General features: G+C 40.1%; 4 protein-coding genes and 2 long non-coding RNA genes across 10 annotated transcripts; 5 read left to right on the forward strand and 1 right to left on the reverse strand.

Moving 5' to 3' along the window:
* Positions 1-2,762: 2,762 nt before the first annotated feature.
* ALG14 (ALG14 UDP-N-acetylglucosaminyltransferase subunit) lies at positions 2,763-22,413 on the reverse strand. The gene is made up of 4 exons (XM_014884633.2): positions 22,237-22,413; positions 20,014-20,165; positions 15,774-15,896; positions 2,763-3,144 (listed from the first exon to the last, which is right to left on the reverse strand). Exons 1-4 carry the CDS (start codon positions 22,367-22,369, stop codon positions 2,914-2,916), a joined length of 639 nt encoding a protein of 212 aa, XP_014740119.2. The 5' UTR covers positions 22,370-22,413; the 3' UTR covers positions 2,763-2,913.
* Positions 5,878-19,183, forward strand: LOC148222827 (uncharacterized). Its single transcript, XR_015805420.1, has 3 exons — positions 5,878-7,682; positions 7,784-7,992; positions 17,031-19,183. It is a non-coding gene; the product is annotated as an uncharacterized LOC148222827 (long non-coding RNA).
* Positions 22,414-22,700: 287 nt separating the features above from the next.
* On the forward strand, positions 22,701-33,467 carry LOC148222828 (uncharacterized). The gene is made up of 3 exons (XR_015805419.1): positions 22,701-22,839; positions 29,913-30,085; positions 30,549-33,467. It is a non-coding gene; the product is annotated as an uncharacterized LOC148222828 (long non-coding RNA).
* A 3,325-nt stretch (positions 33,468-36,792) lies between these two features.
* Positions 36,793-62,242, forward strand: TLCD4 (TLC domain containing 4). Of its 2 annotated transcripts, none has more exons than XM_014884666.2 (7): positions 36,793-36,946; positions 41,828-41,993; positions 46,474-46,563; positions 49,437-49,495; positions 51,367-51,461; positions 53,307-53,380; positions 56,621-62,242. In XM_014884666.2, exons 2-7 carry the CDS (start codon positions 41,839-41,841, stop codon positions 56,934-56,936), a joined length of 789 nt encoding a protein of 262 aa, XP_014740152.1. In that variant the 5' UTR covers positions 36,793-36,946; positions 41,828-41,838; the 3' UTR covers positions 56,937-62,242. The 2 variants fall into 2 exon arrangements, with proteins under 2 accessions (XP_014740152.1, XP_014740129.1); XM_014884643.2 differs by lacking the exon at positions 36,793-36,946 and adding an exon at positions 37,051-37,273.
* On the forward strand, positions 53,358-72,928 carry HCCS (holocytochrome c synthase). 4 transcript variants are annotated; one of them, XM_088170020.1, is made up of 7 exons: positions 53,358-53,380; positions 66,874-67,023; positions 67,722-67,870; positions 68,456-68,604; positions 69,681-69,800; positions 70,332-70,418; positions 70,653-72,928. In XM_088170020.1, the coding sequence occupies exons 2-7, from the start codon at positions 66,909-66,911 to the stop codon at positions 70,849-70,851; spliced, it is 819 nt and encodes a 272-aa protein (XP_088026146.1). In that variant the 5' UTR covers positions 53,358-53,380; positions 66,874-66,908; the 3' UTR covers positions 70,852-72,928. The 4 variants fall into 4 exon arrangements, with proteins under 4 accessions (XP_088026146.1, XP_088026144.1, XP_088026145.1 ...); XM_088170018.1 differs by lacking the exon at positions 53,358-53,380 and adding an exon at positions 66,359-66,463; XM_088170019.1 differs by lacking the exon at positions 53,358-53,380 and adding an exon at positions 66,389-66,491.
* Positions 72,929-78,982: 6,054 nt separating this feature from the next.
* Positions 78,983-86,617, forward strand: RWDD3 (RWD domain containing 3). Its single transcript, XM_014884714.2, has 4 exons — positions 78,983-79,099; positions 84,315-84,793; positions 85,502-85,617; positions 85,716-86,617. Exons 1-4 carry the CDS (start codon positions 79,015-79,017, stop codon positions 85,828-85,830), a joined length of 795 nt encoding a protein of 264 aa, XP_014740200.1. The 5' UTR covers positions 78,983-79,014; the 3' UTR covers positions 85,831-86,617.
* Positions 86,618-143,266: the final 56,649 nt, after the last annotated feature.

Below are 143,266 nucleotides of genomic sequence, written 5' to 3' on the forward strand. Positions count from 1 at the left end.
GTCACTTAGGCTGTGATCTTCCCATTTCAGTTCTACCTGCTTCAACTCTAGAGACTTCTGGGTCATTTCTAACCCAAGTTTTTACTTGCTAGAACTAATTATAAACTGCTGAAAAGTAAATGCCCTTAACTCAAGTAGGCACTTGGGCCAGTAAGGAAATGGGTACCATCCCACACTCTCATAGGCAACAATCTGCATTAAAACACTTTATATGTGCTATTATTCCCTCTGTTTCCCAGGTTCACCAGAGTAAAGAACATGCTGTTGTGGGAGCACAGGCTGAGATACTCTTGGCTTTGCTCCCCCAGAAGGCTAGCAGTGAAGAAAAGTGGGAAAAGTCTTCCCAAATCCTTGAAAATGAGATTCCTCCACATTAGAGGGCCTGGAGCAATTCAGTTTTCCAGGCCAGCCTTTTGTGAAGAAATCTACTGTTACCTTCAGAGTGTTTACATGGGAGGTTACAAGTCTGAACTGGCAAGTTCTTTCTTTTAGCAGTAGTCATTGCCATGCAGGTGACAAGTGAAAGAGAATTCCTGGAACTCCACAGTGTTCAAAGAGAGACACTCAAAGTTTATGAACCCGCAGTGGGAAGCACACCAAAACCTCAAATGCTGCCCTGGGCAGGGCTCTGAGGGAGGAACACAGCAGCCAGCGATGCTTTGGCTGAGGCAGAAACCTGAGCTGCCGTGCTGTGCCCGGGGCAGGCCAAGGCCTCAGGCCGGGCTGTGCTGATCCAATGGCAGCGATCCCTGCTGGGCTGGGCCCAGGACGGGAGGAGGCCTCAGGCCGGGGCTGCTGGGCCTGGGCTGTGCTGCTCCAATGGCAGTGAGAGATCCCTGTTGTGCTGTGCCCAGGGCCCGGCCGGGGCTGCTGGGCCCGGCTGTGCTGCCCCAATGGCAGCGATCCCTGCTGGGCTGTGCCGTGCCCGGGGCAGGCTGAGGCCTCAGGCCGGGCCGGGGCTGCTGGGCCCAGACTGTGCTGCCTCAATGGCAGTGAGAGATCCCTGCCTTGCTCTTCCCAGGCTTCTCCAAACCCCAGAGCATCGGTCCTGGGCTCTTGCCCCTTACCCAGAGCAGAGGAAGAGGCTGCCTCTGACCTCCTCCCCTCTACTCCAGTTCCCTTGCAAAACAGAAAGCAAGATTCAGGAGAGAAAGCACTGATCTAAAATAAACTACCATTAGCCATAATAGAGTCCAGTGTATCTCCAAATTATCAAACTATCTGCAACTGTGCAGAAAGTCACCATAAGATAGTCCTTGCTCTGGGTCAGGGGAAAAAAAGCCCTTGGACACATCAGATTTACTTCAACCAAGTCATTTTCAAGGACCTCAGTGCTGCACAAAGTCCTTCTCACATAGCCTTAACCTATTAACTGCTCTTTAATTTCAGACATAATCTTGGTCAAAAGATTTTGTGGTGAAAACCCACAAAAACTCCCTGTTCTCATATGTGACCACATCAAGGGACTCTGCTTCTGCTGAGGATTATGAAACCTGTTGGACAGGTTATAGCAGCTGGCTTCCCCACAGGGCCTTGCAATATCATGACAGTAGTTTTCTGCACAATGTTTTCTGATGATTTCTCATGGTTTTCTGCACGAAGCAGCCTATTCCTCTGGACCCTTGTTTCCTAACAGCAGGAACCATTGTTTGTGTTGAGCTAAATTCCACCCCCATTCCCAACCAGAATAGCTGCTGCAATGTTTTGACATGTGACGCTGAGGAAAAGCCTTCCCAGAGAGGCTCCTGCAGTGGAGGAGCTGCTCTTGGCTTCACCAGCCAGGCTGGGCACTCTGGAGGGCATTTCTTCTCTTCTTTGAGCTTTTTCCTTTGTTTATGTTTCTGTAGCCAGCCACAGAGCTCTATATGTGTACAGACGACAGATGTGTTTATCTTGCTTTATAGGTGGCATAGTTGCAGAATTATATTTTGCCAGATGAATGTGAAATACTGGAGTATGCTTTCACACTCTTACTGCCAACAAAACACATTTTAAAAGTTGTTCCAATGTACAAGATACCATTTTTCATGGCAAAGTCTTAAGTGTATATTGTACTGTTGAAAGTAAGGTGCTTAAAATGAGAAAACAGGATATATTGGAAGTCAAATTCACTGTATCAGGAAAAGAGGGAAACTGTTCCTTCCTTTATTACTAATTTTTTTCTCTTTCAGGGCTTGAACCAGTTCAATTTCCCCAAATGACAGTTTTTCTCTGTTTGATGTAGATTCAGTGAGGCTTTTTGCACATAAGCTTTGAAGAAAGTCTTCTTAAACGGGTAAGTATTGTGCCTGTAGCATGACACTTGTCACCTTTTTATTTATCTTAAGAAGTGAGCAGCAGTTTTCAAAAGGTGCACAACGGATTATAAGGACAGCTTTGAGAAAACCAGAGGAAAAATGATACTGGTTTAATGCCCTGGGGGTTTTGGAAGACTGTAAAGTACAAACTGTCATGAAGCCAACTTAATATAACTGTTTCCTTTATGCCCTAAGGATTCACAAGGGACTTCACTGCTAGCATAAAAGAAACAAAGTCTGTTGTGCTAGAAAAAGACTTGGTTGCTTACAGTTTTTAAAATGACACAAAGTTTCCTTACAGGAAACGTTACATTCATACAAATTCCCATATTTACTTGTAGACAAAAATTAGCATTCACATAACAGGAAAGCTAGATGAAAACAGAGACATCATAGACTCAGAGCCATTATGGGTTATTGGCAAACAGACCTACATGATAGTAATAAATACACATACACAAAAAATTTACTTAAATGTAGAGAAATCTTTTATTGTCTCATTTTTAAGTACCAGCCTAATTTCTTAACAGGAATTCTTGGAAATAAATTTCTGCAGGAATGCGAGTGAGGATCTTGTAGAGTCTATTTCAGGTAACGTTTAGCTTGTCTTCTGTTGTTACACTATTCGACCAAGATATACTGACTTGGGATATTTTTTCTTCAGATCAGGCCACTGAACAATGAAATAATCTGAAAAATAGTAAAGAATCTTTCCAGACAGGGATAAAGTTTCCACACGGCAGATGCTTTCTACATACACAATGATTGTTCTCTTTATTCGTAGAAGGCCAAGAAGAAAAGCAGATAAACAGACAGGAACACATGTTCCTGGTCCATTGCACAATATCTAAAAGAGATGAAACACATTACAAAAGTAAGTAATGAGTTTTTTTCATACAGTAAAGAATTACAAGTGTGTATATTCATTTAACATGACATTTACACCAAAAAAAGTATTTCAAAAATATTTTTAAAAACCCAGAAAATGTAGATGAATAGGAAAAAATGGGGGCGGAGGCCAAACAAAACACATTATTTCAAAGTAGCTGTCAAAAATACCATATTTCTTTACATTTATATTTCTTTACATTTACATGAAGGAGGAAAAGACCTCTGAGATGGCACAGTTATTTCTATGAAGGAAAAGTTTACATTTCCTTGGCTCGTGGGTATATAACCAAAACAGCTTCCACTCTCAGTCACAGCTTTGTATTTATCAATCATGAAATCTGTGCATGTAATAAAGCCAAAGAAATTTAATTAGGATTAAACCTGGGATCCAGTTATAAACCTCTTGAACCTTGACTTAAGTCAGCAAAACACTTAAGAGTTCATCAAAAATGTGCTGATGAATTTAGTTTTAATAAACACTAAGAGACAGTTAAAAGCATACAGAAGGAAGGTGTTGTGGTAAAAATATGTCATGTCCTTTGAGCAGAGGATCTCAAAATCACTTATAAATGTTAACAATAAAAGAAAGTACTCTTTTAATTTTAAACATTGCTCAACTGAAAAAACAGATTGCTTAAAAGTAAAGGGTTTAAACTAGGGTATATTAGGCAGTCCACTTGGTATCAAAATTGATTTCAGGCAAGAAATTTCTTACTAAACTTAAATACTACCATGTAATCAGGACTTTTCTGCACAGCTGGGGTTACATGGAAATAAAGAGTTCTTTTATAAAATCATGGCCCTATACCCTATAAACTCACTTTTTTTTGGTTCCATGTTCACCAGCTTGTGAAAGATATTATACTGGTGGGGGGGGAAATCTGAATTTCTGCTTCAGGGCTGTAACAATTAGTCTTTTCCTGCTTCATGGCAGGATCCCACTGATAAACTGGTTAGCAGCACCTTGCCTCAGCTAAAAGCAGCAACAGATTTGGTGCTACATAGTTCCAAATTCTCTCACCTGTTCTTTGCCTTGATCATAGCCCCTGAAATCCAGCTTGGGGATGTGATGACTGTAATGCTGTGTTTTCTGACCAGAATAAACAGACTAATACTGTTTCTAAAAATGTTCTGATTTTATTGTTGATCTTAAAGGAACTATTTATTAATGCAAGACTTTGCTGATGTTTTCTCAGAGTCCCTTACAAGTAACATGCTGGATGCAGTTTTAATCTTGAAATTTTAGGGTATCAACATCCAGAATTCTGAAATCAGAGTTGCATACTGTGGGTTCAAACCTCCTGGTGAACCTGATTTCAAGCATATCCACACTGGGATCTTAAATCCTACTCTACAATCTACTGAGAATGAAGATCTCTTTTTTATACATTTGGCTTGGTGAGTAAGGACATAAACCAAGCACACATGCTGCCTTTTCGCATTTCAAAGAAACTTTTCCATATCTGTAACTAAATAATGCATTTTGCCATATTTCCTGGAAAGTTTGATTAATTTGCATGAATGTTGATTTCGATACTGATACATGGCTACTGACATGTAACTTAAGGCATGTTTAGGTATCTCTATTTGTAATAACATTTGTTTCTATAGTGCAAATATAGTAATAGTTCCTGTGTCTGCAGGCAAAACCCACCAGCATTCCTGGAGAAGCTGGGCTGTTTCAGGTAACTGCATAAGAAGCACCTAAAGCACCAAAAAATTGTTTACTACTTACTGGTTTTGTGAATTGAATATGCATTCTACTACTGATTTCCTATTTAAAATTCAGCCTTAAGGGAACAGACAAAAATGTGCACTACAGCTGAACAGAAACTCCACTTTTCCTTTGCTTTAGTAGAGCTACCTGGAGTACCCATATTTCATCCTCACTGCTCCTGTCCCTTTCTCCATTCTATTGCCATCCTCTCTCCTGTCCTTTCCTCAGTGCCATCAATTTCCATCCTGTACTCTACCCAGCCCTCTGAGATGTCTCCTACCCATCCCCTCTTTCCTAGATTTTTTTGTGATCACTGGTGCTCATCTTTCTTTGCATCCCTGTTCTCAGGCACCCTTCCAGCTGTCTTCCTTCTTGAATGGCTCTGCACTCTTTTAGCCTCCATCTACTGTTAAAGCTCAAACATTGGTCCCTTACTATCCACAGTCTGACACAAAATATACCAGCTGTGGATATGATTTAGGTCAGGTAACCATCCTAACATTCTACTGAGTCCAAAAGTTGAGAATTGTAGAACAGGTTTTAGAAAAAGCTGAATTTTTACAGTTTTGGTCTTTATCAAGCCATAGACTTCATCCTACTTCTCCTCTTTATTAAGCCTGGCCAGCAGCTCCAGTTCTTTTGGTATTTTGGTATTCTTGTGTCTAGATGCACACACAGAGGTAAATGCCACAATGAATTCCAAACTAAGTGTACTCACAAAAGATCATGTAATGAAATAACAGTAAAAGGGTCTATTTGTGAACCTCTATGTAGTTCTAAAGGCCACACTGAGCTGATGTTATTACTTTGCTGACATACAAAACAGAAAGACAGCAATCAAAATTAAAATCATAATAAAATACCTCTCCTATATTCAGGTTTTGATATGATGCACTCAGTTTATACTTTCTGCTGACTGTTTATAATTTGTAAGCTGCTTCTCAGATGCCTTTTGATCCATGGAAAAGTACTTGCATGCAGGAGAAAGGATCAGGATAATTATGGATTGGCATCTTTTAAAAAAACATGGTCTGATCATAGCTCATGTCCCTCTGCTCTTTCCCCTTCTACACATATGAGTTCAAACAGGACCAAGCAGATGTGGCTCTATAGGATTTCTGTATGCAAAATGTTTATATCATACTCTGATTATAGATGTTCCTATCCCAAAATGCTTGGATTTAGGCACTGGCCCTGAAAAGAGACTGTTATAAACCTGCTGGAGCCCACAAACAGATCCCTATCTGAACTGGTGGCTGCGACCTGTAAGTCAGAACTAAAAATTAACCTTCAGTTAACCTTCAGTGCATGTCTACAGACATGTCCTGCTTAGAACTGGTGCACTTGCAATTGCAGTGGCAATTCCCCTCCAAAAATCTGGTCTGACCAGTCCTACTTACTCCCTTTCAAACTGCTAGCAGGAAGAGAGACTAGTGGTCCTTCTGCTTGGAGTCCAACATCATACACTCTTCAAAGAATACAGGGGAAACTTCTCAGAGAACAAATATGTACATTATAAAGAAGAGGAAACATTGCATAAGGTGTAAGGTAGAAATGTTGCTGTTCAGCTCCTGCCTCTACACAGACAGGAAAGGAACTGAATCACCTACAGCCTTCCTCAAAGATGAGCAGTCCTACTAGTGAATTTCAAAACATTAATCAAAAGTAAATTCTGGCAAATGATTGATGTCTTGAGGAGACCAAGGCTTTTGCTTTTCCCTGCCAGCAGAATACCAGTATCTCCCAGTGAAGCCCATGGCAATCATCAGTATGCTCTGGGGAAGAGGCAGGTACCTATTGGACAAGAAGGGACCAGGACCCCTACAAGGTCAAGCAGCTATTGAGGGTGTTTCCCTCAAGTATCTATTTACAATTATCTGTTTCTCTCACTGTCTATTTACTTTAGCTATAAGGCTGCCTGTAGAATATTTATGTTGCATGAGATATGTCTCTGAAAATCTCTGAGTTCAGCCTTCCTTAATGAGGCAGCAGAAAGGGGGAAAAAGGGGACCAAAGAAAATTTTTGTGTCACTTTTGTGACTTCCTGAGCTGCAATTGTCTAAGGACTTTCCTGGTCACTGGGGGTTCCTACTTTGTTGCCAAGAAGCTGTAAGGGTTTGCTCCAGAAGCCAGTGCTACAGGTCTCTCTACACCATTTATATGCACCTCTAATGCAAGGAAATGTCCAGCTCATTGTTAATGCTGTAAATGGCTGCCTGGGCTCACAGCTAGGTCCATAAACTAAGTCCTACACACTAAAATTCCCTGCCAATTCAATCTAACCAAACTCTAAACAGTACAATTATCTAATCAAGCTCTATATTAATGGAAGTTTAAAAGTAAAGGATCAGAATGCAACATTTATCTTCAGCAACTCTATACATCTAGTTTCCTTTTAATCACTTTTATATAAAAATTGAATAGTTTTTGCCTTTGTATTTCAGATATTTTCCACAGCTATTGAAAGAAAATAAGCTAAGCCAGCAGTCTGGGAACACCGAGAACACTGGCACATGGCACCACTGCTGATAAAAGCTACTTTAGAGTTGGTGAATGCAGCACTGTAGCAGTGACATTTACCATGGAAAACACTGAAAGCAGAGCTTGCAGCTTCGCTGGGATTAAATGTCACTAAGTCAAAGCAAAAATGAGTAAAGCAGTAAACTTGCAGTTTTTCTCATAAGTATGTGAACGTACAATTGCTGCATGTCTTTTAAAGAACAAGTGTTTAAGTACTACTTATGTTCCCAAATTACAACAATGAAAAGGAGGACAATGTAAGTCTCCCTAAATTTAGTAGAAAGTGGAAAACTAATTTGTGATTTGCTCTGCATAGGAAACTGACAGCACCTGCTGTTCTCCTTAATGACTTCTGCAGACATTGGCCTTTTGTCACCTGGTCAAGAGCAGAAAAACTGCCCTGCTCCCTGGGCTAGGGAGGATGGTGGTGTGGGGATGTGCAGGAGTGAACTGAAGGTTGTGCTGCTGACCAGGCGTGGAGCTACTCCCTGGAGTACCTTTAGGACACTGCTTGGGCCTCCTTCGGTCTGGTAATGCTCCCTACTCCACGGTGCTGAACACCTGCAGGTAAGACTAAGGGAACAGGAGGTGGTGGTGATAGACAACTACTAAAAGAGGCAAAGGCAAGTGAAGTGATACAAAATGGACCAAAGCTGGTTTAACTGAATGATCCATATCTGTGCAAGTCCTACCTTTTAACTGTTATGCAATACTGACTTTTTAACAATGTAGGAAAATCCCTATTAGATATTCCTACATTGTAGGAATAATGAATTTTTTTGTTTTGATGGGGGGAGGTGGTTGCTTCTGTGGCACAAGAAGAGAGAATCTGCAATGAATTAATTTGTATTCTGCTATGTAAATTACAGCATCTCATGAGCTCAGCAGCCCTTGCTTGGTTTTAATATTATATTACTATTTCAAACACTCCACACTCGAATACTTAAGCATGTTGAGAGGGAGTGTTCTTATGGAAGCTTTTGCTACTCTTGCTCTTTAGTATGTCTGAAAATTCACGTTTTGAACATTGAGAAAAATTAGCTTAGAATTGGTAATACTTTTTACGGTTTAAAAAAGGCAGGAACCTTTTTCAACATTTCCTTATTATTCTTATTGATGGGGAGAAAGAAGAATTTCAGGCTCTGTTTGCACAATAGAAAGGTCATTAAACTACCTACTGGTTTATTCTTTTTGAAGAGTGAAGATCTTATCCAGTTCACTTTCCTCCAACACCTGCATATAAAACCAGCTAAAACTTCACACCCTATTTTCTGTTTGAACTTACCTGCAGAATGCAAGGCAGGAAAAAAAAATGCCAAAAAACTAGCTGTGTAATCTGATGTAACTCAGGTAATTAAGGTAGAACTGAATTATACCTGGGTACACTTTTACCTGCTACTGTCTAAATTGCTTGAATCATCAGGGGTCCAAGTAGGTAGTTATAGTGTCCTATAGCAACAGCTTGTGTTCAGGCTGGTCAGCAGCTGTAGGTTATAGCACTGCCATGAAAACCTTTCTTGCTCACTTCTGGATCTCACTGGTACAGCAGCTGTTGTTATTATCATACAATACAGCCAGTAAGTGAGGTGCTCTTCAAAACAAGCAGAGACATGTGTGGTCCTACAGGCAGATTACCTAACCAGGGTAAATAAGATTAGTAAATGCCAGAGTGGGGAAGAGAGAGTGGAAGAGCAAGGACTTAAATTAGTACTCTACACAGCTGGGGTTCTATTTGTTTCTGAGTATTACTTTCATCATAGAACAAAATAGATTGGGAAGCATCACCTTTTGTGCAGCTCTCACTTTCTAAAGGTTTGGGGACAGAGAGACAGAGAGAAATCCTACCTAGTGGATTTTTCCATGGGAGAAAAGGAGAGCTTCTGCAAAACCACTAGGAACTAGATGTAAGGATTTAATCCTAACAGCATTAGGCATTGCCACTTCTGCCTTCTAGGCCTGACCAGAGTTACCAACCCACTGTCTTCAGGGAAAAGAGACAAGGGAAGAGGCCCAGCTGATGAGATCTGCATCAGCCTCTGAATAAAAAAGCAACCTGGGAAGCTCCCAGCACCTGGATTTCAGCAGAGCACAGGAGCTCAGCTATGTATGTGGGTATTTGACACTGTAAAGACTTAAAACAGCTCAGGTCTGCCTGTGGGTGTGCCCAAGGGCTTTACTGATAAAAAGAAAAGATATGACTGGGGTCAGTAAGAGTGTCAGAAGTTAGGCAACAGCTTAGTGAGGAAGGTTTGAGAATCTTCATTTGGATGCCTAAAGAAACATGCAGGCTTTAATTTTTTCTAAGGAGTCTAACCTTAGGCACCAGGCCTAACTGCCCCTGTATGCCAGATGGCAGGTTTGTCATTGGGATGAAAAGGTCTTTGGAGTGGTAGTTTCCATCAGCATACTTCCCAGCCCAGTTGCCAAATGTAAAATCAGAAACATAGAATGATAAATTAAAAATAATAATAAATGACAGCTGAAAGACTGATACTAAGGCTCAAGTCTGTGAAAATGTTAGTGTTGGTTATTAAAACATTACATGAACACCCAGGCTGTCAGTGGGACCAACAAAACAACCATTGAGTCTTTTGAGAAAGTGTGGGAGATAGATAGGTTGGTTAAAAAGAACAAGATTACCAAAGCAGATACAGGGTGGAGAATAAACTAACTGCCTACCTACATTACTATGGAGTGGGTATGTGGTTTATTGCTGCTGACAAATTAGTAGGAAGTAGAGGAAATTTGACCTAGGGTAGAAGAAAAAGTTGGTCATAAAATAATTCCGTAAAAAGCCTTTGCCAAGTAAATTAAATGGTAGTTACTGAACTACATCTCTAGCTACAACACTAGGTACTAGCTGGCTTTCAGCAACGTCACCTTGGCTGAATGTGAACTTGACCACAGTCTCTTGGTCACCATGAGGAATACCATCCAACCTTTTAGAGCCTCTTTACAAATAATTTTGTATCTCCTCATATAAAAACTGCTTATTCTAGTAGCCTGCTTCTACTCGAAAGGTGAAATTAAATCCAAGGACTTTCAAATATACTCATGTATTATTACTAGTGGCCTAAAATGAGCCTTTAATTGCAAATCTCAGTGTGTCTTTCATTAATCAGGCATTTATTTAACTTCAACTTGAAAGCAGTATTTTAGGTTAACTAAACATGATATTTAAATGTTCCTAAAACATATCTTGGGCTACTGCCTAACCACTGAATTTGGTATAGCAAGAATGTGCATCAAATACCTGCCTGAAATATCTTCACAGTGTAAAACCTAGAGGTGTTGGCAGTCTGTCTCTGCATACCAGTGGTTAGATTTAGCAAGACTGTTATGCTTTATAACACACATGGAAGTGTGACCAGCGTGTTCATTAGGCTCATAAAGAACCTGATAGCTGATGAGTTAAGGCTCTTTTACGTCTAAAAATGCCTCTTTAAATATAAGCTAAGATCTTACTTCATCTTTACTGCTACTCCTGTCCTCCCTCTGAAAAGAAGTGTCTATGGGCAAGTCTAATGAGCAGTCACAGAAAGGGCAGAGCTACAACCAGCTTTGAGCCAGCTGACTGGAATAGCTTCAGATATTTATCTGTGCCCAGCACAGGGTAACTCTGCATTGTAGCTGCAGGGTAGCTGTACCTACACAAGCTAGGAGGGGTGAATAAGACTCAACAACACGGAGAAGTTAAATTTTGATGCCTTCACTTTTTAGATGAAAAAATTTGTATTACTGAAGTTCTAAATCCAATGTTCTTCCTCTTGCTTTTGACTGCTTTGATCCTAGAAGAACATTAGTAGATCAGACATACAGTCAGTCTGGTCCAAAACACTGTGGAAAGATTCAGTGTACAAAAGTATGCAGCAGATAGTCCTAATATTGTATTATACAAAGATCACTTGTTATAAAATGAATAAAGAAAAAAATGCCACCACTCAGATTTTGTAGCTTTCCACCAAGTTCCAATTAGAACCGTGATATAAGGGACAATAACTTACTATTTGTCACTGTAATTTGTGAGAGTGTTATGAACTTAAGACTTCTTGGGCAGGGCACAAAGAATGGAAAATCTTAGCTAAATGAAATAATGATCTCCTTTCATTTAGCTTACTGTGCAAACACTTCTGTAACCAGAAGCTGCCTCAGTCAGTTTAACCAGTCAGGGGACCAGGCATGTGTGATGGGATGTGCAGTCATAAAAGAAGAGGTGATTGCTACAAGCATGATGAGCTGTGCAGGTTTCAGGCTTCTAAAAAGAAGTTTAAAAAGGAGAGACTCGTTCTCTGACAGCAGAGCGCATACTTGCTGTGCAAATGTAAACTTACTACAGACTTCCACAGGAAGGAGGCCCTAAAGTGGGAGGACCACTGCCTTAGCCTGATTTAACCCACGTTTTCCCAAATAGCAATCATCTGAAAATATTTACTTATTTCAGGCTCTGTAGAGCCCTGAGGCAGTAGGAACTGTTGAGAAGTGTTCCCAGAAAAGGAAAAGAAGTCTGGTCCTAAGGGTCCAGGATGTGCAATCTGCTAATGAATGGAGCTTTATACAGCATTTCTGCATAATTGGAGGTGAAATTTAATTATATAAAAGGATCACGGATCACAAATCACTGATCCAATTACATAACCCACCTATGGCTGAAAACAAGTACTGGATACAATATTTTGCAGCTTCTGCTGTGTGGTAGGTACACATCCTTCGTTTTCAGTTTGGATTTCAGGTATGCCAGAATGAGCAGGGTAATCATGATCCAGACAAAAGGCTAGATCACCTGAAAACTTAGTTGCAGGGTTGGTAAACTGGCCCAAGGACAATAGTTCTGTAAGCTGCAAGGGAACTGAAGCCCAGTTTCCATTGAACTGACTTCAAGCACATTAAAGGAAAAATGTAACTTTAGTTTAGTCCTTCTTGTATATCAAATAATCCATGGAAGATGCAGTAATTTTCTTTATCTTTGGAAAAAGTCTCTGTGCAGCTTGTGTAATTCGCTGTAAATTAGAAGGATTTGCATCCTTTTCTAGATAATAGGTCTTATCTTATTCTGGTTTTATGTTTCTTCTTAGCCTTTCTCTCAATGAAGACAACAAAAGTCTCTCTTCTCTGACCAGCTGCCTGTTTTCATGGTAGGAATTTGCAATCTCTTAGACTGTATGCTAAATCTAGCTGCAGCTGATGAATGGTTTTAAAAGCTTTTCTGGGGGAAGGTGGGTGTAGGTACTGTGTGCTGGCACAAGCCTTTCCTTCCCTGGAATTTTAGGCTTCTGTATAGGAAACCTATCTAAGGCAGATAAAAACTGCCCACCATACATTCACCTGCAAAACACTCTGACATTTATATTTCTATAATTCTTGGCTATAGAAACACAAGCCAGTCATCACTTCTGACATCTTAATTGTTACTTGGCTTAATATTTCCAAAGGGACTTAACTTTTCAGAGCACAGATGTTCATAACTCAGAAATGGGCCTTCTGAAGATGATCTCAAGCTGAACAACAATGTAAGCTAACTTTTGCATTTCTTAAACTCTCTGGAGGCCCACTTCAAGTGTGGGTCAAGTCCTGCAAAACAGCAAAGATCTCCTGGAAGTTGTTCAGTTCTTTCTGAATGTAATATCTTGAAGAAGGGTTAGATGGAACTGATTTCTCAGGCAAAGTAAACTGAGAAGCTCTGCCAGATCAGTGTGAGATACAAAAGGGACACAGCACTCATCAAGAAAAGCACATATAAAGTGCTCCTCAAGTAGCTCCTGTGCAGCTGGGTTTGCTGTTTCCCTTTTGCAGCTACTTGCACTCCACAGGCAGGTTCAGGTTGCCACAACTAGCATATCTGTTCCAAATCTTGCCTTTATGCACCTAATGGTTTTGGACTCCCGTTGCAGTACTTCTCTTGTCCTGCATTTCTTGACAACTGCAACACCTGTGTGTTTCTCTAGCTTTTGGCTGCTAGAGAAGACTTCAGTCATTCCTTCATACATACACATATTTCTGACAAGTCTGAAAGCAAGTGTAAGGATTTAGGGATCACTCGCACATACAAATGACTTAGAAGCAACTCAAAGTTGTCTCTCCCTCCTGCAGTTCAACAAACCCAGTGTCTAGACTGAAAATGTAGAGCACTCATAAGCTGTCCTGTTTAAAAATATGAAGCTCTCAGCATGATGTAATACTGTGCTTGTTTCTAAACTCGGTTGTTGATTTCCATGCCAAAAGTTATAGATGAGTCCTGTGAATGCCAGCATTTGTCCCAGCCCTTCTAGTTCTTTACATTACTAAGCATTACATTTTGCCAAGAGTAGGGTGAGTTTCTATTCAAGTTTTTGTTGAAAGGCAATTAAATACTACCAGTTGTTTCACATACCATAAAGTCTTTTCACTGGCAATGTGAGGTATTTTAATCCCTGAACCAGTCTCCTTGGATAAGTGTTTTAAAATCTTTGCAGCTTTCTGGGTTCTTATATTTTACAGAATCCTTAAACTAAGATATTCATACAAGTAATAGTGTGTAAGCAGCTTTTAAGTGTACATGATTTGCAATAATGCTTGAGATGCTTCTGCCAGCTGCTATTTTGGTTGATAATAGCATCTGACAAAAAGTAATTGGAGTTGGCTTCTCCTCCAGCTCTTTAACCATGGATAAAGACTCTTGGGTCTCATTTTGAGACAGGAGTTACTTTAAGCATTGGAAAGGGCTTAAAGGCCTTGCTAAAACATGTCCTTAATTTTACAAGCACAAGTGTTTTTACAAATGTTAGTTTTCTGATAGCTTATCACAGTTTGTCAACTCCAACACCATTTCTAATAACTCCATGTGTAAGTCTCACTGTCACTTTAAATTCCTTTGGTAAACAGAAAACATGGAATTAGATTAGTAACTTCCTGCTTCCTTTATTAAGCTAATCTACGCAGTGAGATTTTTCCAGTCAATTTCTTTTGCAATAAATAAAAAAGTAAATATACACTAACTTAACACAGTGGTGTAACAAAGTGATTACCAAATGTGTTGCTCTTGGCTATTACCACTGCCCCAATCAAAACCACTGTAGAAAGAATAGCATGCCACCTTCTCCCCTCCCCCAGTTTTATCTCCAGTTTTCAGAATAGGCTTGAGAAACAGTAACTGCAAAAAAACTACTTCTGTTGTTCTGCACACTAAACTGTTTGAAAAGTCCAGCAAGCAAGTAGCTTTTGATCTGACAGGAACTGACCAGTACTATTGAAGTAAATGAGATCACATTATTCACAGCAGCGTCTCTAAACATTCAAAGTATCACAAACATTAAAAAGCCTCTCTAGAATTAGCCATACAGTTCACAGAGGGAGTTAAGAAAAGTCTGCTTACAAATATCTGTCTCCTTACAAATATCTGTGTGTGTATAGATGCTACTACTAAATTATGAAAAAACCTTGTAACTGTATTAGTATTTATATGTTTCATTTAAATACTTTAAACCTCATAAAGTATTAGTTTGAAGTTCTGCTAAACTAACACTATTTTAAAAAACCCTCAAGTTTAGATTATTGACTCAAGATGACAATGACTCTAGCAAGAAGCCAGCTGTAACCAAATTTTTTCTTACAAAATTCTAGACTTAAAGCTAGGAGACCAGTGCACTACCTTTTGTGTTAACACAAAACTTTCTTGATTGAGTATCTCCATTGTAGTTCTACCATCTGACATCTCTGAATGCTTCTGACTTGTTCAAGTGTGTGGGATATTTTAAAATAAATGTAATTAGCATAAATGTAATGAGAGTGCAGTTTTCTGAACAGCTTGAAAAAGCTACTAAAGTGCTGAGGAGTTGCTACTTCAGCAGTGATGCTTTTTGTCATTAGATGAGATAACTAATGTCAGTCTGCCAAAGACTAAATAAATATGCATTGTAGCTCAAAAGTCCATGTAAGCACAAGAACTGAACCTGTATATATTTGTGCTGGTCTGAACCTGTCTGTGCCAGACTGGTCATACCATTTTAGAAGCAAGTCCAGCCAACAGGATAACCAGGCTTTCAGGCATAGTTTGTGCTGCTGCAATCCTGAAGAGATATTATCAGGAAGCAGCAGTCTTGTTTTTGCTGGCTCTACCAGCACAACAAGGGAGTGACTCTCTGAAGTTACCTGCAAACTTTGAGAGGGGAAAACTGGTATTTGCTATTCTAATTCACCAGCAGTACAACCTGCTCTCTCTTTCTTGATATATTGCTGCTATATTTAACATTAAAAATAATTTTCCTGTGAATTGTAAACCTAAGCATACATATGAGATGCAGTCTGCATATTCCATACTGCTTTTATGATGCGGATTAGCAAGTTCTCAATAAATTAAAATTTTCTTTACCTACCAAATCTGGTTTCCGTTTGTAGGTGAGAGGAAGAGAGTAAAGTATGGAGTGTAGTGTTGTTAGCACAGAGGAGATCCAAGACTGTCTAACCTCCCGGCTTCTGGGAATGCGATCAAGGCTGAACTGCAAGAGAGCACGAGGAGCGCAGTTGTTACTTTCCTGAGAACGCTGTGCCTCCTTCTTATTAAAACTATCTGTGCCAACCTTTTTTTTTTTTTTTTTTTTCACTTTTCTTAGTCTAGTTTGGAAACGTTTGTGTATAACAGTATGCAGTGCAGTATAAAGCAGGGAGCGAGGCTAGAGCTCGGTACCGCGGGCTGTTCCCGTGTCCGGTTAGCCGAGCCCGTCCCGCAGCGCTGGCCGAGGGCGGCACCTCGTGGGCACCGGCGGCGCTCGGACCGCACCGCACCGCTGCCTCCAGCACCCATCCCCAAACTCCGGGGTATTCCCGCTGCAGGAAATGCAGCAGCTTTGCTCTGCCAGTGTCCGCGGAGTGCCATTGCAAATGTACAAGCAAATATCACCATCCTTTAAATGAGTACGCGGTGAGTATTCAAAAGGGATGCACGGTGCATATTCAAAATGCAAAATATTTGCATAAAGAAACAGGAAAGAAAATCTTATCATTAAACAAAAGCAGGTAAAGAAGTAATTTTTCTTTGTTCTTTCCCTAAATAAAGATTATTCGCTGTGTGTAAAAGGTATCACATTAAGAAAGCAAGGATGTTTTCCTTTTGTGTTCAAGCCCTGGGAGCAATTGTTAGGCTGCCTGCCCTCCTTGCAGGTGCCTTTACCTCAGTGGAGAGGAGCTGCACCTAAGAATTATTGCTACTCAGAAGGCACTCCTGATGCCAAGGACATTTTTGACTGTTTGTGGCTGCAGTGCAGCGTTCAGTGATGCTGACATGCAGACAGACAGTGGTTGGTACCTCACTTCACATGGGACACTACATCACACCACAATGGCAGAACTTACACGGGGTGTGACAAACTCTAAATACTGAAAATTGCCCAGTTACTTCATGTGCACCTTGCTCATTGTCATAGCTTAGTCCTGGTGATTTGTGCCCCTGAAAGAGGATGTTAACAAAAGCTGTATGGTAAATACAAACTATTACTATACAAACTAAATACAAATGCAAAATGTTAATTTTCTTGACTGAGATTACCTTGTTTCATTGTGATATGTTTCTTTAATAGCTGTGATACTGGAAGGCATTAACAGATGTTACAAACTGTTTTATGTTTTATTTGCAGGTGCTGAAACTCTGATTGCATTACTCTGACAACAGAATATGGAAAAATAAACATGCCCCCTGCTCCTTATTCAACAGCTTTCTGATTATCATTGCCTCTGTTTCTTAAAGCTTTGGAAGAGTTCAGGTGATAAAAGAAATGTCCAAAGTGGAGTTTAGACCCTTGCACAGCACTCAGCCCTGCAAGAAATATGGGTATGATGAGGCAGTTTTAGGCAGATCAGGGTCCAGTGGAACTATTCAGATGAACCTTCACTTTAAGAATGGTGTTAAAGAGTATTTGCCAAAAAACCATAGGTGATTTTCATTATCATTAAAAAACCCAAATAATTTCAGCAGAACTTGGCAGGAACTCCAAACACTATCAAAGTAGGAATTTACTAGAAGAATTCAAGTAAAGATCAAGCTGATTTTATCTACACTTAAAAAAAAAACACGCTGGAAACTCTGCACATCAGTGTCTATGCCATGTTAGGACTTCAGTCCACACATCAAACAACTCCTAGGTATTAAAATGAAAAAACAAACTGGAGGGTTTTGTTGTTGTTTGTTTATTTAAAAGCCATTGATGGATGCTTCTGTAATCCCAGCCTCTCGTCTCATGAAGGACTGTCAAGGTTCCAAAGGTACATCCTGTGTATTTTGCTGGAATACTGCACAGTATGTCTGATACCAGAAAAAGATTTCTCCCGTATCTACTATGGTGTCATATTGTTGCGTCTTTTTTGTTTACATCTTTAATGCACTCAGAATTTTTTTCTAATTTGAAAACAAGTGTTCCAAACTGGCAGGTCTGTAGTGTAATTTCAAAACCAGTGATGAAGTCCTTTACCTAGTTAATATTGCTGTTTTGCAAGGATGCAAGGAAAAGCTGGTGGAAAACTGCAACTGCTGTGAATTATTATAATATGCTCAGCTGAACATACTGCAATGCTTGCAAAGAAACTGAGTTTATATAATTCTTTTTCATGATGAGAAACAAGATTTCTTAGCACAGTACCTCTCATGAAATGGAAAAGAACATATGGTCAGAAGAGGTTTATGTAAAGGTTAGTTAATCTGGTTGCTCATCTCAGACATGACCAATGGGGGTATAGGAATTTATCTTCAGTCAACAAATATAAGTTGTGTCTCTGCTGCCAGAGTATGTTGTCAGCAGCTGAAACAGGTTCTCTGTGAGCATAGAAAGTTCCCTGAGTAACAGCTCTGGGGGCATCCACGTGGAATAGTTGTGGTTATAGGTGGGGGGAAACAGTGAACAAAGAGGCCAGTGATAGCAGGACCAGAGACTTTTCATAAGGAGGCATTTTTTATTTCTTTTTCAAGAGACTTAGTGGCTGGAGGTGCAGCATTTTTCTTCTTGTAAGCAAGATGCTCATTCTGACTTGCTTTCTTTCCTTCTCCCTGAATAGCTGTTAGAACAGAGCTAGACCACAGCTCAAAAAGAAAAAGATTTGGAGGGGTGGGGAGGTATGTGGGTTTAATTTTCTCTTACATCACTGGTTTTCTGTTGCATCATTATTGTAATTTGTCTTCCATCTGGTCCCTAGTTCTGGAAAAATCTACTTCCTTAACAGGATGAGGAAGGGAATGACCATGTGTTGAAGCATTCAGACTTCTCCTTTTCATTTATGCAAAGCTGCAAGAAGCTACTAAGACATAATTTTTAAATGCTTAATGATCTCCAGTGTCCCCAAAAACAAAACACACACTGTGTGTGTGAAACAACACTGTGAAATTTAGTAAATATATGTTACAGGCATGTGATATTTACTTTCCAAAATTTATCTTTCATTTTCACTCCAAATACTTGTGCTTAGTAGAAAGAGAATGGTCAAAGGAAAATGAGCATCTGTTATCCAGACATCAAACTCAGATGCAGCCAAAAATGTTCCTCTGGCTTTCAGTGTTGAGGGAAAATATAACTACAGGATCTGTTAGTAGTTGGAGGGGTTATAAAAGAGAAGCTGCTTAGCAAAAATAAGTGAGCTATGAAAACCACATAACCTTTTAACACTGAAAATATGTATCTTTAAGAAATCTAATAATTTAGGGTTGGACATTGTTCAGGTAAGTGAAAGTGACTGTGTGAACGGCTATTTACCCAACGAGATGTCTCTGAACAGGAAATACCTCTGGTCACTTTACTAAACATTTGTCCTTGGTGCACAATGAGATGTGAAAGTTGTGGTAAACAAGCTTAAAAATGTCATTCCTTAGTGAGCCTGTGGTTCACCTTAGCAGCCTTACATTAAAAGGGTTTATTCTGAAAATCTTTAGTACTGAGTCCTACAGTCTTTTGTCCCAACAGCGCTGCTGAAAACAATGGAACTGCACCAGATGAAATCAACACCGTGCAATTAATTAATTTACTGTGTGTTGTACTATTTGCTCAAAAGAACTTAAATTTTTTCTAGTCAGAACATTCTTTTTCACTGTACTTATTCCACTAATACTTTCTACTAATTTCACTGGATATCAGATCACACTTTAGGTAAGCAGTTATGCTGCTGTCTGTTAATCATACAGCAAACTAGCTGAAAGCAAGCAAACATCTGAGAAAAAAACAAACAAGATATTTTAATGATTTTTTTCATGATTTTTAGGAGTTCAGCATTTGCTTTGGTCATCAGCCAGAAAACTGACATTCAGAGGCCTTGCATCCCTTTTAAACACACACTTAATACTTTATTTTAAAAATACAATCAAGACACAGTCTAGAAATGCACAAAGCCAATACAATTTAAATTAAGGTTTTCTTAGATAAAATATTTTTATATATAGTTTCTTTCAAAGAAATACTATGTTTCACTGAGGGAAATGCCAAACTGAAAAAAACCCCAACCCTCTGCAATATTTTTGCCCCAGTATTCTTACAGCTACAAGTAACACTTGTATAAATGTCCTTTCAAAGAATCATTTCCAAGTTGCCTTGAACTAGAATGTCAAGATAATTTTTCTTACATGAGTCTTTAATAAGTTACCTGGGACTCGGAGAACGTTTCAGCCCTTTTTTGTTCAAAAGAACGTATCTTAGCTTCACTCATCTTATCTGAGTCTGCCAAAACATAATGTCTAGGAGAGTATGACTCTGACAAACAGCTAAGTAACCTCAGGATTTCTGTTGTGTGCCCACCTGTAAAACAAAACAAACTGCAATTAATATGTGAAAAATTTTGCAGCTTTCCATTTCTTCAGCTGAATCAGTCACTTTTCATTTTAAAGCATATTAATACTACTACTACCAGTGAGAAAGTATCTTCTGAAAGTAAAGGATTCAACTAGAGGATGCTGAGACTGTTTAAATAACATGGAGGGAACTCAGTTCCCAAGGAATCAGTACTGATGGACATTTTCCAGTGAAAATGGGATTGAACCAGGGTCACACAGGAGTCTGACATCTGTGTTTAATGTCCTGTACACGGTGCAGAACAACCGGGCAAAGAGTGACACTGTGCTCTGCACCCAAAGGCCACCCCATGGGGCGAGGGCCAGAATGAACCTGGACAGGATCTCGCTCAGAGCTGCACTTTGGCAGCAGAACTGCCCCTGCCCTGTGCCCAGTGCTGTGACCTGCCAGAGCAGGGCTCTGCTTCCCCAGCTCACCACAGCAGTGTCACCTGACAGCCCCAGTAGTGTCACCTGGCACCCACAGCAGTGTAGCTGCTGGGTGCTGACAGAACAAACAGTCCTGCTCTGAGCACTGCCCTTGAATGGGCCTTCACAACCTTCCAACTGCAGGGTCACTCTGTCCCAGAGCTAAACTGGCACTAAACCAGGGAGAAGGGGAGGGTGTACATACTGTGCTTTTTGGGAGCTGGGTAATTATTTTTTTTTTGTCATTTGAATTTCCTGAAAAGCAGTTAGAGGGCTATTTTAAGAGTGAAAGAGGGGGAGAAGGAAGATTGTGTGTGCAGGTAAAGTGGAGCAGCCTCACCTTTTATCTGTTGGACTGCATCAGACCAACATGAAACCACACCCATAAATACATAATGTAAATGTATATTGGATGTGTTGCTTTTCACTCTGCTGGAAGGTGCAGACCAAAGCAGTAAACTAAATGTATTCCTACTGTCTCCTGCTGCTCTGTGTCACTAGGCTCCCAAGAGACCTTTGTTGCACAGGTTAAGCACTCATAGGTGGTGAACAACTGACAAGGAGAGCTATGTTGCAGCATTGCACTAGACTTTGCCACCTTTCCAAACAATTTCATTTTTCAAATGTGTTTGGAGATATTTTCTCCTGAGCGGTGTTTGTTAAAAGGTTTCAAAAATTTTAATGCAATCAGCTGAACACTCACAGAAGAGCAGGAGACTTCTACTTAAAAGTCTCAAGAATAGGCTTGAACATTACATGAATCTTAACTGACATGTTTTATTTCACCTGGTAAGCTTATGTATAGTGGAAGTATTCTTTTAATGCAAAGAAACTAGATTCCAAAGGACTGAAGGAAAATACACACATTTCCAGCCCTAGTGGAAGTAAAGATGACCTGAAGAATCACAAACCTGCCAGTCAAACTCAGATGCAGCAAGAACTCAGGATTACTCAATTAGTTAGTGCACAAAAACCAAAGGGATACTGAGGTGCTTAAATCACAACTGGCTTGTATTTGTCAACTGAAAATTTTCAAATAAATTTTTTGGAGATAAATTAACTGCCCTTCAATACTGATAACAAGTAACAAGGGGTAGCAGATGTTTAGCGACATTCTTGTCTCTGACGGATCCACGTGCGACTCTTGTAAGAATCACAGCAACGCGGTTTGGGCGGATTGCAAAACGCCACGTCTGTGAGCGGCGTGCCAGCCTTGGGAACGCCGTGCCCTGCTCCGCCATCAGCAATCTTCAGTCACAACACCGAGCAGCGGCACAGGCCAGTCCTGCACCAGTTTAGCGAGGCCTTCGTGCGTGACTTTGGTGAAACGCGTAGCAGTGACTCAAATCGAGAACCAGAACACCCAAATGCAGGCGGCGGCCCCGAGGACACCCGGCCCGGCGGGACCGCGCAGGAGCTGCCGTGGCGGGACCTGGGCACCGGCTCCTGACACACGTAACAGAGACTACGACTCCCGGCATGCACCAGGGCACAGCGGTGGCGTTGCGCTAGCCGCTCGTCGCGCTGCATGCCGGGACTCGTAGTTCCAGGAACACGGAGAGGCAGCTCTACGGCGCCACCCGCTCCCCCCGGTGGCAACCCCCACTCACCAGAGCCGGCCACCACCAGGAGACTGAACGGAGGCGTCCGCCGACCGCGGTGCCTCCTATGCAGGAGCACCAGCGGGACAAGCAGTAAGGAGAGGAGGAGGAGCAGGAGGACGACGACGGGCAGCTCCTCCATGCGCGGCGGGGGCCACCTCTTGCGGAAGCGGCAGTAGCACCTCCCCCGTACGGCGGCCGGCGCGGTTCAAACCTCCGCGCGCTCTGAACGCGGTGGTGGTGGTGGTGGCGGCGGCTCCGGGGTTGGCAGGGGCGGCGGGCCGGGGTCGTGGTGATGCGGCTTGAGGGGTTCTTCCTGTGCCCGCCCGGTGCTTCCCGCCCCTCGAGCACTCGCTGCCCCCCAGCCGGCGTCCCGGAGCTGCGAAATACTGCCGTAAGCACGGAGGTGATTGAGGGCCGGGGCTCCCGGGGCCCGCAGGCCGAGCCTACCGCCCTGCATGGGCTGGGACAGGCCTGCCTCCCTTAGCACAGGATGCTGCAGGGGCTGGGACAGGCCTGCCTCCCTTAGCACAGGCTGCTGCAGGAGCCGTGGAGCTCCGTGACAGGCATAGATTCCTGCAGGAGCATGATTCCTGTATGATACTGATCCAGGTATGTCTGCTTATATGCCGCTGTAATGTTACACAGCCTATAGTAATGCATAAAATAAAGAATACGAACATTTCACTGCCTGTTGTGGGTCTGGTTTTCATTCATGGTAATACTTAAGCTTTTTATTTCAGTAAGAAGCATGGAGCAGCAGATCAGCACTCTTTGTGCCTCTGTCAGCACGCAGCCTTTGTTGGGAGATAGCGATGATTCAGCCACTAAGCTAATCTCAGATGCGACAGTGTGTTTGCTAGAAAGAGTAAGATACTGCATTTTATGGTTAGGAGAGAGTTTGTTCATCACTGTCCTTAAATTATCTGCCAGGGAGCAAGGCCCTTCTCTTGGCCAGTGAGTCAGGAGAATGAACTCTGGAGCTTTATGGAGAGGTTGGACGCTACTGCTTTATGGGGTGAGTTGTCAAACATGAAACGTGACAGCTGTGCACTTGTACCTCAAGTGCACAAACACAATAGATCAAACACGTTGCAATTCTGCATCTGCCTGCCATGGTTTCTCTGGCTGTTTTTCTCCCTCTTACTCCTGAACAAATTGGACTTTTTGTGTCCCTACCAGCCCTGGAATCTTAATGTTTCTTTCTCATTTTTAACAAAGATGTACCAGTTGTGGATTCCAAAAAGTTATTGCATATCATACAAGTAAAAGGTACAAGCTTCAGCAATCCTTTGCCATCTTAGAAATATCTGAAGTGAATCTTTCTGATTCATGCTTCACAGCTCTACAGTTTTTTTTCTTTATGTCACTGTAACATATAATTTTGCAGTTGCTTTAAGCAGAGGGTATTAAAAACAGTATTACCAGGATAAGCTTGTCTTCCACCCAAATGAGTAACCTCACAAAAAGTGTCTCACTGCCTAGTCGTTGACATTTGGAAGCAACAAGGTTTTAATTAAAAGTTCTGTTGATGATGCATAAATTTCCAAAATTCATTTTGATTTCCACTTAATTAGCTTTATAAAACTAATAAGTAGGGACAGTAGAGGTGCAAGTCAATGACAGAAGAAAGCACCTCAATACCTTTTCAGGACATAAACTACTAGGTTAAAAAAAGACAGTAAGTTCTGTAGACAATTTAAATACTGATTTTGTCTATGGTCATCTTTTCCCCACTTGTAGTCTCTTCAACAAAAAGAAATGTCATTGATGTAGAATTTATCCCAACTACTACAGCAGGTATAGCTAGCAATTGTTTAATTTAAGATGTTTTTTTTTCAAGACTCCTCAAGGTCTTTCCTTTGCTCTTATGTTTTCCTACCATAAATATTAAAGAACTGCTTTTTATTAGGCATTTTATTCCAAGGAACAGTCCTGGAAACTCAGCAGTAGAGATTGATATAAAAAGTTTCAACTTCTTTTCTCCTTTTCATGTTATTTGTTCTGTATGTACACCCTTCCCCTCCTAATACAGAATTCTGTAAATGTATTAGGTGAAATTAATGAGAAACTGACCTAAAACCAGGGAAGCTGGAAGACATTTAAAAATAAGAGGGAAAAATCAGAGTGATCCAGGCTTGTTCTTTGGAGTAGACATTTTCTTGGATGCAAAGCAAAGGTTTTGCCTTTCAAGGAGTCTAAAAAGCTAAGCAGTGAGTTTGCCTCATAAACTCCTATGGCTAGTGCTTGAAGTCTGCTAAGTCACTGTTAAATTTGCAAAAATAAGGGATATAGTTTTCAAGTAGTATCCACAGAAGATTGCAAGACTTGAGGGAGGATTCAGAATTTGTAAGACTGGTTAAAATAACAAAAGACTGAGGCAATAACTGATACCTTGTTGCAATAAAGTTTTGTGGATTTTTTTTCCTTTGTGAAAACTGAGCAGAGCTTATGAAGAGCCCTTTTGCAATGTAATACTGCTAATTATGCCTTTTCTCAGTGGGACATAGGTGTATTTGTGTTTTTTCATCATGGCTAATCCCTGTTCCCTTGGTGCTGTGTTCTGGACCTGTGAGACTTCAGTGCAACAACTGCTAACAGTCCTGAAGAAAGCAGGTTGCTGTCTGCTCCTCCACGTGTGTGCTCAATGCTTCCAGTCTGGGAAGTTCCTTGAGAAATCTTTGTCTCAGCATCAGCTGTGCATGTCAAAGTTAACATGAAAAGCAAAGTTTAGCACAACGTGGTCATGTTAGCTAAGAAATGTGAAGCAGGTGAAGTACAGGGTTTCCATGAGGAAGGCAGTGATTAGTGCTGGATACTGTTCTCCAGTCTGGAAAATCACTGATAGTGCAAGTGAGTGAGTGACCTGTATGTGTGGGAGGAAGTGGTGCACTTGGTCTGGACAGTCATTCAACAGAAAGTGATGCAGGTGCAGAGGCTGCCTCTGACACCTCTGCTACTGATGCAGGAAGTTTGCTTTGAACTTCTTTAGTGATGGAGAAATGAACCACACTTGTTCTAAATAATTGGTCACTGTTGTCCAAGTCTGAAATCCTTGAACAGGAAAAAATAGGTACAGTATTTTTTCCATGTGCCACTTGTTCCAATGTTCCAATGTTCCAAAGAAAGACATGCTGCTCTCCTTTTTAAATGTGAATATTCTCTGTGGAAGCCTCCTGGTACCTGGGGTGCATGTTTCCTTTGAAAGATGCACTGCTGGGTACTAAAGGGAGCTGAGCAAAGCTCGCTCTTTGTGTTTCAGATTCTTTTGTCTCCAACAGGAAAGGCTGTAATTGGAATATAAATAAAACTATTTTTTCCCTGAAATGAAATATAGACAGCTTTGGCTATCTGACAGTAATTCCCTTTCTGAGTTTTCACCTGTAAGTGATCTAACTCTTAACTGTTAAACAAGAATCTTTCCATTCAACTGAAATACGCCTTATATTCATGATTTCTTAACTGGCACTTTGAATATTTGTGATGTTTGGGTTTTTTTCCTTCTAATTATGGGTTCTAAAATTACACCTATGAACAAGAGTGAGTGTACTGTTGTTTTCTAAAATGAGGTCATTTTTTCTTGTTTTGGCTTAGAGTGCAGCTCCACAAACAGTTGCATCAGCACTACTGATGAGTAAACTAGCAAAATGGTAGAAGCAGTTGGGTGAGAAAAAGGGCAGGAATCACTTGGGCTTTGCAACTGGAAAAAATTGTAATGTGGAACCATTTATCATGTTACACCTCAGTAATTCATTTAAATGTATATAAATATTATTCTTAGTTTCTGCATGATATTTTAATAGAAGTGATAGAAGTGATTTGTAAGATCAGATATGTTACATAATTTTATTTTTTTTTTCTTTCAGGAAGCAGTTATTTCTTTTTATGTGCTTATGGTGCTTTTAGAAAGACTGTGAGAAGTGATTTGCTCTTTGATTAGGCAAAACCCGAAGGCTTCTAACTGGGTTTCTCATGGTTCTTCTTTAATATCAGAAATGCAAACTGCATCTGGAAGACTAGAAGAGCAATAACATTCTAAGTGTTGTAACAAGTTCTGTGGTTGGAAAGAAAGGTATTTTTAGATTAATCCGTGGAGTAGACCATTGGATCAACTGGAGACAAGCTACTGGCTGATGTCACTTGAAGGCAGAATTAGGATGTTATCAGAGCCAGTCTGTGGCAAAATTTGTCCCTTTAGACAGCTGCTACTTTCAATTGCATTGGGCAAAGTGCAGTTTCATTTTCTTATGAGTCATTAGAATTAAAGGAATGTAATCTTAAAAGTCCTGAATTGTATTTGCAATCAATAACAGCTGTAATATTTATGTTACCATTACAGTTAGTGCTGTGCTTCCTGGTATAAGGGCACTTCTTGTATATATTTCATTCTCTTCTGTTTAGATTTAAAACTACAGAACTTGCAAACAGTAAACAATGCTTGTTCTAAATACCAAAAAAGTGGAACTGAATTCCTGGAATAATAAGACTTATTCCGTATTAAACACTTTTTCAAATTTTAATTTTTTTCCCATTCACATCTGCTTTTCTTTACACTTTAATTTTCAGTGACAGCAAAGTGGTTGTGAGTTTACAACAGCTCAATAAATAAGGTATCCTTCACTCCTACATTTCCCTCTTGTTGGCAATGTCAAGGTTTCTGAAAATAGTCTTTGGAAGCGGGAGAGGAGGCTGTTTTTAGAAATTTGTTTGGGTCTAAATACCATGTATGAATTTAGAATCAAAGCAGCAATTTGTAAGGAGAATGTTTTTCTCTAGCAGTCATGAGCCACACTGCCAGCCCATGTTTCTTTAACCTGCTGCATCTGAGAGCATGTCTGGAGGGCTGGTACGTGTGCCTTTGATGACACAAGGCGTTGTAACCATTTGGGTGCATTCTGAGTGTGCTTTTATGAAGCAGAAACTTTTGTAGTAGACAGCACCAAAATTACATAATGCAACTTGTAATTACTGGGTAATGTGTTCAGGGAGCAGTCTCTGTAATGTAATGTAAAATAATGCTCTTCTATCTGTTCTAAAGGCCAGGAGACAGAGTCTGTTTCACTTCTTAAAATACTGAGTGGCCTGGAGGTCACTTGGGTGCCTCAGGCCACTTGGCCTGTAAAAATAAGGCCCTTTTTTAAAACAAGCCTAAAGTTAGATTTGAAGTTTATTCTTAATCTCCTGGAAATCAGTCTTCTGATGTGCAATGCTAAATGAACCTTGCAGGATACCTAGGGACTAGGATGTAGGATTCTCTGCCTATTCACTGCTGCTTTTTGACTGGGGTTTTCCTGACCTTTCCATGTAAGCATCTGTAAGGAGGATGAGGAGAAATGCACATTGGTTTAGCCTTTCCTGGGTTCCTGCTGTCAGAAAACTTGGCCACTGCTTGTGCAGGGAGATAGATGAGACCAGGCTATCAGCTTGCTTTGGGTGCACAGCTTCTCCTCTCTCTGCTGAAGCCCAGGCAGCTGTGGGGCTGCTGCTGCTGTCACAGCTCTGGGTTTGAGTGCTCAGTCCTCAGCATTCTTAGGCTTGAGGAAAGGGAGTCTCATCCTTCTGCATTCTCTCCTTCCTCTCCTTATGTGCATTCAAAATGCAGCAGAACTGACACCTTCCTCTCTAAGGAAATCGCCTCAGTTGAAAGTGAGGACAGTTTTCTGAGCTGTTTAGGTTTCTGAAGGTCTAGCATTGAATTAATGCCATGCTGGAGCTGGAAATAACTGGTGATATTAAAAGAGAAGGGGAGATGTGTTCTGGTTTTGCTTTACACTCTCCTTCATTTTATTTTCCTCCCATTTTTCTTCATGCAGTTGTGTTTAAAAATTAAAATATGTCATTTATTGACTTGTTTTGGGGATGTTGCCAGGTATGGTTGTGGATTTGGGGATTTGATCAAGTACTATTTAAGTCAAATGAATGTAATGACTCCACTAGTTCTCATTGGAGATAAATGGAATTCTTTGCAGAGTTTGCAAAGGCTGCCAAAGGTATCTCAGTGTTTTAATTTCTCTACGTTTGTGTATAAGTCTTGCAAGACAAAATATACCATTTCAAAATACGGGTTTTTTTTCTTCTATCTGTTTACTTAAAATATGTAAGATGTCAAGCACAGGAAACCTTATTAAGAAAAAGCTGACACAGTTTAAAGTCCAGCTATTGCAAATATAATTTGCCCTCTGCACTGTACTTTAACAGTCTTTAATTATGTGATAAGATTTAAAAACAGATACCCCTCACATTTTTTTCATCAACTACAGGTGATGTGGAACAATATTCTCTCCCTGTTTGACAGTACAAGAAAATAACATGCTTGCCTTTATTAGAGTTTTAATGAATGTTAGGAAATCATAAACCATTTGCATTAGTTACTGTGAATTTAATGCATCGTTAAGGTGTCAGGAGAGTTAGTTGGTGCCTGTGAATTAAACAGTGATAATGAGACAATTGCTTAGAGTTAAGTTGTGGTATTAATTATTTAGCTGACTTGTGATTAATATATTACTGAAAAGAAAAAGCTTTACACATGTGGAAACAGAGGTTTTATGTCAGCTTCCAATTTACTAACACTGACTAAAACAAATAAATAGAAATATCTTCCAAAAAGAAACTTAGCATGTGATTTCATACTCTTTTTAGAATACCTTGAATAAAAAGTATGTTATCTTTTTGATTGTGTATTTGTGTTTGAGGACTGGTACAATTGTAAATACAAGCAATTGTTAAGTAGCTAATAGTCAAGTCAAAAGCTTGTGCAAGTCTTGATGATGATTATTATTATTATCATCATTACTCTTATTTAGTTGATGAATTGTTTGTAACTGCAATCAGTTTTAAAGAGTACTGTACTCACAAAAGAAAAACTAGGTTTGTTCCAAGTGAAACTGAAGAGTTTGTGTGGAGTACAGTGTGGCCAGAACTCACCTGACTTGGCACTGCAGAACGTGGCATTGGACTGGAATGTTTTGGTCTGTGTATGTGCAGCTACAGTTGTCCAACATAATTTCAATTGTAAAGTTCCCACTTTCAGTGGTGAGATTCCTGTTTCCACTGGAGCATAATTTGCAAACAGAAAAAGAGGACATGGCCAGAGGCACTCCAGAAGTGTAATGTCCCTTATTCAGCAAATCAGATGAACAGGTACTGAAATGTTGGCTCTCCAAGCAGTCCCAGTAGAATTATTACAGAAGAATGTGTATGTTCACAACAAAATAAAAGGAAATGGGCAACACTGAAAAAAACCCACAACCAAGATATTATCATTTTTGTATATCACATTGCAATTTTTCTGCAATTTATTCAGTCAGACAATGTATTTGGTGCAATTCACAAAGTGACTTTTCAAATCCACTTATAATGTTTGCATGATACTTTTCATGGTGAAACTCTTCTACCTTAGCATTTTTTAATCTAGATGTCTCTCTCGGTCTCTCTCACTCTATGTATATGTGTATATATATCTCACATATAGAATTAGGATTAATTTTGTATCTTCTTTTTTTTAGGTATTCTTGGGTTTTATAGTCAATATTTTTCTAGCATTTGTCTAATCAGTAAGGTATGGTGTTTAATAGTGTCATTGGAAGTAGAAGCCTAAACAAAATTCCTCACTTGATTTGAAAGGCAAGCTTTCTTTCTATACTGTATTTAATGTAGTTTCTTGTCTTTTTGTATGTTTTTACCAGGACTGCAATCTTAAATCTTAGATTTGAAAGAACAGTATAGAGCATGATATCCTTCCTATGACTAGAATTGTACAAAGGAACAGAAATATGTCTCTATGAATTAATATACAGAACAAGGCCTTGGGAATCACTAGAGCTCCTGATATCAATGCAGATTAACAACTGAACCCTGGGTAAGAATGTATAATAGTGCCAATGCAAAATTAGAAAATAATCACAATATTAACAAGTAGCAGTGCTAAAAGCAGGGGCTTTGCTAGAATTCATTATTAGTAATAAAGCAAGAATGAATAATACATTCTGGACCTCTTAAACTGACAAAATTATGACATAAATTATATTTACTTTTGAAACAATGTATGACACCACTTTAATATCTACTCCCAAATACGAAATTAAAAAGTTTTAATATTTAGGAAATATCAATTTTAAAGTCATGTTCTCTGAAAAATATATAATTATTACAAATACTATCGAGTACTGCTTTTGAGAACTGTGTGGAAAACAATTTCTTGCTTTCCTATTCAGGTTTTAAAAATAGATTTTCAACAGCATTTAGACATATAAAGTGAATATGGACAAGGTTTTATTGTTTTCTTGTATCATCAAGCAATTTTCCTTCCTTGTTTTCTCAAGGCTTTCACAGATCAACAGAGGATAAAAAAGTCACTAAATGTGACAGAAAGTTTTTTGAAAAATCTGAAAAAATTGACAAAGCATTCAGAGGGAATTATATTGTCTGAAGAAGCTACTTGACCTGTTCAGGCTAACACATCTGCCATTAAAATATCCTTACAAACCATTCTTTCCATGCTGTGGTGTGTGCTGAGGCATGTGACACGCTGTGCAGCTGCTATGGCAGAAGTTTGGACTGGGCTAAGTGAGGCTTAGAAGATATCTTTAGCATTCAGGTGAGTGATGCCATCCAAAGCATGTGCTCTGTCTTTTTACCTGAAAGTCTGATGCTATCACATAAAACAAAATACCTTGTATCAACAGGCACTGTTTTGTTCTGCACTTGAATTATGCTGGTTTTAATTACCAGTCAGAACGTTAAAACCCAGCTTGCTTTCTGACCCTCTGTATGTTGAATTATTGGGAAACATTTTGTTTAGTTTCAGCACTGCTTGGCACCAGTTTTATTCTTTCCAATTGTATGCCATTACAAAGTACATCTTCTTCCATTTTCTGCTGTTCTAACATCATCAAATTCTAGTCACTACCCTGTTCTACAGTGCTCTTGTTGCTAAGAGCCTTGACTCACAAAGCAAAAGGAAATATGTGCATGTGAAGAAAAGAATCTGGTATTATTTCAAGATTCCTCCTGCTGTTTGTGGTGTGCTTCATATCAGAGATTAGGGAACCAAGAAGTTTTCTGAATCTCAGAGCTCTCTGGCTTAAGCCTTAGGGAATGAAACACTTTCTCTAGACCTTTCTGGTTTGCAGATCCCAAAGATGCACCCAGTTACAGCTTTGTTTACTAAAGAGCCAAGGACACATTTAACAAAGCTGCAGTACTGCCTCCATTATGCTCCTTTGTGCAGGCACATCAGAGGGAAGAAAATGCATGGAGGAATGTGAGGTGGACAGTGAAGGAAGGGGGGAGAGGAGGAAGAGAATAAAGTGACGGAAAAGGAAAAGGTGATAGTAAAATAGAATACAAAGTAGAAGGGGGGGGCGGGAAGAGGAGATAGAATGACCTGGAAAACAAAAGGAGAGATGGCGTTCCTGCGAATTCTGTGGATAATACTCAGCACATCTGTCTTAATGTGGTTTGATGTCCTGTCATAATGCTGACATGGTGCATCAGTGTAGGGGTTTCTAGTGCAGCATGGTAAGCTCACAAAGTGCTGTTTTACAGGTCCTCAGTAGCTTTTGGATAGTTATAATCAGGACAATAATACCAATGGAGAGGGTAATGCTGCAGGTGAGGTGAAAATAGATGAGAGAGACAGCATGTAATGAGAGACATAAATGGAGAAGACAGAAAAACCGGAAGAAAACTGAAGAAGGGACAAGAAGAGCTCCGTGAACAGACAGCTCTCCAGAAACAAGCCTTTGTTCTCTTATGGACAGTAAGTACTACTGGCAGAAATGCTCTCTCAAGTGGGAGGTGACAGGAGCTGGGAAAGCTAAACTCACTGACCTCAGACGAGAAATGGAACGTGTGTTTAGAGGGAGTAAACTAAAGCAGGGAAAGTGGAGGTTCATTACTACCTAAAAATGTGGTAGGATATGTTACAATGACCTGTGCTGGAAAGGTGTGACACTTGTTCTGCAGCACTCATCTGAGTAGGTGTAGCACAGTATACATCAACTCACAAAATGTGTCTGCTGTTTGGAAAGTCAAGATAACACTTTCCCTTCAGGGAAGCATACAGCTCAGCCACTGTTAACTGGGTACCTGCGGGGCGTTAAAAAAAAGCCCAAAGCATACAGATTTGTTCTTTGATCTATGCAAATTTTTATTGGAGAGGGAGGATGTTTTAGAAATTGAGCATTTTTTTTTCTTTTCCATTCACCATTTTCAGGGGGTTTTTTTGACTGAAATAAAATTCAGATCCTTTCTTTTCAGTCTCTTCTTTTCAGTCTGGGCTTTCTGAATTAAATGCTGCAATATTAGCTGCCTGCAGTTCCTGTGATTGGGCTCCATGGGTGGCCGGAGTAATTTTCAGACAATGGAGCTGGTTCTTTTCTCACTCACACCACTGTAACTCATTGGCTTCAGTGAAGTTACTCTGGATTCACAGTGTTGTGAAAGAAGAGTTGTGCTTGCTCTTTTATATGTTTTTTAATCTCCATTATATTTTTGCTTACATGTATAATTGATTTTCTGGGAATATATCCTGCTGCTGACAGGTAGACCTAGGATCTTCCTAAGACAGAAATAAATGTAAGTGTTTTTTAGGTCGCTGAATTAAATCCACTGCTCCTACAACACCATGTTATATAATTTCTTTCATAAACTGCTCAGGCTTTAAACATTCATTATGATCTATTCTTACTACAGTGGGTAAATTCAGACAGGTAAGTTACATCCTGTGTAAATTTAAAACCACAATTGAAAGAATCTACAAATGCTCTAAAAGTATTTTCTTTCTCACCTGTGTCTCACTTTTCAATGCAGCAACCATGATAAAGCTTCATTCTTGGCAGAAGGAGGCTCAGCTCTGGGAAAGCACGATTCTGAAATTACAGGCATACTTTGGAAAGGTTACTGTGTATTTTTCTTTCATGGTCACATCCCTCTTGCAGATTTTAGTGGGAGCAGTCATCTGACAAATTTTTACCATACTTGAAGTGCCACTCTAAAAGTAATTCCAGAAGGAGAAGGGTATGGAACAGGTGTGTGCAACTCAGCTGAGGACAGATTACTATCTTTGACTTACTTACCTTGGGCTGCCTTCTAATAACTACCCTGTTGAAACAAATCCCATCCATTTTATCCAAATTTGCTCTTCATTTATGGAATAAATGGGTCTAATGGACATGAAGCTGAAAATCATCAATATAATCCAGAAGTTTTATTGTAATAAAGGAGATGTGAAAAGCAAACTAGGGCTCTATTTTTCTCTTACATAGTACAAATAAGATGATTCAGCAGAAGCCAACAGAATTATGCTGTTACCTGCAAATGCTACTGTGATACCTCCCCATCCTTCCTATCTTGATATGGAATATCCTGTTATTTTTTGCCTTGTGTTGCTAAATCTCTGTTCTGCAGCTCACCTTAGCAAGCCTATTGCTGATACTTCCCTTCTGTTCTGAAGCTGGACTTCAGAATTTGCAGCCGTTACTGAGGAAAGTTCTTGGTGGTTGCCATTTAGAAGGAGCAACTTTGGTTTGCAGCAGCTGAAAGGTGGTGGCTGCACATCACAAGGGAGGGAGGAAGAGGTGTATTAATTGTGAAAGCCAGATTGTGGTCAATGACCACAGTAAGTAGCACAGTTGGCTGTGCTACTCCTCTGGTGGCTCTTTATCCCACCCTCTGGCTATTCTATTTCCAGCACAGAAAATATGCACCAGTTGCGTTGTGCAAGTACAGTAAGCCTTACACTTCTAGGGCTTGCTGGAAATGCTCAAAGTAATTGTGTGGTCTGTTCATGCAACAGTTTGTAGGAGTGGTAGAGCACTCCCTCAGTTTTGTTGGCATTACATTGCCTATAGAATATGGGCCTATGGTGTTTGCTCTGAGGTCACTGGGATTGCTGGACATGGGACATCCAAGGTTGAGACTGCTGCACGTATGCAATAACATGATGAGATTATTAGATACCAAGGATCCTAGACATACACAGTTCTCAAAATCTCCCTGGTAAACAATTCTGGTTGGAAAAGGGAACAGACAATCAATCTAAGGCAACCTGAATATGGTAGTCATATCTAACCATGTCTACATGTCTCCCTTCTACTGCAATGCCTTCATGCTTCCCCATAGCTAGTTATTTTTTATTTACAAATTTTCTTTGTCAAAAGTGTGAGAGTATACTCATGCTCATGTGTAAAGCAGTTGCCAGTCAGGAATCCTCAGTGCATCACCATTCTCAGCAGCTCTCAACCCAGCACGTGTTATGGGGCTGTTGAAAGAGGCCATTGCCTCTGGTCACGATCTGCTGCGTGCTCAACAACGTGCTGATCTCAGGCCAAGGAGAGAGCAGCGGGGCAGGACAAACTCGTTTCTTTCACCCACGCAGCACTCTGGGCCAAAGGAATTCTTTGGTAGGCTGTGTGCCACACAAGCCTGATACAGAGGCTTGGGGAGAGTCTGGTTTGTCATCTAGATGCTTCCTAACCTGTAAGTGCATAATAGTGATGAGTTGTGTTGAGGCTTAGAGCTCTGATAAGTGGTCTTTGACAGAGTTACCCATTCAGTTTAAGACATTACCACTCTCAAGTGTCTATTTTTCTCTGCTGTTAGGTATTACCACACTTATGGCAGAGACTCCAGGTCACAGTCTGGCATGTTAAAAGAATGCCTACTTTCATTGTTGTACTCTGCTAGAATGATCATGACCTCAGGCAGCTGAGACAAATCACATCTTAAAACACAGCAGCTAAATCTGCCAGAGTTTGTTGTTCAGAGCCTTTGGCCTTTGCTTCTTAACCAAGAGAGGAAAGAGTCCTTGCCAGTGCCTGCAGGCCCGAGGACAACCATTCATGCCTTTACTGCCACCCCAGAAGTCCACTGCTGGTCCATATGGAGTACTGGTGTCACAGCTGTTACACCTTAAAAGAGCAAGGAGAATGTGTAAAGAAACTTCGAAGTCACTGATACTGTCTTAAGCAAAATGTGAGGGCTGTTCTTCGAAGGTGAATTAATGATGAAAATTTTTTTTGGAATTTTTATGGTTTGTGTAATTTTGAAAGTGATTTATGATCCTACCACGGAGCTCTTAGGATTTAGTGGCTGTTCTGATTCACTAAAAATTGAAGATGTAGTAGAAAATAGGTTGAAATACTAGTTTATATCAGGAATTATATGACATCAAAGTAAAACACGAGGTTTTAATTTTAATTTCACTAAGAAACTAAGTGATTGTGCTGATATGGTATTGCTGTCTTTATTTGTCCATCTGTTTTTGAAATGGAAGGAGATTGGAAGCAGGAACGGGATCCCTTCACTTGTCTGAGGATGTCTCGTAAAATTTTGCTAACAAAAATCAATTCAAAAGCTGGTCAGTCATAAGACACAAGTCCACAGAAAATCAAACTTCAGAAGTTGTGATGTTTACACAAACAGCTGGCAGTTGGTTCATGCCCAGCAATGGATGGATTACGCCAAGCTGGCTGGAAACAGTTAGAGATGCTGGCAGTGTGCCCTGCCCACCTCCCACAGGTTCCACTTCTGCAGCAATGGCTCAATGCCTCATTAATCAGCACCTGGGTTTCTGCGTTTTGCAGATCAGTGCATTAAGGCAAGCCAACATCAGTTTCTGTTCAGGCTTAAGCCACAGCATTCCTGCTGTGGGAGATGTCTTGCAAGAGAGATCAGTGTATATAGTGGAGTAGGTGACTTGTCAGCTGCAGATTAAACTATAGGGTGAGATATATATTAATACCTTCATCATTATTTTGTTAGAGGAGAATTTTTAATTTATTGATTAGAAATCATTAATGGAAATGTAAAGTTGAGATGGTTTAGGATGTGGACGATAGCAGAAGAATGCCAAGAGGAACAGTCATGACCACGACATTTTCTAGTTGATGAAAGACTGTACCTATCATATTTAATTTTGTCAGCATAAGTTTCTTTTGCTTTTTCAACATAACACCTCAAAAATGTAAAATTACAAAATAATTTGTCATAAATCACAGTACTGAATTTAGTAAATAGCAAATCCCGGCAATACCTATTCTCTCTCTAGTGGGTGTGATCCCCACGGCTCTGTGCTGTGCAGGGCTCCCAAGGAGTGCATAAATCGATTCCTAGGGCACGAACGGTCGCATCAGCATTTCCCCCGTGGCATATTTCAGGCAACCGGGCTGTGTAAGTGAAAGACAGTGACTCAAATGTTGTTGGCAGGTGAGGTGCTATGCCTGCCTGGCTTTACCCTGCCCCAGCACAAACCCCGTGTACACCGAGCAGCGCTCAGGGCCCCGTGCGCCCACGGTGGCAGCTGGCGGGGGCGGCCGGCGGGGCCCGCAGCCCGTGCGGGCGGTCCGGGCCGTGCGCTGTCCCCGCGGCTGCGCTCGGGCCGCGCTCAGGAGCCGCGGGACGCTCCGGGCCCTTCCCTGCGCTACCGAGCCCCGCTCTGCGCGGCCCCTCACGGGGGCGGCTGCGAGAGGGGGCGGCGGCCTCCAGCGGGGCGGGCGGGAGGAGGGTCCGGGGAAGCCGCGGCCCCTCGGCGGCGGCTGCGAGGGGAGCGCGGCGGCAGGTGGCGGCGGCGGCTCGGCCCCTTTAAGGCTTCGGCTGCCGTAACCCGATCCCCCCCGGAGCATCCTGCGCCCGGGAAGGGCCGTCCCGTCCCCGACGCCGCGGGGAAGGCATGGAGGAGGAGGAGGCGGCGCCGCAGCCCCCGTAGCCCCGCTCCCAGGTGCGGCGGGCGGGGAGGGAAGGCGGTGGGGCGCTGAGAGGCCGGGGCTGGCGGGGCGGGGGCGGTGCGGCCCCTTTCCCCCGCCCCGCGGGGCTGCGCTGAGCGGAGCGGCCCCTTCCCTCCCTCAGCGCGGGGCGCGCTGACAGCGCAGGGCTGCGCGGGGCCGCCTCCTCCCGCCGCCGCGGCAGCGCCTGGCCGCGGCCGGAGCGAGCCCGGCGGGTGCGCGCTGCCTGCGCTCTCCTGCCCGCTCCTGCCCGCTCCCTCCGTGCTCCCTCCGTGCTCCTGCCCGCCCGCCCGGCGGGCGCCGCGGGTGACCGGCACGCCGAGGTAATGCCCGGCTCGGGGCAGCGTCCCTCGGGGTCAGCCTGGGGCCTCCGCGCCCCCCGGACTCCCTCTCGGGGCTTCGCGACTCCAGACTGCCTGCGGGGTTTGGGGAAATTCGGTAAATGGGATCGCTGCAGCCACCTCGCCCTCAGTACCCTGACATTATAAGAAGCGTGCTTTATCTGCTGGGTGCTTTGGTGTTCTAAGAGCAGAAAGCTGAGTGGAGTTTAGGATGTGAATAGCCTTAAATAGAAAAGGGAACGGCTTAAGTGTGAGTAGCTTGAATTTTATTGTTTTTCTGCTTAGCGCTGCTTACTGAGCTAAGTAAGATATCAAACCAATAGGAGCTACCATTCAGAACCAAGAGCACAGCAAAGCTCCAGCACTGCAGATGTTTTATTACTGGGCTTATTATAAAATGTGGAAACAGTCAGTAGTCCAGTGTTGCTCTCTGCAGACTGGTCTGCCAAGTTTTACAGCTATTGGATTTGGCTTTCAGTTTTAAGCGGATCAGGAGAGCACAGTACTTCATGCGATGTCCTGCTATCAGTAGCAGCTTTACGGTGTAATCTTGTTTGGAAATTGATCCAATTTATCTTGAAATCCAGCCTCAAAGAAAGTAAGGACTGTGGGCCTTAAACCTTGCACTGCACCTTCTTACCATGTATTGTGGCTATACTGTTATATGTCTTATTTTTATGATGTGAAAAATTGATGAGGGGAAGGTAAATGCTAAGTGCTTTTGATGGTACAACACTTGATAACTTTCCTGCTCCTTTATCCTCTTTCATTCAGTGCCAACTTGTTTCTATCAGGTGTTCATAGTGTTATCATATTGGGGGTGAATAGATATTGTTTTTTCTTCTAAATTTCACGTAGAAACAGAATTGCAGGAAAACCACTGCAAGTTAATAGCAAATTAAAACGAACATATTTTTAGCTCTTGCGGAGTATGATGAAAAAACTTGTGTTATTAGCCTTCTCAAAGTTGTTGGGTCAACAGAGTAATTTGAAATCACACTAGGCATGTAAGCAACACCTTGCTGAAAAATGTTGGTTTCAAGTATTTGGTAATATTTGTTTACCTAAAGACTCCATTGAACAGCTGCAAGAGTGAAGTTCTGATCATATGTGGTTATTGTCTAACTGAATGGTTAAGACAGTAATTTTGGGTAAGCGAGGCAAATGCTAACGGTGAGGAATCAACCTGTATATTGTACTGTTTTTTCTGCGTTACAAAGTAGTCACTCTAAACCTGCTCCCCACCCAGCCTCCCATTAGCTCAAACCCCGTATCAGCTGACAGAACAGTAATCAATGACTATGCAGTTTGGGTGATAAAGTGTCTGCTCATACATAATCCACAGAGTTCTGTATCTTGATCAGACTTTGCTATACAGCTGCAAGAAGATACTTGGGAAGAAAACCCCACGGTGTAGTTGAAGTTGCCTGGCTTACTAACTTTGGCCTCTGTCAAGGAAAATTGTGATCAGAAGCTAATTGTTCTTGTTTTAAGTCAACAGGCATAATGCAACAAGCTGGTTAGGTTAGCAACATGAATAATTTTTCTTGTAAATGAAAAGAAGATCTGGTAAAAACCAGTATATTTTCATGTTAAACAGGATGCAGTTGATAACAACCTAGAGATATGAGAAAATAACAACCTATAGATATGAGATAATGTTCATAGCTGAATGTGAAATGCTGTATTTACACGTGGCCCTTGAGTTGAATTAAAAAATGACACTATTAATTGCTGAGGAAAAAGATAAAATTATTCTGGACTTGGTAGTTACTATACTTAAACAGCATCTTGATAAGCATATGAAATCAGGCTTGCAAAACTTGAGCATCTGTGAGACCAAACAGAGGCTTAGTGATTAATTTTTTGTCTGTCTTCTCTAAAACCATCATACCTTTCTCCTTCATGAGCATCATGGTTCTGCATTTGCTGAAAGTCAGGTCATGCACTTTCCATGATAGTACCTTTTTTAAAAATGAGTTCCCTCCACTGGCTCCTTAGGAGACAGATTAGTCTTCTAATGCATTTCTTTCAAGGAATGCTTGCAAGGTTTGTTTAATTCCATAATCTGTACTAAGATGAACACCTGTCAAAAGTTAAACTTTACTTACCTATTATAATGTTCTGGTACTAAGAAGACAAAACAAAACATGGTTTTCTCTTGTCCAAGAGATTGTCAGTGTCTTTGAAACACAGAGATACTGGTGGTCACTGCAGGTGAATTAAGTGTAGCATCATGAGAATTGCTGTATTTTAATCAAAAGGATGAAGTAGGTGTGGTTAATTCTCAGTGGTTTTACTATTTTTCTGAAGAGAATTGTACTTAACCTGGATTTTGGCTTGCTTTATTAATTAACCCAACTGATTTTTTTTTCCTTATGCGGTCCAAGAGAAGATTTGATTGCTACAAATGAGATAATGTAATAACAAAGTTTCATCCTTGGCGTTAGAACCTGGAACTGGGCACTGTGCAGTGCTTCTCAGTGGGTTTAAACTGATAGATACTAAATAGTTTTATTCCTTCAAATGGTAAGGTTTTAGAAAATTGAACTTAATACCCATTGTCTCTGGTACTTTATGTGAAAAGGATATAAAGTTTGGTTTGTGTTTTGTATCTTCTTGGTCAGTGGAGGCAAATGGAGGAGTATGTGGAGAATTGAGAATACCGAATATTCAGGATTATAATTGAACTTGGAAGTTTTGGTAGAGTAACATTAAAAAGTATGCAGTACTTATATGCTGCTGCACTAGAACAAGTCATCAGAAAACAACTGGAATCAAATTAATTTGATGCCATGTACTGCAGAGTGTGTACATAAAAGTTTAGTTTGGAATAAAAATGCATTTATGAACTCAATCTTCTGATCACCCCCTGTGATTTGTGTTGTGTAGCTGTCCCAGAGCATGCAAGCTGGATTTCTTTTGGGTTCAGGTGGGCAGGAAGATAAGCCCTAGGAGCACATCAAGTATGTTCCAAGAATTGTGCAGTCCCTAGGACAGAATTAAAGCTGGTCTGAAGTAAGCACATGATAGAGGCAGGTTTCACTCAGCAAATCTGCTCTTATTTGTCCTGTATTCTGTTTTTATACATGTAGTACTGTGGGTACTAGTCAGAGGAAGTTTTATTGTCTTCAGTTCTGGCAGAATAAATAGAAAAGAAAGAGGTAGAGGAGGAAAAGTTTGAGACCATTGAACCTTCTGCTTCTAAGTCTTTGAAGATGAAAGTTTATTTTTTCTGATCTGCGTGTTTCAATATACTCACTATTTACACCCCAAAATGAGACTATTGTATTTAATTTAAAAAAAAGTTATTATTTTCTTATTATGGTGGACTTTTTCCTCTATTTTTTCCTCCTGAAGTTCAAGTTTCTTACCATCTGCAATGCAGATACAATTTCAAAAATCTAAGGCATGTTCACTCACTCTGTAATGCATGTGAAATAAAGGTGGACATAAATGTATTATATCGTTGTATCACTTTTGCTGACCATAAAGTTGCTGTAGTAACATCAAATTATGCTGTCCTAAAAGTCTTCATTTTATTTTTAGATATTTTCTTAAGTAAAACTAAAATAAGTAACAGCAGATTTTTTATAGGTATTTAAATAATTATTTAAATTTTTGAAATGAAGCCATTTGGTTTTTTTCCCGTTTCCAGTTCAACTTAATATAAATTGACCTTTTTTGAGTTTGTAACTTTTGCTAGTGTTGGAGTGTAAACCACTTCACTGTCAAATTGGAGATGCATGTCAGAAGTTTGTGGCTTCTGGGGAAATATCATTCTGTGCTGCAGATACTGGCAACTCAGGAAAAATGACAGAAGCATTTAGAGATGGACACTTATGTTTGGAATTGTTTTGGTATTTAGACCTCATGAAATAGCTGAACATCTAGAAACTGAGAAGCCAATCAGCTCTAACGAGAGGAGACTTTCCCCTGAGTGTGAAAATGTGCCAAGGTTAGAGTTTTGTGAAGGAAGGAAGCTCGAATGCGATAGCCTGACTGACACAGGGACCAGCTCTGACTGAGCACGGTGTGAATTGACAGCTGCTGGCTCTGGAAAGTGTACAGAGCTGCAGTGAGGCTACTGCTGCTCTGGGCTGACCCAAAAACCTCTTTTCTGTGCTTACCTGATTCCATTGTTGCGTTTTAAAATCCTGTTGGCAGCAGTCAGTCTGACAATAATGAAACAAGTTTTACCTTTGGAGGTTCTTGGGATGGGAGTGGAGGCTACAGACCTGGTGGTTGCTCTGGCCAGTGGTCTTCACTGCCCTTTCTGTGTAGATAAAATACATAGCATTTTGGGCCACAAGAATATATAATATGCAAATGTTAAAAACCAAAATGCAACTCGTGTATCTAAAAGTTTGGGCATACCTTTATACTGTTAATGCTTAAGTAGAAACATTGAACAGGTAGAAGTTTTTAGTGGATAATATTTCTGTTAATAAGTTTGCTGTCAAAAACACTTTCTGTGTTTGCTTAAAATAGTTAAATAGAGAATAGAGTGAAATTACCTTCTGCTTCTCTTCACAGGCTGAAGAACAATGGCTTCCTTCAGCAACCTGACTATTGGCATTGCTGTTGCCAGTTTTACTGTATTTCAGCTCCTGTTCCACGTTTTAAGTTCCTGGGTGTCAACACGAATAACACGTGGTTTTAAGAATCTCAGCCAAAAAAGGAAGATTGAATGGAATTCAAGGTAGAGTGTTCAAAACAACAACAATTATGACCTACCTGATATCTTGGATACCTGAACCGCCTGTGTGTGTATGTGTAAGACTGAAGAAAACCCTGTTAGTTAAATGTTTGTAAGTATCAGAGACCTGCCTCTAGGCACGGCAAAAAGAATGCATTTGAAATTTTGAGGCCCTTTCATGGAAACATGGTATTACCAACACTTCTACATTGAATACTTTGTTAGACAGTGATGCCCAAGTGAAGACAAGTACAAAAATAAAACAGTGACTGGTGAGAGGTAATAAACTCAAGGGATGCTCTGTGATGCTTCTAGTAAAGAGAAGAGAGAAAACATTCCTTTCCAAACTTTTATGAAAATGAAAACTGTTGCAATTTATTCTGAATCCCAATCTATTTTTGGTCATGCTTTTGGAAGCAAAGCAGTTTGCTCTCTGTTCTCCTGGTGCTACTACACTACAAACTGTTTTATATAGGTTAAGGTTTTCCAAGGAATTAAATGAAACTTTGGTGTAGTGTTGAAGAGAACCAGGTTCGTGTGTGTTGTTGAGGAGGAGGACTGCAGGAGGAAGAGGGGGAAACTGTAGCACACACAGGGTACACATGCAGGAAGGAGTTGTGGAAACTCAGTCCAAAAACATTCCTCACTCCGTTTGTGCTTCTGCACTTCCATCAGTGGGATGGATCCACCTGCATTTCACTTGTCTCCTCAGATACAGGACTTCTAGAAACTTGTATGAACCGTGAGTCTTTAAGCCATAAAGGAAGTATAAGACAGTAATTGAAAATGGTGATCAATGAGGTTTTATTTGGAGCATACTACTCTGAAATGGTGTATATAGTACACAAGGTTCACAGTTGAAATTAATTGATACAGTATAACTTTGAGTAGCCTATTACAACTTTAAAATATTTTTTCAGATGTTTCCCAAATTTAAAGCTCAAAATGTGTACTGTATGGTTGTCACTGCACTCAAAATGCATTAGTTGCATTTCTCTTCCTCCTCTGTACTTTTTAGTGTCAGGTAGATACTTTTAAAGTTGTTTCCATTGTTCTAGACAGCATTAGCAACTCAAATAGCCTTGCCCTTCCATTTGGCAGATATCCACTTGCAGTGTTCTTAAAGGCACCATCTTGATTTCAGTTCCATCTTTGAAGATTACCTATCTGCCAGAACAACTGTGCAGGATGCCAGTTCACAGTATCAGTGCCACTTAGGTTTATATCTCTGTTACAATTAACAATAGAGGTAGACAGGGAAAGTGAACTAAACTGTTTCCATGTGAAGCTGAATTATTGTCTGTAAGCCACATCAAATGGCCTTTAATTGCATAATAGGCTTTATGAGAACTTACCCCATGCCTGGTAGTGCTATGCTGGTATAGTGCTTTGCATAATAACATGAATTGTTTTGCACATCACAAGTGTGCTGGAAATACGCTGCTCCATAATCTCTGGGCTACTTTGTAATAAGGTGTTTAACTGCTCAACTTGATACAGTACCCCAGACTATGTCCTTTTTTACCTCTTTGCACATTGTTTTTCTTTGGGGTTGATAGCAGGATGTAGATGTTAGCACACAGATAGGCTGAGATCCTGAGCTTCACCCAGTTCAGGAATTAGAAGTCATGAAACACAAAGCATGGTTCATCAGCATCTTGTGGATTTTTATAACTGAGGAGGGCAAGAAAGGCTAGCTGTGCTTGTGTTACTTCAGCTCTGCTAACCAAACACAGTGTTTTGTCACACTGCCCTGTCACTCTAGTATTTCAGCAAAATGAAGAGAGGCCTCAAGGAGTATCTTGCAAATTCAGAGAATGCAGATGAGTATGTATTTATTCTGCAGAGAGCTCTGCAGGTAGAGACAGTTACTATGTCCCAGTAAAATCAGTTGGTTTCATTTAAATTATTTAAAAGTAAATGGCTGTTATTTTGTCCTATATTGAGCTGGTGTAGGGAGTGCACACACAATTATTCTGTTGGCAGTGCTAGGGAAACTGGCACAGAGGATGGTTATGCATTTTTATCAGCTCAGCTGGGTCTGGAAGAGGGCATCTGTCTCAAATGAGCTGTAGCATTGAAAATATATTGTTACAGTTTGGAGGGCTTTGTAATCAAGCATTTGAGCTGCAGCTCTTGACTGTATTTTCCATGCTGTCAGTTTGTTCATTCTGACCTTCCAAGAATTATGAACCAATAAAGTAATTGCTTCTGGCATCTAAAGTATGTGGACACTGAAATAGAGTTAAAAACTATATTTGGTCACAGATGTAGTATAACTCTTCAAGTTGTTGTGCATATATTCCTGTCACCTCTCCTATAATACATGCTTTTACTGCTATTTAGTAGTTGTGGAGAAAAAAATACATTCAGTAATAAAGGAGCAAGTCTGCAACCTAGCATTGCAACTTTTTTTGTTTGCAGCTTAGTAAGGAGTTAAAGGATGCAAGCTTTGAAAAAAATTTTAAGGAAATGCACAGAGCTTGATAGCTTGACCTAGATTCCTTATTAAAATGGACTGTTGTACTATTTCCCTTCTGCCCCACCTTCTATGGAGAAGCTTCAAAGTCCAGAACTAAGGAAGAAATCTGCTGCTTTTTCTTTCCTTTTTTTTTTTCTTTTATTTCACCCCCATTAATTGCTCTGCTTGTGTATAGCTTGTATACTAAATACTAAGGTTCAGATAAACAGCCTCTTCAAAGACAAATTGCAACTGTAAACTAATGAGTTATATTTTAGGACAAATTTTCCTTCTTTCAGCTTTATCCTCTCCTCAAGTTCAAAAATTCCAGGTATTTCTTAAACACTAATATTGCATGCTGTGCTTTGTTTTTAAAAAGAAAGAAAAGTTCCTATCGTCTTTAATCATGTGTTACAAGAGTAGACCTTTTAATTAAACTATTAATTATCATTAAAATTTGGATAATTATATTTTCTTTCTTTGTTAAAAGAAGAGAGGGCAGAAGTGCAGCCTGTGCTGTAATGATTATTAATTGTTCTCATCCAGTTTTTGACTACTCATATTATACTAATCTTCATTCGTTTTCTGGAACACTATTGAAAAAGCTGCTGAAAATAGCACAGTGACACTCTTGAAACAAATTGTAAATATAGTCTCTTTTATGAAAAGTTACAGAATTTTCTACTGCCAATAGATAATAGTATAACTTCTGGAAATGGAGTAGGGATTATAACCTCTTTCTTTGCAAAGTCTTCTGCAGGAAGCAAGATGTTTTCTTCAAATCTTGCATGGCAGAGCTTAGACTCCTGAGAGTGCCTTAAGGATATCTAAAATATTAATGACTTCCAAATACATGTATTCAATATGTACAAAGACAAGAATAATAACTAACAGCATCTGTGCATTTGTGTATATATTGTTGGTGCTGTGAATATGGTATGAAGTGTTTCCAATCATACAGCACTGAACTTCTCATCAATCAAACAGTATCTGTGATTCTCTATGGATATTTTTTTCACATAATTTTTTTCTTTCTAGTTATGCTTGCAAAGTGGGAAAGCGGACAGTAGCTACACAGCATTAGGTGCAGTTTATAGTTGTGTTAAATCCATGGCTAGAGCAGGAAGGTTACACATTTTGGATCCATGCCTATTGCATTGTTCTACCTTCCAAGAATACATGTGGACTGAAAGGGCAGGAATGGCCCTGGCAGAAACCCTGCTGGGGCTTCTGTAAATAGATATTTCTCTGTAAGTGCATGCTTGTTAAGATGTAGAGTTTATCTACACTGTGCATGCAGCCTATAAACTGTTGTATTTGGGGAAAAAATGTGTCTAGTACCCAGGTAGGAATAAGGCAACGTTGATTACTGTGACTTTTATTTTTTATTTCCCTTGTTTGATACAAATCTGCTAATTGATATAAACCTGTAGCTATTATACCTTAGCTACTCAGCTGCAACCTCTTGTATAGCAAGTTTTCTGTTTGAAAACCAGAATCTACTTCAAATGCATTAGAAATTCTACCTGAAGCTTAGGATTTCTCATTTAGTGCCACCTTCCAAACCCAAACTAGACTTATTATGGGTCTTTTAATTTGGTGCCTGAAAGGAGAAACTTGCTGTTGCAGGATTCCTGTGCTTCTATGACTATGAAAATGTGTACACATTTTCCAGCAAATAAGACAATACAGAAAACATTTGTTAGAGAGCTAGGTGTTGTACTGTCTTTAAGGATACATTAATATATGGGATAACTGGAGGAAAATTTAGATCTATTACTTTTAAGACTCTACTTTGTATCTAATATTGTCAATCTCACTCCAATCTAATAGATTCCTTCTTTTTGATTGTTTTTCCTGCCTGTCATTATGTAAGTGGTTGGACGTAGCATAGAGAACAGATGATTGTCTTCCACAGAAGTATCTGGATGCAGTTGAGAATGCCTTTGGAATCCTAGCTTAAGCACAGTATGAGAAGTTGTGAATGGCAGTGCCTCCTTGTGACTGTGTTCTCTTTTTCAGGACAGTGTCCACATTCCACGCCTTGGTGGTTGGAGGCTTTTGCCTGTATATTTTATTGTACGATGATGCTGTCAATGCTGACCCTCTCTGGTAAGGCATGTTACATTTATGTTGTGGTTGCACAATAAAATAACTTGAGAAGGAAAAAAAATCCTGCAGTGTATTAAGTACTGAATGATTTAGTTCCCATTAAAATACACAGTTGTGATGTGTTCATTTTTATGTCTGTACTGCTTGAAAATTTGATAACTATTGTGTCAGTATTAATGGCTTAGTTCAATGTATCTCTGTGAAGTGGAATAGATAAAATACAAGCAATTGATTTAAAATAGCATATTAAATTACTAAAGAATAAACTGTAACTATCAGTCATACTGAAACTCTGCTGTTTACAGTAATAATTTTAAAGTGAAATTGAAAAGCTGTAGCAGATCTGAATAGTGAAAGTTCTCCATATATCTGTGTGAAAGTTCTCCATTGAACCCTGCAAAGGGTTTGGGTTCAGTGGAGAGAGAATGTGGTATTGCTGTCAGGTAATAACTGAAAATAGATACAATAGATCCTAACAAAGACTGGAGCATTGGTAAGCTCCAGGGAAGCATCAGCTCACAATGTGTGTGACATTTTTTGGTGGTCTAGGACTTCTCATCAAAATTTTCCTTTTTTTCTATATGTATGTACTAGAGACTAACATAGATGATGTAGAAATTGTTTTTGTGGTGGTGAGAATCACATGGTAGAAAATGTGGAGGTGGTAGAGATCAGATAAGGAGAGGGAGAAGACGTAAATAAGTGGATTAAGTTGTAGCTTCACAGGAGAACAGGCTCTTTCCTATGACTATTCACAGTCATTACAGTTTTTCAAGTTTGATTAGCATTTTATATGACTCTGTATCTGCAAAGAAGTTTGAAGAAAGTCAGTCATACGGACTTTACTCTGTCCTATCTGCCCGTTCATGTGTCATTGATTTGCCACACATACCTCCTTAGCAATCACCAAAGAGATAGTTCTTCCCATTTGCTTATTCAAGTCACTCCCTGTTTGTCACTCTGGGCTCTTGCTTGCATCAAAGCTGGCCTGCAAACATCAGGGCTCATTAATTCCATGCACCTTCCATTCAAGGAGATAGTGTAAAATCTAGATTTCCTGACCTAAATTCTAAGTTCTCCATTTGTTGACAATAATTTGAGAAAAATAATTCTAATATGGACTCTTCTTGAAGGGATGTGACAGATGGAGTGTGCAGCCATATATGTTGTTGAAGTGTTGGTTTAGAAAGCCTAGGGCAGGTTTGATGCAAAGTGACCATTCTCTGGGGGGAAAAAAAAGAAGGGAAGTGAACCATTCCCTGTTCCATCCAGTTAAGTCATGTCAATAACCATTATCAAGGAACCAGTTTCATATACTTAGTCCTTTGCATGTTCTCTGGAGAATATGAAGGCTCTTGAGTGCAGGCTTAGTCTTGGTGGTGATGTGCTGGTGTGTTGGGACCCTGTAGAAGTTTAGTTATGATGCTGCTGCAGCTGGGAGCTCTCACATGAGGGCTCTATGTGAAGAGTTTCTGCTAAAGTTATGAGAACATATCTGTCTATACTCTATGTCTAAACCTAAAGAAACACTCAGCCCACAACATATGTAGCTTATGAAATCAAGTTTTGAAGCCATGGAAAAATGTTCTCATTTCAAGGTGTATTTAAAAGAACTTCTATGGCCAATATTAGGAGATGGAGTGAATTCCAGACTTTCCCAGTAATGACTTTTCTTCATCTAACAGCAGAATTCTGGTTTTGTGAGTCCTATTTTCCTGTAAACTACCCTCTCACTGAGGGGAACAGTTAGTTTTAGACACTAAGAAAGCTTTACAATTTAGTGATCAGATTGTAATAATACAGGAAATCTCTCCACTGCTCCATTCCAATAGGATTAAGACAAAATAGTTAAATAATAGCATTTTACTGTGTTCTGGCTGAGGCACACTTTGTATTGGAGTTGGCTGTAAGCACAGTTAGGTGCCTTTTGTCTGGAAAGGTTTATAACAAGGATTGCTTTCACAGCTTGTCTTGAACAGTCGACATTTTATGGATCTGTTGACCTCTCACTTGAAGCTCAATTCATATTTACACAAAACATAGCTAGATTAGTTGCACAACTTAATTTAAAAATTAAGTTACAATCCTTATGCCAAGGAAAAAAGACTTGCTTATCAAATTCCTCAAAGTAGGAATGCACAGAGCACAGTGGAGGGAAGAACAAACATTGTTTGCTGTAATGTGGATGCTTCCCTTCCTTGAGCTGTATTCACAGGTTTGGGTTTGCTAACATTCTAGAGGAACTGAAGTTGTGTTTGTGCTACTAAGAGTTTTGCCTGTTGGATGTTTGGCACCAAAAGGGAAGGGATAGAAGGTGTGGAAACTACTCTGAAAAGCATTTCTGCTCAAAGCTTCTTTGGCTCCAGAGAACTGGCAAATTATTCCTTTCCTGTGTCCTTCTACTTTGTTTATCCCTGTAAACATCCATCTGATTATGAATATGAAAAGCACCAGCTGAGCAAGATATTTTTGTCATCCTTACCAAAGTTCTAGCACTGGCAGAAAACAAAAATGGAGACACAGAGTGTCAGTTAAAGGGCTAAGAGACAGCCACTGGGCTGTTCTCTTTTATCCTCCATTTTCCTGAGAAGCTAGCTTGGAAGTCTTGCTGGGTTTCAGTTCAAATCTCCAGCAAGGCTCTTGGGGCAGTTTCTATGCCAAGGCAGGGGTTGATCCTGATTAGTATACTTAGTAGGTGTCTTGTATCTGGGTGGAAAAGGAATCCACTTTTATGATTAGGAACCCTTCTTAACTAGATTGCATAAGCTCTTACTGATGAGCCAAGAATAATGTGTCCTGATGGGCACTGTGTTTGAGATGTGTATGTCCTTTGCAAATTAGGCTGTAACTACGTATTTTTGATATGTTTACAGGGGTGACCCTTCAATTGTGAAGCTGAATATTGCTATTACCACAGGCTACCTCATTTCTGGTAATTATGCAACATGTGTATAACATGCATGACCTGTTTATTTATATTGAGTCACTATACCTGTGTGTTTATCCTGAGCCACTGTGGTGAAGATGTGATATGTGCATACAATACAGTTTCTACTGTGGCTTTTAAAATTGCTAATGGATTTGTGGGTTGAGGTGCAATCACAGGATCTTGCTAGCAGATGTGAAAGATGGAATATCTCCCCAAGCCCTGGGGAAATGCCACTGTGTGGCTTTGTCATGGTTTGATGTGCAAGCACCAGCTCCAGCTCAGTTTTGTCCTTTGGCCAGCTGAGAAGGTGGTAGAGCAGTGCCCTTCACTGTCTTCACAGTGCCTACAACTCATAACTCTTCTATCATGTGTTTCTTCCTGTGACCTAAGAATGCTGGCAGCAGAATTTTAGTAACCCTCAGTACAAGCTGAGGCAAATAATGCCATAGGATCCTGCCTGGCCATCTTTTAGTCTCACTTGAAGCCAAAATTCAGTCATGTATAAAACATGGGAATTTTTAGTTATTTACTTTGTATATTATTTATTCCTACGTCTGTTTTATGTTCTTAATTTTGCTGTCAACTAAAGTTAGCATGAGAATTTTGCTACAAAATGCTTTGGGGCTTTCTTTTATGTTGTGTGAGGATAATACTGGCTTATCAAAGCAAAAACTTGTGACTTGGACTAGTTTTGGTGAAAACTGCTCATGATAGGATAAAGTCTCTGACTGGGCCACAGACTTGGTTATCTCATGCTAGATTTCTCGAGCCAGTGGAAGTGATAATCTGGTGATCAGCATACTCTGTGTTAAACTGTGCATTACTTTTTGTCTGGGTTTTTTCTTAGCTTCAACTGCCATGTTTAAATTAATCAGTATCTAATTTTGAATAATTATACATTAAACTTTCATTATGAATTAATGAATGCCTTTGAACAGGCGTCTCAACCTGACCACTCATTCTCTCTCACTTCCCTATATAGTTGATGTTTAATTATTAATAGGAAGTGAGCAGCTATGTCAGATGATGTAGAGCCTTGCGTGCGGATAGCTAATATTAAAGAGAGCAAGGCACACACTGGACTTAATAAAGGCATTGGGGTAAAGTCTTTGATTTAGAACCTTGGTCAATAATATTCTTGTCCAAAGTACTTATTTGCAGAAAGTAGGTGCAGAAATTGCTTGATCTAGTACAGAGAACAAAATCTTCTGAATTGTCAGACCATCATGGGAGAAGAAATATGTTTTTGTAGTTTTTTTTGTTTGTTTGTTTATTTTCTTTTAAAGCTTTCTTTTTAACCCTAACTTGGATCTGCTATGTCACTTTTGCAGTAATTTGAACATTGGGATTTAATAAAGCAAATATGCTTCTTATTCCAAATAACTCTTGCGAAGTATTTTTGGTAAATGGTTCCAAATTTGCTAGCATACATTTCTTTTTGATTCAGAGGTTCTTTGTAATAGAGCCCTGCATTTGTTGCATGTATTTGTATGTTTGCTATGCCCCCTAGAGACCTGCCTTTTTTTTTCTTTCTTTTTTATGTAATTTGTTCCAGATTTTTGGAATTGTGTGAAGTCACTATGAGATTCAGGATCCACCTTTTCCTTCCAAAATACTTCAGCTAAAGTTATTGCATCTGTATTTCTACTCATGTGGAAAGTAATAATATATAGAAATTGTTGGGAGAATACTGTTTCTTAATGCTTTGACTGAAGTAAAGGCTTTAGGATAAACATGTTCACTTCAGAGATCATTAATACAGAGGGTTTCTACTGATGCCGTATCTTGTATATCTCTAAAACTCAGAGAAACTATTCTGAGGTCAATGATTGTATAATAAATAGTTCTTTATAGTTATTTCTGTTCTCTTGTAGATCTGTTGCTTATTATTTTCTACTGGAAGGCAATTGGTGACAAATTTTTTGTAATACATCACTTGGCAGCTCTGTATGCTTACTATTTTGTACTGGTAAGTGCTGTATTTTCTTGTAACAGAAGCAGATGAGATTAAAGAAACAACTTTTATAGAGTTCGCTTAATGTTGAACAAAATTTTCACTGATTAGTGAAAAGCATGCTTATACTTTGAATCATTATTTTTAAATGTTTTTATCAGTTATTTGTGGTAAGTGCATGCCTTTTCAATGTTACGCTCCAACAGAAATGTGTAACTTTGTTGTCCTTAAAAACCTTTCTCAGGTTTTGCTGTAAAAGACTTTGACAGAAAGGCTTTTCATATGATTGTAGAACAGGGTTTTAAATAAAACCACAAGCTTGAATATTTAGTTGAAAAGTTAGAAGGAAATGGTTTCAAGTGGTTATGTTCTGCTTCTGTCTCCCAGGTAACAAGTGACAGGATGAGGGGAAATGGCCACAAGCTGTGCCAGGGGAGCTTAAGTTTGGATAGTAGGAAGAATTTCTATATTGGAAGAGTGGTCAGGCAAGTGTTCAGGGAAGTGGTGGAATCACCATCCCTGAAAGTTTAAAAGGCATGTAGATGTGGCACTTGGAGATATGGTTTAGTGGTGAGCACACAGAGCACAGTTAATGATTAGACTTGATGTTGAAGGTTTGTTCCAACCTTTATGATGTTTTCCCTGCCTAATGTGTGAATCCCAGGCTTTTGATATTAAATGTGTTGAGATGTCAGAGTTCCCATGTAATGGTTTAAAGGGGCTGAAGTACACTGACAAGTGAATACTCTGTTTCTGGTTAAAGATAATTAAATTTACTAATATTATCATGGATGAAAGTTAATTAGAGCTGAATATTAGATAAATGAAAATACCGCTACCAATGCTAATCTCCAATGCAGAAAATTGATTAGTTGTTTCTGGAGGAAACAGAAAGCATAATATTAGTGTGAACTTCTTTAAAAGCATTTATTGCTATGTGGATATAGCTCTGCCTGTGGATGTCAGTGTGTTGCTCTCAGTCTATTGTCTTCAGAGAAAGTTCCCCCTAAGTATGTTATTTCCAAATTGCCTTTTGAGGATAGGAAAGAATTTGATTAAACACACAGATTTTCTATTTAGTGTTGTGCAAACTGCCATGAAAAGCTTGATGTAGTGGGTATTTGCTTGCTTGGTGGGAGAAAGAGGAATCATGATACACACTCCATAGGTTGTTCAGGAAACCTAAGGAAATTAAAAAAACCCAGTCTTGTTTAGCTCTGCATCTGCAAACTGCTGCTTACCCAGCAATTGTGTAAGTGGGTACTGTTTCCAGCACAACCAATTGATAAGGCAGATCGAAGGCTCAGCTGGAGGGAGTGTGGTGTGGATGTGCCCCATGGAGGAGCACGGCAGGCACCTGGCACGGCTGCTGGCAGGGCCAGCCCTGCCCTCTGCAGGAGGGAAGAAAGGGCTTCATGTGCCCTTCCTGCTGTCAAATAAGAGCTGAGAATTCATCTTTGCTTTGGCAAAATATGTTCCTGAAGCAACGCAGGGAGATTTTTCTTCAGCATACAGTGTTTCTGTTTGGGCTTGTTTAAACATTGAAAAATCAAAAATATTTATAATTCTTTCAGACAGTAATTTCATCATGATAATTAGTAATCTATGGCTACTTGTGAAAGTCTTCTCTAGTTTGCTTTTCATGGCCATTTAAGTAAGAAGCTACTGATTGGAGATACCTGAAGGAAAATTGCACCTTTTGTGATAAAACGTGCTTTGAAAGTGCAAGAAAGGTGGCCACAACTGGCAAAATCAGCTGGATTAAAGAAGTTGAGATGATGTATCATTCTGTGTATACTAAAGACTCAAATGACAGTTTCACATCTACATTGTTGATTTTTGTTTTGTTTTGCTAACCAGAGTGAAGGTCTGCTGGCTTATTTTGGAAACTTCCGTCTCCTAGCAGAGTTCTCCACTCCTTTTGTCAATCAGCGGTAAGTGCTTAGGGAGGTTTTTCCATTGTTCTTCTAAAATTTAATCTGCATTACTATTTCTGTCACTTAGGAAGTCTTTTTCTAGTTGTCGAATATCTGCTGAGAGGGAATTTATATATATTGAACTAAGGATTACTATATGAAAGTCTTTTTTGCTGTGAAAACATTTTACTGCTGTAGATGCAACAGTATAACTAATGTATTCATCCCCGAGTTCCTTTTCAGATTAGACCAGGCTTGGTATGAAATGCCAGCTTTTTTATGAAAATACCAAAGAAAAAATTCACAAATAAAATATTCTTTATTAACTTTTGTATATTCATTTAATTTTTATAATAAAGCCGTCTTCAACATGGATTTTTTTTCTTGGTATCATGGGTGAGGAAAAGAAGCAAGATAATATTGTCATCAGAATCCTAGAATGGAATTACACTGCCCTGTATAATTTGAAGTTTATTTTCCAATATTCCACACATAGATCAATATTAATATAAGCACATGAATATCTAGAATAATATAAATGTATTTTCTTTATTTGATTTAAAAAAATAGTTCTGCAAGTTATTTTAAGCACTTAAGTATATCTGAAATGGTTAATCTTCACATTTGTGATTAGAGAAGAAAGGGGCAGAAGCTTCTCCTGCAGAGCTCAGAGTCAGAGCCTGCCCTGACTGCTGGTTCAAGTGTATTTGCCTGATTTGCTGCTGTATCAGAAAAGGAGGCTGATAATGCCTCATAGTGCAGCAAGGGGAAAGCTGTCATTGGAGTTTCATGGTGCTGTGGGGAGGGTGGCCTCTCTCCTTACTCTGTAGCCACCAGGACACAGCTGGGGGTAGGGATTTGCCCCAGACAGATCTCACCCCAGGCGAGGGGCTTTGGTACACAGCAGGGCTGGTCTTCCTCCATTTTTTTGCAAGGTAGGATGAGAACTTCCAGCGTTTCACATGCCTTCATGCGTTTTGGAGTGTATTTCTGCTTTACTGCTTCTGCATGTGTGGCATCTGTTTTCTTTTCCAGATGTCTGGTAGAGAAAGGATAAGGCAAATAGAAACTATTCCTCCTGCAGCCAGGCTGTTGCCCATTACTGCATTGTGACTGTAATCTCTGAAGTGTTTTATGACACTGTAGCATGCCTCAGAGTTGTTACCAATAAAAAAGATTATACTATGGCCCCTTTTGAACATTAGTTTGGTAAACTGGAACTTACAGGAGGACAGGGAGGGATAATGGAGTTCTCCAGAGGCTGCTGTCCTCTGCCCCAGTGCAGTTGAGTGGGAGATATCAGTCTGTTGTAGCCTGTGCTCTGTGTACTCAGAGAAACTAAAGACTAAACAAACACTTCATCAAACTTAATGAACAAAAAAGGGTTTCTATTGATATTCATGTCCTAGTGAATGGCTGTCCTAGCTTCTACCAGACAAGATGCCATCCTGGGTTCAGGTGGGTTCCTACACTGATGCTTACCTTTCAGACTGTGGAATTGTGGTAATTAAAAGTAATTTATGTTATACTTTTTAAATGCCTATGGTGAAATTATGGGTCTTTGAATACTGATATTTAGCACTCTCTCAGAAAAGCAGAAATTGCTGCAGGAGATAATAAAGTCCCTTGCACTAAGGGATGTCATCTCATTAGTGCATGATTTTTTTTCCATTAAATTTGAAGTGAATCAGACCCTTAAGAAAGTAAGCAGTGGATAATGATAACGACTTACATAATGTTTCTTGTTTGCATTCTTAGTCTACCAAAAAAGCTCCTATTAAAATATAAAAAGATACTCTAATCTTAGAACTGTCTGTGTATTTCCTGTCTGTGTTGTTAGGGATCTCTAATTGGAGATTGTCTCCATGCCAAGCATTTAGATCTTTTAATGTTAGTATCAGCATTTATGTAATTAATTCTGAACTGTGTGGGTAAAATTGTAATGGTGTTATTTGCAGACCTTTTTTGTTTTTAATTTGCTGGGAAAGGGAAGTTGCTAAACAGATGTCCAATTACCTATACTGGCATGCTGCAGTATGTTTGAAAACCATTTTTACATTACTTTCTGATTCTGTATTGTATATATCATTGAAAGTAAAGGCTTTGAGTCTTAATCTGACCAAAACATATCAGGTCTTTCTCTTCATCATATCAGTAAGTGTTTCTGTGGTGAGGCATCCTGCTTCCAGGCTGGACTGCCACCTCGAGTGGCTGGGCTTTAATTGTCCTAGTTGCATGTTTAATGAATTTCTAGAATATTTCTGTTAGACCTGGATAGCTGGAAAATCTTTTCAGCGTATTTATAATTACCTAACTTGTAATCTGTAGGTAATTAAATTAAAAATTACTTTAAAAACCAGGTTTAGAACTGTTTTTTGTTAAATCATTTTAGCCTTGTATCTTGTTGGAGAAAAACTCATTATTTCCTTCTCTTCCCCATCCTCCATTATGAATACAGTGATTTAAGTTATTTTGCTCTGGTCCTGCCTGCCATGGCTGCACAAATTTTACTTGCTTACTCTGGTTTAAATGTGAATGACAAAGGATTAGAGGAGTTTATTGTTCCTTTTTCAACTCTCAGGTTCTGTGTGCTAGGCAGTAGATAAGTTATGCCTGTCTACTAGATCTAGGAATAAATATGCAAGAACTTTTTAAAAGACCATTTATGACCCAGCAGTAGATGGAGAGGCAGTTTTTAGATTTATCTTTTGCATTGGATAACGTTCCAAGTTCTGACATGATCAAGAGTTCACTGAAAATGTTCTGGTTTTCAGCTGAACAGAAGCAGTCAGAAAATCCCAATTACAAGAAACTAGAGCTCTATCTGGATTACCAAATCCAAATGCAATTTTAGAGTTGCTTTCAGTGAGACAAAGAATTTTAGCTGCTGTTGGTATAAACTATAATAGCAAATAATATATATGTCGTTATGATTTTAAAAGATGGTTTTATTATTGTATATTACGCAATAGTCACTGAAATGCACATGGGTTGTCAACTGGTTCACAAGTCATATCAAGATTTTCTATGTGTTATTCTGCAGTATACTGGATATCATACACTGCTTATGTGGTGGGGAAAAAGTGCAGCCAAGCAGAAGGATTTGTAACTAAGGATTTGTAACAAAGTGCAATAATTTAGAAATTATAAAGGTAGAAGCAATTAATACACGATGAATTAAAAATAAACATGAAGTAAAATAATTTTTAATGAGATGGCTTCAAGTCTGCCTGGTATTTGTGAACACTTCTTTTGCAGGTGGTTTTTTGAAGTACTGGGATATCCCAAATCTTCAAAGGCCAACATCATCAATGGTATGCTGATGACAATTGTGTTCTTCGTGGTGAGGATTGCCGTCATGCCTGTATATTACAGCCATGTAATTTCTTCATTTGGAACAGAAGGTTTCCACAGATTAGGATTTGCAGCCCAGAGCGCCTGGATTATCTCAAGTGTTGTCTTGGATATTATGAATGTGATGTGGATGGTCAAAATTGCAAAAGGATGCTGCAAGGTCATTTGTCTTATTGGACAGGAGGAAGCAAAAACTCACAGAAATGGAAAATCTGCCTAGAAATCATACATAAAATGAAATTTCTGCTATGAAAATAATTTGGGTTCACTGAAACAGTGCACATTTCTGCCATGGAATGCTCCTATTATGGAAACAAGGTATTACCTCTGTACTGACCTTACTCTTTCCCTAGCCACACTGCCTGCACGCCCAGGGCCACGCTTTGCGGATCCTGTCCAGTGAGGAATAAGAGCAAAAGCTCACACAGATGAGTTCCACATGCCTGTTCTAAGCAGTTGAAAGCATCAGAAATTAGAAAGGAGCAGACTGGTTACTTGCATATTGTCCACCAGTGTGTTCAAAGTGTTTCTCTCAGGTTTCTCCGATTAAAATGTTTTATAAATCCAGTGAATACTGACATATCTGTTTTTTTAGAAAATGAAAAATTCCCCTAACTCCTGATATGGTGCAATTTTTCCAGGCACGTTTCTATGTTTTCTTCTAGGAAAAACAATCAAGATTTCATTCTTGACAACTTTTTAATTTTTGCAAGAAAAGCTAAAAATTTGGCTTTGATCCTATGAAGTCTTTTACTGCTTTTTGTTCTGCCTTATATGAATGCAAACCATTTTGGGTAATTTATGAAATAATTTTATCTAAAATGCTGTATTATAAGACCACATGATATCTTAAAAGCTGTTAAAAGTCTCACTTTGATGGGAAGGATTCCCATTTGCTGTGCTAGGTTACATGCAGTAGTGCATCTAAATTCCCCATGGAACTTTTTTTGTAAGATAATATGGTAGATGATGTGTGGAAATGGCATAGTTCTTACTAAAGTGCTTTTTTCTTTGCTGCTACTACCTTTGAGAAGTGCTGTAATTCTTCTCAGAGTATTTTTAACCATTGGCTATTTGGATTCAAAGTTTAATTGCAAAGATGTAAAAATCTTCTGTATATGTGATGTGTAAGTAATACCTTTTTCTTTTACCACAAAAATGACCTATTTGATATGAAGCATTGAGGGTTTTTGTCACATTTTCCTCGTTAATCAAGTCAGAAATCTGAGGTGTGACTAAGAACACTCGAATTAACTGTGCCAAACTCCTCTAAAGCTCTATGATAATTTTGTAGAAGGAACAGATGACCTCTGTAGACACAATTTTTTTTTTTTTTTTTTTTTAAACCACACATTTGTCAATAGATACTCAGTTACTCTGTCTGTGAACTTGAAGGCTTGGAGGTCATCAGAGAAGAATCTCACAGTCTAGGAATAGTCCTAAATGTCACTTGTAATACAATTTGAGGAAATTCTAAGTTATGTTTTATTTAAAATTATTTCAAGAGCTATATTTATGTGTAAATTTGTTTTGTTTTGCTTCTTTTAACCAGAATTGCAACTGATTAACTTCTGGGGTTTTTTTTCCTTTGGTGTAGGTGTGCTAAAAGTGTCCATTTTCACTGATAGTTAAGCACACATCCCAATTATTGTAGCAATCTGTTAAAGCAGTTTATTTGTTTATTTAAAAAATAAAATGAGAAGGTGATTTGGAGCAACTCTTAGAGTGATAATTCATGAAAAGTTTCTGAAATTTTTAATTTCTTACATTGATTTTAATATTTAGGTATTTTAAATATTTTATTCTCAGTGGAGACCATTCATTAAAATGTCTACTTCTTCCACTTCTAGATAGACTTGTGGTTGATGGGGAGGGGAAAAAAAGTAAGTAAAGCTGTAATAAAATTGATGTTAAAACTAGATTTAGAAACAAAAAACAATCCAAAACTCTGCATACTACACTTTGGCCAATAATCCAGGATTAAAGGGCAGTGGGATAATTATTTTTGAACAACTATTATTTTGGATTTCTGCACAAAATAAAAAAATTATTTTGCAATACATTAGCTTTAAATTTTATAATTAAGAAAAAAGTTATTAAAAAAAGTTATGTCCTCATGCATCAGAAGAAAATTTTCTTATGGAAAGAACTTTTAACAGTTGTGGTTTCAGCAAAGACTTTAGTAAACAGGCAGCAAGTTGTGATGTACTGAATACAGTAGTATATAGGGCACTTTTCCCCTGCCATTAAAAGCTTATAATACAGCAAATTAGATAGCTGTGGCACCCATTTTTTTAATTGCACTTTATTAATTTTCAAAATATGGTGAAATATTGATAAAATTTAATGTTGTAAGCTTGTGTCTTTGCTTTTTTTATGCAAAAAAAGTAAATGCATGATATTAGCACCGTAACAAATGCTTTTGAATGTAATATCTTATTAGTGGCTTAAAACTTCTATTTTTAACAGATGCATTGTAAAAGCAGACTCTTGGCATGTCACCAGGTGTCTTTTCTGTAGGCATATCAAATGGAAGGAGTGACTCTTGTAAAAAATAGCTTGTTTTTCTTTTCTTTTCCTTTCTTCAATACCAGGTGACAAAATTAGCTTGCTGATCATGGGAGAGACTATTTGTACTGGTTAGGCTGTATGTAGAAATGCAAGTTTCCCTTTTTTATGGCTTTAATTTTTCATCAAAAGATAAGTCAATACCACTTTCAGAACTCTACAGGAAAATGGTAGGTCAGGTGTTCTGTAACTGATTTGTGGAATCAGTATTTGCAGAGAGAGGAAGTATACTTCAAATACTTACTTTCTCAGAGAGTGTTTCAGTGGATTTCAGTGGAGAGTCTCACACAACAGGGATGCTGTATGGGTTATCTGTGTGAATTCTTCAGTGGTAAGAATTACATCTCTGAAGCCTACTCTACCTCTATAAGTACATGCTGTCTTGAGTGAGCTCCATAATTTAATAACTTAATTGCTTAAAAAATATAATCCATTGAATAATGAAAAATACGCATAGGAAAATGAGGGGAGCTGACTTGATATATCAAATTCTTAATTCCAAATTTTGTACTAAAGTTTTAAGAGTTAAATTAGTTGCAGTGTTTGGAAGAGAATGACTTCCATCTTTACTTAAAATATTGTGGGAGAAGGTTACTCATATTGCAGAACTAACAACCTAAGGGTAAAAGCTTACACAAGTGAGCAAATGCATTCAGGCAGGTTTAAAGAGGAGAGGAGGAGGAGACTTTGAGTGCACACATAGAGATCCAGATGTCTTCCTGCTGCTGTGGTTGGGACAACAGCAGACTGATACGTAGCAGAAAGGTTTATGTGTTTGTGTCTCTGTTCATGATGGAAAATGAAATTTTATTCTTTAAAATTTTCAAGCTGTATAAAATGGAATACCAGTTGTTGATTACTGTATGAAGAGGATTTTTCTTCTCATGGCCTTGAGTGTGTTTAAGCATATTTATGTACAAGCTTTCTGTAAAAGACATTTAATAGAGAAGTTTGAAAAATCATTTTGTGATGCTTCTGCTGAGCCGTTCAGAGGAAAATAAAGGGCTGCTTGACAATTACTCCATCTTAGGGTCAGGTGCAGTGTTGGCTGCTGCTGAAAGCCATGAATAAAGCAAATTGAAAGGGACTACAATTTCCAGATTAAAAAGTGCAAGTGTAGAATACTTTGAAAAGTATTGCAGGCCCCTTTCATATATTAATAGCCTACTGTACAACAGCATTATCTGGCTACAGGGAGCTCCACGAGGGAAGGTTTGTTCATGGTCAGATTTCCCTGTCTGTGGAATACAGGCAGAAAAAGAACAGTACTTCATTGCTGGTTGACATTAGTCAGATGGAAATAGTGATAATATTTATGAACTTTTAACATTCATCCAAACCTGGATAAAATCTGTGTTAGGTGAAGTTCTTAGGATTTTCTGAAAGCAACTTGAAAGTTGTTTTTATGGCAGAGAAGATGAAATACATACTGCCTGGTTGTTTAGAGATCTGAGATAAAGCATCAAGTCCAACTTTCAGATGGTAACATTTGGTAAGGTTTCTTACCCATTAAAAATTCCTACTAGCTACCTCCTTTGAAAGTCTTGTTCTATTTATAATAACCAAGCACTTTATTGCTCAGTAAAAAATGGAAGGTAGCTATGAAGAATAAATCGTATTGTTTGGTATAAGAAATATTTTGGCAAAATTTCTTCTGAGAATGGTTTCATTGTGTGATGTCTTGCACTGAGAGGGCATCTGTTTAGTACGAAGTATATACATTTTTTTAACCTAGTTGTAAGTAAAAGAAGTGTCTTTAAGAGATTGAAGTATGAAGAGATCAGCATGGCTTGGTATCAACCACATAATAATTGTGTGCTATTTATAACTTCCTACTTACTGAAATTGAAAATATAAAAGCAAATAAAATATTCAGTATTGTATCTTGATTTTTAATCTATGTGTGGGATGTCAAACATTGTACTTGTCTTGTGGACAGGACATGCTTTTATGAGCCTATAAATATTTAACTATATGAGAATCTGCACCCAAATGGAACATGTTGCATGTAAATTGTCTTCTAAGTTTTTAAATTTTGGTATTTTTAAAATTTTGCTAGATTTGAAAGCAACATTTAAATATGAATACTAAGCTGTAATACAGAATACAAAATTTTGAATGCAATGTGGTTTTGTTTATAGTAATCCTATTCCAGTTTCACGAGAAAAATCCATCAAATCATAGGGGGAAGGGAAGAAAAGGGCTAATCATGAGCTGGCCTATATAATTTGCACACTTAATATGCACACATCCAAATGTCCTGGGTTTGTTTTCTAGCATGCATTTGCCAAACAGTGTTTTCTTCAGTATTGACAGATACCTGATTATGTAGAATAAGCACAGCTAACCTGTTATAAAATCAAATTAGAAAACCTGTTTGGAACAAACAAGTTAGAAGTTAGGTATAAGTAATGGAACCTGTAATTCGAAAATGTTTATAGAATCTTCTATCTAAGAAGAAATTCGATGAGTTTATCTAACTTATGTGCAGAGCAAGGATGAAAACTGTAGATTCTGCTAGACTGATTTCTGGTAAATCTTGACAATCTGGTTTGCAGTAAATTCTAATACTGTCACAAAATGTCAGGATTGCATTATTAAATTCAACTAGTAATGTAACCTGATTGGAGTAGCAATCCTTATGGCACAAGAACTTAAAAATGCAATATAACAATTCTGAAGATTGGTGATAAAAGTAATCCATCATAGTAAGGTGAATTATTAAGTATTATGGGTTTAAATTTACTTTTTATTATAAGAACGAATCTGGATTATTTGTTAGCATTTCAGTGATATTGTAAAGCATTTCTGTATTTTGTTTGAACAGTTTAGGAGCTTGCATAAAATTATATTGGCTGATTTTTTTTTTCCCTTTGATATATGCAATAATGTCAATAAGCAATAAATTGCATGTTGTATGCAAGGTATTGGTACATCATAATAAAGGAAAGGAACACAGTTTCTTATTCTGTGAATTTTTCTTTCTTAATATGATAAGAACTTGTGTACCTATAATGAGTGTATCATGAAAGAACAGTTTTGGAGGAGTTCAATTCTGAAACAACTGGCTTTTATGATATCTTGAGATTTCATGTTGTATCTCTTATTTTAAAGAAGGTGTATGAGGTCTGAGCCCCACTGTTGCTCAGATGGCTGGAATTCTGAATGCTGAAATTCTATGTAAGACATCACTTAGACCGGGAATGTAAGTTAAACTATAAATTTTTGTTGTATATTGGGGGAGAACTTTTGGATTGGATAATATAATTATATTACATTGTCTTGTAATACCACGTGTTCAGGGCATAGGCTGGACAGTTGTCTGAAGGCTCTGGGGAGAAAGAGCTGCTGTTGTCAGCATATTATAAATATGATGCACTACAGAGTCCCATATTGAATACTAAGATGGGCAATTAAGTTCCTCAGTCTGGCAATTCTTAGGTTCTATATGTGCTTGGAAGCATGAATTGTGTGGTAAAGCCCACAGGTTTCTTTGAGCATCCTTAGAGATTGCTGCTGTTTTATATCTTAACCACTGGCTTCCAAGCACAGGAATTACTCATGATTCTTTGTGTTTTCTTACAAGCTATGCAATGGTTAAATTACTATTGCTTTTTGTGAAGTAAAAACAATGCACTGCTTTGTGTTTTCTTTTTTTCCCCCCTCTCCTCTTTTGAAGGGTGTTTAGTTGTTTTTGTAAATTACATACTTAAGGTACTAGTTTTACACTGCTAGTGTAGTGAACTACTCATTAACTAGTTGGTCTGTTAGCAAGTGAGTGGGAGTTTCTGGGAACAGACATTCTTTGGGGTCAGATGCTATATAGGTCAGATTTCCAACCGCTTGAAAAAGGACAATGGGGCTTGGTAGGAGGCTTTGGTATTGGCACTAGGCAGCTTTTAACTCTGAATGGGGGAAAGGAAGGACTGAGCATGGCTGGGAACAAGGGATCCCTTTCAGTGAGCCATTCTTAAACTGATGCATTCAACAAATCTTGCTTAAAATGTGAGGAACATTATCTCTCCCTAAGATGTAGGATATAGAAAGTATTTTGTGTATCCACTTCGTTCGGGTGTGTAGCTGCTTTTCATTTTCTCCCCGATTTTTTTTGATTACTCTGTGTTCTTGCTGAAAGCTGTTGTTTCTCTTCTCATATTGGCGTGATAATTTTTCATGAAGATTAAAAAAAAAGTCACTCTTCACAACGGATATCTCTCATATTTTAGAAGGTGGACGGACTACTGTGGTATCTTTTGCTCTGCTTTTCTGGAGTTTACAGTGCAGTATACCTATGGGTAGGTTGTGTGCTTCATTGAGATTGGGACCCTTGGTGTTCTTTGTAAAGAAGGCTTTACATTGACTAAGAATACTTGCTGCTTGGCTCATCTTACAGAGGGTGAAACTATTACCTACACAATGACTAATGCAGTTGTTGCTTCTGGTGGAGAGTGATAGTGGAAAGCAGGGAGATGGCATACTGACATTATGTACTTTGAGAGGAAGGAGTAGAACCAATTTTCCATTTGAGAGCATCAGAGAGAAAATATGTTTTACTGTAGAGTCCTTCAGCCACTGACTTGAAATACTGAGGAGCAGAGATTTCAGTTGCTCGGTGGGAGGATCTTACTAAACAGTGTTTTTAAGTGAAGACAGGATGGGTGACTTGTGGTTGTTCAGCCTGGAGAAGGCTCTGTGGACACTCTAGAGCCCCTTCCAGTATGTAGAGGGGCTACAGGAGAGCTGGAGAGGGATTTTTTACAGAGGCATGAAGTGATAGGACATGGGGGAATGGCTTTAAACTGAAAAGAGGGCAGGTTTAGATTGGATGTTAGGAAGAAATTCTTCTCTGTGAGAAGAGCACAGGAACTGGTTGCGCAGAGAAGCTGTGGATGCCCCTGTTCAAGGTTCGATGAGGCTTTGAGCTACCTGGTGTAGGTGTCAGGAAAATTAATCCAGAAACACCAGAGGTTTATGTCCAAAAAGGAGACAGAGGACTCCTGTAACTTTAGTCAAATAAAGGGACAGATCATGGGGCATTCCCCATGGGGTCTCTCAAAACTTTTAGGGGATGCAGCCTCCTTTTTATCCTAATTTCCTGGCTGCATTTTCCTCTCTCTTTGCCCGTTGGCTGAGGTACTTGAGAGGTACAGACGCCCTGAAACACCTAAGACCCCTTTCTAATGTATATCTACCCTTCCCCTTTTTCCTTGTGTCTATTCTTCTCTAAATGCAGAGATTTAGCAGTCTTGAGTGAGGAGCAGGCTGTGTCAATTAGTGGAATTCCTATGGAATTTATGGTTCCCCCTATTGCTTCTTTAACCTCTCTGTATCTGGCCTTACCTACCATCAGGCCCACAGTTTGTAAAGACATCTCCTTCTCATTCCTTTCACAGGGGAAGATGTCCCTGCCTATGGCAGAGGGGTTGGAATGAGAGGCTCTTTAAGGTCCCTTCTAATCCAAAATGTTCTGTGGTTCTGGGCATGTAGCAAGCAAAGCCTAAAAATGATAGCTTATTGCTATTGGGGAATGATGGAGGGAATCACAATGTTTTCTAGGGCATATAGCAGAGATTCAATCATTGACATGATGCTAAATTTCTATCTTAAGGTTCTCAATATGCTGTGCTAATAATTCCTGCATGCAGAAAGGGTAGAAAACAATTTCCTCTTAAGTAATCAAGACTATAAAAGGGCAAAAAAGGATGAATATTCGGTATTACTTTATGTATGTATTTTTATTTCATGTTCACACTGAATGGCAATGTCCTTGTTAATAAGAAAGATCCTACTTTGAAAGATAATTTTTACATACTATCTTAAAAACACTCTTGAGAGAAATATATAAATTTTAAAATTCAGGTACTTACATATTTTGAAATACTGCTGTTTAAAACTATTTCAGTGTGGTTTAGAATTTGTCTTTTTTGAAACAAATGGGATAGAATCACTCATTTCTATATGTACGTACATCTTCTTCCACATACGAATTTGGGTTTTCTTCATCCTAAGATACTAGAATAACTGTGTTACTTGACGATTAAATTAATTTATACTTTAGTTTTAATTGTTACAATGAAGTAGAATATTTGGGAAAAAACTGTGGGTATTTTTAAAATCAGTTCTAATTGTTATACATTTATAATGAATGTTTCTCTGTTCCCCACCTGCTTTTTGAACTTGACAGCCTCTTTAGAGTGCACGTGGTAGGATGAACATGGAAATAGTCCTGTGGGGTTTGTACCTACTGTGACAGTGGTTACTGCATAGCCAGGTCTTATCACTTGTTGGTCAAAAAGGGATGTGATGAAGGTAGTATTCCGTGCTCTGATGCACTGTGAGCTCTATCTTCTGTGTTATGCATAGTACTTCACACATATAGGTAAACTGCATCTTCTGGCTTGGAAATAACACAATATTCTTAGGAAATCTTAAAAGAGCTGTGACACTTTTTTTGGCTAGTTGATATTTTAAAATAATCTTAAGTAACTTTACTACCTCCGCAAGTTTAATAATAAAAAGGATACCCCTTTACAGTATCGATGCGTGCTGCTAGTACGTTGTGGGTTCCTTCTATACTTAGGCAATTATTTGCGGTTGTAAGGGATAACGATTTCACAAACAAACCCACAGCACGAGGAACAAGCACACGAAGCTCTCGCTAGCGCACCTGCCGGGGCTCACCGCCAGCTCGGTTCGCTGTCGTTGGCAAGTTCAGACCCAGCTCCTGTTCCCTGCCGGGCTCCCCTGCGGGCTCCCCGGGCTGCGAGGACTGGGCAGCCGTGCGCTGGGCGAGGCGGGGACCCGGGGCCGGCGGGGACCTGGCCCTGTGCCCGCTCGCCCAGGGGCTAGCAGAGACCCGGGCAGGGTCCTGTGCCCGCTCGCCCAGGGGCTAGCAGAGACCCGGGCAGGGTCCCGTGCCCGTGCCCGTTGTTCCCCGAGCCCCGGCGGCGGGCGGGGTCCCGGTCCCAGGCCCGTGCCCGTTGTTCCCCGAGCCCCGGCGGCGGGCGGGGTCCCGGTCCCAGGCCCGTGCCCGTTGCTCCCCGAGCCCCGGCGGCGGGCGGGGTCCCAGGCCCGGGCCCGCCCCTCGCCGGCGGGCGCAGGCGTGCGGCGCAGCCGCGTTCTCGCGAGGCGCTGGGGCCGCCGCTGAGGCGCGGGTCGGGGCTGGCCGGGCCGGGCGGGGTGAGCAGGAGGAGGAGGAGGAGGAAGGGTGCGGAGGATGCGCGGGGTGCGGTGGGGCAGCGGCCGCTCCGGGCTGGCGGCGCTGGGAGGCGGGCCGTGAGGCGGCGGTGCCCGCGGGCCGCGCAGGGCGCCCGGCCTGCCCTGACCTTGCGGGTCGGTCACGGCGGGGCCGGGCTGGGGCGCTCCGGGAGCCGCTGTCCTTCACGGACCGTGAGGAGCGGCTGGGCAGGAGCTGGGGGCAGCCCTGGTCGGGGCTTGGGGTTTTGTTTGGGCTGGAAGCTTGCTACTTAAAGCGATTTTCCAGTTAATTTTTTAATCTGTGGTGCAGCACTGCACCTGCACGTGGCGTTCACCTTGAGAAATAACCAGTGTAGTTTTGTGGCACGAATGTTTGCTTTCTTTTTCTTTAGAAGTTTGATCTTAAAACGCCCGGTGTGCAGAGGCCATGGGTTTGTCCGCATCCTCTCCGGCTGGTGCAGAGCAGTCACCCAATGCATCCAGGAAATATCAGACAGCGTCTGCACCTTCAGAATGTCCCATGCATCAGGAAAAAATGAGCGGTAATAATTTTGAAACCTAGATGAGCTAAACTCTACGTGGAAACCAGACTGAAAAATCTTGAGGGGAAGAAGGGAGAAACTCTTCAAATAAATTGAGGTTTTGTTTAACAAAAGAAATTCTCAAGTAAATTTTCCTTAGGAGGAGTCACTTGTTCACCAGAACACAGTGCAAGCTGCTTTGTTTGTAGAGACAGGAGGTGCTTACTGTAGAACCTGTGGGTCACTCCCAGTTGTCCCGTTTCACAGGGGCCCCCAGATCTGTTCTGTGGTGTGGTACAGGGTCAGGGAGCCCCTACAGATATGGTGACTGGTTGACTGCTTGTCTTTAAAAACCTTGAGTCTGGAAAGGACAGCAGAAGGGTGGAATGAGATGAATGCCTGGAGAAGGACATCAACTCTTGTGTTGGCACAGTGAATGCTCTGAATCGGCTTCCCTGAGGAAATCTTAAGTACAAACAGTTCAGTATGGGGACTAGCATGGCGGTAGGAAATGAGCATTCAAAGACTACACAGGAAACTGAGATCTTATAATTTTGGGTCCTGAAGTGCAGGAAAGAGAGCAGTTAAAAACTGTTGAAAAGCTCAGAAGAAAGAGTGAAATACCCATTTGCATTTACATGAGCTTTCAATGAACTTTTCCATTTCATGTATTAGAGTTTTCATCTTAAAGCGAAATGTATACTACTGTTTTGTTTAAGGTTGTCCAATGCACAAGAAGACTGCTGATCACAGAACTGAGAACACAGATGATGTTCCTGCACATCAGGAAAGAGCTTATGAGTTTGTAGCATGTCCTGTGAAGTCTGGTGCATCTCAAATGAAAGATGACATCGATCCCAGCAATATGGTAACTTAGGCTTGCTTTGTGTGTTTCCCTTAGTCTTGTTTCTTCTGAAGTATTATATCCAAAAATGTAAATAGTGTTAGTATGTAAGCTGGAAACTGGGAAATAACTTTTTTTTTTTAAGATTACTGTTTCTCTTTTTTGTGCAAATTTTTATTTAAAAACGAGTTACATCTTATTTAACATTTTATTAAAACTTACATCTCTGGTGTTTTTCCTGTTTTAAATATCTTTGTTCTCTACTTAATAGTTACATAAATGTTTTTTATGATAAACTGGTGAATTTTAGTTTCTGTGTAATAGCAGTATGATTGAGTTCTGATTAGCATCTCCAATATTTCCTCTGATTTACAAAAAGCATTGCTCTTTTGAAAATTGAAGTTTAGGGTTAGGGCTTTCCTGTAGTCTTCTGATGACAAACTTGTGCAAAAAGTTTTGCTGCAACAAAAGATAATTTTGGTGGACTTAAATAATGGCTGAATTTGATCTTTGTAGGAGTTGATTGATTATGCTTTGATTTTTCTCAAACAGTGCAACGTAAAAAACTGCTAATACTGTAGTTTGTTGTTGGTTCTCCTTGTTCTCCAGATGCCTCCTCCCAATCAGCAGCCATCCCCAGGTCAACCGTTTCCATTGTCAACTGTTAGAGAAGAATCTTCCATTCCTAGAGCACATTCTGACAAGAAATGGGTCTACCCTTCAGAGCAAATGTTCTGGAATGCTATGCTAAGAAAAGGGTAAATGCACTGTGAATTATCGATATGTTGTGAGCCTGGAATTCATGAACTAGTATTGTTAGTTAATATTCTTTTTTTGAGAGAGTTTGTGGATTTTAACCACTAAATAATAAAGTAGCTCTTTTTTAAAAAGTGCTGTTTTTATAAACATCTTTGTTTTAAAGGGTGAGTTGGTCTCAAAGGCCATGTGTCTCCTAGTGATCAGGAGGATGGTAAAAAATGTGAAGCAACTGCTACTGGTTCAGAAATTTTTCTTAAAAGTCCATGCACAGGTATAGACAAAGTTTGCATGATTGCCAACTTTCAAACTCAGTTGGTTTCATGCTAATGCTGTAAAATTATAGTAGAAGTTCTATGTGAGAACGTCTAACTTTGCAGAATTGCTGAAAATGGGGAAATTTGCAAGTAGATATTTTCGGTATTTGCAAAAATTTACTGTGGGCAAGACTCCTGTGCTGATGCTTTCTTCTTCTTTTGTAATGATTTGTTTGTCATTTATAGGTAGTTTACTTTTGGAGCAATAGTAATTCTTTTTTCTGTGTGTTGATAGGGTTCATAACACAATATGACATAAGCAGCCTGTATGGAACATACAAGTTTTGGCCCTGTAAACACTGAAATGTGTTAATGTTATGCCAGTTGAAAAGGAAACACACCTGCAGTCAAAGTGCAGTGTCAAGAGAGATGAAAAGTATTTGTTAGTGTTTGCAAAATGTATTGAATACAGGACTTCTCTGCATTAGGAATGCAAGTGGGATTTTTCCTAAGCATTTTTATGAATACTGTGGATGTGGTGATGTTTGCACACTCTGATAAATTTCTGATCCAGTTAAGCTGTTAATTTAGCTATGTAGAATTTGTGGATCTCTGGATGATAAGTTGGATAACTACACTTCTGTACAGAAAATGAAGTGATTCTCAAGATGCTTAAACAGACGAGCCAGAAGTCTGTGAACTTGTCTTGTATCTTGCATACAACCTTAAATCTCAATTCAAAAGTTCATCAGATAAACAGAGGAAATTTGAATAGTTATGCTGTAATGTTTATAAACTGTTTTCAAGTTCCTATTTTTTAGGTGGAGGTGGAAAGATGATGACATAACAAGTGAAGACATGACCAACATTATTAAGATTCATAATCAAAATAATGAACAAGCTTGGAAAGAGATTTTGAAATGGGAAGCTCTACATGCTGTGTATGTACCTATGAAATGTTGCATACGGACTATTTGTTATGACAAAGACATGAGTTGGAAATTTAGATTAGCATGACTGGTGTAAAGCAAACTGTTACTTTTTAGGACAGCATAGTCCCTGTTCCTACAAGACACAGACTAGTTAAGCATTTGGTATTAAAAATTTTTTCTCTGAAATTCCATGATCTTTTTACACAGTAGTTTGGATTATGGTTTCCTGTTCTTTAATCTGTTCAGTCTGGGGATTAGATTCGCAGAGAACTGCTTTGTTGGCAAATCAGAACAATGGTGTGGAGCATATCAGAGATACTTTATCCTACCAGCAGTAAGTGCTGGCAGAAACTGGGTGACTTTTCCAAACTTTAAAAAAGGAAAAAAGTTGATTGATATAACTTGTAATTAATTTTTTACTGTTGCTTTCTTCTACTCAGTTCCTCTGTTGCTAAAACAAATTACCATAGTGGTTTAATCACTGAAAATAAGACTGTGTTAAAAGGTAAAAGCTATTTTCCTTTTTAATTGTGTGCACAGGGAATGTCCATGTGGGCCGGCACTGATGCGGTTTGGAGGCAAAGCAAAGGAGTACTCACCAAGAGCCAGGATACGTTCATGGATGGGGTATGTGGGCAGGGAAGAACATCTTCAGTGAGATGGGAGGCTAGAGAAACGTGTCTGGGAAAATGGTGTAGAATTAAATTTAAAGATGTTTCAGAACTGCTATTGCAAGTTAGAATTGCCAGAAGATAGAAGTACTTATGGGATCTTACGGACAAAGCAATCTTGAATTAGAGTTGCTCTCGCAGGTTGATAAGATCCATTAAAATCTCCGTGGGCCGTTCCCTGTCCCCGCAGGTACGAGCTGCCCTTCGATCGCCATGACTGGATCGTTGACCGCTGTGGGAAGGAGGTGCGCTACGTGATCGATTACTACGACGGCGGAGCAGTGGATAAGAACTATCAGTTCACCATCCTGGACGTGCGCCCCGCGCTGGACTCGCTCTCGGCCGTGTGGGACAGAGTGAAGGTGGCCTGGTGGCGCTGGACCTCGTGACTGCTCCTGTGGTGTGTACTCGGAAAGTTACTGCTTCCCACTAAGACAGTGGATGTGGGAATATTGGGACTTGAGACAGAAGTTCACTGCAGCTGTCATTGCTTTCAGCATCACCACTGTTCTTTTGGGGTGAGAAGGGAGGACAGAGAAATGCCTTGTTAAGTACCCCAATGCTTTGTGGTGTTTCAAATGGAATAATAAAGTTACATTAGCAAAAACATGTATCTTAATTTTCTTAAGAACTGGGAAGCCTTTCTTACTTTGTCTCAGTTTCCGTGTAAGCTCGCCTTCTTTGCGGTTCATTACTTCAGTGCTGCTCCAAATACATTGCAATTCTGATTCTGACTGGAGTTTTGACTATTACTTCATTAGTGAAAACTGGAAATTTCATAAATTGTTTCACATGTTTAAAATATTTGGATACCTCTGTGATGAACAAAGGGTAAAAGATCTGGACTCTTTCAAATACATGTTTTATTTACACTATAAAACTATGTATTTGTTTTGTCATGGACATTTTACCTATTCAGATACATATTTCTCAACTTCAGTTAATCAGTTAAAGGAGGTGCAGTGTGGTATGAGTATTTTAAAGGTATATTTCCTTTATTCTGTAGAAAAGGAGAATATACTGCCTCAATCTGCAGTTTTTCCTTGAGCAGAAGAACATGTTAGAAGCAGGAAATGGGTATGACTTTTTAAAGAGCATTTCTAAAAGGACATAAAATTGATATTTAATGGCTATTTATTTGAATATTTAAAAGGTGGTTTTCTGATGTAAGAAAATGCATTATTACAGTATTTTCATGTCTGTAATGTGTGTCATGTAATGAATTCAGGACAGAGCTAAGCCTTATTTTAAAAACCTCCTGTAGTGTATCTGTATTTGGCATCCTGGCTGCATTAATGATATTTTTTACAGCATGGTTTTTTATATAACAAGGAGTTGCACAAGGGGGTGTGACTACACAGTCACATGTGAGGATAGTGAGATGTATTACAGGTGTGTACATAACTGGCTAAAAGAGTATCAGAACTGCCAAGGGAGAAGGTTGATTGGAATGTTCTGTAAGAGCAATGCATGGCATAAAGATTTGATTATTGTTTGTGCTTAGTAGGGGGGAACTAACTTCTTTATGTCTTCCACTGTAATAGCTTTAAGTTTGCACAACTCAGTAAGTCTCAGGTGCTGTGCAAAATACTTGGGAATGGAAAGGAATAAGAGCATAGCACATTGCAGCTTCTCAAATGGGGGAAGCTGCCTTCTTGAAATTCCCCAACTTTAACGGGGAACTAGCTGTACATTTCACTTTCTGTAAGTGGCCTATGTTTAACTGACATTGGAACCTTTGTTTTGCTGTTTTGCTTTGTTTTTGGATTTATGGGAAGCCCCTCTTAATGTTTCAGGAAAATCACTTCCCATTTAGGGAAAAATTAGTCAGGGAAGCTTTCCAACTTAGAATTCTAATGATAACTAATAGTTCCCACTTCAGAGACAACTGTTGTGCATGGTAAAATAAATATTATCCAGAATCCTAAGAGGAAAACCATGCTCTTACCCATATCTACTTTGCTAATTCCTTTTTTACCTTTTCAGTGATTCACATATAAGATAAATGAAAAGTGAGTTTGTATAAAGCATATCTGACTCATGAAGGACATGAAGGAACTGCTCTGTTCTAACAGTAAAGATTAGGAGTGCTCTTTTTGGGGTGGTGGGTTTTTGTTTGGTATTTTTTTTTGTAGCTGTTGGTTTATGCATTTGAAAATTTGCTACACTGAGGATTCTGTATTTCTGAACTAAATATGGAAAGGCTACATCACTGCAGGGAGTACTTCAGAAGCTTCAAAAGCACGAGTTTGCTTTGTTGATTTCAGCAGTGTGATGTTGAGAGCATGGAAATTGTAATTGCTGCTAAATGTGGGGAAACTCACAAGCCACTTGGTGTGCTTACTGTCTCCTGTTACTTTCCATCTTCCACAGATTCAAAATTGTTCTTTTCTGTGCTACTGTTAATGAAATGTACTACTTTGTCATCAAACTAAAAGGAGAATCAAATAAATATACTTTTCTTAACTTTGGTATTTGGTGATCATGCTTTTAGCTGTAAGAATTATTAAAATGAACTTTTGCATATGTCATATGAGATTCTAGTCTGTTATAACTAAAATCTTACTGTGGAGTATATATTTGATATTGTTACTGTGTATTTTATATTACTACAACTTAATTATTGTCATGTCTTTGAATATATACTTAGTAATTTTTCAGGTGAATACAGACCCAAAACCCAAGGACTAAATATGCATCAATAAATACATTTATATCTTTCTTTGTAAGTATAGGAAGGTATGGAGAGTTCATGGAGCCCAAGAAAGTGAAGAAGTATCCCGATCAAGTCCTCTCAGCGAATTCTGCAGTGACATCAGGTTCCCAATCCTGGTCAGGCTGAACAGAATTTGTAACCCAACATCTCAAACCAAGGTTAACCTTGTGCACGTTTCAAAGGGAAAATGCAAACACTCACTAAAGAAAGGCTGCTTCTCCAATTAGTTCTGTATTTAGATATCTAAAGTTCACCTGTGTTGTAATTTACTGTATCAAAGCCCTTCTTGACCTATTTTGTTTGACTCTTGCAGATGAAACAAGTTAGGCGTGCCCCACTGGCCTGCCCTGAAGATGTGTTCTAAGGATGTTGCAGTTCCCAGAAACTGCACGCTTTGGGACTGGTGGAATAGGACTCCAGCATAACATTCCTAACTGTAAGCAGGCCTTGGGTCATGCACATGCAGTCAGGAGTGGTTCTGATCTTTATTTCCTGGAGCAGGAAGCCATTCTGTGTTCAGGTATGGGTTTTGGCAGCTTGCAGCTGTGTCACTTCAGGCTGCAGTGGCTCCCCTGCACTTGGGTGTCTGGCACAGGTACCAGCCTAGTACAGGGGCACCAGACTGGTGCTGTGCCTCCAACACCTCGCTGCTCAGTCACGAGGAACCAGCTCTCTGCTTTACTGCAGTTTGTCCTGTTAGTATCTGGCCAACATGAGTGCTTTGTAACTGGGGAGTAATTCAGAGGCTGATCTTTCTGGGATGCCTGGAGTTCCTGAGTCTCTTGAGTCATCCTGTAACATTTTGCTCTTGCAGGCAGTTTAGAAGGGGGAGCTGTAGTTCTTCTGTCACTCCTCATTTGTTTTTTCCCCTGTCCCCTAGAAACACCTTTGCTCCTGCTTTTCACACTAGGCTCATAGTCCTAGCTTCAATTGCTCTAAGAATTTTTCAGCTAAGCCTTGAAATGTCTGCCCTGCTTTGCTGTAAAAGGAAGGGATTGTGTTGCTGTAAGAAGATAGTTGTGTTCTTTGTTGATTATTGCTACTTTCTACTGCCAAAGTAGTGTTCTGGATTACCCTTTTTGAATTACGAGGTGAAAGACGCATGCTAGTTCAGTGTGAAATTCTGTCTAGTGTTTACATAATGTATTTACCGTCAGGACTTTAATGTGCTCTGTAAACTGGAAGTCTCAAATGTGCTGATGAATACTGTTCTGCTTTCAAACGGTGTGAGAGTGGCAAAGGACCTCTCAGTGCTCTGAAAATGGTCTTAAATAGTCTATCATCTTATGCACTCCCATTGTGTTTGTTCTGCTCTTATATCAAAGTGTGGGGGAAGAGTAGCTAATGTGCCAAATTGCAAAAGTTGAAGGCAGATACATTGCTGTACCTCAGCAGCTAAAAATGACCTGGCAGACTAAAAAGCACTGCCTAATATTAGGACTCTTAAGAAAGTTTGTTTTTTATATAGGGTAGAAATGCCTCTTTCAGAACCATCACTTTTTAAAGACATCTGTTCCCAACACTTAGGAAAGATATGGCATGCTAATCCTCCTGTGCTTATGCCTGGAGGAGAATCCATGTAGTAATGTCCCACAAGCCACTGTATTTGATACTACTCGGTGCTAGATGTGCTTATCTCTTCAGTATCATACCCTTCCCTACCCACAAGTATCTTTACATATGTTCTTTTTAAAAATGCACGGGGTTGCTAGCTTTTTACAAATGTTTAGTAGGCAACTTCATGCAATTTTACTCTCACTGAAAGAAGATATATTCTATTTATTATTCTACCTTTGTACAAGGTAAATTGCATGCAAAGATCTTTATGCAGTGAATCAAGTAAGTATTGATTCTCTCATCAATGTTGGTATTAGTAATCTATGTTCATAGATATGTCAGGTCATAAAAAGCAACCTTTTTAGTTTGCATTAGATGGCTAATCACTTTTATGTGCTTTTCCTTCAAGAAAAAATGGCTTGTCAAACTCCTAAAGGAAGAATCTTATATTGTTTTATGAATGTGACAGTTACATCTATTTGGTCTTACTACTTGTACATCACATTGTATAGAAATTTCTGGGCAGAGTACTCTGGGGCCTTGAGCATGTGTGAAATGACATGTTATTACCAGGGAGCCACTGATTCCCATGGCAGCTCCCCACAATACAGCCTGCATATTTGCAGTGTGGGTACATATTTTTGACTGGAGTCTGAATAAATCCAATTATCAAAGGATTATGTACATTTATTGGAAGTATTAGGATAGTTATTAGGCTTCATTAAGAAAATTTAAAAGATTAGATTATTTCTTTTGCTGACATTCAGTTTGGGCCATGGCCTCTCTCACAAAATAGAAACAATCACATTTGTTTTCTACATATTATGGCAAAAAAAGACTGTCATGTTTTTGGTTTTCCAATGTTTTGCCAATTTTGTGGTAACTACAGAAAGTTTTAGCTATTTTGCTAACATGCTGCTGTTCTTGCCTCCAGCTTCTGAAGACTATGACCCCATAAACCTCCTGTCTGCAGAGATAGCTAATGCTTTAATTGATCATTAGTACACTTTCAAAATGAGTTTCCATCTGCCAAAAGATTAAGTGTCTCAGGGAATTGACTTAGAGCAGTTTGATGCATGGAGGATAAATGCAAGTGCCTTTAAAAAGCACTGTTAGATCACAAATCCTTGAAAAACTTGCTTCTAAAATACTTACAAGGAAAAGTAATAGAAAAGGTTTTTCTTCTGTTTTGTTTTTCCCTCAAATTAAGTCTTCTTTTATATATAAATGAGAATTTGTTACCTCATTTTCAAGAACTGAAAAGCAAAACCTCATGAAAATGCTGAATTTAACCTTACAGCAAACTATGCAACTTTTGGCAGCTTTAATTTGCAATGTAAATTTTTTGTTAAATCGGTTTATTTCAACTGTAAAAAAAGCACAGAAAAGAAAAAGAAAACTTTTCCACTAGCTGTACTTAAGAATACTGGGGGAAAAATACTTCTCTATTTTATCATGTATTTTCACAATTACTGGGGTTGCTTCTCTTTGTGTTTTCTTCAAGCTTTTGCCTCTTAGTTTATTTGGAGAGATTTTTACAGATTTTCTGTTGGTTTCTCTCTGCCATTTTTGTACAAGCCACTTTGGGTAAGATTTCTACCATTGCAATAACACTTTCAGTTGTTCTGAGAGAAATGGTGGCTTCTTTCTCAGGTCTGTGAAAAAGGTGTGATTTAACTCGGGTAAGGGCAGCTCTGGCTGGTAAGAATGCCATTCTGGCTGCATTAGAGCTGGCAGCACTGTTGTATCAGAAAATATGGGCACTGCAGCTGTCCTGCAGCAGTGCCCAAAGGCAGAGGTGGTTTGTGTTGCACTAGTCAGCTGTCACCTTCGCTGTGGTTGTGGATTCCTCATTAGTGTAGGTCTTGTGAGCCCCAAATGGGCAACTGCAGCGACTTCTAGATTTCCTAGTGGTCCTTTAATGCCTTCTGGAGGATGTGCTTTTAGCACCGCCTGCAGTTACGATCAAGGAGGTGGCAAAGGGGCTGCCGTGGAATTGACAATACAGAGATACAGATGGATGCTCCAAATGTCTGTCCACTCCTCTGATTTGCCACTCAGGCTGGGGAAAAAACAGTCTAAATGCACCATTTTATGTATAGTCACTAGTGGTTGTTGAAACAACACCTAATTGAGGCTGTAATTACAGGGAGTGGAAGGATACTGCTTTTGCAAGTAACACTGGCAAAAGATTTTGGAAGATTAATCTAACCTATGTATGAAAGGCTGCATTCTGTTTGCCTTGTCAGGCAAAGTGGAAGATTCTGGTGGCACAATCGTTTTGTGACAGATGTTGGAGCTGGTTTAATATAGGCTGACTAAAAAGTGAGACTTTTCTTTTTAAACTTTATTTGCCACATGTTGATGGGGAAGTATCCATTTAGAGAATATGCCTAAACTTCTATCAAACACTTCAATACTTGAAGAAATAAAGAAAGAGAGGAAATAAGATCTTGACTTTCAATTTCATAATAATGCAGTATGAAGGCCAGATTGTAACTGTAAATGTTCATTTCAAATTTAAATATTTAGCATTTTCAGTTGTCTGTGAATACACAAAAATTTATTACATTAAGATGGAATTTAGATCTTTGACATGAAGCTGATATTTTCATAGAGTGAAAAATATCAAGCTGACATTATACTGTCTCATTTGATGACTTCCAAATGTCAGAGTCCAGTAACTTATTCATAGGGACCTCCATGTCTTGTGATAGTGTCAAGTCAAAAGACATTTACATCGACTTTCTTATTTAAACATGTAAAATGGAATATGCAAAGTAGCAGAGGAGAAGGGAGAAAGACCAGGGTAAGGAAGTCCTTAATAATAGAATGGAGGCACTTCTAAGGCTAATTTCCACTACAGCCTTCTTTTTGACAGTGGCCTGACTGTGCTGCTCCCTTCCAGCATCTTCCTTCCCCCCTGCTCAGTCACCAGTTCTTGTTATTTCAACACAAGTTAAGGGGTTAGAAATAGCAGGATATGCTCTCCTGAAAAGTACCCCCCCGCCCCAGCCCTGGCTTTTAAAAGTGATTTTGTAGTAATAGAAGGCACTGGATGATTTTGCCTGGGAGTTAATTGATGCCTATATAACTTAGATCAAAGTTCCAAGGTGCTTATATAGCTTGAGTTATAAGATATCACTATAACCTGATGCATCTATATAACCTGATACCTATATAACTTGAATCATAGCTTTTTATACCTGAATCATAGCTTCTTATACCTATATAACCTGATATAAATAGCCATTACATTATATAAAAGGTTAGTAAATGGTTAACTACTTGATTAATGCTGAATAGACAAAAAAAAGAGGAAAAACTCGCCAGGTCGATAGCTGTAGAGATCGGTAAGTATAGTACTAATGAAAAATTGGCAAGTGCAAAGCCAATTAGCCACAAAACCAAGAATTTAGGCCGGTTAAGACCAGACAGACCAGGGAACACTGTAAATGTACATGCTCCAAAGACAAAGTTGAAAAGTTCAGATGCAGAGAAGATCTTGGAAGCCTTCATCAAAGACCCCCTGAACTGGGGAGGTGCAAGCACAGCGCAAAACAATTATCCAATAACCATGAGCTCATACTGTGTAAATTAGTTCTGGCGTGTATGTGATGATGTTGTAGTGACATAGGAACACTAAGCAATACTTACTGTATAAATATACCACAGCACCTGACAGACGTGGGTGAGTTAGGCGGAGATATCCCCGACATGACCAGTTCTGCAATAAACAAATACCTGTTCTATAGACACTGCTCTATGGGGATTTATTTCCAGCCTAGCTTTTGGCCATCGTAATGGAACTGTTGGCAGGGCACAACCTCGGTGTGAGGGCTGGTAACGGGATTGCGAAGCCACAGCAGTTGATGATAAGAAACATTTTTTTATATTCTAGTACCTCTTTGTGCACGGGCATGTGCGGCTGCAGTCCCGGGGGTCGTGTACAGCCCGAGGGAGCCGGCACTTCTCCCTGTGGGTCAGACCAGCACAACGCTCGGCCCCTGGGACACGGACGGAGGGACATGGCCGGACACAGGGACAGGGAGCGACCTCCTGGGGACAGGGATGGACACAGGGACAGAGAGCGGGCTCCTAGGACAGGGACGGACACAGGTGCAGGGACGGACGTGGGGACACGGGACAGCGGCCCCGCCGCACTCAGCGGCCATTTTGTTCTTCTCCCTGCGGCGCGGTCCGGGCGGGCGGCGCCCCCTGGCGGCCATGGTGCAGGCCCCGCGGCCGGCAGGGGGCGCGGCGGCGCGCGCCGGCGGCCATGTCGGAGCTGGCGCGGGAGGAGCTGTCGGCGCTCGCCGCCATCTACTGCGAGCCGGGCGCCTGCGAGCTGCTGGCGGCCTCAGGTGAGGCGGCAGCGATCTCTGCCCCCAGCCCGGGCTCCCCCGCGAGCGGCCCGGCCCGGCAGAGCCCCGGCAGGAAGCGCTCCGGGGCCGCTCAGGGCGGTGCTCAGCCCCCCCTCAGTGGCTCGCTGGTGTCGCTTGTGGCGTGTCCCCGCCTCGCTCGGGGCACGGGGCCCAGCGGGCCCTGCTCGGTTCTAGTCAGGGACCTTCTCAGAGCCCTGCAGGCCCTGGGGGCGAGCGACGGCAGGGCTGGGAACAGGGTGGTTGTTCTCTAGGTGAACAAGCAGGTAAATCTTGTACGTGTTAACAAGACCAGGTATTTATCCGGTGATACTGAGTAGGGGTACGGCTGTTGTAGGGCATGAGAAGCATTGGGTTATATCTGAATTTTTCTGGGATAACGTGGGCACTGTGATGTGCCAGATGTTCTCCTGCTCTGCTTCAGCAAGATGTGTAGCACTGTAGGTTGTACAGGGTCCTGAGGCTGACGTGTCGTGTGTGCCATGGGTGGAATGACCAGGTTTGTAGTACTTGCTCCCATCAGCTGCTGGATGCTGTAGGTAAAGAGTGCAGGGAGTGTAGATGCCTTCATGGTTTCTGCCCTGGCCGTGGTGGCCACTGATCAGAACACAGTGTTAAGAGATGGCTTTTATCAGTCTGTGTTGTATGGTTCTGTGAACATGACCCTTCAGCAAGGGAGAATAAATCTCAGTAGATCCAGTGTACAATAGCAGCTCTGTCAGGTGGGATATGCAAGCGTTTGTGTCTGTTCAGTTTCTTACCATTAGTAAATTTTGCTTAGTGCCTACCACAGATGTGACAACTCTTATATATTTGTTGGAGAGAGATACACATGCCCAGACACAGGTCCCGGTGTCTGGGAGCTATTGCAGAGTTCTGCCCACCTCCCCAGCAGAGTGATGGACAGTGAGCAGCTTCCTGCTGGTTGGGCTGCAGTGAAGTATTTAGGAATGCTGCTAAAGATGGATGTAGTGGCCTGCTGTCAGATTTTGTCTGCACATTCAGCCCTGAAGAACTGGGACTGATAAGGAAACTTTTTTTACTGTGAGGGTGGCAGAGTACTGCAGGCTGCTGGGAGAGTTTGTGCGGTCTCACTCACTGGAGATACTCAGGTGACTATGCTGGAGGGGAGAGGTTGGATATAGGCATTACTGTCTGCAGGGAGCACAGTTAACCACAGTAATCTTAACCCAGAATTTTGTATCTAGATACACATAACACACCTCCTGCTCCAGTGCAGGCATGTAATTCTGCCATATTATTTTTTTAATTGGTATTTAGGGTTGTATTTTTAAAATATGATTGATAAAATGTTTCAACTGAGCTTTATTTTTAAGTGAAAAATTTCAAGAATGTTATTTTGAGCCTAGTTTGAAAAAGCGGTATCTACGCTTATCAGATGTTAATTTTAAAAAACGTGAACGTATCTGAATGTTGCATATATGGGTCTGTTCCTCCAAATCTGTTGAGAAATACAGGCACATTCTTCTCTGTGCTTCATAGAGGGAAAAATGATTTTGTATTTATGAGTTACCGGCTTCTAAAAGGTTTAAAAACCTTCCCGGACATTGTCACAAGTGCACGATGGGAGTAGGCTATTTTATTTATATTGGTGTTATATGACCTTGGAGGGCCTTTAACTGGGCTGGGTTCATGATATGGTAGGATCAGGTATATTTGATTAGTTTACATAGTTTTCTCCTGGAATTGAAGAGATTATTTTACAACAGTGATTATTGGTATTTTTCTTACTCTTGGAATTTACTTGTTGGAGCTGCAGAATCTTTGGTCAGTATACAATTAACTTTTGCTCCAGTCATTAGCTTACATTTGCTTTATCTCTTCAAACCATGCAAATTGCCATTGAAAAATGGCACACAGATATAACTTCCAGGAAGACTGTTATGTTATGCAATCTCTAAGACATTAAGAGTAATTTGTGTGTAGATCCATGGGATCAAAAAGGAGGCCGTTGGGGATTCATGGTTTTGAGGAATGTAAGAGAATGCTTTTACAGGTCTCTTGGTACAGTAAAAACTTTGGCTTTTTGGAATTTAACAATCAAGTATTCAGAATGTAAAATGTGTTTTTATCAAAACCAATGTGTGGATGAATTTAAATAAACTAATTACAGCCTATCTTTTTTACCTTACATATCTATTTGCAAAGATTAGTGTTACAGATAGAAATCCATAATTTAATTGTTAATCTGTTCTCTTTCGTTCTGTTCACCAAGCTTGCTATAAAAATATATTTAGATATTCTAAGCTTGTACGTTAGTAGGTGCCATTTTCTGAATTTAAAAATAGACTGCATGTGTTGCATAAAATGCCTTTGGGCAGGAGAGGAGGGGGATATCTGTCTGGTTGACATGAAACATAAGAAAAAATCTGAAGTATGCTAGAGCTAAATATACTGATAAGCATGCAGCTATGGGGGGAAAATGAGTTAAAATGTATTGAGTTTAGTCTGATTAGCACATTAAATGCCAGCAGAACAGTCATACCCAACCTTGTATTTCAGAAATAATCACCATGTTGCTGTGAAGAACTCGGCCCTTGTAGCATGTGCAAACAAAGGAAATATTTCTTTGGAGCCAGGTTGTGCAGGGCGCCGGTGGTTTGTTCTTTGTTCTGCCAGTGTCTGCAGCGCTGGTGCAGAAAATGGACGCTGCAAGGTTTAAATAAACTTTAGATACTGTAGCCCTGCAAAGGTTTTGAACTGATTCTTCTTTTTAAAAGTAAGTCTGAAGCAGATGTAAATGAGCACGGCTGGGCTTTTCCTGATGGCTCAGGGTGATACACCTTGGGATTCGAGGCTGTTCTGCTTCCTTCAGATTAGTTCATCACAAGGAAAGGTGTGAGATTTTTGCAGGCTTAAGAGTAAGATCACTGCAGCAGGAGACCCTTGTCAGAGGGGCAGGGTTGTCCTGTCTTTCCCTGTATTGCTTCTGAGTTTGGTGAGATCTGTTGTGATAATCCTGGGAGGATTATCAGAAAGGTAACATGTTTTTCTGTCACTGTAATTAAGCTGGCAATTGAGTAGTATTTTGCAACTTGTGTAGGCCGTGCATTTTAAAATCTCTTGGCAATATAGTTTAAAACAAAGTGATTCAGGGGCAGGAGTACGATAATGCTTGCCCCATTCAGCCAGATGCCAGCTGGCTGTGTACCTGGTGGGGCTGCCCTGAGTGGTGGCGGCTGAGGGACAAGGGCCAGCAGCACTGTCTGGTGCAGTGGTTGTGTGTGCAGGGCAGGTTTTCTGCCTGTGTCTGTGATTATGTGTGCTGAGCTCACGTAATGGCAGAGGAGCTACTGCTGCTGGGGCCCAGGAAGAAATATTTGTCAGGGCAGCAGAAGACAGAGATAGAAGTAAGATAGGAGTAAGCAGGCTTAAGGTCCTCCTCTGTAGCTACTGACCATGTGCAAGGGTCTTCTGCCAAGGCTGGTGTTTTTCTGAGGAATGCATTTATCTTAAAATTAGTCTGGAACCTTTGATAGGGTCTTGGAGGATTGAAGACAAACTCCTGTTGGCAGGAAATGGCTCTTGACATATGGTGCCTCTAAATACAGGCATGGTTGCGTGTGATTTCACTGAATTCTATCTACTGCTTTCACCACTGGATTTGACTCTTAGGTAGTGATGGTCTGTAGATGTTTGGAGACTTCTTTATACTATTGTTAGAATTTGATTATTGGGCTTGAAGGCTTTGCTGATTTTATTTTGTGACTTCTCTGACCTTGGAAGTTCTTTGTATGACCCAGGAAGGAGGTTTGGAAACAAGCCCTTGGATAAGCTCTCTAAAGTACCACTGTCCAAAGTACGTCTGTCTCTCTAAAGTACGTCTGTCCAAGTCACTTTTAGGTTCTTCCTTTTTTTTGGTACGTTTCAAATACAAAATCGTACATTTTATGTGAGAGGCACAGTGAGAGGTTGGTTAGTGGCATCAGCAATACTAATCAAACATAATTCATCTGACTGTCATGTAAAGGAAGGTAAGGTAAGGTAGAGGGGGAAGAGTGCAAGTCACTTCAAAAGACCTGCTCTGAAACTCAGCTCTCCTCTAATCTGCCTTTCAAATCTGGCTTCTCCTGCCCTCATAGAGTGAATCAACCTGACATTTTAGCAATTTTTGAAAGAAAAGGAGTGAAGTGTTTAGAATGCATCAAAGGGGTGAAGCAGAGAACATCTGAGGAAGATCATCTTTTGTCTGATTGATACCCTCTTACTTCATTGCAGAAGAGAGAAAGTAGGTTAGGTCTTTGTCCCTGCTTTTCACTTTGTCAAGTTCTGTATTGTTTTTCTATGAAACTTCTAGTTAAGAAGATTTTATTTCATGAAATACTGTACATAACTTTCATATTTAGCATCTTTGATTATGTGATTTATCAGGATGAAGTAGTCTTTAGCCTTTCCTGCTGCATACTGAGTGTATCCTTTTCACTCTGAAAATAATTCTGTTCTTAAATAGACCAACAGATTTTGAGCAGATATGAAGATACATAAACATGCATTAGTATGAGAACATGCATATTTATATATGTAGTATCTAGGGTCAGGTGTCCAACAGAGATATTTTCCTTGTTGTAGAGGAGTTGGCAGAAAAGATTTAAGTGTATTTTCTCTGCAAGTTGTAGGGGACAAAGAATCTGACTTCTTTCTTTCCAAGTATCTGCTTAGTGTGGAACTGCTTTTGAATGATTGTCTTAAAAATACCTGGTGCAACTGTGTTTGTCTTGCATTAGTATTGATGTTAGAAGCCTTACAGATTTCTTTAGGAGCAAACATAGGGCAGTGCTGAGTCCATCCAGAAAAGTCTCTATTTTCAGGTGTCCTTGCTTTTTCTTGCTTTTGCTATTGAGCTGTGGAAGCTGAGTTATGTGTTTGAGAGAGACAATTCTTTATTACTGGCTGGTCTAGACTTAGAAAGAGCCAAAAGGTGTGAATGCTTTTTAGAATGTGTTAATAACTTTCCTTCTACTATGTTATAGAAGTGTTTCATTTCAGGATTCCCTGCAGGTATAGCTTGAGCCATTGGTTGCAAGCTCCCTTGCTGTAGAAAAAAAGTCACCCCCTTTTATTTTATAGGAAATGTCAGTTATTTGAGTTGAGATGTTAAAGAAAATAACATGATTTAATGGTATCTATGTATTTCAACTTCAAGCAAACTATTAATGATTTTTTTTCTATTTTCCAGAGACGCATGGAATCTCATTTAGAATTCAAATCAGTGTACAAGAACTGCTGGATACAGATGTACTTTTAAAGCTGTTATTTCATTTACCAGTCAATTACCCATCAACTCTACCGGATATTTCTGTTAACTCAGACCAGCTTACAAGGGCCCAGTGTATGGATGTGAAAGAGAAATTACTGGAACAAGCAAAGCAGCATCTTTCTGAACCCATGGTACACGATCTGATTCTTTGGGTGCAGCAGCATCTTAAAGATGTCATTAAGCAATCAGCAACAGTTTGCAATGAAAAAACTACTTTGTCAAAAGGAACAGAAGATGGTATCTGGATGCTCCTTTTGCATTTAGATCACATGAGAGCAAAGGCAAAATATGTGAAAACTGTGGAAAAATGGGCTTCAAATCTAAGGCTGACTGGAAGACTGATGTTCATGGGCAAGATAATATTGATTCTTCTTCAGGGTGACAGGAGCAGCATTAAGGTGCAGGAACAATGAATGTTGACTAGTTTTATCGATTTACCACTGAAACCTCAGTGTCTGAATATTTTGTGTGTGTTTTTCTAAGATTAACAATTTTGGAAGCAAATTGATCATTATGAGAGTAGGAAGACGCAGCAACTTTATTCTGTATTTAAGAAAAAGAAGGTGTTCTATTCAGTGATACCTGTAGGCCTGTAGCCTGTATTGCTTTGCTTCCCACTGGAATTATACCCACATATCCCTTTGTTTCCTGACCTTCATATGCCTAGATTCAGTTTCCTGTATTTCCCAAATGCCTCAGAAAGTGGAAAATTTTTTGGTTAGGAACTAATAACAGACATATTTCTAATTCATTGCTAACTGTCTCTTTCTTTGACTTAAAACCATGTGGTGCTCCTAGTGCATGCCTGGGCTTTGAAATTCTTGTCTGTACATACAAACTCCCTCTGCCTTAGGTAGGTTTTTGTGGTGATGTTGGAGGAGAATGTTTTGGCTTTTCTAACTAACATGTTCTCTTAATCACTTAGGCCTACTTAACTTAAAACTGATGAATAGAAGCAGTCGTGCACTTTTTGGGATGGGCACTTTCAAAGTTTGATTGCTGTGTTCTGAAAAAAAGACTACATTTTGAGTGAGCTTTTGCATTTTACTAAACTTTGGAAATACTAGGTGACATTTAATATATTGGGATTTTTTCCTGTCATTTAGGAGTACTTGATTCTTCAGAAAACTGCTAAGGTAGATGTGGACTCAAGTGGAAAGAAATGCAAAGAGAAAATGATGAGAGTACTGTGTGAAACAGAAGTACAGTCACAGCATAAAAGGTATAATTTAGTACTGTTGTGGATAGAAAAGTAACAGAATCGATAATTACATTCTGACAAATGCAGGCATATTCATGAGTTTCCCTTTTACAATGTAGGTTTCAGACGTTTGAAGTCAAAGAATATTCAGCACCAGAGGAGCTACAAAAGGAATTTGAAACTGCAGGACTTACAACTCTTTTCTCTGAGTTTGTGCCTCTTCTCTTAAAATAAAATTGTAAGAAACCACTGGACCTTTGACCAAAGCAGTAGTTGACTGCAGATGCTGATAGAAGATAAAAGGACTAATGTGGCAAAACAACGTTGAAGCTTTTCTGCAAAAAATACCAGTAGTAGTCATCTTTTTGCAAGAAGAGAGCAATTAATACATTAAGAACTGATAATTTTTTTGACATTTATGTATTAATTAATAACTTTTTCCAAACAGTGATGTTAATTGTGGTAATTGCATGGCAAGCATGAAAAACTGGGAGGAAATAATGTTAAAAAATAGTCTTCTAGTCAGACTCTGTTTTAGAGTCCCGTTTTTCAATGTTCTGTTTCTTCTCTCTCATGGTAGAATGTGTCGTTAATGGCCTGTTAGAAAGCATGATTAATTTTGCTTTGGAAGTCTGTATGAAGATATTTCCATTAAAAAACATAGTGAACACACATTTGAATATGTGAGGACAGCATATACTTAATATCCCTTAGGAGTTAATCTGCTAATTCTTCATTCTCCCTGTAATTGGCTATAAATGCTAGATGGTTGATTTGAAGAAAAAGCTCATGTCACTTGGGGCCTTAAAAAACTTAGAAGTGTCTCTTTGAATATTAGTTTTTATTCTAAAATTTACAAAAACACCCACGTGGAGGATTTAAATTGATAAAAAGCTGAGGCAAAACCAATTGTAATATTTTCTTTGATAGTTTACAGATATCTTTTTGCATTTTACCTGGTTTTACTGTCTGTGCAGCTTTAGATATCTTGATTCAATTAAACTGGAGCAGTATATACAGATTTCAGTCTTCTGTCTTTCAAGGCTTCTGCCAAGTTGTTTTTGTTTGTTTTATTTGTTTTTTTTGATTGGTCACTGGCCTTGGCCAACCTGAATTGTTTTTTATCAGTAGTCTGTGTTTTACATCTGTATAGTGTTACAACTTATATGCCTAATTTTATGAATTGTGCAAGTTGTGCAAGTTCTGTTTACCTAGGGAGGATTGAGTACTTACTTATTATGATTATTAATGTCTGTCCTTTGGTTTCTATTTTACCTGAAATCATTCTCTAACAAGACTAGATAAATTAACCAGTAATAAAAATTCTGCAATCATGAGTTTCTTAGTAACTAGCACTGCCATTTGCCATTTCAATTGGCTTTAGCATGCAGCTAAACATGTGCTGTACTGCTCTATAAAATTCAGTCTCAGAAGCCAAATGTCTCAAGTATTCTGTAATTAAACAGATTTGATCAATTCAGTATAAACTAATTTATTTCCATTGTACTGAGGGAAGACCAGTACAATTTGTTTAGCTCTGAAAGTGTGGTTTGGCAAGATCTGATTTCCTGTTTCATGCTCAGACCATGAGATCATACCTCTTTCTTTATATATTCTACAAAAGCAACTAAATGAGACTAGGAAAATGTTTATATTTTACTGTTTGAGATATCAGATGCATAAAGGGTTATAGATTGTTTAAAGGTTTCTGAAGTTTTTCAGGATTTTGGTGATTTTCCTAATATAGAGCAACTTTAATATGTATGCTGCATGTTATTTTATACACTGATGCTAATTTACTGAGATAGTAGCAAAGTTCTTCTTAATGAGTCTTTTATGTTTGCCACATACAGTACTTCAGGCTCAGTAGAAAAGAAACTGGGTTGAAGAGGTTTTACAAATCTGTTCTGTATTATTTTGAAATGGCTTCCTGAGAGACAAGAACTCTAATTTTCTGTCATTTTAAGTGCATGTGAAGATGAATTTCTTATTTTTACAAAGAAGAATAAAACAGAAGTATCTTTAAAATATTAAAATAACATGTATTTTAAATTACAGTTTCCAGAATCGAGCTGTTCTGAGGTAAAATATCTGTGGAAAAATTGTGTGTCAGTGCAGTATAAAGTTTTGAAAAGCTGCAGAGGGTTTCTCCTTATACTTTTTGACAGACCTGGCAAGTACAAAACTCAAGAAAAGGCCTGTGCATGTACAGCATAAGAAAACAATCTGTATCTCTCTGCAAAACTAAATGTTACAAGATTTTGCCAGGTGCATTGTAAATCTGCTGATTTTAGGAATCAGGTTGAATGGCATATCCACTCATGTGATTGCAAAATGCGTGTGACTTCAAAAATAATTGAGGTGTAGGTCGTGGTCATCTTTCTTGCAAGATGCTAAAGTTTTCTTCCCTACTAGAAGAGCCATTTGTGCTGTCAGTGGCTGCCAGTTGCACTTGAATACAAACCCATATATCTTTTTGAGTTTTATTGTCTGATACCTTCTTGGTCAAGTATTTAGCCAGAGCTGGTATTCTTCAACAACGAGTTAAAAAGAAAAAGTGACGGTTGGGTAAGTTGCAGCTCTCTCCTGATCTGTGCTCATCTTCCTGCCAGGTGAAGTTGTTGTAAGAAGCTGGATTATTTCTGTGTTTCTGGAGATGGAAAATGCAGTTTATACATTGGATTTTTACCATAATTGAATTTTATATTCACTAGCTCACACTGGACAAATCCACAAGTTCACTGTAGGAAAGGACTGCAGTTTATAGCTTTGATGTGCTTCAAGAGAACTGCAAATCTGATCAGCTTGATACAGTTCAGACAGCAGAGAACATGAAAACTGATGTCTGTCTGATTCTGTTAAAGCAAATACTTTTGCCCAGCTATCAATGTCACTTATTTTGAAGGGTAGGAGGATATTTCCTCTTCAGACAAGTAAACAATATTTTTAAAGGCTGTCCTTTTGGAAGGATGTTGCAGCTGTCTGTTAAGTTACGGTTTGTTTGCATTCATTGTAAAAAGAGATGAGCTAGCCTGTGAGCCTCAGGGGCACAAAAGTCATCAGGATGGGTCCGGTGGTGCATGTTCTGCCTTCCAAGGGAGCTGAAGCAGGCACAGAGGAGCAAAATGCACAGATACAGAAGAACAAGAAGCAGGGGAAAAAAAATGCATCAGTGTGTAAAAAGTTAGTGAAGTGTATGTAAGTATTGGAATCTGACAATTCAGTTGCAAGGAAGAAGAAGCCCACAAATTAAAGGTGATTTAACAAATTAGAAGGTAGCTTTCTTGTGGATATGGTGTTATAAATAGTTCTTCAAACAGCATGGTCAGTAAAGCTTTGTTTCCTGTGGCCTTGCTAGTTTCTAAGCACTAGCACACATGAAGCCCTCCCTGCAGGAGTTCCATTCCTGATGATGTCTTCCCAGGTGGGTTCCCCTGTGCCTGGTATTTATTGTGCATAAATTGATTATTGCTTGCATAAATCTTTAAGGTATGAATAGCATTATTTCACCTGTTACCTTTTTCATCAAAGTTGTATGTACTTGTTTTCTTTCCGGTTGTTAACCTCTCATTTTAATTGAAATGACAAATTCAGATGTTCTAGGGAAACTTCGTAGTATAAGCATGCTTGCTTCTATATGGGCAGAACAGATGTATAACCATAGTTTCCTTTAAAAAATCAGGCTAAAATGAAGGATGTTGCAATAGGACTGACAACTTGAAGAATCAAGTCTTTTAGGACAAAACTGAGATTTGACTGGTCTTTTTTAATACCTTGGCTTATTAAGTATGAGAAAAACAAGAAATAGCTTGAGGAGAAAAGAATGATCCAGAGGAGGGAAATAAATGGGGGCCATCATCAGTATTGGGAATTCACCTGGTTTTCATACTTTCTCAGTCTCGTTATTTTCTCCCCCACCACCCCGAATTTGTTATTTGATGTTACATGGAGGACAGGACAGTGTAAGAACTCCTATATGAAAATCCTTGACACAATCAATTAAAAATAACTGAAAGTAGATTTGATTGTTTTGTGAATAAGGCCGAGTTTTGTGGTTTGGTAGTTGCATCTCAGTTTCCTATAATAAGAACATTTGTCTCTTCTGATGTGAATGAACCATGAAACCCACTGAGATTAGTATAAATTATATGCAGGGGTACTGTAACGAGCTTAAGAAACTTCATAGTGGAAAAAATATTTTGTTTACGTTGTTTCTTTTAAAAATAGTTTAATAAACCCTATATATGGATGATTTAAAGCCTAGTGTCCCTTGATTTGTTTAGATTTATCTGTGAAAATACAAGCAATCATGCTATAGTACATTTGAAATAAGATGATGAAATGTTGCACTCACTGTATTTCACTGTATTTCTGCCAGAGTTTGAGACTGAAATTGCTTATATTATGAAATAGTGCAATTGCTGGAATCAACTTTAATATATCTTGTAGTAATACTAAGCATTATCTTCCTGTCTTTTTGTGTGTAACACAGGCAGCACTGGCAGAACTCTGCTATGGTTTTATATTTTGTGTGTATACTTACTTTTTGTTATCTTATGCAAGAGGTATGATTGTTTATATTCTTAATTATAGACATAAATGGAACTTGGAATATAAATATGCTGATAGCATTTTGCAGCTATTGTTCTGTGCTATGTTCAAAAATTGGGTTTTATATTAGTTTGTGTCTAACTTCAAAGTGTTAACCTGCAGTGACAAGAACTCTTTAGGGTGACAGAAAAATTTGCCTAAAATACATTAATTTAAGGAATTCTTTGGACTCTAAAGATGAATCCGTGAATGTTTTGAGTTAATTATGCACTTAGATGCTTTAATTTTATGGTAATGAGGTAGCAACTGCTGCACTTTTGAATTTTCTCTGTATTTCTTAATGTGATACCAGTAATCTGTTTGTATCCTGTGTTAGAACATAGCCGATCATGGAATTTGGGTCGATATTGTATTAGTATTTCCCATTGTAAATATCTGTGATTCTTTATATGTATACATTATTATCCATTATAACTTGAATGCAAAGCACTGTTTCAGGATGAGACTTGTTACAAAAGGTCTCTGCATGAGAACAATAACTCTACTTTGTGTTGCTTTTCCTGTTGTCAGCTTTTACATTCCTGCAGCTGTGGGAGGCTGTCCAGTGATCAGTTTTCTGGAGCTGAGCTTAACAGACCATCCCAGTGTGTTACACTGGATCTCAGTGCCAGCTGGGTGAAGGCAGGGTGCTCTCCAGGCCTTTGTGGGACCACTTCTGACAACATCTGACTGTGACTGAAGGGATTAGCTGGGTATTTCTGGAACTTCTCTTAGAGAATCAATGGAGTGAATTCCACCAATGCAGAAGGTGCATGGTTGGCTGATGCTTGATCTGAGCTTTACATCAGGAAAGCTCTCTGGTACTCCTCTTATGTTACTGCCATGGAGGGTAATAAGCTGAAGTTTACACTTGTGCTAATCCCAGGGAACATTGCACAGCAAAATCAGTGCCACGATTTTAAGACTGAAGGTGGTAAACTCAAAGTACTTGGTACTTTTTTTTTTGTCAAAAAACCTTGGCTGTTTTTTAGTTGCACTTAGAAAAAAGACAAATGGAAAATGATTTTATTGGTCTGTGATCAGTCAGTCATCTGTAGTGGCATACAGAGGCAGGATAAATTTTTATGTGATAGGGTGCTATGACTACCTTTCAAAATAAATTAAAAAGCAGTTCTTTTTTGAAGTAAAATAACTGAATTGCTTGTGAGAACACTGTCCACGTGAGATGCTGAACAGAAGCTGAACTGTATGGATTGAGCTGTGCCAGAGGCTGATTTTTATTTGGTGGAAGCGGAGATGTTAGAAAGGAACAGACGGCAATAAAAACAGTGGTGATGTGGCTCTCAGAGAAGCCAAAAGGAAGGGTTTTTTGCATTGATTTCTCTCTGGAAAGAAGTTTGGGAGTATGAGCAAAGAAGTTGCTACTGTATCCAAGCTTCAAGTAGAAATGTCTGAAATAAATATGCATCTTCATTGTCATTTTCTCTTTTTAGCAGAGACGGCGTGTAGAACTGAGAACAAGTAGTGGAAGTTTTCACAAGTGTAGAAACGGCAAACCTCACTCAAGAGCTGTAGGCTGTCCATGAAGGAATTAGCGCAGTTCTTAGAAATTGTCCTCAGATGACTCAGAAATGACAGAGATTTTGTAGAGGCAACAAACTCCAAAAGCCTCATGGTTTGAAAACCAAGCTGTTGTAGCTCCGAGTGCTTGGGAAGATTGATGGAAGAGGTGACCAGCAGCTCCCAGGAGCAGATTTTCTACAAAATTTGGGCATTCTGGAAAGCAAGGGCTAAGGGGGTTGATAAATTACTTTTTGGGGAAAAAATACATTCTGCTTATTTGTGGAATCAGAGAATACAGGTAAGTGTTTGATTTTTACAAGACCTTTTCTGCATTGATTCTATAGACACCTGATATGGAGATTTTAGATGGTCCTTACTCAAATAGTGTCTAATGTCTTGGGAACCTGATGTATTTCAATTCTACATCAATTAAGAAGATTTCTGGGTGATGTTGGCAGTCATTGGCATGAAAAGATTTAAGTACTGCAAACCTATTCAGGATCAAGGATTTACTATGGAATTAAGAAACAGCTTTTAAGTAGGAATTAGACAAGGCACATCTAATAAGAGCAAAAACAGAAGGGAAAAAAACACTCCACTGGAATAGCTACAAGAAATCCAGAAAGTCAGATTTCTGAGGTGCTGGTGTGGCAAAGGAGGACTTCAGGGTTACCCTTGCATTGACAAGAAGCCAAATGATGTAAACTTAGCTGGGTATGAGGGTGTCAGTCAGAGTTTCTGGGCTGTACAGTGCTTGGCACAGTATCTGTGTCTTTTCTGCCAGCATTGCACCAGATTTATTTTTTCTCCCCATTAATTTTTAAATTTATTTTGAAGGCAGCTGCAGGAAGGGAGAGGGCAGTTGCTTGCTATGAGTTCTGTTCTTATGATTCTAAAAGATGCTACAGGTATCCTTCAGGTTAATTTTGAAGAAGCAGGGGAATGCTTTTTAAAAGAAATAATGGAACAGAGATAGAATCTCAGGAGAAACTTAATTTACATATTGAAGCTGTGAAAAAAAAAGATTTGTCACAAGAAGAAGAGTCATAAAGCAGAGCAGAAGTAAAGGTGTCCCCCCACTGGTCCAGAGTTGCCATCTCTCCAGGCTCTGGTAGAAGCTGATGTTAGTGCTTAGCAGAGGAGAACAGGTATTTCTACTCAGGAGTGCCTGATGCTGGCACTAAAGAGCTTTTTGTGCTAGAAGACTGGGGACAGCTAAAGGCAAAGCTTGGAAGCACAGGCAGCATGCTGACAATTTTTTAGGGTCTCAGCTTTGGAACAGTCATGAAAGCTGGGCTACTCACTGTGTAACACTGTGGGTAATATCCACAGGAGTTCTGGTACTGGCTCTGATTAAACCGATGAAATCTGTTAGAAAAGGTAACAAAATTGTGTAATCATTCCCAAAGAGAGGTGGTGATTGTAGAGGGTGAAGCTGTTCAGTACTGGAGAACACTGGTTTTTGAAAGCTGGATAGTTTTCAGCATCTGGGACAACGCAAAGCTAATCCCTGGGATCTTTTTGCATAGTTCTTAGCAACAGCTGTGAAAAAAAGGGGGGAAGGTTTGATTCTTGCTTATGAAGTTATGGATTTTTTTCCAGAAATTCATTGCTAAGTTGAAACAAATGAGTTGTGGATAATAGTTTATCAGCAAAAGTTTTCCTACTTAAGTAGAATGTTATAGAGTTCTAAGAGGAATTTTAACTGTTAGGTTTCTTATGGATATGAATAAGAATGGGTTTCAGCTCCCTAAAAATGTCTTATTAACAGTAAATCATTAAAGCACTGCAACAAGCATTAGAAAATTTCAACTGCTGTAGTATAAACTACAGAAAGTTGTGAGTATAACTCCTGTTATTCAATATTTTGCAAGGACCCTTGGGATTAGCAGCAAGGGGAGGTCAGAATTTTCTGAATAGTAATAAGAATTTAATTTTTTTTTTCTTAGCCAGCAGCAAGAGTTTCCATTTTTGCCAGCTTTCCAACAGCAGAAAGAAAAGGGATATACTTCTGGAATACTATGAAGGGGTAACACAACTCTTAACATATCTGTAGATTTCATTCGTAAGTTTCAAAACCAAACACAAGCAAACCCCAGAACAGTCTGGGAAAAGATTATTTTCATGGTAAAATATAGCTTTTGGCAATCTGAAGTGATAGCTTTTGTGTTGTGCACATGTATTTGAGAAATTATTGTCTGCGGAGGTAAGGGGTGCTTTTTGGTTTGGTTTTGTTCTTTTTTTCCTGTTAAAGCCGGAAGGGATGCTGGAATGTGCTGAAACATTTGAGCAAGAACTAGTATGTGAACAAATACCCTGCAGTAGACCTCAGGTCGCCTCTCAAGGTCAAACATGATGTGAGTTGTTCCAAAGTGTGCTGAAGAATACAACATTGAGTGCAGGGAGCTCTGGGTGAGCCCAAGCCCCAGGAAAAGGAGGCACAAAAAGGGCCCTTGACCTGTGGCACAGCCAGGTACTGGATGCTCAGGGACATGGCAGGACCCCACTGCCCCCAGCCTGGAGAAACCAGCTCCAGCTGTTACTCTGTTATTTAGTGATTGCACAAGGATTGAATTGTTTCCAGGAGCAGCAGGTCTGAGGCTGTGCCGTGGGCCAGCTGTGGTGTGAGTGTGGGATGTGCAGTGGGGAAGGGACCTCAGTCCCTGCTCCAGTTTGCGAGAGGGACTCCTGAACCCAACAGGGAAGCTTCCTGAACAGGTACCAGCTTGGATACAAAGTAAGAAGGGTGGATGTTGCACTGATAAACCCAAGACTGAAGGTCTTCAGAGAACAGGAAGCTTTGGTGATTTGAGAGGATCATTGCACAATATGGTAAAAACCAGAAATGTGCAGTGGTTAACGTTGCTCTTTGGTCCATCTGCTTTCACAACTCTTTGTATAGTGAATGCAGCCAGGAGGGTAATTAAAGGGTAAGTGATTATTAACTATAATTTAATTATTAATTATAATTAAAGATGTAGTGATTGGCTTATGAGGACAGCATCCTAAGGTTTTTAGTGACAAAGTGTCATTTCCCTGGAAAGCTATAGCTGGCACGGCAAAGCCACTGCTTCCCATGGAGGGTGCTTGTGCTCAGGACAGGCTGGGTGCTACTTCAGTGTCTCCATTTGCCAGTAGTGACCTAGAGAAGAGAGCCAAGGTTTACTTGTTCCAGGAGCAGGCCATGCATTCTCCCAGGCTTTCTCCTGCAGTTTGTGTTGGTGCAGCTGCTGGCTGAAGGGGCACCAGATGGGCAAGATTCCCCTCTGGCTGGCTCCAGAACTGAGGAAGTGGCTCTGGCTGCTGGGGCTGGGAGAAAGTTATGTCCTTTCTGTCCAGGCAAAGGGAGCAGAGGCTGTTCCCAGCAGTGGTTGTTCCTGGCCACCTTGTGACAGACACAAGGGGTTAGATGAATATCAGAGCTGTTTTTAGGCTGCATGAGCACTGGTACTGGTAGTGCCTGTGGGGACACCTGACTGTCACCCCACATACATTATGTGCCATGTTGTCCCATCAACTGTCCAAGTTACATGGGTGGGTTTGTGTGTATGGGCATCTCTAACCCTGACACAAGGGACTGTCTAGGTGTCATGAAGATGAGAAGTCCTTAATTCCAGAGCTTTGTGCTACAAAACACCATCCTTTTGTCTTTTTACCATGAAATGTCTTTCCATTTGTAAGCAGTAAGAAAATAATCGAGTGGTGAAAGTCAACTAGACAGCAAATTACTGACAGTATGGGATGTAACTGTCAATCTGTCACTTACAGAAATGGAACAATAATTGTTGTTCCTCTTCAGAAATGTAGTTTATGCAGTGTCTATAAAGGCATATTATTTAGTGCAGTGCAAGGAAAATTCTTTTTTCCTATCTGAAACCAATTTAATGTTAACTGATGAAACTATTAGAAGATACTGAGCCTAGTATGAATCCCTTTGGTGGAATACATGATGTGGAGGAGTGGCTTATCTCACAAAATGCCTGCCTCCATTTTGGAGGTAATGGGTTTTTTATTTTTTCGCTTTCTTAATAATAGAGGAAGAGAGAGGGATAGATCTGCTAGAATACTCTCCTTATCATCTTTGCAGCCTATGGTCTCATGGAGAGGAAGAGCTGAGAGTTGAAAGGGGAAAAATCCTGACTATTGTGCTTTCCCTGAGATAAGGAATATTTTAGAATCCCTTGTCTCATGCATGAAGCCTGGTAAAAGGGTTCCATATTAACATATGGAAGAGTTTTTGGGGAAAAACAGATCTTAGCCTCAGGAGTCTGCTTTTGACTCTTAGTTTGTCTGGGTGTTTTATATGTCTTTGAAAATGAATGTTAAAAGAGAGACTATGAGCCACACAAGCTGAGATTGCTGCATTGACCTCAAGAGGTGAAAGCACAATTGAAAAGGTCTGTTTTAAATGTTTAAGGAATTAATAATTGCTTAAAAGTGCAGATACTAGAAGAACAAGCATCTTATATGCCGTGTACCGACAGATCTGGCACTCATGGGAGGCATTTGTGACAACAGTCTTCCTGTGGGTGACATTTATGTACATGATAAAGAGACAAGACCTCTTTATGTAAAATTTACAATGAGCTTTCTAATGTCATCAGTTTTTTTAGGCTTACAAAATCGCCTCTCTTATAAAATTAACTCCTTATGTTCGGCCATCAGCCTTTGGGAGTTGTGGAGAACAGCCCCAGGGTGTGTGTGGCAGTGGGTGCATGGGTGGCTGCAGAGCTGGGGACCCACAGAGACACAGGACAGGATGCTGCTGGCCATGCCCATGCACATGGCAGTCAAAATGGCTCTGGGTAACAGCTGCTGCTGTTGGACTGAGTGTGGCAAAATTGATGTTCAGCCTGGAGGAGACTGAGGTGAGACCTCACTGCAGTTACAACTTCCCCACGAGAGGAAGAGGAGGAGCAGACACTGGTCTCTCCTCTGGGGTGACAGTGACAGGACCCAGAGTTGTGTCAAGGAAGGTTTAGGTTGGATATCAGGAGAAGGCTCTTCACCCAGAGGGTAGTCAGGCACAGGAACAGGCTCCTCAGGGAAGTGGTCACAGCACCAGCCTGGCAGAATTCAAGAAATGTTTGGACGACACTCTCAGGGGCCTGCGGGGATGGTGCTGTGCAGGGACAGGGGTTGGACTCAATCCTGTGGGTCCCTTCCACCTCAGGATATTCTATGGTCCTGTGAAAGTGCATCATTACTCTTGTTTTTTCCTGAAGCTGTATTTGAGATTTGGAAAGACACTTTTTATTGATAAGGGGCCAGCAAAGAATTACAAAATAGAGGAGAAATAGAGTCAAAATACTAAATGAGGGAGGAGAAAAAAGACATTGGACTAGAAACTGATGCTAAAACCAGTGTGAGGGAAGGGAGCAGAGAGTGCCAGACAGAGCACAGTGTGTTAGAGCAGAAAGTGTGAGTGGAGACCCCAGGCTGCAGTGAGGGTTGTGTGTGTCTCCCTGTAGCCTCCTCTGAGCAGTGTCACTCATGTTACTTGGTCTCCCAACCTTTGGAAACTCCACGTGTAGGCACTGACTGCTTGGATCCCTTGTTGGAGCAGGTGGCTTCCACATGATGGAGATCAAGAGAAAACAGTGTGTAGTGACTTTAATTAAACTGGGAATTGCCTCTTGTGGTGAGAATCCTGGTGAGAGGTTTGTGGCATTGTTCACCCAGAATGGTTTCTCATTTTCAATGTATGAAATGGTAATCACTTTCAGTAGAAAGCCATAAGCATTGTGTCTCTTGAAAGCAACAAGATTCCTTCATCTCTTAAACCCTTTCAACAAATGAAACCCAGTAATAGCTAGAGCTGTCCAATCTGAATTAATTTTCTCAAGCGGAACTCTGTATGCTAGAAATTTTTGTTGGGTGATAGATGGACAAAACTTTGAATTCACCCATCACTTGACATTCGTACCTTCAAAAGTAAGTATTCTGTTTTAGGATATTGTAGGTGACACGTCTGTGTGGGTCTGAAGGACGTGCTGTCTCTGTAGGATGCATGCTTTTGTCTGTATGGAGAACATGATATGTACAGGGAGGCTTCATTTTGCTGAGCAACGCTGTGAAAGGACAATTTCAGCTTGAGAAATCCCGTGAGGTGAACGGGTGGCTCTAGGGAAGTGGTGGCCCTGTGGGGGCTCTGACCACATGCTCTGACTGGCTGTGATCTCTCTTCACTCATTTTAGCCTGTTTAACATGGCAGTAGTATGTACAGGAGAAAGTTTATGGTGTGGATGTGTGCTCCCCCTGCTCTCACAAAACTCTGCCTTCTTGCTGAGCCTGCTGTGTCCCTGGTTTAAAGCAGAATAAGCTCCATTTTTCTAAGAAGTTCACTAAACCATTCAGATGCTGTCTTAGATCTGGCAGCCTGCAGTGCATCAGAGTATTTTGATAAGCATCATGTCTCCTTGGAAACTACTACTTAGCAGTAACTTGACGCTACATTTGGAGTGTTATGATTAATTTAAGCCTTGCTTCTGCAAAGATACATGGTATGGGCCTCCTCCTACAGAAGTGCAGAGTCTTGTTGAGCTTATCAGAACAGCTCGTGTGTTCCAAAGTGTCCCTGTGGGGTTTAGGAGTTCTTCTCCCAATCTCCTCAGGCTCTGCTTTAAGCTCGTTGGTTATAAATCTCACTTGTTATTCTTAGGTATATTTTTAGGAGTCTGTTGTCTAATATGATATTTTAAAAACATTTCTAAAAAGTCTACATCCACAGTGATGCATAAATATAAAGCTCCTTCTGAGGCCATTAAATAGTATTTTAATTAGGCTGGCAAAATTGCTTTTGGCTTGTCTTTAAAGTCTTTAGTATCTTATTTCTATTAACAAAATGGTAATCAAGATTAAATTTTAAAATGTAACCAAAGTAGGTCATATTTTTATTAACTGGAGATAGATAATGCACGTGCCCTATATAAAGATTTGGATTAAATCTTCTGAGATGCTGAGGATAGTGTTTTAATTAAGGTAATCCTTATTGCATCTAGCCAACACTATTGCTGCTTAGGAATTTAAGATCTCAGTCATGCATATTAGTGCATTACCTCAATGAATCTAATAGAGATTTAATACTTGTATTTGAAGTAGCAATCTGTTATAAATTAAAAGCATTTGAATAACAAATTTAAATCATGTTATTCTTTGCAGAGTTTTATATAATTAAGGAACGCCTTCAACACATTCATTAACATTTTGTAATTTCTATAGTGCTAAGAAGGTGTGCTTGTTGTTGCTCTTAAACTAGTTGTTGTTTTCACCTGCTTGTAATATAGAGAAGTCTAGCTATTGCAGCAGTGTTATATATATGTGCTATGTGTCACCCTAATCCCCCAGGTATTTGGGACACTTGGCATAAAGGATGGGACTATGTGTACTAACCCACTGAATACTAGAGTGGGGTTTGCAAAATAATGTTTTAAAATTAAAATAGTAATATAAATGATATATTAATCTAGAATAAAAATAAAGTAATGCTTTAAAATGTTTTAACAATTGACAGAAGGTTACTGATTTGCACTGTAAGTTGCAGTGTTAGAAGATTTGGCCTGTGTACAGGCAAAAGGATTGTACTTGATGCAGTACATTGTAATCTCCCAGTAAAGAGGTGTATGCAAAGGTCTGATTTCAGTGAGAATTACCGTAGAAGTCTAGGCATTTTTTATGTATGAAATAACATAACTGGAGGCTTTTACACTGCATACATTCTGAGCATCTTTTTTCCATGAAGACATTGCTGTTCCTGTGATTTCCAGGTTGCATTTCTGAGCTGTGCTCTGTATTAATCTGTAGGAGTAGCACTCAAAGCCAAGTGGGCAGACACTTCCTCACACAGAGCTTTGCTCTGCTGTGCACTGCAATGCCAGAGTGAGAGAGAGCTCTTATAACACCCTGCTCTGAGTTATGAGAAATGCTAATTTTCCTCTCAGCTTAGCCTGAGAAATGCTGGTTGGAGTTTACTGAGGTCCTGCCTGTCTCAGCATTGCTCCCTATAAGCAGCTGATGGGATGCTTGTGGAATAAGGATGAGGAATGGGCAGTATTGGCAGAAAGGCTGGTCCACGTTGTTTTGGTTTTTACTTACACTGGTTTCTCCTGAGGAGACCATCTATCACTTAAAATAGGTGATGTACAGGGACTTTCTGGCCGTGTTACCCACAGAGCCCCACTCCCCACAGGGAGGGAAGAATGTGACAGCAAATCTGCCATCTTCTTCCATTAAAAACTCCCCCTATGCTGATATGACTACCATTGTGCCAAATCTTTCCATTCATTTCACATGGTGGGATGCACAGAAGAGTCAAAGCAGTTTTGGATGTGCTTTGTTGAGTTCCTATAGGGGTAGGGATTTCCTTACCTCTTTTAATTCTGCTCTTCCTCATGGGAGAAAACCATACTGATATTCCAACTTTGATTTTTGTTTGCATAAATGTAACCCTGCTGCTCCTTTGGGAAACACACTGCACAGTTGTCATCTCTTGGGCATTTATGGCCATCAGAAATAGTATCTTTCGTGCTCAGAAACGAAAAGCAAATCAATGGGAAGATCATAAAGATTATCTTTATTAGCTTCTTCCCTGCATAACTCCACAACCATAAAACAATGTTCTATAAATTAACATTGTTCTATAAATCAGTGTAAAAGAATGTTCCTGTTAGGTGTTTTCTTTTATATGCAGTCAAGTAATATTAAATACTTTATTTATGTCAAAGTCATAACAATATGACATATTCTTGCTCTCTGTAGATGACAACTACTACAGTTGTCAGAGATGAATATCTCTCTTTTGGGATGGATAATTTTGCTACCCTTGGTCTGATGTTCTCTTTTGTAGTTTAGTGAGGAATATAAAGAGAAGCCAGGACTATGTAGTACAACAGGACAAGTTTGTTTAGGCTCTTTACTAACTGTTGATGTTCACTATTGGTAATTGATATATAAACTTTACACTAATTTACACTGTTTGTTTTTGGCATCATTAGTTGGAAAATTACAACCTTTCCTATGTTTGTTATGCTTTGGATTTTAGTTGCAGTGATTCTGCCTCTCTCCTCTATTTTAGCATTCCCTAGATTGATGCTGAAAATTACATGTTATTTTTGTCTCCTTCATAAAGCCGTGTCACAGAAGTAGAAAGACCTCAGCTATTGAGATCAAAGGTTGTTCAACTTTGCTGGATAGCATGGCATAAAGTTCGGCCGTGATGAATGGTGCCAGGACTTGAAATAAGAGTAGCAAGTCTAAGAGCATGAGTCACTGTACTAGGTCTTCATGTCTGCAGAAAATTTGTGTGAACTGCTGGCTGAAAGCATTGACAATTTTCCATTAGTAATGAATTACAGTAGTAATTTCATTAATTTCTTCACCTCAGTCAGGATATGTTAGTGTAAGTTGCTTAACCAAGCATCAGAGGAGCCATTGCCGTTAACCTTTAGTCCTTTGCTGTGTAACCAAGACCAGTTAAGAAGTAAATTAGCGTAGCGTCCCTTTTAAAAAAAATTACTTCAGATAAGCAGTGGACATAATTTTTGCCTGTTTTTAATTTAATAGCAGGTTTATGGTTTTATGCAAAACCATTCACATTACAGCTGACCCTCTGGGAACTGGGCTTTTTCGTCTGTGTAATTTGGTGTCCTTAATAATCTGCTGTCTGTTAAATCCAGCACAGACTTGATTAATGAATTGTGATGAACCAATGCATTAATTTGCAGGTTTGGTCTAATATCCTAAAACGCTACATCAGTACTTCCAGTTATTAATGTTAATAAACTTGAGAGAGAAAGCAATGTGAGGAGGGGTAAGGGAAGGTAGTATGTGGCAAGTTTTGTCTTTATTCAAGCATTTATGTCTGCAGCTACTTTTCTTACAAGAGAACTGCAAAAGCCCTTGACAACAGACAACATCAAATGGAGAACAGCTTAGTAGTGTTTGAAAAGACTGTAGAATTTCTGAAGCTGTCTGTGTTCCATAGTCAATTCTTTTTTTCTGTACTGAAAGTCCATATTCAACATGAGTTTTTATGCTGTTTTTCTAAATACTATGTAATAGTTTTGAAACTCGTTGCTGTTAAATCTGTGGCTGAAACACAATCTTGAATGTGAATTTCTCTGAAAAGTCACTCCAGAAGCCTGGCAGGTGATAGGTAGATGTGCATATAAGGAGGCATATGCATGAGAATGGTGGGTATTTGACATTGAAAAAATTGACTACGATGAGCAACTAATTTCTAAGATGATATTGAAGCTTTTAAGATGATCCTTTTGAAGACTTTAAATAAATCTGCAAGCTAAATTGCAAAATTTTATTCTATTTAATTTTTTTAAAAAAATCCTTCATGTGCCTATTGCATGTAATGATTCCAAAGAGTAGAGTGTATTCTGTTAAGTCTCAAAAGAGCTAGTACATTGAGGAAAGGAAATAGTAATTGAATTTATTTATTTTTTATTGGGAAAGTAGGTCTGGGAATGAGATAGTAATATGGTGCGAAGATTTTAGTGTGGTGTAAAAAAAGTATGAAATTTTGTCTTTGATGCTGAGCCTTTAGATCTTGAAAACATCTTAAAACAGCATAGAAGTTCAAAGAAGGAGCTGTGTGTCCTCTCTCCTTGGATATTAGCTCACAGTACTGGAACTCAGACTTCTTCAAATTACAATTCAAGCCTTGCCTTGTTCTGATAAATATAATCTAAGAATTATTATTTTAGACATTGATGTATCCATCTTTCTGTCTATTAAAATATAGCATGACGTTTAAAGCCCATTTTAGCAATCATGCCTCAGGCATTGTCTTTCTAGTGGGGCACAGGAATTTTCACTTGTCCTTGAGATGAGTGACACTGGTATGGAATTGGCATCTCTTAAGTCTTGCTTCAGCATCCATGGCACCAAAGCATTGCTGGAAACATTGGAATGAGACAGAGAAATAACACTGTTTAGACTGAACGAAATAAATTCCCCCTGTTTCTGTTGCTTCTTTCACTTCCTTCTTGGTAGGGAGAGAATAATTTCTGTTGTGTCTTGGCTATTTTAATAGGATTCAGAATGCATGATCACATTAGATACTGTACCTGAGGCAATCTGTGTTTAGACTGGTGATAATTACATGCAAAAGTCATTCAACAACGAGGCAATTAATGCTGATGAACTTTAATAAAGTCAGCTGTCAGCAATAGATATTGCTGGCAAGTTTCCTAATCCTATATTTATAATACTTTGAAATTCCCTTCTGTTCTATTCTATAATGCATTTCTGTTTAGTGTGTTTAAAAAAACCCACCAGGAAATATTGCCAGCAACATATTTATATATGGCACAAATATGAACAAAGAGGTCAGAAGTCAGCCTGCTTACCAGATTTACTGCAGTGATTGGTATTTACCAAAGAAGATGATAGACAGAACAAGGCAAATCCTCTAACTCTCTGAGCAGAGGAAAGGGAAAGCATTAGATAAGGAACACAGGGCTTACATTTCCCCTCATTGTTGATTAACAAGCATTAAATTATGCTTAATGTCAGATGTAGGCAGGTCATTGTAATGTGGTGTCAGTGTAAATTAGAAGATCAAGCCAGTTAGTGTCTGGGATTTGCAAAATTCTGGAATCTTTGTCTTTGGCTGCAGAGACATACTTTTGTGAATTTCTTAGTTATCCTAATTGGTTATATTATCAGATGAATTTTGCCATTTGAAAATTCCATTTTAAAGCCATTATTCTTTGGAACAGAAAGCAGAAAGTGACTCCCAAGCTTTTCTGCCTTTCCAGCACAGGCAACTATGAAGTTGCAAGGAGTGGCTGATGGAGGAATTAAGTGTCATCCTCATTAAACTTTACTGAACATTACAAAGGCAAAGCAAACTCTGTGTGCCTTTTCCTGGGGATCAGTTGCTTTGGTGGGCTGCTTCAGGAACTCCACTGACATGAGGAAGATGGAAAATATGGGAAAAAATATGGACCTGCTACAGGGTACAGATGAGATAGCTAACACAAGAGTATGGAGCCTTCTGTGAAATGATGTAAAAAGTCTAAATATGAGATTAGTTTTAAAATGACAGAAATATAATTTGTCTCTTTCCTAATCCAGTAGAATGCATATAAATCATATGCCACTGTAGTGCTGTTATGTGTTAGGTTTTGGGCATGAGCTTGCTGTGTGTCTCCTGGCAGAGCTGTTCTAACAGGAGCACTGCAAATTGTCAGTTTGGGGAAGGACTGTTTTTGCCAGAAGCTTTCTCCCCCTTTTTTAGGAATGCAATGGGAAACAGCAGCAAGGTGTTCTTCTTCCTTGTATGTTTTCTTATTAATATAAAGGCATTATCTCTAAGGCCAGAGATGGCCAGAGGGAATATCCCTGTAGGTGTATATGTTCTCCTCCTTTTCTCTGTTGGCTGTGATGAGAGCCCTTGCCTGGATGCACTGGTGGTCTAAGCCAATGTGACTCTTCTCACACTCTTCCTTTATCTGCCTGGAGCAAAAGCAGTGTTGGCAGTCCCACAGGGCAGTGAGCAGCTGTTAAATACAGGTTCAGTAGCTGAAACTACATAGTATTTTCTATTTTAGCTGTTGTACTATGTTAATCAGTAAAAAACATACACAGCTGAGGAAAATCTGTTTATGGTGGCTGAAAGTATGTAGTAGTGAGTGTTAAGGTTACAGATGATGGTTCATGTGTGTAAGCCTTTGGTTTCAATTAGAAAAATTCTGGTATTTGGGATGAGGTTAAGTTTCTAGGGTGAGGTTGGAGATGAATCACAGCTGGATTTTGGCTTTTGGCTTTAACATCTACAGTCTCTTTTCAGCAGCTGACAGAAAGATCATATTGCACTAGATAAGCTGTACAAAATTCCTGCTGTTTTAACCTGAAATCATATGATAGAAAGGTTGAGAGTTGGAAATGGAAAATGTAATGGAAAATATTTGTCATGAAATGTTGGAGGCAACCTGCAGCAAAGCCCCAGCAGGAGACAGGTGAGAGTCAGGAGAGGCTCACCTGGATCTCTCTGACCATGGAAAATATGTTTTGGCTTGTCTGGCTTTGGCTGCTTGTGTACTTTAGGAGTGAAAGTAGAAAGGAGAGAGGAAACTGAGATAGGGACTCTAGGGACAGTGGGGAGATGGGGGCCTTGGCACAGGGAGACAGAAAAGCACAGGCAGTGGGGACTCAGAGGAGAGGCAGCAGTGAAGAAAGAAGTTAATGGTATAAAAAAAATGGGGTTGGGGGTTCACATCTTTCCCTGCTTGCACTGGAGCAGGTGACAGCAGCGTGGAGTGGCTTTTACTTGCTAGTTAGATCTGTAAAGTATTGAAACATCTGTTACACTGTGTAATGACTCCTTGAATTGCTTAGGCACTTACAGCATAAGGCAATGCTGCATAAACAAGCTTGTCTCTAAAGTCAAGTGTAGGACATTCCTGTGGTTTTCTTACTTCTCCACTCTTTGTTGGGAGTAATGGTCTTTTCCAGTGATTGGGTTCTTATTCTGCCTATGGAGGAGGTTTGTACAGTGACATTTCTTTTTGTGTTACGTCAGTGCAAGAGAAAACACTTTTAAATAGGACGAGGCTGGCAAGCATCCAGATTAGGATGCTATAACCTGGATGGGTGGAAAGCTGTAAGGATGTAAACCCAGGGTGGTTCTCAGAGGGCTGTGGGTGATAGATCTTGCTTTTCATGTCACAAGTGTGGTACTGGGGTCTGTCCCAGGATCTGTCCTGCTGATATCCCTGTCAGTGACCTGGGGAGGTGATGGAATGTGTGCACTTGTCTCATCAAGTGTGCAGGTGTCACCAGCAGCAGTTACAGGAGAGATACCAATCAACATACTGGAGGCCTGGGCTGCTCTTTAGGGAGAATTAGCCAGGCTGGAGAAGGGAGCTGCCAGAGATCTCATGAAATTCAATAGCAACAAATGTAAAGTTGTGCTCTAGGGAAAGAGAAACCCCTGGGGTTCCCCTGGGATGGGCTGTATGGGGACAGCTCTGTGGAAGAGTACAGCAGAAATGAAGGCTGATTGTATCCTGGGCTTCAGAAGGGCCAAGAAGCTGAGGAAAGCAATTATCTCCTTCTCAGGACTTGCTAGACCTTGTCTAGATATCCATCAAGTTTGTACCTCCAATACAGGAAAGACATTCTTAAAGTGGATTTCAGTGAAGGGCGAGCAGCTTGGTCTGGGGCTGGAGCCCTGAGAAGAGAGGCTGAGGGAAGGGGCAGGATGCTCAGCCAGGGGAGGGCACGGATGGATGGGTTTGGTCACCTACCTGCCTGCTGGAGGCACTTTCCTATCGTGAGTGGGAGGTCCAGCAGGGAGGCTGTGCAGCCTCCACCCTTGCAGGTTTTCAAGAACCTGACCAAGCCCAGAGTCACCTGGTCTGGTCTCCTGGCTGAGCCTGGCTGTCCTGAGCACAGGCTGGATGGGATGGGCTCCCATGCTCCTTTCCAATCTGAACTGTCTGACAATTCAGACAATTAAATATAAAAAGGGGGAGGAAGTGGTGGGGGGAGGGAAGTGGGAAGAAAGAGGAGTTGATCAAAATATATTGCTCAAAAGTTCAGTGCAGACATTCTAATGTTGTGGCTCTTAAACACTTAGGTTTCTGTGGATTCCCTATTCCAGAATCTGTTTGCTCAGTGAAGTCTGTTTAGATTAAATTTAACCATTTGCATTTGTTCTGGTTGGATAATTACTTGAAAATAATGCTGTCGACTAATTTACCTGCTTCTATGTGCTTGAATGATCCTGGAGATATTCGTAACTTCAGATAGGGCTCTTAAAGGTCTTTTTTTTTCTTTCCTCCCTATTTTTTTTTTCCTTTTGAGATTTTATTTTGTGATTTTTTTTTTTAAGAGATTGATTTTGCCCACTTATTTTTGAAAAATTGGTAGTCAGTCATGGGGTGTATTTTAAGTACTGTGCAGGCACAGTGAAATAGACAATTTTCAAGAATAGTCTGAAAAATGCAGGGCCCCACATTTTCATATGGGAAGAAGCAAACAAATCTGGAAAACTGGTTGTAAAATTCAGCTGCTGGTGCCACCTGAGCGAAAGCAATTCCTTTTCTAGGTGCAAGGATGAGTCATGCATTGTGCTGGAGTGTGTGATTTAGGCAGATGTGCTTCATCTCTCACTTCCAGCCGGCACAGCAATTCCTGCAGTCAGTTCCCACAGCTCAGTGACAGCACACGACCTGCTGGTGCTGTCCTAAGCCACGGATGGGTCTGTGCTTGCACAGCTCTGCCGGTAAAAGAGAGGCAGGATTAGGATAAGAAATGGTGTGTAGTGGTTTGTTTGTCCTCACGAAGAGGTCCAAGGTGTCGTGGTGGTGTTTGGAGCTCCTGAGCAGGCCCCCAGCGCTGAGCAGTGGCTCCTGGACTTCACACTCAGCGTGTCCAGACCCGTGTTTAGTGGATGACAAGGATGTAGAAGAGATGGTGTAGAGGCCCCACGTGCAGAGCCTGATACTCCCGTGCTTGGGGTTTACAGGAACCCCTCGAGTCCCCGCACAGCAGCCCTGTCAGAGCCTGCAGAGCTCTGTCCCCGGGGCTCTCCAGGGGCCTTGGGATGTCAGGTAAGTAGCAATTACTAATCGTTAGGGCTGAGATCATTCACACTTTCCTCACATTCATTGCTCCTTTTCCTGTTCAAATAAAGTGACATTTAGTAGAAACGTACAGTGGAGCTTTTTATCCCCCTTTCAGTGGTTTATTTGATTTCATTGATCTTTTTAACTCATAATCAAACTAATTTTTGTAACCAGATACTGTCTGATCTTACCCCTTTTATTCTCCTGTGTACTGAAGGAACAGTTCATTCTTGCAGAGCTCCACAGTCTCTGTTAGAACCAAGTTTGGGCCGGGGCTGTGGAGCAGTGTGAGCTTTCCGCATGTCCTGCAGCGGGACAGGAGTGCGGAGCCGGGAGGACCGGGCGGCTGCGCTCCCCTGGGAGCGGGGCAGAGATGGTGACCCCGGCGCTCCTCCCGGGCTCCTCGTTAAACCACGGCTCCCTGCCTAAAACCGGGATCCGTATGCGACGCCTAATGTCATACACGCCCTTTTAAACCCAGCAAGGGCCGCGATCGGAGGGAGTTTTTGAGAGGAAATTTTTGTAGAATTGCCCGCTTGTCTTGTAAATCACCTGTCTGAAGACAACGGCGTTTTAACGAGACGAACAGACATTTTTGAACATTCCCTACTGGTTTTTCCCTCTCTGCAGGAGGCGCACGGTGCGGCGGAGGGAGCGGTGCGTGTCCCGGGGAGCGGGGCCGGGTGCGGGCGGAGCGGCGGCCGGGGCTGCCCCTTCCCGGCGGAGCGGCGGCAGCGCCTCCACGGCTCCGCCAGGGGCTGCTCGAGCACCGCGGCGGCGGCGGCGGCGGCCGGCCCGGCCCGGGCCCCGCTCCGCGCCCGGCGCTCCGCTCCGCTCCCCCCGCTCCGCTCTGCCCGCTGCTCTCCGCTCCCCCCGCTCCGCTCTGCCTGCCCCGCTCCGCACCCAGCGCTAGACCCTACATGCGGGCTGTAATTAATTAATTCCCCAGCTGCACGGTATATATTTTTTAAAAAATTAATTTTTAATTTTTTTTTAATTTTTAAAATTTATTTTATTTTATTTATTTTATTTTATTTTTTAATAAACCCTGGGTGCGCGGTGCAGGGCCGACTGCCGCTCAGCCCCGGCGATAATCAGAGAGGACCGTGCTCGCAGGGGATCACTCACGCGTCTCCCTTCCATGAGGCAGTAGCAGCCCGGTTTTTAGCTTGGCTATATGCCAAAGACGCTGTCGTGGTGCCTGCTTATTCCTCCTCCCATGCTCTGGAGTAGCTGGCTTTTTTTCTGCTTGGTTTCTGTAAAATAATGATTTGGAAATGTATTGTTTTAACATTGGAATTAATCTGAAACTCCCTAAAAATGGTTTTAGCAATATTACCATCCTTGATCTGTGATGGAGACCACCACACTAGGCTTTCCTTCAATGCAGAAATATGTAAGGTAATATGGCATTGAGTAATGCAATTTTTGTTTTCCTAAGGCCAATATCTCACTTGTAGTAGTTAATGAGTTAACACCATAGATAACAATAGATTGAAATAAATAAAGGCAAGGCTTTACAGATTTCACTGGAATTTATGGAGAAAATCTGGTGTCAAGCAAAAACTCCATTTTGTGTTTCCTGAAAGTGAAGTCATGCTAATTAAAATGTTTTGATAAAGTGCTTCACCTACGTAATTGGTATCCTTGGTGTGTTGCTCTTCAAGTGTTTTTTGGGCTTTTTTTTGTTTTGGTTTTGTTTTGTTTTGTTTTGTTTTAATCTCCCAAACTTTTATAACAGCTGCAGTAGAAGGACCACAGTCATAGAGTTTTGGGAGAAAAGGAGTTTGTTTGTCCTAGTTTTGTTTTACTCTTGAGTAGGTTTCAGGAGTTTGTCAGTAACCATGCTGAAAGCATGTTTGTAACTGAAATAGTTGCGTGCTCTGTTGTCAAAAACCTTAACAATCCATTAAGTGAGTCTAATTAAAGCAGCCTTTGATAATGGCAATAATAAAAGATTGCTTTAATTTACACTGTAATGAAAGGATTGTGCCATTAATTGTTACAGGAAATAGTAGAACTGCTTTTCCAGACTAGGTAGAAATTGCATGCTGTGCTTTTATGATCTCTCTGAAGTCCCAGTGTCTTTCCAGCCATCAGCCAGAACTTCAGAAATGAGGTAGTTCCTCCCTTTTCTGAGAGATATGTGTAGTCCAGTTATCCTGTTTGCTGTTTCCAGTGTGTTTCTTCTCCAAACCTTGCATATCTGCCCCCAAAACTTGTCATTTTAATGGAGCCTGGCAGGTTTTGTGGTGTCTGAACACCAAGCTTTGGGCTGGAAACATAAGTTTTTTTGGTTGGTTGGTTGGTTGGTTGATTTATTTTCTCCTTGGAGTTTCTTTTGCATTATATTGTTTCCTGGTGTCTTGTCCTTTAAGCCAGGCTAGTTCCAGGGACATGAAATGACAACTTCTTTTTTGGACCATGATTGTGGATACCAATTGGATTGCCCTTCTCCAGAAAACAAGTTGTGAGGAATGGTGCGATCATCACGTCAGCAGGAGCAGCTTTACACTGCAGATTTATCACCAGAGAGCCTCATGGCACTTCTCCACTTTCCTGCTGCACGTTCTGGTTTCATTTTTATTGTACACTGAATTTCATATTTATTTTCATGGGCCCCTGGATGAAGCCTGAACTTTATGTTTTTGAGAGAAGAATCCAAAAAAGAAAAGTAAGCAACTTATCTCAGGTTATTTCCTAAGGTAAATTAGAACATTGAAGTTAAGTTTTATTTAATTTTCTGAAGTTTCAGTGTTGCAGTGAACAAGCAGATGAGGTTGCCAAAATATGACTAATTCACACATTGTAATAGTCTTTACTTGATAAGCTGTTGGAAGGACTAAAACCATACTTTAAACATTGAGAAACAAGAATAAGATGAGACTCAGGAACCTTAGAGCAGAATATAAAATGCTGCTGCTGCAGCTGGAGCTCATGCTGATTCTGTGTATTGTACAGAAAACACCATCATAACAATAACAAAAAGAAGATAAGCAACTGAACTGTGAATTCCAGGTTCATTTTTCAGTTCTACCTAACTCTTCGTAACTTTACAATGAAAGATTCAGAAATTGGAGCCAATTACCATAATATGTGGTGGTTTGGTGGGAGCATGTTCTACATCAGACAGTTAAAAGGTTTTATTGCTATTAGGAGCTTGTTAATGCCCTTGATAATGTCTCTAGTTGCTTTGTAATGTCTCTTGTTGAAGTATAGAATTCTTTTATCTTCTTATTACATTATGCAGAAACTTGAATTGAAACGATATTTGCAGGAACATTTAAAGTAGTGCATCAATCAGTTTCAAAGAAGAGAAAATGTTCTCAGAATAGGTTATAAAAGGATAACTGTCAGTTTTATTTTGGATGAACAAAGAAACCAACGTAAAAAGCACTTTATTGTAAAACCACACTGTGCAATTCAATAAATATTCCATACAAATATAAAGGAAAAGAAAGTTCATAATTATCTGATGGCTTGAATATAATTTAAGTAATACTTCCAGAATACAGCAAGCAGTGAAGCTCCCTCTTCTTTCTTGTGTATTCTACCCCCAGATCAAGTCCTCAGTAGGAGATAGTTTAAATCGACTTGTTAATGATTTGAATGGATAAAATGTGGTTATAATTTAACATTATCTTGCAGGGATGCAAGCCTCCTCCCAAACTACCTCGCCACATGAGGAAAACAGCAGTAGCACTTTGCCTCACTCTCCTTGTTTGTAGTTTGGTTGGTTGGTTTTCTTTCTCAAACGTGATTTCTTGTTGTTTGTTTTCCCTCTGGCATTTTTTACCTGCTTTAACACAAAGTTATTTGAGTATTTATACATTTGGATCACAAACCTTCTATATGGTTTGGCTGGAAAACCCTCGCACGTTATTATCCAGGAAAACAGTTGCAAATACTGCTCCCTGAACCAGTAGTAGCTTGCTAGACCACACAAAATATGGCATGTGGCAAATCTCATCTTGTAGCCTGTAAACCAGAAGCAGCTCTCTCCCCTTCCCCCTTCTTTATCTTCTAAAAAAAGAAAAAAAAAAAAAAAGAAAATACCAAAGACTGCTCATAGAGAGTTGTGAATGCTCTGCTCACACGGCAAATGTTTCCCAAAGAAATTTGAGTGTCTTGCCCTTTGGAGCCATTGTCTTTTCAGAATACAGTGTTCACCCCGTGAGTTCAACAGAATAGAGTATTTCTAATTTAAGAAATGTATGTTTATTTCTGAAGAGTTTGTTAAGGCAAAGAAGTAACTGGCTGTGAATGCACAGATTTTGGTTTATTTTGGGTTTTTTTAGTCTATTTTGGTAACTAAATTCTATGCGCCAGGGATTTCTAACCTTTTTTGTTGGTCATTCTGAAAGGGTATGCAGCATGCACCTGCATTATTCAACTGTTTATTTTTCACTTCTGAAACTTTGAAAAGATAATTTATTTTTATTAAATAATCATACGAGAATAAACTCACCTTGTTCATGCCCTGTTCTCAATTCTAAGCTTCAACCTAGGTATGTTTTTAAACTTCCAAGTGGTTTTTAAAATTGTAGGCTATTGAAAAAACTCCCGTGGGTTTTAGGGACTTACAATAGTGATTTCATTGAAGTCAGCTATAATTGATCAATCAATTCACAATATTCACAATGTATTTAAGATGAAATGTTATTTCCATTACACATTTTTCTACATAGGATTTCCCTCCTATTTCTGCTTCCCCGTGTTTCCGTGGCTGTGCAGCAGCTCTAAAGGCAGGGGTGCCAGGTGGCCTTTGTGTCCCCCCAGCACCTCCATCCCCCTGCCCTTCTTTCTCTGGCCAACACCTGCCTTTTGTGGCACAGGTGCCCCAAGAACAGTTTATTTCAAAACACTTGAACAACTTCTGGAGGAGCACCTCCATAAGTTACTGAGCCCTTGAGAAAACAGTAATTTACTGTGAGCAAGCTGCTGGCTTGCATTCATCTGTGTGCTCAGCCTGGGAAAATAAGGTTCCCATGGCAACTGCCCACGCTGTGGATGTGACATCCTGCACGGGTGGGCTGGGCTTGGTGAGGGTGAGCCCTCCTTGGCCCTGCACCGTGGGCTCTGTGCCTGCTGCACGGGCAGCCTGGCGTGCAGCTCCATCCCTGCCTCACTCCCACTGCTCTTCCCAATGGGCAGGCTCATTCCCTTGAAACTTGGGAGCATCAGCCCTGGGTTAGAAACCCCAAACACCCAAGGTAAACAAACATCACGCTTTAAAAAAATACTGCACAGAGATCACAATCGAGCCCATGATCATTCTGAGATAGTAGGATATCAGATAATCAGCTCTTTCTTTATTTGGGGAGGAATGTTTGCTTTCCTGCCTTAAATTTATTTGGCTTTTAAATTCAGTTATTAATAAAGCAGCCTTTGCTGACCTGAGGTGAGAGCAGAGGAACAGCAGTGCTGGCTCCAGGAGCACACATCAGAAGGCTGACTTGAGTAAGACGTTGAAGTTAGGCAGTAAGAGCAGTTTGCACTTTATCTGTTCCAAAATGTAGGTTACTGTGCCAAGGGTGGTGACGATGGCTCTCATTTTGCAGGAGTTCCTAGACCTGATGCCATTTCAGAGCAGGACTTTGGTTTGGGAGGTGGCCAAGCTCTGCTTTCACCTAAAGGTGCAGAAGAGGTAAAACACTGGGCATCCTTGGGGAGATGAGGGTCAAGGCTTTCTAATCCAGTATGGGTTAAACATGAGAGACCTCTGGCATATAAGGAATTACACAAACATATCTAAAAATGTTGCTAGTTGAGCTAGAAAGCCTCTTGTAACATGTAATACTTTAAATATCTCTCAAGATAGGAGGAGGAATCTGGCTTTCCTAGATAGAAGCATTTTTGGAGGAGGATTAGAAGATGTTATGAATAGATGTGACAAAGGCAACGACAAGACAGACTTTTGCACGAAGCACAGAACGCTGATCTATAGGAGGAAATGCAGTGGCTTGGGTGACAACAGTGTGAACCATAAAGAACCTTAAAACTGATGAGTGTTTCTTGTTTTACTATGGTATGACAGAAAAAAAAACAAAAAGAAGGGGCTAGCAGTGGCACCCACAACACCCAGCCAAGAGCAAGAGACATGAGAGACTCTTCCTTAGTTCACCACTTCCTAAATCAAAATGGAGGGGAGGCTTTAGAAGAGAAAAACCCACAGGCTGAGTAGCCTTGCATAGTGTTTCTTCTGGCTGCTAATCATGCTCCTACAGGTGCGACCCAACTTACAGAATGAAACCTCTGGCCCAGGTAGTGAGCATCACATCACTGTGACAGAACAGGGCTCAGTTCAGATTGCAGCAGAGGAGAAGTGATGTCTTGGCAGAAGAATTGAGTGGGAAGTGACAGCTCTTGCTGTAAAAAAAGCAGAGAGTGTCTAAGAGTTAAAATAGATTCTTCTCTGAAATGCCCATGTAGCTTCAATAGCTCCACAGGAGTTTTAGGATTACAAATGACAGCAAAATTTGTGCCATTCTGCATAATTGTATTCTCTACAAAGAAAGTTTCCTACATCTCCTAGCAAAGACGGTACTTTCATTAGAAGGAAAATAATTTAAAAATGACATCTCTTTGTGCCAAGGATTAAAAAGATCTAACAAGGAGTTCTAAAAAGAAAAAAAAAAAGAAAAGCGTTTACATTGAATCCTTTGGTTTTACAGGTAAAATAATGACATGAAAATAAAAGAAAATTTTAATTGGTGAAGGGAAGGGGAAACATCTTAGTTCCCAACTCGTCACTATGTTCATCCTCTCTTGTAGCTCCCACCATTTTCACTGACAATACACAGAACTATATTTGTCTTTACCGAGGTTCAGCCCTGTTAAAAACAATCCAGTTCTATCTCTCTGCTCGTGCAAGATTTCAGCTTTCCTCAACACGTGTCTCTGACAGACAAGGAACCCCAGAATGTCTTGGCTTGGCAGCGGTTCAATCCCCCGTAATTTTGTTAATTTAAACGTAGTCACAGGCTGCACGCTCAGGAAATGCCATCTCCTTTTGCCCCACCGCAGCCTAGAAACTCCGTGTGCTCGCTCTGCTGTCATAGCTGGAGAGCACGAACCCTCTGTGCTCAGCTTGCAGTTCCGACTGCCATGTATGGACATTTCTAATTACTTTGGAGGCGCTCCATTTTGTACTGCATGCATAATTAGTTAGTTATTTACATTTTATTTCAGCGTTTTTTCTAGCCGGTACACTAATGAAATCCCGGCGTGGCATCAGAACCTTCCTGCTGAAGTGGGTCTTCCCTTCAGGGATCAGCCACCCTTTTAAATTAATGAGCCGCTTACAGAAACAGCTTCGTGATTTTGTGTGCAGTGTTTGCAAGGAAATTTATAAATGGTCTGACTCCTTTCAGGTCCAAAATCTGTTGAAATTAAAAGAAAGTCTCCCAGTAGTATTGTATGCTTTGGGTCATCTCTTATGTGGACTTTTTCTCTCGTGTATTTATCATAACTCAGTTATGGAAAAGAGTCCTCCATCTTTCACACAGAGGAGCAGATGTATGGGTGGGAAGGAAAAAAATGGATGTAAGGAAGCATATTGGTACTGCAGCCTCCCAATCTATAAGACGACCTGTAGGTAAAAATGGGTAACCTCATATTATTAAGAAACTTTTTTCACTTAATGACTTCATTTGAAGAAGTACAATCAGTCTCCACAAAAATGAGCTGCTTTTTGAGGCAGTTTTCATAAAGAAATTGAGATTGTTAATCTTGTTTTTCTTGTAAGTTTAATTGAACAGAAAAAAGCAAGCCAAAACGAAAAAAACCTCCCGACCAAACCAAATCAACCCCAAAAAAACAACCCAAAAGAGAAAGGAAAAAGGTGTTGCTTAGCAACAGCCTCATTCAAATGGTCAGAAATTGGTGTATTTGCTGGAATTTGGGAGATATCTCACAGAGCTTGCCAGGTGCACGGGATAAGGGAAGGAAAGAATTAATGTCCAAAATGGAGAAGGGAACGACTGCTGCCTTTAGATGAAGCATGTGAACTTGGCTCCGTGTGGTTTGCAGCACATTTCTGGTGGCCTGGGTTAAACACATTTGCTCCTCCTCATGTGCCTGTGTTGTTTCAGGACTGTTCGTGTAGACACAGAGAGTTTCTCTGTCGTGTTTGCTAGTATGTTTATTTTCCTTTGGTTTTAGGTATGCCCATCTTCTCTCTCCTCAGCCTGGTTTGCTCACTAAGCAAGCTTGTCTGGAAGGCAGCACTTTCCCTGGGGTGTAGAGGACACTCCAGCTGATGAGTTTGCAGCAGCCACCTCTCCCTTATGCTTTCTTACCTGTTCAAGGGTCCAACCCAGTGTGGAAAGAGACCAAAACTGCCCAGTGGGCTCAGCTGTCTGTCTGTCTGTCTGGAGAAGAGTAGGGGAAAGGAGGGCTTAAGAGTGTTTATTCCATAGTGAAGTCCTGCACCTGCTATTTTCTCTTTCTCCTAGGAGAGGCAGCCCTTATGCTGGAGGCCAGGGAGAGCAGCATCACTGCTGAGTAGGAAGCCCACAAGGCACAGGGCTGTATCCTGCTCTTTTGGCTGTGAGCTGCAGCCTTAGGTGGTTTTTTTTTGCCTCCACATAATGCTGTCCCTGCTTTGTGCACTGGTAGGCGACCACATTGCTTTTGGGCTGCCATGTGATCATTGTTTTGTGATTTGGATTTTTTTTCTTCAACCTTTTATGTTCCCTCCCTTTCTTTCTATGGTGTTTGAGGAAGGAGAGAGAAGTAACTCAGTACAATTCCATGTACTCTTGATTTGCCATTCATCAGCCTGGAGAGGGATCTCCAGCCTTCACACATCCTTAGGTCAGGCAGGATGAAGAGAATGTGGCACTGGCATTCTGGATACCTGGACTTCAGGAAAAGCACCCTTGAGGGTGTGCATTATTCTGCATCCCTACTGAGAGCTAATTAGCCTTTTGCTTTCCCCAGTGTTGCTAGAGATTTCTTTAATATCACTGTAAAATGTATTTGTAAGTCTGGTTGTGCTCTTTAGACCCTGTAGCTGGAGCATGTTGACTTTGTGGCAGCCAAGTATTTACACAATTTGTACAATAGAGAGAAGGAACTTCAGGAAGGTGGCTGAATTTGGAATTGACCATTGCTTTATTCCTGCCACTTCTGTTGCTTTTTGGGAATGGCTGCCTTTCCCACACAGCTCCAAGTAAGATGTGCAAAAGAAAAGCTGGTAACTTTTGTCTTGCACAAAATTCAAGGAAAGAGAGGGAGAAAGTGACCAGACCTCACAGGGAGTTAAAATTCTGGGGCTCATTCCCTTTGTAGGGGAAGAATCTCATTCCTATGTGGACTGACTTACCAACTCATTTGCAGAAAGAATTATAAAATGCAAATATTTATGAATCACTGTATATGTTGCAATCTTATTTCTAAAACAAACATTGCTTTGTACTGTGGCTCCTGTGTGCTGTGAGTTGAAAGATTTCCCAGCATTTATCCCATTTTGAGCAATAAGCTGCAGGGAATAAATGCTGCTAGTCAGACTGGGATGCAGTGTCTCCTGGAGCATTTGTGCTCCTGGCAAGTTGTCATCTCCTTTCAACAAGTGTTAGTAAAAATATTCAAATTAGCATTAAAACTGGGTATTTTCTGATATTTATAGCCAAAGAGGTGATAGCATTCTTGTTAAATGTGGCTTGCAAGGTCTGGCTGGGGTTTTTGTTTTGCAGGTAGGAGATTCCTTCTGTGTGGCTCCTGGGGTGGCTTTTCCCCTGTGGCTGGGTTGGAGGGAGACACAAACCACGTCTGCTGTGAGCTGAGCTGGCCTTAGGGACAGGCAGCTGCCAGGGGAAGGGAGAAAGGGCAAAGGGAGGTTTAGGATTTTGGCTCCTGTGCAGCGAGCCTCAGGGACAGGGAAGGGAGTGCTTTATGTTTTCAGGAAGGCAAGCTCTTGCAGTCAGGATGGATGGGATCCCTGCTGGTGGGCGTTTGTGCCTGTGAGGTGGTACCTGGCTGGGTGGTGACAGTGGTGACCCTGTGCCTGCACTGCTGCCCCTTGCAGCCCTCCCTGGCAAACCATCCTGCTGTGCAGCACTGGGCAGGGACTCTCCTCTTCCTGGGTGTATTGGAAAACCTTCCGAGAAAAAAAAATCAGTTGTACTGATTTTGAGAGAAAGCAACTTGGGATCAAATTTATTGAGAACCGGTAGGAAATAAGGCTGCTGCCATAAAATTATGCAATGAATATCTCTTTGCACGTTGAATTCCGGCTCCTTTTCATGATTATATTTCCTCTTATAAGAGGCTAAATAAATATTGATGCTAAAATAAAAGAGTAGCCTGGCTGCAAGGAGCTGCTTTGTGTCTGGAGCAATTGGTAATATGGTTGTATACAAGTGCTAATAGTTTGCATGAAGCCCGAGGTCTTCAGGAACTTGGGGTAGTTACAAAGATTAAGAGCAGTCCTGATGGATGGGTGCAATGTCCTTTATCAAAATACAACACAAAAACAAGAGAGAGTAAAACAAAAAGTATGGAGGAAGCAGGATCTTTCATTGTGGAAAATATCTTGAGCATTAATCACTTCTTTTGCTAGATAGGTGCAAACATGAGAAAGGAGATTATTTCCTTCCAAATTACAGTACACAGTGGTTTTAAAGTAAGATATTAATCCCTGTTCAGAGCAGTAGGCACTGGTCTCCAAGCTGAAAATTATTATGCACTTCTTAATTTGTCTCTGTGTATGATTAAGCTCATATAAATCAGGGTATAAATGCATTATTGGAATGAAGTTATATAATATGCATATGCCTCTAATACTAATATGTTATATACATCTGCTATATACAGCTGCATGACACAGTGTATTTATTAAAAATCTGCAATTGTACATTCCTGAAATTGCAGATTTTTACTCAACTGCTTGTGAGCCTGGGGGTATGAAACAGCTGTTTATCATTGTACTCTGATGAAACCCTGATAAAAATGAAACTGCTGCAAAGAGATGTGGACTTTAGTGGGAAACTAAAATTTCAGGTGCTAATACACTTCTGCATCTCAAAAATTGGCTTATGCCTTTGCTTATTTTCAAAGAGCTTATTTAAAAATAGCAAAGAATATGTAGTCTCTGTATGCTCAGTAAGGCAGAGATAGTAGAAACAGAAAAATTTTTAAAAAGGCAAATTGAATATAATGTTATGTATTTAGGATGCTTCTCAGCCTGGTTTTGATTGCTGTCATGTGTTTCCCCAAGAAGTCAGATTGCTTAAAGAATAAATGAAATAAAAGTCGAAATTACAAAATCCAGCCATGGTCAGAGATGATGATGAGGAGCAATAGATTGGTGAGTTGGAGCCTTTCAACTTTTTTTTGTTTTATTTTTCCTGTGACAGTTCATAAATACTTACTGTTTTTGGGGAAAAATAAGTTAAAAGTCTACTAAAAATTTTAATATTTGCTGAAAGATTATGAAATGGACTGCAAAGACATTCTATTTGATTATATTTCTAACCATTTAGCTTTTGGGGAAAAGACTAAACACAATAAAATTGTCACTCTTTTGAGCAGTCTTACAGGTGATGAGTAAACAGAAGAAGGCAACAGTCTTCCCTCATTACAGTCATCAGGGTTTTTCTTGGAATATAGACAGTGCAACAAGGAGTTTGTTTGTGAGTTATTGGAGGGAATAATCCATGGGCACAACAACATACATTTGCTTTCTGAAGCAGGATGGCTGTTATGGCTTGCTGAGTGTGTGGTTTATTGTTAAAAATGGCCCCAAATATTGGCTATGTTCAGGATAGCATCTCAGCAAGTGCTTATTTTGAACTTGTCCATGACTATTTTCATGAACAGAGATGTTTCCACTGTGAAGGGAGTGCAGAACTGTCACAAATGTAGCTATTCAATGGTTCGTTCTTTGTACTTTTTTTTCAGCTTAAAATACTTTATACAGCTAAAGCCTTTCTGAATTTCCCAATTAAAACAGCCAATGTGTGTCTTTTCAGGACTTTACTTGTGTATATTATGGTTTTAAAAGCTAATTTCCCTTGCAGAATGGGAATAATAGACTCAAAATTATTGTGCTGTGTAACTGAAATAAATCAGAGTTACTTGCCTGTGCTGTTGTCTGTCCAGAGATGGGCATAGTGGAAGAGAAATCCCAACCAATAGTAAAGAAATACAAATGTTCTGGTCCAGAGGAAAGTGTCCATAAACAAATATTTTCTAATGGGGTTCATAAAACAATTGGTTCTGAACTGGTGAAGGGTAAAATTAAGCCTTTATGCTTAGTTTTCCTGGGAGTAACTTGTCACAGCAGTTAAGAATTGAAAACTGCATGGTTTGTAAAGCCCCTCACTGGGATAAAACACCTTGTTTGCATTAGAGTGTAATTGTGGTGTATGTACCTGGATATGTTGGCCTGTAGCACCATCAGAGAAAGGTGATGCTCTCTTGACTTTTGGGAAATTACCCAGCTTCAGACACAAACTCAGGGATGGAGAAGTATTGAAAGAGAAACATCTCAACCTAGTCTTTGGTGACTACCTGTTGACTCAAAGCAAGAGAGTGGAAGGTCAATCCTTCTGACAAGGCTTCAGAAATGATACTTAAGGACAATACCAAAAAGTAGTACTGCTGTATTGTGTTTAATGTGACCATTAAAATATAAGTTGCTAAAGGATTGAGGATCCAAGAAACATCGAATTAAAAAAAAAAAAAGGTCCAGAAGAGCAACACATGATGAGCCATGGTACAAAAGAGACGAGAACCCGTTTTAAATGAGCACCAAAAGCAAAAGCTGCCGTTCCAAAAGCATATTATTGAAGCTGTTTGCTGGTAACACACCACAGAGTTTTGCAGCATTGTGTAAGCTTTTAAAGAACAATGCTTTTACCTTGGATCAGAGACTAAACTATTTTTTTATTGTATCCTCTAGTGCTAACCTCTTTTGCACTTGACTTTTGAAACTCCTTGCAAGTTTGAACTCCTCCTAGCTTCTCAAGTTAATCTTTTGTCCTCTGAATTGCTGAAATGGACATCCCAGCCAAGGAAAATATTATTTAATTTTCCCCTATGTTTTCCATTAATTCCCTAAAGAATACCAGAAGAAACTTTTATATTATCTCTGTATTTCTCTGTACTCAGTAGGCTTTAGGAAAGAACTGGCTGTTGCAACCAACCCCCAGTCTGTGAGTGGATGGGCAGAATTTAGTTCATTTTTTCATTTCTGGATTTTATATCTTTCCTGCACTGGCTAGAGCATCTTCTGGGGGAGTTTATGGATTTTCTTCCATTAAGGCAGTCCATAGCCTGTATATCTCTCTCTGTATCCTAATTGTCTTAAAATCTAAGCAGCCCCCATGTTCTAGAATGACATATTGTGTTCAATTTTCCTGCCTTCTTTCAAATAGAAATATTTGCACACAGCGTGGAAACTTGAACTCAATTATTTAATAGTTTGAGAATGGGCTGAAGAAGGAAATAGGACACTGGTGTTTTAGGAGTGTTGAAAAGCCAAGTAATGATTTGAAACTTAAAGTGTCTTCTTACCTGTAAGTAGACCATGGCTCTGACAGAGGATGGAGTGGTATCCATCAGATTTGCAACAGATTTATGATTAGATTATCAGAAATATGTCTAAAAAATTGTGACTGAGCATAACTAAAAAAATGAATCATGTATGTGTAAGAGCTAAAAGTCCCATTTAAGTATGGTTCTCTTCTGAAAAGCAGGTGTCATCTTCTAACAGCTTTCTAACAGCTGACCAGAACATAATAACCATTCAATGTTAATATATACTATGCTCAGCTACTCAAATTTGATTTTTATTTCATTTTTTCTAAATGATGCAAAATCTACCAGTCACCATTCAGTGGGCTATTTTGTCAGGGGCTTGGAGGAGAGTTATTTCCCATGCTAGTGCACCACTAACACAATTTTCTTGCAAAAAATGCTTTTAGAAAGTGCCAAAGCTTTGAGTCTTAATTTTGTAAATGCCATTTCAGTCACATTTGTGCTTTTCCTACTGTCATTCAGGAGCTCTTTTGTGCTAGTTGTTGAGCATTCCATACCTGTGGTTAGAGATTGAAGGATTTTAATGGTTGAGTTCTCTACATATTCTTCCTTTTTTTATGGTCAAAGGAAAATTCATTCCTAGATTAAAAAAAGGAAGAAGAAAGGAGAAAGCCTGGGCCAGTGAGCAGCTGCAGAAACAGGAGATAGAAGGATACTGTAGCACATATTTTTTAGCTTCCAAATGGAAATGCAATTCCTAATACAACAAGCATGATGGATTCCTGGTTTGGGGGAGCAACCAGGGTGATGTGCCAGGGCAGGGTGTGGTGGCTGGTGGGTGGCAGGGATGGCTGTGCCACATCAGCCCTGGCCAGCAGCCAAGGGCAGCCCTGCTCCCCTCCTCACCCAGGCTTTTACCTGAACATCTGCATTTTTCCCTGCTGTTTCTGCTTAAACGTGCTCAGCCAGGCAATCAAACTGGGACAGTGAGTGGAGCACTTGTGATGGATACACAAGTACATGAAGCATATAAACTGAATGTATACAAATACTGAATACATGGAGTGTTTCCTTGTGGGATGAGAGCCTGCGTGTCTGCAAGAACAGCACTCTGAAGAAGCAGAGTAAACTCATGCTAATATATCCCTTTACATGTTGAAGGAATGTTGTAAGTACAATTCCAGGGAAGTTTTTGATGGCCTTAGAAAAGGCAGAGTAAGAAAGAAGACTAACAGAGTTATAAACTACCCACAGCTGTAAATCTTGTTTTTGGTTTTGTTACCTTTTTTTCTGACCAGCACTACCCACATACTGTAATGTCTGGCAGACCTAATCTTTTCATGTAGCTGACCAATAGAAATAAGTGTCACTACAAGCCTTTAGATTGAAAGGAGAAAACAAATCCCTTCTGTGTTAAGATCGTTCTTCAAAGTACAGTCTTCAGAATTATCTATAGCCTCAAGCAAGTCTCATTGCTTGATCAGACTCTGCAAAGAGTGGCTGGGGGAGTTTTCCTGGCCCAGAAATGGAAAAATGATGCTGCAAATGTTCAGAGTGTCTATCTCCAGCAAAAGGAGGACATAATTCTGAAGGCATGGCATTTTCATACTTTGCAGAAATACTTATTCTGGAGTGTGAATTCCTAAAGTTGGTGCTATCCTTTTCTTCCCCCTAAAGGATGAGGAGGATGTTTGGAGAAGCAGAGACTTCAGGTGTAACAGTACAGTCAGTTATTCTAGGAATACTGAGGATTGATTTTATGAAAGTTAATTCTTCTTCCTTTCAAGGACTGAAGGTTGTATACAAGGGCATGAGAATATATTGACTGGCTGGGAATGAATGTGGGGTTTAAGGAGTCTGAGCTGCTTTGTGACACATGTCATTTCTGGAAAAATGAGCCATCCAGAGAAACAGTTTGTCTGCCCTGATGTGCCAAGGAACTTTATGTATTGGCAACAGTGATGGAGTGAGAGTGCAGAAAAAGCTAAGCATTGTGAAAGACTTGAATTTTCATGAGGTACATAAGCAAAAGACAGAGCTGTCTGGAACAGAGACCATAGAAACTGTGCTAATTTACTGAGTCTAAGCATCATGCCTGAGTAGTTACTGTACTGCAGGTGTAGCAATAACCAAATCAAGAACAGTTACAGCTCACTCATACATAAATGACCATAAAGAAAGCTTAGGTAGCTTAGGAAGATACAGAGGTGGTTTTGTTTGTTGTTGTTTTCTTGTTTTGTTTTGAAAACAAATTTCTATTCCTTTTGTTTGGGGTTTTTGGTAACTATCAATTTCCTACCAAAAGATGTTTTCTGCTAGAAAAAAAATTAGAATTTTAGCAGCCTATTTCTCAGAAGGAGTCTTTTGAAAGTAATCTTTTTAGCGCTGTTATCTACAAGTTTGAAAACTATTTCCACCTGATGGTGGCTTGGGCTGCCTCCTTCTTAAGTTTGTAAATCTTGCCCATGTTCTCAGCACTTTTAACATATAAGGAGAAAGTGAGTTGTACTGGTCTCTACTGGCTTTGCAGACAGTTATCTTTAATATGCTTAGACTGTGTTTGATCTCATGTCCTGGAATGGGTCTTTTTTCCTGTTCAGGAGTCAAACACCACATAGCTACCCTCAGTCTCAGACTGGGAAGTGGCCAATGGCTCTTCCTGTTTGGACAGCTTTAAAAATATCTGCTTGCACAGGAAGTTCTGCTGAGATTTCTTCTTCTGACCTACAGACATAAGTCTGCTATTCTTGCCTTCCTTCTGGCAGCGTGGAGGGATGGAGGTGGGTGTAGCAGAATGGAAAGGTATGCATTCATTGAAGCCAGGAGTAGAGCACAGAGAAAGAGAATACTGCAGGGGTTAGGAAAAAGCTCAGGAAAAACCTAAATATCAAACAGAAAAATACCAAATGCAGCAGTTGTCATGATCAGTGATTTTCAGGGTTTTGGTTGGACTCCTCTCCTTTGTGCCTGCTAGTGCAATTTTTTTCACCTGACTTAAACAATAGGGAATCTAGTATCTGTTTAGTTTTTTTTTTTCCCTGTTGAGCAAAACCTTCTGCTTTTGATTCATGCTTTAATGTAAAACAGGTCAAAAATTAAAAAAAAAAAAAAGAAAAAAGATGGGTGCACATCACCTCTATACTGGTACTCTAGGACTACTGAAATGTGGGAAATTTGGGAGCCACAACAGATGAAAGCCTGATACTAGAAGTTTAATCCCTAAAATGTTTCTCCTTCATTTCATACTACACTATAAAACATCCATCTCTACTCAGGAAACAAAACATGCATGCAAACTTGGAATCTCAAAGTTAATGCTTTTGGCATTATTTTCCTAATACAGGAGCCAAGAGTCCTTTTATTAAAAATGCACAGTGGCTATGCTTCTTTATTTTTTGAAGAACAGCACATTACTTGACTGAATACAGAGGTAATCAAAATTCAGTCAAGTGGGATGACTCTGTGAGTTCTGACATCAAAGGGCAATGTGTTTGATTGATATCAGTCAGATGGCAATATTGTTTGAAGAAATGTAGTCAGAAGACTGGCAATTTAAAGGCTGTAAAAAGTTAGGGGAGATGTGAGTGCAGTGTTCCATACTGATTTCCAGTGTACAAGACTGTGTATTAGAGAATTGGAAGCAACGTGGCAATCTTTGCCTCTCAGACACAGGCATTGTTTGAAAGGACAGAGAGGAAGAAAATCAAGCTCCTACTTTTCAGGCAAGACAGTCAGTGAGGCATTAAAGATACAGTAGTAAATAATTGTTTTGTCATTGTGTTCCTTGCTGCATGAGACCAGGGTATGCATTTTGCTTGAAATATATACAGCACATGATAAAACTGGGCATTAATAAGCAATGAGCAACCTTATTTTTTCTTTGTCATATATTTATTTGTAGAATAGTATTGACTTCACTGTCTGCATACAGAGTACAACTACTCTGTTATGTCTTTCTGACAAATATCAAACATTAGCTGTACAGATACAGTTGTTTTTACTCTATTTTCCTGTCTTGTTTTTTTTTTTCTTTTTTCTTAATGTAAGTAATGGAACAATGTCCTTTTACAGTAAATGGTTCCTTTGCTGAATATGTCACACAGTCATTACTCCCTGCAGGGTTAAAAACAATGCAGAAAGCTACCTACAGGATTAGAACATTGCCAGCAAAGCAAAGTGAAAAGGAATTATTACAATTACTAGAAAACATTTTCCACTGCTGGCAAAAGTACCAAAATTACATCAAAACAATTATGAAAAATAAATTAGTTGCACAATAAAGCCTCATTATAAAGAATTGTCAAAATAGTCACAGAATATCAGAAGAGCTCAATGTTGAGATAAAAGGGCTAAAGGCTATCAAAAAAACTTGATACCATTTGATGTATAAATGCCAAACTAGACATAAACAATAACTTGGATTACACTAGTCTGGGAAGAGGAAGCAAAGATATTATTGAAGAAATTAATATATCAAGGTCGTCCTTAGAATAAAGTAATTCTTATTGCTAATAGAGATATGCCTAGAAATCCTGGCTTACAGCATGGATCTCACTATGCCAGGTATTGCTCTAACATAAGGTAAAGCAGTGACCTAATTCCAAAACAAAATTTAGAATACAGGAGACAGGTGTAGTTGAACCAGCATCCGTACAGTAGGGACCCAGCATGGGTGGTTTCTTTCTTTTTTATCTTTGAAGAAAGTAAATCAAAGCAGTTTTAAGGAAACAAGAGATATTTATGGGCTGCTACCACTGGAGCAGGAGGAACAGTTAGAAGGAAGAAGTAAATCTTTGGAAATGTAACAAGTGGAAGACAGGTTAAAAATACTTCCATTCCATATTTTTACTTATCAGCTTTCTCTGTATTTTTTTTTTCTTTTTTGATTTGTACCATGAAAGGTGAGATCTGGCTCACTGTTAAAGTGATGCTAATTGACAGAATCACCGAATCATAGAGTGGTTGAGATGGGAGTCTGGAGCCCATCCAGTCCAGCCTCCTGCTAGGACAGGGACAGCCACAGCAGGCTGCTCCAGGCTGAGGCCAGCTGGGTTTTAAAGATCTCCAGGAATGGAGACTCCACAACTTCTCTGGGCAACCTTTTCCTATGTTTGATCACTCCCACTGGAAAAAAACCCAACCCAACCAACCAACCAACCAACCAACCAACCAACCAACCAACCAACCAATTTCTTTATGATTAAATTAATTGGATTTCAGCCTGTGCATGTTGCTGCTCATTCTTCCACTGGCCATTACTGAGAGTCTGTCTCCATGGTTTTTGTTCCTTCCCATCGGGTACTTACAGGCACTGTCTTTGGGTCTAATTGTGTGAAAACTAAAGAGTTTTGAAGGGACAGTCATCTTCATTTTCAGAGAATTTAGTTGTTGGAAACTGAAAAACTGAGGAGCTTTGTTCCTGTTGCCTTCTCTTTCCTTGCTGTGGAAAGCTGCAAACCAAAGAGTGATTTCTGTTTCTCTTCCTATGTCACTTGAAGTCCTTTCCTTGTGTGATGTCTGCAGAGGAGGGTTGTTATGAATTTCAGCATTTGCCACTGAGGACAGTGGCACTTTGGGAGCTCAGGGTTTGAGCCTGGACAGCAGAGGAAGGTCTGGATGCAGCCTGGTTTCTGCAGTGCTTTTGAAGCTGGAAGGGGCTTGGCAGGTGACTGGTGCTGGGTTTCTTTTGGATGCTGCTGCCGCTTGGGGTGAGGTTTGGCAGCATGGAGAGAGCAGCGTCCTCGACAGAGCAGGAGGCAGCCAGGCATGGATGTTTGCAGCCCCCCACAGCTGCTGGCTCACTCCAAGCACAAAATGGGTGGGAATAGCTCTCAGTAGCTCCTTGCTGCCCAAGCTGGGAACTAATGCCCTCCCACTGAGCAGTTCAGGTCTTTGTGCTCTGAGTACATGTCACTTTGGATAAAAGTGACTTTTATCACTTTGGATAAAAGGCTCATTTGCCCCAAAGCTGTCAGTGGAACAAAAATAGCCATCATACACAATGAGTAACTCCTGAGGCAGGTTAGGGGGCACACTGTATTCTGTTGCTGTTCAAGAAAGGAGAATCCTTCTTGGAGGTAACGTCACCATTTCTAGCTCTTGCATAGAAAGCTGTGCAATCTTGCCACTTGTGTAGTTTAGGGATATTTCTTCATAACTGAATGGAAATACTAGCTTGGATTTTCTTCCAGGCAAAATGACTGGTGTTGCTGTGAAGAGATTTGTAGCATGAAAAAACCAGGAACTGGTAACAGTGTATACCTGATAGCGTTCCATCTTTCAAGTCCCATTAAGTGCTAGTAAACCTGTTAACCTAAAGTTTTTGTTGCCTCTTTTGTTTGTTTGTTTGTTTGTTTTTTAATCAAAAGAGAAAAAAGGAGAGGAAAAAGAGAAAAAGGCAAAAAAAAGGAGTTTGGAAACTCCTTTGGATCTCTAAGCGTAGCTTTGTTGCCAACAAGCTGGGGGATGTAGGCTGACATGCATCCTGTTTCTAATAGCACACACACTGTTTCTTTATTTAGAGCCTCTTTACCAGTATCAATTAAACCCCAGTTAAATTTGACACATCTTAACCTTGCGTTGGATCCAATTCATTGCTACAGCAGAACCCATATGGCACTGAGACAGTTGCAGGCATCAATTCATTGCTTATGTAGAGTTACTGGCTAAATGCCAAGCAGTAATCACTGCTTTTTGTTAATAGACATGTTTGCTTTTGCAGTCGTTTCTATACACAGTGCTCTAGATTAATTAGAACAAAATCTGTCATCCATCTAAGAAACAACCAGAACTCTTGGGATTTTTTTGCCTCAGATTTAAAGAGAAATGAATTCTGGCTACCAAAGGTGGTAGTGGAGGAGAGTTTTTATTTTACATACTTTGTTTATTCTAGAATAACTTATTTTGTCTATTCAACACATAGGTATCTGCTATTTTCTTGCATTACTGGTGTTGTGTTTTAGAGACATTTTATCTTGTGATTATACAGTTTTGGCCTCCAGCCCCCAGCTTGATGCCTTAATAATTAACATAGTTAGGTGAACTACTGGATATTGAAGTCTTGTGGTTAAATCATTAGCAATTTAAGATCAAATGACTCTATATCCAGATCTGCTCTGATACGATACAGATATGATGGCCTATGCTAAACCTGAAATGCACTTGAGAGTATTTTGCCATGCTGAAATATGGTAACTCTTTTAAGCTAATGCATTACATGATAGAAATATAATAAATTCTTTCACTAGAAATTCTTATATTGGTGCCTATCATCATCCAAGCAGTTTAAGAAACCATTTTGGGGCATGTTGTTTAATCAATTGTATAGTTTTTGATCTCCATAATGATATTTTTGTGGTGATTTCTTTAGGTTGACAATTTTTGCTTGCATGCATTCACAGTAAATTGTTTGGTTACTCTGATTTGAAAGTAAAGCTTTCTGATACCAAGTTTTCCATTCATAAATGTGTCACATAGGACCAGATTAAAAATCCACTGGGACTTTCCACTGGATTTATTAGGGATTGGATGGTGTCCACCATCCTGAGTAAAGACCTCAGACTACTGGTTGTCCAACTACTTCTTGCTTGGCTGTTTCTTGCTAAGGGTTTGAAATGTCCCCATGTTGAAAGGAAGAGACCTAATTGTGTTCAGGGACCAATGGCAATTCCAGCTTTCATTTAAAGTAGCAATGCTACTTATAAACTTTGAGGTATTTCTGTTTATATAGTGATTTAATGTGATTTATACCTTAGCAGAGGATTCCATCAACTGACTCCCTAACTTCTCCTCCAGAATTCCTGATTTATGCCCCAAATATGTTACATAAGAAAATGTATGTATATACAGATCTGTCTGTCTGTCTGTCTATCTATCCATCTATCTATCACAAATAATTTCTCTTTGCATGAAGGGGCAGTAAGAACACCTCTATTTTATGGAAGTTATAATCTCTTTCAAAACTTTTTCCTAATGTTGAGTTAATGTTTTAGTATTCTGGTGCTGTTGGTCCATTGTTCGGAAGTACAGCTTTATCAGCAGAATGTGTGGCAGATGGTTTACATTTGCATTAGCCTTCTGGAAAAGGAATCAGCTCCCACCAACATAAGCTTCATCTTTTCTTTTCAAAATTTACAACAAATTCGTCAGAATGGCATTTTTAGAGGAAAAAAACCCAATCTGACTGTCTTTGAGTTTCCTTTTTGAAGAGGAAAAATGAGTCCTGTTCTAATGCCCTCATCTGCATATATATCTTCCATCCCCTCCCCCAGTGTTTGTTAAAATGATTTAAGTATTTCATTATGCAAAATGACTTTTATAAAAAGACCTTCCTTTTTGCCCCACAGTCATTCTTAATTTCGTTTGTCACTTGTTATAGAGTGGAGTTATGTGAAGCTAGGATATATTATTTGTTCTAGTCTGTATTGGATAATTTATTACATTAAGAAACCAATAATTTTCAAATATAATCAGATTTAAGTTTTTAATAAGATTCATCCTCCCATTCACACTTGCTTAATTTAAGGATATTAAATCTGCTCAGGAATGAGCTGCCTCTCAAAGCCTCATGTGCCTATTAAAGGATTTTATTCCTGATGTGTTAATAGGATTTAATTACATTAGCCCTATAGTCCAGAGACACACCACAATTGTTAAACTTGATAAACTGGGCAAATACATGCTAAAAGAGTCATGGCCAGCTCCTCAAAAAGAAAGAAATTACAAGGTGTTAATATTTTAATATCTCTGTTATGTAACTACAGGTTTGCATAATGCTGAAATTTAAAGTATTGAATGTTTAATACATTGTTAATGCTTTTTTTTCTTGCAAAAAAATTAAAATCAAGGCTAATGCAGAAATTAATAAGGCTTTCTATTGAGTGTTTGTATTTGTTTCTTATTTCTGATTCCAAGAGATTAATTTAGATAAACTTTCAGCTTTTCTCTTCTTTTGACATCCTCTTGTGTGCAGACAAAAGCTGCGGCAAATCACTCTGGAAATTCAGTATACTAAACACTGTCTTGATTTCTTGTTTCCTGTTGCTAATTAGGTTAATGGCACAGTGACAGAAACAGACAACAATGACTTGGGACGTTTAGCAGAGATGTGTTTGGGGAAGGAGAGCACAGAGTCCTGCAGTGTGTGACCCTCCCTGGAGCTCCTGTCAGGGTGCCCAAACTCTGTGTGCAGGGGACAGAGCTGCTGAGGGCTGGGGACATGCAGGCATGGAGGGAGTCAGGGGGCTGCAGGCAGTCACAGGGAAGGAGAAGGAAATTAGCAGGGTGCCATCTAGTTGGACAGTTTGCTTCCAAAATTAGTTTGATGCGTGTGATGGCACATTTCCATTGGTAATCACAGACACTCAAAGTGTATTTCAAGAAGATTTAGGCCCCAAGTTTTTCTCTCACTTGCACAGAGCTGGACTTCAGGCTTTTCAAAACATGGTGTAGGCTGCATTTGTTTGGAGGAGCTAAACATGTAAAGTAGGCTTTCACTTCATACAAAGGAACTTTCTGGCAATTTCCTTGCCATGATAGGCTTGGAAATGTAAACTGGTACAAACTGTTATTTGGGTTAGGAGGGCAGTAGAAGCAGGGCTGTGGTGTGGAAGCCCCAAGGCTTGGTGCTGGTTTTTTGCCCCAGCCTGAGCTGTGGGCTGAGAGCTGGTGCTGTGCCTGAGCACAGGGAGGAGAGGAGCAGGCTGGCCCTGGGAGGGACCTGCAGGAACAGGCATAAGAGAGAGACCATGGGCTCTACACCCAGAACTCCATTCTCACCAGTCTTGTGGCTCTACATAAAGGAGGATTTTGAAAATCCTATTACTCTGGGGACTCCAGCTTGTTTGATTGAAAACCCCCAGACCAATACCAAGGTGGGAGATGGATGAGCTGAGCTGCAGCTGAGGTCAGCTCTTGTTAAAGCTTAGGCTAGGCTCTCTTTGGACCACCTACCCCAGACTTTGGAGCTGTTCAATCTAAGAACCAGCTGTGGGGTCTGCATCCAAACCTTCAGGGAGCAACTGAGACAAGCTGTAACCCCTAGCTGCCAGACCTTGGTTTCCTGCAGAGAGTGCAGACAAACAAGCATCTATAAGAGAGAGTCTGAATAACAGGCAAATAATTATGGTGGTCTTCTTATACTTATGGTGGGTTCTGCTTTTCTGTACACTTGTAATGCCTTGTCTGTGTCATTCCTAAATTATAAATAGCTTTTTAAGACAACATCATGGCTTTCACATTTAGAGTTTGACAAACTCTTGAAAAAAAATTTCGGGCTTGGTATCTACTGTTTGAGCAGGATTATTGATTGCTTTGTTTGTCTGCATTGGCATATACAAAAAGCTGTGTGTGTTTATTAAAGACAAAATATATCTTGCTTAAAGATGAGTGCCTGTAAACATGTAGTTCCTCACCATTTGTACATATATTCACTTTTTTTTGCCTGCAATACTGTGCTAGGTCTTTCCTAATTTAACTTGGGATTTATGGCTCTGTAGTGTTTTTTTCCAGTTAGGTGCCCATATTTCTTTTCACATGAATCTCTCAGGCATTTGAAGGGATATGAGCTGCCTTGTGCTACCACTAGAAGCAGAAGCTGAAATGGTAGCTGCCAGCAGGGATTAGCTGAGTATGCCTTTGTTGTATCAGATACCAGGAGCATGAACACAGCTGTCTGCCAGGTCTGGCAAAGCAGTCACCCTGCTCTGCCTCCACACTGCTCCTGGGTTGTGTTGCTCGGTTTATAAATGATGAAAATTGAAATTACATAGGAATTGTGTTCCTGTGAAAAACGTTGAGATTTTGAAATTCACCTTTGTTCCTCTTCCAAAGTTTCAGGACTCTTCACTGAAGCAGGAAGGATGGTCACTCAGTGAGATTGCTGCTCCCAGGGATTGTGGGGCTTGTTCTGGGACACTAGGGCTATGCCCTGTCAAATGCCAGAGAAATGCTCACATGGCAAAAGGGTCTGAAATCACATCTCAGGCTGTAAGCAGTGCCAAGGAACTAAGACATAAAAGTTTAATTGCAAAGGAAAAACAGGAGACCAGAGACTAGGAGGATGCATTTCACAGGGACTCCCAAAGGAGAACTGATATACAGTTTGAAAAATAATAGCAGGGTTGAAAAAAAAATCAATGTTCTTCAGCAGATATAATGATAAAAATTAGGAGGTACTTTCAATAGAGACAAGGATTAGACTATTATATGAGCAGAAATAGGTCATGGTGCACACTGAAATATAGAAGTGGGATGAGTTTCATAGCATTAAGTGGTCCTCTGGTGCAGGTGTGATAGGGAAAAGAGTGAAACCTTTGTGGGGACATTTATGATGAGACATTATAGCCCCAAAGGAAGGATTCTTCTAGGCTGAGGCAGGTGGAAAACATAGAAGCCTCCTTGCTCCCTCCAGACATACTTCCCATCCTTGCAAAATGTAGCCTGGCTTGGGGAAAACGAGCAGCCTGACATGCCCTGGTGGTAGAGTCTGTTGGCAAGCACTGCAGTCTTTAACACAGTTTTGAATTTACTCTGCACATCCTTTTTATATCCACTGCTGCTTCTCTCTAATGCCTTGTATGTTGGTGGGGAGGAGTATCTATTTGCACTTGAGATGCTATAGTTATTCTCATGGTCTGTATCACTCACACTTTACCTCTCATATTATACTGACAAAATCATTTTACCTGTCTTTCATCCTTTCAGTGCTTCTTTTTAATTGGCTTGCCAGGCTCCTGCCTGCATGTCCTGTATGTCTGGCTCTTTCTGTGTTTCTTTGTTCAGGCTTCTCGTAGGACCTTACTGGAGTACAGTAGGAAATTCACATTTCAGCTGCTTTTCTCTACATCTCTCCTTGCCATTCCCTGCACCCATCCAGGCTGTCTGGCATGTTTTCTAGCTGATGTCCTCCTTCGTGATGCATTCATTTGCTTTTTCGTTTTCCCTGAATAACTTCAGCTGCTGTTTGGAATCCTTTCCACCTTTTTCTTCAAAGTGGGAACCATCTGTTGCTCTGTTTGGCATTTCTCCCACAGGATTTGGGTAAAAGCAGGCACAAGGGAAGCTCCCTGCATCCTGTGCCATTGGGTCCCAGGTCAAGGTCGAGCAGCAGTTGCTGCTTCTGCCTCTTCCTCACAAAATGTTTGTCACTGGCGAGTCTTGGTTTCTCTTGCAGTTGCTCCTGAATTCTCATCCTTCCCTTTTCTTGCAGACTTAAATTGGAGCTGAGGAAAAGGTCACATTAATAACAAAAGTATTAATTTCCAGCCATCCAGAATAGTTCACTTCAGTGCTACCAGGCATTGTGTCGTCTTGCTTGTGTGGTTCATGAACTACATGCTAATTTTCTTTATATTTAATTACTGTCGAATGCCTCCTGTGCTTCAGGGTACAAGCCATCTTCTGAACTAATTAGGGCTTTTTCTCTGAACAGGCTATTCCCTGCAAGTCTACAAAGGGTTTCTTGTGCTTTCCTTTGAAGCATGTGGTAACCGGCCTCTGCCAGCAGTAAATGGATTGCTGGACACTCTGCTCCCAAAGTTCCTCTGTTATTAAATCCACAAATTTACACAAAGCAAACTTAATAAATGTAGAGCGGGCTTGGATCAAATCTTTGGCACGCAGATGTAATGGAGTGCATATTGGGCAAGCTACCGTGCTTAGAAGAAAATAAATATATTTTATCTTAAGACAATTACACATTCTTTCATGATAAGTGTGTGCTCTGTGTTAACTCCTTCTAGTCCAGGCTTTATCAGACAAGTCTCCCTTGTCATTATGTGAAAGCTGTGCAGACATCAGAATTTTGTCTTCTGTACTGCTTGGTCAGTGATTAAATCAGTGCATGCTGCATACAAAAAGTGCTACAGCAATGTTGACTACTATTATTGATTATGCATATAGCAGTCAATACCAACATATTGTGTTTTGACTGCAAAAATGATCATCTTAATTAGCTAATGATTTTTGGTCTGATTTCTCAACAAAATGAGAAATGTGGTCACTCTTCCTGTCTGACCGTGCTCTCTCTCCCCTGTCCCTGTCACTTCTGAACCTGTTGGGTTCAGACAATGTCAGTCTGGTTTGACTGAGGGTGGAGATTGCAAAGGCATCAAGTCCTTAGGTGTTTAAATAGGGCGTCTGGAAACCTTCCTGATACACCAGTGGGGACAGTGCTGTGTTAAACCAGAGCAGACACCAGAGACACCTGCAGGACTCACCTTGGGAAGAGATGGGTGCAGGAGTGAGGCTTCACTCTGCTGCTACTCAACAATTTAGAGGAATTTATCAAAACTTCAGCTTTTCATTCAAGAAGAGATGATGTGTCCTCTGCTCTCTCTTAAGTAGCTGAAATGCTGAGAATATGTGAAGAGCCAAGTCATGGTTACCACCTGCTCAAAAGCGAAACTTCATATTATTTTTCTTTCCTTTGTGGATCAGGTTATCCATTTCAATAAACGACCCAAACATGCTAGGCTGGTGTAGTCAGTCTTTCAGAAAGAATAAGAGCCATTTAATGTGCCAAACAGTTTGTGATGTAAATGACAAAACGCTGCCTCCATGTGCAGGGCTCCCCTTCGGGATGGGTTATACGAGGCTTCCTCACACAGCAGTCACTTTCTACTAGAAAATACATCTCCAAAGCCTTTTTACAGACATAAAACCATCTCATTTTCTGAAGCTGGGTCATGTCCAAGCATATGAGCTTCTTCAAGCATGAAATTCCACTTGACCCCATTAAGGTTTCCCTGGCATCAGATATGTACACTACAGAGTGGATAATGTTCATAACTCATTTCACATTACCTCCGGGTAGTGCCAGTGGAGAAATCCTGTCTAGTCTAATGCAATCAAAGCTGTGAATGTGAGGAAATTGGAACATCTGGCCGGGTTCCTCTGTTGTGCCCCAGGAGGTGTGACATGAGAGATTCAGGACAGAGAGAGAGGGGACAAAGGCATCTCTCTAGGGTTGCATGTGCAGAGGACAGATGTCCCAGCAGTGTCACCAGCAGCACCAAGGGGTGCCTGGGCTGTGCATGTCACCTCAGCTAATTTCCTATGGAGTTCAAAGGTACAGCTACAGTTCATGTAAACTTGTCTAAGCTAACCCAAGAGCACACAAACAGGAGATGCTGTGGGCAGGTGGAGCTTTTCTGGACTGGCTGCACGGATGTTGGAGTCCACTCAAACACTCCAGTGCTGTGCAGGGGTGTAGCTTCTGGACTGGGGTGGGTACTGCATGCTGAGGTAGCCCAAGGGTGGGGGCTCATGCCACAAAGGCATGTTTAAATCCTCATAGAAACTATTTTCATTACACTTTAAAATTTATCACCTTTTTATTTAGTGCCCAAATTCTAAGCTTGGTCTTGGCCCCTCAATTTTGCAGTGCTGGATAAGAGGTTTTCCGGGCTGGTTTCTTAGTAAAGGAACAGGTATTTTGCTGGAAGTCTCCAGAACACACTGCTCATGCCTGTCAGAGATGTTTTTGCCTTGGTGTTTTTGCCTATGCTGAGAAATTCTCCCAATGCTCTTGTGGATTTTGTCCTCATGTTCATAAATTTTTTTAGATTCTTTAATTAGAATTTCCCTATACAATGTGTAGAGTATTACTCTTTCATTGTTTATTTTTAAAGGACGAGGCATTGTTCTTTGCCTGCAAGCAGTGAAACCTAAACCAGTGCCATTTCCTTCTCCATAATTAGATACCTTTGCCAGAGTTCCAACTATTGTGATATACACAGCTCCTTCTCAAACTACTGAAACTTACTGTGTGTCTTGAAGAGGAGAGGAGGGAGAGGGGAGAATGGTGATATCACACTTTAGCTTTTAAAACCAGAGCATTTTTTACTGGATATCTCCTGAAGTGATACTTTAACAGGGATTGATGACTAGATATTTCTAGTCTTTACATTTTCTAGCTCAGTGGGTTTCAGTACAGAGGAGACCACAAACTTGCTCTTGCACAAGAGTGATGATGGACAGACTAGAGAAAAATAGTTTGCAAAATTGTTCCTCATCCAAGATTCAGGGAATAATACTTTTACCATTATTGTTCAGCAGAAGTCACATTAGCTTTTCTGGATGTGATAGCTTAGCTGTATTGCCTTAATTAAAGCAGTTAAACTGTTTATTCACAAAGTGCCAGTGTGTCTAGGACATGTGTTTGGAAAGAATGAAAATCAGCTTTCCACAGAGGATGCTTTCTTTTTGAAGGATGTTTATAGCCTAGTCCCCAGGTATTCTTCCTTTCTGAACACATCCAATTTTTTCAGTTATCACTGGCCGTTCACCATGATGATTGATAACAGCACGAAAACAAATAGTTATTTAACCATTATAAAAAAAAAAAGCCTTTCAAAACAAGCCTTGAAGAATGGCTCACTTTGTACAAGTAGGATTTTGCTGGGCTGTCTGAATCAAAATTAACCTGCTTCCTTCTGTATCAGGAAGGATGTAATGGATGGCTCTCAGGGCTGGCAGGTTACTCCTGCCTGAAGTCTGCCTGAAGTTACTCCTTCGACTGTGGGCCAAGTTAATACAACTTGAAATTTACCCTCAGGCAACATTCAGGACCATATTTGATGATTTTTGGGCTCAGTCCTACTCTCTCTGGGCATATGTTCTCACAATAAAAATATGCTCCCCTTCCCTGACTTGACACTAATTGCTCAGCCAGGAAGTGAAGGATTCTGACACTGATTTAAGCACATACTTGAAGCCATCATTCTTCAGCACAAAAATCAGAGGCAGGTAACATACTTAGCTACATTTCAAGTGCAGCAGTGCACTTCAAGCACACACTGAGGTGCTGTCCTGAGGAAGGATACTTTCTGGGTCCACTCTGTGACCTGTCATTTCTTACCTAGAGCTCACTTGTCAAAAATGATGAGGTAGGGATGCCCATGGCATCTACGACGTTTCCACAGCATCAGGAACAAGGTGAAGTCTATGGCCACCAGTGGGGCACTTTCTGGAACAAGTAACATTCCCTTTTATCCTCTCTGCATCTCCTGGGGGGTTTTTCTTGTTTCCCTCCTCCTAGCTGGGGCCTTGGGACTGCCACATAATGTCTGGAACCTTTTCTTCGGTGTTTTTATTCAAAGCCTCCAAAATTTACAAACATAAAACTATCTCTGCATAGACAACTAGCCAGCCCCATGCTGCATGATTACTAGCTGCACCACAAGGAGGAGTGAACGTGGGAGCCAATGCCTGGAGAAATGTTTATTAAATATCCTTATTTGTTTATTTTTTTAACTTTGTCTTTTACTCTTTGTTTTTAGACTGTCTGTGGTTTTTGACATGTACATTTGGCTGTCCTGAAATGCATGTGACTCCTTAAATGCTCTATAGCAAAGATGTGGTGTTTTTCTGACCACCTCCCTCATCTTCAGGTATGCCACCTTTCTCTATTTTCTCTCATGTCCTGAGGAGAAGTGTTAGCACTGAATAGCCAAGAGGCAAATCCTTGGGGTCCTCCCTATAAGTACCTACTTTGTGATGACTTCTCCACTATAACTAGTTACTTCAAATTACTAAGATGAAACCTGACTGCCTGTTTTTAACACATTAAGTGCTTGACTCCGTTGACCCCATATTATCTGATCTCCTCTATCAGGACTAGCAAGTCAAATACCCTGCAGAAGGCTAAGTATATTTCCCTTCTCACTGAAACTTGCATTTTTCTTAAGAAAGGTAAAAACTGCTTGAAAAATTATATTCTCCATAAACTCACATTGTTTGACATCACACCACCTTTCATCACTTCTTTTTTAGCTGCATTCTGTATCCAATGCTTCATTATTTTCCTCTGGTGTCAAGTTGGGCTGAGAAGTCTACAATTATCCTACAATTATCCAGATCATCTCATTTACCCTTGTCAAATATTGACACAAAATATTTAATACTAAGTATTGCTAGTAATGGGTAAAATGGGTAAAATGGGTGACTGTACCAGATTCCTGATCCTAATGCAGGCCAGGCAGGCTCTCAGCCCTCACTGTGGTGTCCTGGCAAAGAGCTGAGGGCCTGAGCACCTGGAGGAGACACAGCTTGAAACACCTCCAGTGTGTAACCCTCCCTGTCACTGTTAGCCATTCCAACATGCTCACTTTCTGTCTTGACAGTGCCTGAAAACTATTTAGGAATCATAACAACAGCATCATCCCTCCCAGGTGAGCCCCTGGTTGTCTGTACTGTTTCATGGTTTTAGGCACTTTTACTGAAATCTGGAGCACAAAGCAGATTCCCTTCTGATCAATGTCCCTGGGAGATGAATGTAGGGCCATTCATCAACAGTGTTAGGAGACACCTCACAAGTGAAGCAGCTGTAGTTACATCTGTTTGGAAAGTGAAATCAGATCCCACAGGTACTGTGTGTGGATGAAAAATTGTCAAGAGTTTTGTTCTAAGGTTTCCTCCTTTTGTATTTCCCAGGATATGCATGTGAAGCATCCAGCATCACCAAACAGTTGCTCTTTGCATCCTTTCCATGTTCCTATACGTACATTTTTTCCTGTGATTGGTCTTTCAGGGGTGATCCTACTTGATAGCTGAACAAATTAAGGCAGTCCTGAATTGGAAGGTCTGCAATCACCAGGTTGACCTATATCAGCCAGTTGGATTACTTTAATTTCTTTGCATGACCTCTGCCTCTTGCATGACAGCCTTCTGGTATATGGATGTTTTGTAATGGAAAGTTGCTGAATGAGGAAGAAAAAACTGGCCACTCACCTTGAATATGAATCATGAAGAGCTTTCTCAGAGCTGTTTATTCTTAATTTCCTGTGGTCAGTCTGTTAGGGATATTGCTGGTGGAAAACCAATATGATCTATGTTGCTATTTCAAAACAAATGCCTCTTTATCTGGTAAGATTATGTGTTCTTTCAGCTTTCCAAGCAATTCCAACAGGAAATAAAAGAAAATCAAATGGCATTCTTCTTTTTTTTTTTCTCTCATATTATTTTCCACACTGTTGGACATAGAAATGCTTAAAAAAATACTTAACACATACAAAATAATAGTAGTAATAATATTATATGGGAATATCTTGTCAGTAAATCAGTGGTGACAGAGTAACCTGCAGTCCAAGCAAAAAAATTGTTCAAATGGCTTTATTGAAAATCAATGTGCATTTGTAAGTGAGGATTGTTTCTTAAATCCTTTGTGTTCATTGCTGGCTTTGTAGTGATGACACTTGCAGGGAATGCTACAACTTTGTTTCTAAATCAGTCTTATATTGCTGGAGCAGGAAACGGAATTTCCTCTCTGTTTTCTTTTTCTGCTTGTCCTAACTGCCATCACTCTTGAGTAAAAGGAACCCGAGTGGCAAATGCTTTATGTTTACAGTATTGCCTATGGCCAAGGCAAGTCAGCAAATGCAAGTAGGGCACAATCGCTGTGGATGGCTGGCAGTCACCTCCCTCCCCATCCACAGAAGAGGACATAACATAAAGCAGGAGGACGAGAAGGACCCTGGTGCTTGGCTGTGCTCCTCAGACTCTTGCTCTATTACCATGCATGTAACACTTCTGACGTTTGGGTGGTGGTAAATTTTCCAGCAGCAGTGTAAGAAGTGTGTGTGCCTGGTGTTTTTCTCTTTGCACAAAAGAAGAAACCCACTTGTACCTCAGCCAGTCCAGGGAGTGCAGCTCAGGCTGATGTCAGAGGCAGAGTTCCATTGAAGCTCTGAGTTTGTGGTGGGGCAGCTGAGGTGTTGGTGTGTGACCTTTCCTCCATCCCCTGCAGAGCCAGCAGCTCCTGCACAGGGCTGGGGCTGTGTGAGCTACAGGGGCTGATCTGGGCACCAATAGGCTGAAGCTCCAACAGGCTCCAGGTGTGGAAAGAGCTTTTTAGGGCTCCCTCAGCTGAGTGGCTCTGTAGAGGTTGTAGGGTATGCTTAGGGCTGCAGCTCCTCAAGCTGGATCGTCCAAGAAAAAGTAGGTTTCTTATTTTTTTAAATTCAGTTTTATTTTTGTGTATGTCAGCTGTTTGTTGGAGAACTGTTTTTCAGCAATTTCTGCTTCTGTCTATGTTGGCTTCTGGCAACATTTTTAGTTTATGCAATCTGGTGGGTTTTCAAGGTTGTTTTTCCTCAATAGAGATCTCTCCTGTGTTGTTATTCTATCCATGTGCATGCTGTAAACTTAGGTGACCTTTCCTATGCACAGCTGTGAGGTACATGTGGATCTCTGGAAATGCTAAATCACAAAACTGCTGTGATGAGGTCTGTGTGCTCTGCACAATTTCCAGCGATTGGGCCAAGCTAAGGTGCATTTTTAGACACTGAACAATAGAAATTGAGTAAAAAGTGATTCAATCTAAGGAGTGTGGTAATTGTCAAGAAAAAAGACTATTCTGACCTTTGTAAAAATGCAAGAAGACTGTCCATCTTATGACTGAAGATTAAACCAGGAAATGCTGCTTTCATTTGACTTTTGCCTGATCATCTAAGCAAGTTTCACATGTATGCCATATGCTTGCATTATTTATACTTTCACATTTTGTTATGTATATATTACTCCATCTGTGTTTTATTCCTTTTAGTCTTTACCATTCTACATTAGGACTGTATTTGAATAGAAATGTGCAAAATAAGTTAAAACACCTGTTTCACTGCTTGAAGTGCAGCACGATGTATTTTTCAGACAGGAGTCCTAATTAATGTTTTTTTCTGGTTTTTCTTACAAGATACAAGATTATGTATTGGGCATAGAAATGCTATCTTAAGTTATGGCCTACTGACTTGTTAAAACAAGACTGAATTAAAAAGGAAAGTCTGCTATAGGCAAATCAACTTGTGTTATCCTTGGTTGCTTTATTTGAATAATTTTGCATATAAAGTGGTAGCATTCTGGGCATAGTAAAGGCTTTTTGTAGAGTTTCTGAGAATGGTAAAAACCATTACTTTTCACCTACTATGTGAAGCAAATGCTGTCTCAAAGCAGACTGTTGTTAATTATGTTCTGTGCCCAGTGTGTTGACTGGAAGTCTCCATCACCTGTGCTGCTGTATAAAAAAAGGGTTCTGTAAGATGCATCCTTTAGCTTCAGAAACCATCTAGCAGCAAAGGCAGTGTCTTTGAAAAGACAAGGGAATGAGAGAGAAATAAAACAGATATTACTTGATATGTGTGCATCCTATGCTAGCTGCTTACAAAATACCAGTTAAAGGAAAAAAGTTAGAAAAAGCTTTTGTGCTCTGCTGTTAGCTCATTATCACCTCTTCTCAAAGAGGAATGAGTTAAGGACAGCCGACTTGGATGAGACCTAAAATATGATGATTTTGATATAAGAAGCTTTTCAGGGAATATACAATATGAGAGAAAAAAATGTCACATAGTAAATTTTTTTTCAGCATGGAGGGAGGGAAAGCATGTTGTTTCTTAATTAATGTACTGGCATGAAGCAGTGCTAAGGGTTCAACTGAGTTTTCATGGCTGATGCTTCACCAAACGATGAACCTTCTGAAAGTTCCTTTGTGGTAAAATATTGAGTCCTATCTGAAAAATCACCAGGATTTTACATATATCAGTTCCACATGATGCAATTACTTGAGCTAGCCGTAAATGGGGTAGATAAAATGCCAGAAATAGTTGAACTGCTAAAATGTGGCATATGTGGAGAGCTATTGAATCCCACTGGGCAAACAAAATAATACTGCTGCTTTTATGCAAGTTAGCTGCTGTCTAGACATACCTGTAGCCTCCTAAATCTCTTAGTACTTTTGAAAGTTTTACCACTACACTCATCAGTCATTTTATATGCTTTAGAAAGCCATGAAATGGCTGTTTAATTATGCAAAGTGAAGGTATAATTAAATTTCACTGGAGCTGTGGGGATTTGAATATGATGAAATAAAATGGGTTTAGTTTTACAGGCTCAGTGTGCCACAGAGTAATCACAAAGCCTTCTGATTTTCTTTTTTTTTTTTTTTTTTTCATATCTGTATATCTCTGGGGGAAGGGAGAGTTTGAGCCCAAGGTGTCTCTCTGCCTTTATGCCAGGCAATATGGATGTGCACTTAAAAGAGTTAATGTTGTCAAGCACACCTCAAAGATGATATTTGTTTTGCTCTAGAAAAGCTGCCAGTGCTGTTAATATGCACGTGTGGAACTTCTTGTAACCTGCTAATAGGAACAGTGACAAAAGCCAAATGAGGAGTCTAAATAAGCAGCTCTACAACACAGAATTCAAATGTAGTGGCATGAAACTGGGCACCAAAGCACGAGGAGTGAGAGTACAATACTGCCAGTGTGAGAGCTGCTAGCTCAGCTGCTCTGGATAATCAGGCTGCTTGCCTAAAAATGGATGTGAGAGATTGGTTTTTCCTTCATACTTGTAGCTGTAAGTCTTCCTCCTTCAGCCTTTTAACATGGAGCTGGCTGGTTGCTTCTGTGTACTGCTTACCACGTAGGATAATGTGGTAGAGATTTGGTATCACTTTTGTTTTTCTGATTTAAGACCCATTTTGGAGAGGACAAATTGAAGCTAAAACTTGTTTAAAAATTATTTGAGGTGGTGTTGCTTTTCAAGCAGTGGAGTGGAGACTGAGGAGGAAGAAATGGCTGAGAGAGAAGAAAAACGTGGTGGAAACACAGCATTTCTCATCTCTAGGTCAGGCTCTCCTGAAGGATGCTTAGTGATAGTGGGCTGGTGCCTGCTGGCTTTTCTCTGGCTTCAGTACAAAGCTATAACCTTGAAAGATTGAGGAGGGGAGGTGCTTTGTACAGCTGTGGATCAGTCACAACTCAAGATCCCCCTATGATATGGTTGTCTACTATTGCAACTCTACAGTAGAGTGATATAAAATATGCACCTGGCATTACATGGGTGTTAAGGGCAGACATATAGCTCATATCATGACTCTTATTTCTTACAGTGTTGTCTGATTGTACCTGTTGAGTCTGAATTTTTCAACTGTCTGAATTCAGCTGGACTCCTTTTGTTCTCTCCAAAAAAAGTTTGAATGTAATTCAGCCATTCCCAGAGTGTGCCTATGTGTAAAATGACTATGTCTGTTTTTTGTTTCCTTCTTTAGTAGGCTGTCTTTGGTGTGGTTTTTTTTTCCCTTTGGGATTAGTATAATTGTTTTTCTCCTTGAGTCTCTAAATAATATAATAAATAATAATAAATAAATCTAAGAATTCAGTTTTGGATGTAGACACATAGCCCCCATAATGGTTTAAGCAAATGTTTTGGAGATCCTGCAGTACAAATAACTGGTGGGTGGGGAGTAAGTCACTTGTCAGGAAAGCCTTGCTGGCCTTGGCACCTCCTGGACCAGTGACATGCAGCAGGAAGTTTCCCTCTGGATTATCTGTCAGCTGAGGAGGAAAATTATACTGAGCAGTGATACCCTACCTTTATTTCCTCAGTACTGCTTCCTCACCTCACCTGTGGGCTTTTTGGGAAATGTGTGTATTTTTCTTTATTCTCTCATGAAACTACTTGAGCACTACTTGTGGTGTTGGGCCATCCTCTGAGA

Source organism: Sturnus vulgaris, chromosome 9 (assembly GCF_052056855.1).
Source record: "Sturnus vulgaris isolate bStuVul1 chromosome 9, bStuVul1.hap1, whole genome shotgun sequence".
Lineage (NCBI taxonomy): Eukaryota > Metazoa > Chordata > Aves > Passeriformes > Sturnidae > Sturnus > Sturnus vulgaris.

What these genes read in the sequence shown, in the direction of transcription:
- ALG14 (XM_014884633.2), bottom strand. Translation starts at nt 22,369, where the DNA reads ATGGAGGAGCTGCCCGTCGTCGTCCTCCTGCTCCTCCTCCTCTCCTTA. An exon ending in CCTGGTGGTGGCCGGCTCTG is followed by an intron (nt 20,166 to 22,236) that starts GTGAGTGGGGGT and finishes TTTGTTTTACAG; the next exon opens with GTGGGCACACAACAGAAATC. An exon ending in ACAAACGGAAACCAGATTTG is followed by an intron (nt 3,145 to 15,773) that starts GTAGGTAAAGAA and finishes CATCTCTTTTAG; the next exon opens with ATATTGTGCAATGGACCAGG.
- TLCD4 (XM_014884666.2), top strand. Translation starts at nt 41,839, where the DNA reads ATGGCTTCCTTCAGCAACCTGACTATTGGCATTGCTGTTGCCAGTTTT. An exon ending in CACAGGCTACCTCATTTCTG is followed by an intron (nt 49,496 to 51,366) that starts GTAATTATGCAA and finishes GTTCTCTTGTAG; the next exon opens with ATCTGTTGCTTATTATTTTC. An exon ending in ATGCTTACTATTTTGTACTG is followed by an intron (nt 51,462 to 53,306) that starts GTAAGTGCTGTA and finishes TTTGCTAACCAG; the next exon opens with AGTGAAGGTCTGCTGGCTTA.
- HCCS (XM_088170020.1), top strand. Translation starts at nt 66,909, where the DNA reads ATGGGTTTGTCCGCATCCTCTCCGGCTGGTGCAGAGCAGTCACCCAAT. An exon ending in AATGCTATGCTAAGAAAAGG is followed by an intron (nt 68,605 to 69,680) that starts GTAAATGCACTG and finishes CCTATTTTTTAG; the next exon opens with GTGGAGGTGGAAAGATGATG. An exon ending in AGGATACGTTCATGGATGGG is followed by an intron (nt 70,419 to 70,652) that starts GTATGTGGGCAG and finishes CTGTCCCCGCAG; the next exon opens with GTACGAGCTGCCCTTCGATC.
- RWDD3 (XM_014884714.2), top strand. Translation starts at nt 79,015, where the DNA reads ATGTCGGAGCTGGCGCGGGAGGAGCTGTCGGCGCTCGCCGCCATCTAC. An exon ending in GTGACAGGAGCAGCATTAAG is followed by an intron (nt 84,794 to 85,501) that starts GTGCAGGAACAA and finishes CCTGTCATTTAG; the next exon opens with GAGTACTTGATTCTTCAGAA. An exon ending in GTACAGTCACAGCATAAAAG is followed by an intron (nt 85,618 to 85,715) that starts GTATAATTTAGT and finishes TTTACAATGTAG; the next exon opens with GTTTCAGACGTTTGAAGTCA.